Here is a 144,179-nt window from a genome sequence, read left to right as displayed (position 1 = left end):
TGATGACTTTGGGTTTCAGTTTCTTCATCTGTAAAATTAATAAATTAGATTAAATGATCCCTAATGATCACTTTCATCTCTAAATTGATAAATCAGATAATCTTCCAGCTCAGATCTTCTATGTTAGAAGGTTCCTCCTCTCTTACAGTGTATATTTTGTGATTATCTTCCTACTGAGAGATAACTGTCATTTTTCTTGAGAGAGGGATTGTTTTATTTTTTGCATTATTATCCCCAGGACTGACCATAGCATATGTCACACAGTAGGTGTCTAATAAAAGCTTGCTGATTAACTCCTTTTCCTTTGGTTCCAATGACTTACCAGACCTCCAAAGAAAAAAGCTCCAAGTTTGCTTCTATTGGTTCTTCCTTCTGCTTTATTTTTTTCATTGCCCTCTAGAGAAAAATTTGGCAGTGCTCTGGTTCCCTTTTGCAGAATTTTGCTGCTATTATGTACCCACACAGCATTGGCACTCAATTGATCCCAGCCAACCTGTTACTAGCTGGCCAGGGACAAAGTCCCATAATCCTGACCTCAGCTTGGAGTGCTGAGACAGGGTGGAGGACACAGCTGGGTTCTTATCAAAAGCTGGTCCAGGAAAACCTAGGGGAGCTGAGTCTACTAACTGGGAAAGCCCAGGAATACAATTTAACCAGAGAGTTGGGGCTGGGATCAGAGATGAGCCGGAACGGAATCTGGGGTTGGGGAGTTTTCAGTTGCCAGAATGAGGTAATTGTTCACTCATCACTGCAGTAGATGTTGTTGGCGCCGCACTAAGTGAGCCTGTCTATAGACTTCTGAAAGTGGCATGTGGCTGCAGAGGCCCATGAGTCTGCTTACAGCCAACATTTACATGCATGGTGCTATGGGAGACAGAGAAAAATATAATGAGAGCAATTTGAATGTATGTAATATACTAAGGGTTACAAGGCACTCTACCCATAAGTTTGTGAGGCACAAGTATTGGATGGATGGATAAATAGATGGAGAGAGAAAGAAAGAGAGACAAAGACAGAAACAGTGAACAATAGAAAAATAAATAGGTGCAGATAAACAGAAAGATAGGTGTAGATAGACAAATGTAGCTGAATTGAACTATGTAGAGAGATAGATTGACAGTCAAATAGTGATAGATGAGAGAAAGATAGAGAAGAAAGAGATAGGGAAAAGAGAAGAAATATGGGGGAGAGGAGGAAGAGACAGTGACAGAGAGAAAGAGAGAGAGAGAGAGAAATAAATGTAGTTAAATTGAACTATGTAGATAGCAACAGGAAGTCAAATAGAGATAGATGAGAGATAGGAAGGAGGTAGGGGAAAGAGAAAGACAAGGGAAGGGAAAGAAGAGGTAGAAAGGGAGAGAGGGTCAAAGACAGAGACAAAGAGGTAGATGAGAAAGACAGAGACAGAGAGACAGAGCGAGAGAGAGACAAACAGAGACAGAGACAGGCACAGAGAGAAGCACTAAGTATTTACTATGTGCCAAACATTAGGGATACAAATACACGTGAACATGACTGTCACCACCTCAAGAAGCTTACATTCAAATGGAGAAAGACAACAGATAAAGAAAAGGGAGCTGGAAATACCAAAGGGTATTTGAGCAGGATTAAGGCTTCTGGTAAGAAAAGAGAGAAGTTCTGTGACAAAGTTGAGCTAGGAGTGAAATGAGAATGGCTAAGGGTCCTAAAGACATGGTGGTCTGGCCTAGAGAGTTACCAATCAAGAAAGTGGACCTCAAGGTAAGAGTTTTCTCCAGGGTGGAAAGACAGGAAAAATAAATTTGAAAGTGAGGCTCACAGATATCAAAATAACTTTCTCTAAGTCACCCACTTTTATTAAGGAAAAGAGTCCAAGTTAATTTTTTGAATTCCAAATGCCTTGCTCTATGTACTTTATTCACTACCTTAAGCTCCCACCACAAGACATAAACTAATGTGCCAGCCCTCAAGGAAATCCAATCGGGGAGAAATTGTTGTTATTCAGTTGCTTTCACTCCTTTCTGACTCTTTGATGTCCCATTTGGTTTGGGGTTTGTTTTTAAAGATACTAGTTTGCCATTTCCTTCCCCAGTTCATTTTATAGATAAAGAAACAGTAGATTAAGTGATTTGCCCAATGTCATATAGCTAGTAAGGAACAGAAAGGTGTCATGTGGAACAAAACTCTTCCTTTTTTCATGTCCTGGCCTACAGATCCCTTCTCAGATAAATGTAAATGCAGAAGCATTACAAAGAAAATAGTTCTTTTGAGAAACAATTATCAAAAGATTTGTTTTAATAAATTTACTTGTGATCTAGTTTATAGTAATTTGCAAAATCTGTCAGCATATTTCTTATGAGTCTGTGGAACTCAGGTTAAGAAACCATGATATTGAAGGTAACGTTTTAAGCTAAGACTTGAGGGAAACAAGAAATTCTAAGAGGTGGAAATGATATGTGAAATACAGTTAGTTGGAGTGTTCCAAATCGGCAGAGATTAGTCTGGATTGAGGTGGTCAGAGAAAGGCTTGGAAGGATGAGGAAATTATGAAATGAATTTGACTATCATCCTTTTGCTTTGTGCCATCCTGAGCATTCCCATACATCTCTGGATACACACAAGCAACCTATTCCTCTGGGCCCTCCTACCCCTAACTCACTGTGAGTCCAGATCAGCAGTACCCTGCTGGCAAGTCTCTCCTTTTCCCATGACCCACTCAGTACCACCTGGTTCTGATTTGCAACCAGCCTTGCTTCCCTATAGCCACAGCAGGCCCCGTTCCAAACATTCTTGGCTTTTTCTCTCCATGCTCTGAGGGTGGCAGATCAGGTTGGGGAAGCCGGGGGAGGAGTGTCTGTAATCTCTTAGAAAGAAAATGGGGTCTCTGCCTAATAGTCCATAATAGTCAAGGCCCTGCCTGATGGAATAGTGCTGACATAACCTGGCCTGCGTTAGGAGTTCATTTAGTTCTTGTAAGAATCACAGATTCTCTTTCTACAACAATAAGGGTTTCTTTTCATGTCTATCAGCTCTGGTAATGGCTGAGGGATTTGCCATCTGGTCCTGGAGTTCTAAGAATCCTCAGGAGTTATGGGCAATACCCCAACTTGCCTGTTCTGATAACTGAGAAGTGATTGACCATATTTGTCTGAAGCATCTCAAGCCAGCTTTGCTCTGGCATCAGAAAATTTAACAGATAGGGAGGGATGCCAAGGGGGAGAGGGGGGCAGGGAGGGGAAGGGTATCATCCTCCCTTTTCCACTTCTTCTTCCTCTGTCCTTCCTCCATCCTCACACCAACTATCACCATCTTGACAAGAAATAAGTCACAGCTAAATTGTGGGGTAAGGGACATTTGTCATAGTTTTTTTTAATTATTGATATCTTTTGTTTTTAAATCACTTATTTTATATATGTGTGTTTACACACACAATTAGGGAGGGAAGGGGAAAATATATATATATATATATATATATTTATATGTTTTTTATTATATATATATATATATATATATATATATATATATATATATTTTCCTCCTCCTTCCCGAACCAGAGAGCCATTCCCTCCAACAAAAGAGAGATAATAAGTAGTTTATAAAACCAACCAACACATCAGTAGAGTCTGACAGTATATTTAATATTACATAGCCACAATGGCTCACTTCTGCAATGAAGAGGAAATGTTTTCTGATCCTTTCTTTGGGACAATGCTTGATCGTTATGACTAGATAGTGTGCAGCTTCAGGTTTGTTTTCCCCTTTGCATTTACATTGTTATAGTCATTATTTAAGTTGCTTTTCTGGTTCTGAATGCCTTACTCTGTCCTAGTTCATATAAGTCTTATTCTTTTCTAAATGCTTTGTCTTCATTGTTTCTTATAACACAATAATAATCCATTATATTTATGGGGCACATTTCGTTTAACTATCTCTCAATAGATGGGCATATCATAGAATTTTAGAATTGGAAGAACCTTAAAGACAGTGCAAAAGATACAATCAAATGCCTGGAGAGAAGGAATCGCCTTGCCCAGCCTCCTCTTTTGAAATAACAGCAATTTTCATTTCCAAAGTGGTACAACATGACTTGCAAACTACCTCCCTCCCCAGTTTGTTTGTTTTTTACAGCAAACTCATGGGACCGGAATGCAAGGATTACTACTCTCCTTATTTGATACGTCAGGAAATTGAAGTTCAGACAGGTAGGGAGAATTCTTCCCTTATTAAGAGGCAGAGGTCGAATTCTAACCCAGGTCTAGGTTTAGTGCCAGGTCATGGAAAGGAGTCGAGTTGGACACAAACTAGGGTAGCCATAGTCATCCCTCAACTTGAGAAATACCAAAAGGCTTCTCTCCAACCAAAAATATACCTTTCCATGTACATGCACACACACATATACAGCCCCCCATAGGGCCTGAGGCCTCATGAGTGTGCTGGAGCCAGCTCAGACTTGCTCTGGAGAACTCGACTGGGAAATTTTCAAGGTGAGCACTTACACTTTGGAAACCAAACACTACAAATCAGAGCTTGATTGATTGTTTTTTGGTTTTTTTTTTTTGTTTGTTTGTTTGTTTGTTTGTTTGTTTGTTTATTGTTTAGACTTAAGAAAGTGATGGAGAAAATGTTAACAGTGCAGATAAAAGTGAAAAATTTCCATGTGTTTTCACATGGCTTTTCAAAGGCTTGTTATTAAACATTTACCTACCAGCACTCCCCAATTGCTCCATAATGGTTAAATTAGAACAGCATATTATTACTTTTAATTACTTCCTAATTGGCTTGCTTATTTCTCATCTCTACCTTCTCCAATCCATTTCCCCACAAGAGCTGCTATTATATTCCTAAAACACAGGCCTAATCATATTACCCACCTACTCAAGAAGCGTCAGTGACTCCTAAAATCTTTAGAATAAAAACCAAATTATTTTGTTTGGCATTTAAAACCTTTTGTAATCCAGTTCCAGGCGACTAGGTGGTAAAGTAAATGATAGTGCACTGGACTTGAAACCAGAAAGACTCATTTTCCTGGATTCTAATTTGACCTCAGACACTCACTAGTTGTATGGTCTTGAGCAGGTCACTTCACCCTGTTTGCCTCAGTTTCCTCATCTGTAAAATGAGCTGGAAAAGGAAATGGCAAACCACTCCAAAAAATAAACTAAAAACTAACCCAGACAGGACTGGAAAACAACTACAATAACAATAATCTGGCTCTAACCTACCTTTCTGTGCTTATTTCATATTACACACACCCACACCCACACATCACTCTGCATGCCCTACTTCCCACTCCATTTCCACCCCCTAAGAAGTCAATGCCATCTGAATTGCAAATGAGAAGTACCCAAAAGGAATGCCCTACAAAGTCTTGGGTTCTAAGCCACAGAAAGAACTGCAGGGGAAGAGAAATGACTTCTCATTACATTATTTTATTCATTCCACACAGATTTGTTAAATACAAATAATGAAACATTATTCCAGGTGCTACAAATTCAAACAGAAAAATCAAATAGTCCTTGTCCACAAGGAATTTATGTCAGGAATGAAGAGATGTATATACAAAGTACTATGGGGAGGAAGGAGCAGAAAAGACCTAGCTTTAGAGGTCTGACCCTCTGAAATTTGAAGGAAAGGAGGAATTCTAGAGAGAACTGAGGCTGGAGAGCATGCTGGGACTTGGGACAGTTTCTGCAAAGACCCAAAAGTAGAGGATGGCTTCTCACACACAAGGAATCATTCAAAAAAAAAAAGTTATTTTGGTGGGAGCAGAACCTGCATGAAATTGGTAGGGGTCATGGGATGGTGTATGAAGTAATCATGGAAAAACAAGACGGAGCCAGATTGTAAAGGTTTTTAATGCTAAGCAAAATAATTTCTTTTTTTCTAAAGGAATTAAGAATCACTGAAGCTCCATGTGGTTAGACGTGTATTTAGGAATATGGCAGCAGCTTTTGTGGAGGAATAGATAGGAAAAGAGAGCTGAGAAACAAACAATCAATAATAATAGCTGATGTTTATATATTGTTTTAAGATTTGCAAAGCCCTTTGCATCCATTATTTTATTTGATACAATAACTCTATGAAGCAAGTACTATGATTTCTCCCTTTTACAGATGAGAAAACCAAGGCAAGAAGTCTATGATCACATAGCCAGGATGTGTCTCAGGTTAGATTTGAAACTAGGACTTCCTGACTCCAAGGCCAGGTCTCTCTCCACTACGATACACAGGCTATGGTAACAGGACAGACAAGATGTGACAAGGGCCATGTAAAGGCTTCCCTTTACATGGGGATGTGAGGGATGTTGTGGAATCAGAATCTACAAGACTGGACATGCAAATGATGGGATGTGAGAGGTGGAACTGGGATGAGGGAATAAAGACTCTGGGATAACTATGATGTAGTGGACCTGGGTGTCTGGAAAGATGCTGATGCCATGGACAGAAACACCAACATTTTAAAAGGGGTAGATTTGGGGTGGGGGAGAGTAATGCATTCTGTTTAGGATATTTAGTTTCAGGTAGAAAAGTAAGGCACAGATGACCAAAAGAAAGTAGAAAAATCTTTTTTTTGTTGCTGTTTGCTTGCTTGTTTTTCTTTTGTTTTCACTTTTTTCTGGTCTGATTTTTCTTGTGCAGCATGACAAATACAGAGATATATATATATATATAGAAGAATTGTACTTATTTAACATATAGTGGATTACTTGCTGTCTAGGGGAAGGGGTGGGGGACAGAGAGAAAGAAAAATTTGGAATATAAGGTTTTTCAAGCGTGAATGTTAAAAACCAGCTTTGCATGTATTTTGAAAATAAAAAACTTATTTTAAAAAATAACTATAATAAACTCATTACATGTTTAAAAAAAATTTTTTTTTATTCTTTTTTTTTTTTTTTAATAGCCTTTTATTTACAGGATATATACATGGGTAACTTTACAGCATTAACAATTGCCAAACCTCTTGTTCCAATTTTTCACCTCTTACCCCCACCCCTCCCTAGATGGCAGGATGACCAGTAGATGTTAAATATATTAAAATATAAATTAGATACACAATAAGTATACCTGACCAAAACATTATTTTGCTGTAGAAAAAGAATCAGACTCTGAAATATTGTACAATTAGCTTGTGAAGGAAATCAAAAATGCAGGTGTGCATAAATATAGGGATTGGGAATTCAATGTAATGGTAAAAAAAAAATTTTAAAGAAAGAAAAAATCTCTTATAATTAAGGAGTTAAGAAAATACTTGACTATCTTTGACACATTCAAGTCACCAAGCCCAGAACTATAACTCACAGACCACCTCCTCCTGGTAGTGAAAGAAATGGCTAATGGAATCGCTGAATGAGTCACCTTTGAAAAATTGTGCAGAACAGAAGGATGGTCACAAAACTGGACAATGCCGAATGTCCTGGGTGTCAAAAAAGGAAAGAATGGGGAGAAAATAAAAAGCCAGCAAGGGTTTCACCAAGAAGGGCCATGTCAGACTAATCTCATGTCCTTTCCTTTTTTGATAAGGTTGTTCAGTTGTGTAGAATTCTCTGTGGTTCCATTTGGGATATTCTTGGCAAAGATACTGGAGGAGTTTGTTATTTCCTTCTCTAGCTCATTTTACAGATAAGGAAACTGAGGCAAACAGGGTAAAGTGACTTGACCAGGCTCATACCACTAGTACTGAAATCTGAAACATGAATCTTTTTGGTTCCAAATCCAGTGTTCTATCCACTGTATCAATATACCCACCTTTGATAATATAAATTAATTAATTTAAATAATTATTTAATTGGATAAATATTAAATAATATATGCATATATATAATATATAAATAATAACCATTTATAAGGTTTTAGGATAGCTAAGTGGTACAGTGGATAGAGTGCTAGTCCTAAATCAGGAGGACCTGAGTTCAAATCAGACCTCAGATACTTATTACTATGTGACCCTGAGCAAGTCAATTAACCTTGTTTGCTTCAGTTTTCTAATGGATAAAATGAACTGGAGAAGGAAATGCTAAAGCACTCTAGTAAACCTTAAATGGGTTCAAGAAGAATTGGACTCTGACCAATTGAGTAAACAATAAGAGCAAATTCAAAGTTAAGCCATAAATTTAGCTTATCAAGATTCTAGCAAAGCATTTGATAAATTTTCTCATTCTATTCTTGAAGATAAGATGAATCAATGTGGTATAGAATATAGTGTTGCTTGTTAAGCAGATTAGCAAATGGTATGAATCTCTATAGCAAAGTAACTTATGAGGAAATCATTAGTAAAGCTTCCTAGAGATCTATGGGTGGCCCTGTATTAGAAAACATTTTTCTTGTAACTTATATAAGAGATGCGATTATCAGATTTGCAAATTACTCACAGCTAAGCTGGATACCTAATACATCAGATAACAGAACAAAGATTCAAAAAGGTCTTGCCAGACTATTATGTTGGACTGAATCTAATAAGATGAAATTTAATAGGGATAAATGTAAAAGTCATACACTTCTATTTAAAAAGCAGAACACTGCAAAGAAAAGCAATCAGAGGCACAGCAGTTTATGTGGGAAATACCAAGGCTTTTAGAAATCAACAAACTCAATAGGACACAATGTGATATGTCAGTGGGGAGGATGAAGTTTGTTAAAGAATTAAATCAATACTCTCTATGTCTATTGCTCACTCGAGGTATTTTTATTACTTGTGAAAAGAAGGATGGGACAATGGATATCCAAGGATAGATGACCTTCCAATTCTTACAATACAGTTGAGAAGACAAAAGGTAAGATGGGTGATGAAAAGTAGAAAGACGAAAAAAAAAAGTCATAACAATATCCACCAGCACCTATCATTTATTACTTCTCAATACTTTCCTCTTAAATATTGACTTGCTGATGCATCAACTTAGATAATTTTACCAGGATCAAAGAAAGATAATAAGTACAAACCACACTTGCAGTCCCAAGAGATGACACCTCATATATTAAGTTCCCATGCTTATCATTAAAGCAAATCTCTCAATATTCTAGAGCTCAGCTTCGTAAACTGTAGGGTTTTGAAATTGAAGGTGGGGGATCACAAAATTATGATTTATTGTCAGAAAACATTTTATTTGTATAACTATTTTATATACCTACATACTGGGGTTTACTGGGGTTACTTAAAAATTTCTTGGGCAAAAAGGGGTCCCTAGTAGAAAAAGTTTAAGAAGCCCTGCTCTAGACAACTCTACCTAATGACACAGTGACACAAAAGGTACCAAAATGCATTGGCAGTGTGAGTTTCCTTATTTGGAAATTCCCCACATCAATGATATTAGAGGTCAAGTTCCTATCTTTATCCCTTATAGTAGCTAAGACACTCCACCTCTTAACTCCACTGGCCATCCCCATGCCCAGAATGCTTTTGCTCCTCATCTCTACCTTCTGACTTCCCTGGCTTCCCTTCCTACTTTGCTACTTTCTACAAGAAGCCTTTCCCAATCTTCCTGTTAGTTATTTCCAATATATCCAGTGCATGGCTTGTTTGTACACAGTTATTTGCATGTTCCTCCCCAAGTAGGTTGTACACTCCTCAAAAACAGGCTTTTACCCTTCTTTGTTTCTCCCAGAATTTATTAGCACAGTTTTTGGCTTAATAAATTTTTATTAGCTGAGAGTAGCATAACACAGAACAAACAGTGGATTTCAGATTCTTCAAGTTCATCATTATTAAATACAAGGTAAACAATATATTTAATCTTTCGATTTCCCCATTCAGAAAAAAAATGCATATTCTCTTTATGTTCTTAGAGGGTAATGCCTAACCATACAATTAATGAATGAAAAATCATTTATTAAACTCTTACTATGTACAAAGCAGTATACTAAGTGATGGGAACACATTTTTTATTTTAAAGAGATAATCCTTACCTTAACTTTTTTCTGATAGGGAAAATAAGAGATTAAAAAAAAAAGATAATCAGGATATTCTTCCTTATTTTGGAAAATTAAAGATTGAAGATATCAGTTTAAGATCATAATTAATGTCCTTTGCAAACATAAGTGTACCTTCAGATTTTCAAGATCTCTTGTACCATATTAGCAAAACCTAATTGACTCTTGATATACAGAGAGAGAGAGAATCATACAAATATATGAACACTGAAATAAAAAAGGATTCTGCCCTTTAATATTACATATGCATCACACATTAAGTATCATTACCAAGTATTAACAGCATGGTTTTATAATATTTTCCACAGTTATAACGTTTAAATCTCATAAACATAGCAATAACCCAAAATAATCTTGTGAACAATTCAAGCATTAGGAAGAACTCACTGTAATTGATCTGACAACATTAGTCCAGTTGAGCATGTTTTAAAATTATTGATAAGGAAAATATTGCCATGTGTATTTCTCCCAGTTAGGGTATTTCATTATTGTTACACCCAAAATCCCAGCACAGATAATTTCCTAGTTTCAAAGGTATTTATCAATTGCTATTCACATCCTGCATCAACTTTGCCATTGAAATCACTGTCCTCAACAAATGTACTAAAACAAATGAAAAAAATTATTTATATGGCTCAAATTTAAAGTTGTTCCATTATTCCAGCTTCCTTTTCCAAATCCACACCAAGATACTGGTATTTATGAAATGAAACTTAAAAATAATTAGAAATCTCCCTAACTTCCTAAAGAGCAACTGTCTTTTCAGAGATAGTCTGTCATCCTAAATAGCTTCAGACTGTTAGCTTTTCTATGAATCATTTTTTCCATTTAATTTTTCTGAATTTCCAATAGCTTCCAAATGTCCAGCAAGTCAGACTAACTCTGTTGTAACTTACTATATTTCTCTATTCATGCCTATATACATATATATATATATATATATATATATATATATATATCCTCTTTTTCTACTGTTAAGAAATTAATAAATTTGTTGCTTTCAGTGGTACAGAGAACAGAATGCTGAACCTAGTCAGGAAGAATTGAGTTCAAATCCATCCTCAGCTATTTGCTAGTTTTGTGATCCTGGGTAAGTCACTTAATCTCTATTTGTCTCAGGTTCCTCATATGTAAAATGGGGATTATAATAGTCCCTCTCTCCTGCTCTGAGAATAAAATAAGAAAATACTTGTAAAGTATTTTACTAATCTTTAAAGTGCTATATAGATGTTAATTATCATCACATTATTATTATTCCAAATGATGTTGTATGTGCTTCAATTGTGCTGTTAATTTCTTTTTCCTCATTGTTTCTCTCTTCAATTTAGTGTACTTTCTGTATATAGGACTAATTCATTCTTTTCCAAAGTATGCTTTTTTTATCTAGTTACTTAGTAGTAGTTTAGATAAATACAAAATGAATCAATGTAAACTTCCTTCAATTTGCCAAATAATTGAATTCAACTATTTATTCAGAAAAATTTGGGCAATGAAAAGTTTTCTTATTAAAAATGAAGGACAGGTTTTAAAAAACTTCCCCCTTTCAGTAGCAGTAATTACTGGGAGGGAAGATTTACTTTTACTTCTAGAATTAAATGAATGCAGTTCAGCTTTGCATCCTACAATCTTTGTGAAAGAGAGAGAGAATAAAGAAATAAAAATGGACACAAACATTCAAGTTTATTAGTTTTCAATTTAACAATCTATAATAAACCATTTATTTCATTATGAAATTTGGTATAAACTCCACTTGATCTCTTTATAATTATCATGATCTTTCCCTTGTATCCCAATTGGCCAAAAATAGGGGAAAGAAGGTTTCTGCTCATATTGGGAAAATTCCCATTTTATTTTTATGTAGACTCCAATTTTAAATTCATTTTCATTTAAGAGTGAATCACATATACCTAAACCTAGAAAAGAAATGAAAAAGCTTTTGCAGGCATTAAATCATTAATAATGAAGACAGGACAATACCTGTTAGTTCAATTATTTTTTCTGGGATCCATTCCAATTTTACTCTGGCAGACTCTCAACACTAATTGTTTGAGATCAACCTTTTTTTCTTTTCTTACCTTAGAGACCTAACTTTTCTATTTTAAATATTTTTTTTCATTCACCAACAGGTGAAATGTCTCCAAGGTACCGTCTGTTCCTATTGCTAATAAAACAAAACTTCTTATAGCTATCTAGAGGATGCAGTTAATTTAAAAGTCATTCATCTGCTATGACCAGCTTCTAGTTAAAATCATTTTGAAAATGCTTTCTGTTCTAAGAGTAGGTAAGATAAAGAAACACCTTTTTCAATCTGGTATTTAGTTCACACGGAAGTCAAAAGTAGATTTTGCTTCTGTCATAAGGGATAGTTCCTAGAAAAACAAAATAGACTCTGCTGACTTCATTTAAAGGTCTGACATGATCAGTCATGATCAAGGAAGAAACAAGATCACCACCTCTTATGTGAGTGAAGGATAAAATAACTGGGGCAGAGACTTGTGAACAAAGCCATCCAAGTCTCTTCTGCACTCTTATTTAAAGGGGATTAGTCATAGGGGAAGATGACCAGAGGTGATCCAGCAGATATTGCTAAGAACTAGCCATATTGTCTCTCCAAATTCCTCTTTCATCCATTTACATTCAGGTCTCATTATATGGGAAATATAATCTTCAGGTCTCCATGAGCCATCCTTTCATTCCACCTTCTTATAACCAAAGTGAACCAATAATAGATATGTTGAATAAATAGATATCTAAATATATACGACAAGTAAATATGGCAGCTGGCTGACACAGTGCATAGAACACTGGACTTGCAGACAGAAAAAGTCAAGTTCAAATTCTGTCTCAGAAACTAACTGGGTGACTGGACAAATCACTTAACCTCTTTCAACCTTAGTTTCCTCATCTGAAAAAAAAAATGGAGATAATAACAGCACATACCTTGCAGAATTATAGTAATGATCAAATACAAATCTTAAAGGGCTATTTAAATATTAGCTATTTGTATCATTAAACATACTTGTCTAATAGGAAACAAACAAAAAGCAAACAAATTCTTAGCTTTTTAGAAAAGATTAACCAGTTCTACCAGTCATATTCAACAGAAAAGTTCCAGGACTTTTTAACACAGAAGTGAATTGTGCTGTGACTACCTCAGATAATCTGAGATTTTATTGTCAGCCCCAAAAGAATGGATTTGACACCAGCTTAACTTCAGCTAGAATTTTTTGCAGATATTAGGGTACTACACAAAACCAGAACTCTTCCTTCCTGTCAAAATTAGAGGAAAATCAGATACCAAGAATCTCCCTCAAAAACTGGGGGATTACCTAAAAAACCTGAAGAATTTTCCTTCAGATTAGAGTAGCTCCCAAGGTTCTTAAACAGTTCCTTTTGAGCTGCTTGTATAATATTTTTTAAAAAGTCATTACCTGTCAGAATCCCTTTCAGATATAGAAAACCCCTACTTTTACTTTTTCCTTTTTTTCTAATTCCAGAAGCCTATAAAAACAACCCAACATTTACTTAACCTTTATTTCAAGAATTTGAAAGGTCTGCCTGTATACACACCTTGGAGTCCAGGGTATCAATGAGAGAAGACCTTCCAGCCATGCTTATCAGTCAAAAAGCTGTATTGGATCTGAGAAGATATAGTCAAGCAGATAGGAAAACTAGGAGAGAGTAGTATGACAAAAACCTCCGGGAAAGAATATAAAGGAGAAGATGGGGCAGTGTCAAAAACTCCAGAGAGATCAAGCAGGATGAGGACTGAGAAAATTCCATTAGATTTTGTAGTTCTGGGATCGTTGTGAGAAGCTAAAATGATGGAATAACAGGAAGAAGTACAGTCAGCCTTCCCTAGAACAAAGTATGAAGTTGGGGAAAATGTGATCCCAGAATAACACAACATTTAACAACCCCAAAAAAGTCACAGCAGGAATCCAGAAGACAAAAGGTCAGCCCAGACTTTCCTTCCAGATGTTGTCAGAGCCCAGTTCTAACATAAAGTATGATGTCGGGAAGAATGAACAACAAAAAAAAATATCACCCCAAAAAGCTGTTATGGTGACAAGGATGCTCAAGATAACAAATCCAGAAAAAGAGAATGATTTCAAAATATCTACCAGCAAAACATCAAAGAAAAACAGAGCATGGGAACAAGTTCAACTAGAATTCCTAGAAGAGATAGGAAATTTTTAAAAAGGGTTTTAAATGCCTTTATTAAAAAAAAAAAAAAAAGCTAGAGGAGGAGGGCGAATGAGAGCTAACATAAGGACATAAGAGATACAAAACCCTGTCCAAGCAATAATCTCCTTAAAAATTAGAGTGGATCCAATAAAAAATAAGAAATATTGAAACAAAGTAAAAAAAAAAAAATAGAAGAAAATATAAGGTATCTTATGACAAAAAACAATTGACTGGAAAACAAATGAGAGTTCATCTAAGAAACATTGTTATCATTTAGTCATTTTTTCAGTTATGTTGGACTCTTCATCAGCCCATTTGGAGTTTTCTTGGCAAAGATACTAGAGTGGTTTGACATTTCCTTCTACAGCTCATTTTACAGATGAGAAAACTCAAGCAAACAGGATTAAGTGACTTACCCAGTGGGACCATACAACTAGGAAGTATCTGAGGTCAGATTTGAATTCAAGAAAATGAGTACTTCTTCCTCCAGGTCCCAGAGCTCTATCTACTGGGCTGCCTACCTACCCATTAAGATTAAGAATCATTGGACTATCTGAAAATGTTGGACAAAAAAAAAAAAAAAAAAAAAAGAGCCAAGATATCATATTTTATCAAATCATAAAAGAAAAGTGCTCAAATCTCATAGCAACAGAGAGTAAAGTGAGTGTCCATTTAACTCAAGACCTTCAAGCAAAGCCTAGATGACCACTTGTCAGAGATAATCTTGTCAAGGTACACATTAGACTAGTTGGTCACTGAGGCACTTTTACAATTCTGAGATTCTTTATAATATAAAAGACAGAAACATATAACTATATTATTGAGCAGAATGTGATAAGTTTGAAGGTACAAAGTGGTATGAGATTTAAAGCCCCTTACCACCGGACCCCAATCTCCTTTAACAGCTGTACTCAGCACACTTCCTGATACATAGTAGATGCTTAATAAATATTTCTTAATGGACTACTTAATAGCTACTTATTGATTGATGGAAAATTTGCATCTCTTTCCCTCACTAAAGGAGAAAGAAATCAGGTTGAAGACTTCATAAAACAATTGACAATTGTGTTAAACCTTAAGAGATTGAAACAAGGAGCAAAGACCCTTTCAGAAGGGCAGGAAATGAGGATGGTGAGAAATTCAGTTTGGCTGGAATGCCGAGCATGTGCAATGGGAAGCAGGAAGTAGGAAGATCAGACTGAAATAATTGAAGTTAGATTGTGGAGCTTTTTGGAAGTCAGACTTGGGAGTTTTTACTCAGTTTGAGAAGTAATAGGGATGCATAGAAGGTTCTGGGACAGAGGAGAGATGTGAACAAATGGATCCATTTAGATGATGATTTTTGGCAACATGTGCAGGATGGATTGGAGCTTGGCACAGGAGAGAAAGTACTTGATTCAGAAACAAATCTGGATTTAAGTTCTGGCTCTTCTACTTACTACTTCAAAGATTTGGGGCAAGGCATCTACTGCTGGATCTCAGATTCCTCAAATAAAATGAGGGAGTTGCACTAGAAAGTCTTATCTGCTTAAGACTCTAGCTTATTCAGAGCTAGAATGGACTTCAGAAGCCATCTAGTCCAATTGCTTCTTTTCAGGAATGAGGAAATGGAGATTTGAGAAGCACTGAATCACTTGTTCAAAGCCCCCAGGTGTTTAGCAGCAGAGGCAAGATTTGTATCCTCATCATCTGACTCCAAATCCAATATTCTTTCCACTGTGCTATACTGCCTCACAAGGAAGGAACAGGCCACCAAATAAATTCTGACAGCATCAGTGTGAGTATCTCTCTGGTACCAATGAGGGAATATAGCTATTGAAATATCTCAGGTTCCTTCTTGACCTGCAATACTCAAGAACAATGGCATCAGAGTCCAATGAGAAGGGGGCCATTAATCTGTATGTAAGGATCCCTGCAGAAATGTGATATGTATTTATTGTATTGTATGATTTATTGTACTATATTTTATGATTATATATGTTGTGTTGAATGATTGTATTCTATTGTATAATTTATTGTATTTTTATTTATTTTGTTAGATACTTCCCAGGAATATTCCAGTCTAATTTGAGCCATACCCAGGAGTGTTTATGGGCCACATTTTGCCCACCATGTTTGATGCCTCTGGCCTAGAGCATAAAGAAAGAGGAAGGGAAAGGCAGGTCAGAAAAACCAATATACCAAGTGAGTCTGACAGCATTTTGTAGCATGTTAAAATTTACAAAGTGATTTTCTCACAACAAGACTATGAGATAGAAAAAGCAATTGTTAACCTTAATTTACAGATGAGAAAATTCAGACTCAGAGCAATTATTTGCCCAGAGCCAAAGAGATAGCAAATTCTCTGAGTCAGGACAAATGCGTTGATTTTTCCTGCCTCCAAATTTAGTCCTCTTAATATTATCTGATCCTCCTTCTGGAGGGATCTACATGAAACTGATGACATAACTGAGGAGTTTGTCATCAGATTTCCTCTCCCGTTTTCCTATTCTCTTTTCTCAGCTGCTAGCTCTGGTATTATAAGGTAGAGAGCAAATTCAGAGGCTGGTAGGAAGCCAGGTTATTTCAGAAATTAACTCTATTGCTCTGCTCACTCTCCACCATCCCAGATGAACCTCCCATAAAGATCCCAGTACTAGGTTGTCAGGGAGGCCGGAGGAGAGGTGGGTTGCCTATCTCGTCCCCCCCAGGAATAGAGGTGATCAATCTCCCTGTCCACCGGGGACGTCTTGAGCCTGGCTCTTTGTTTTGGGTTTGTCAGCTCACTGTCGTCATGGGGTCCCTCCTCAGGGCCTCACTTTCCAAAATAGAACTGCCCTTTGACCCAACCAGGCTCATTAATCAACTCCCAGCAGCTACTGCCAAACTCAGACCCAGAAATGCGGCTGAGCCAGGGAGATCTGCCAGCCAGCTCCCTCGCCCTGCAAATGAAGGGCACTGCCAGATGCCTTCAAGATCTCTGCGGGCTCTTGTTTCTACATTAGCTGAATAATGATAGACCACATTTATGTAACACTTTACAAAACACTTCTCCTTGAAACAAACAGCCCTAACAGACTCTGAGCTCCTCCCGGCATAAAGTATGTCTTATTTACGCTCACACAGTGGTCTGCACATAGTAGGAACTTAATAAATGCATGAGGTTGGAAGTGTGAGCAGTAGTATTCTTATTTTACAGTTAGGTCCTGACAAACGGAATACCCTTCTTCACAAGGTAGTGAGGTCCCTGTTACTGAGGGTCATTAAATGGAGACTGAATGAGCACTTCAAGGAAGTTATGGGGAGATTCTGGGCAGTTAGGGATTGGGCTGATGTTCGATGAGATTTCTTCTTCCTCCTTCTCCTTAGCCGAAGTGGTTCATAATTAACAAGTGATAGAGCCAGCCAGGCAGCTAAGTAATACAGTTTAATTAATGTGTGGACCCTGAGCCAGGAATTCCTGAGTTCTAATCTGACCCAAACACTTACTAGCTGAATGATCCTGAGCAAGCCATTTAACCCTGTTTGTCTCAGTTTTCTCCTCTGTAAAATGAGCTGGAGAAGATGCTGGCAAATTATTCCATTATCTTTGCCAAAAAAAAAAAAAAAAAAATCCAAATGAAATCACGAAGAGTCAGACATAACTGAAAATTGACTGAACAGCAACAAACGATAAAAAAGCAAGTGTGCAAACTCAGGTCTTCTCATTCTAAGCCAGGGCATTTTTCATTATGCCACGTTGGCCTCTCACATGGAGGAAATAATCTGAAATTGTTCCCAACTTCACTTGGATGTAATTGTACAATTGTGCAACTTCCATGAAAGGGTGATACAAAGTATTAAAGGTTCCAATAAAAATATTGCTTCTCTCCGTCCCTATCATTCACCAGGAGCATAGAAATCTTGTAGCCTTTCCCTGTCCTTAATACTAGTAACTTACTTCTGAGATTACCTTCCATCTCTCTATAATATATCTTTGTATGCACACAGTTGTTTACATGTTGTCTCCCCCCATTAGAATGTAAGCTCCTTGAAGACAGAGACTGTTTTAGCAATTATTTGTATTTCTTGCACTTCATGCAGTGCCTGGCACATAGTAAGAACTTAGATGCTTTTTAACTGTCAAACTGTCAAAACATTCCTGGTCAAACACCAAAGAACTAAGTGCTACAGTGATTAGAGTGATAATCTAAAATCAAGAACACCCGAATTTCAATCTGATTTTAGACACTAGCTGCATAACACCCTGAGTAAGGTACTTAACTTCTATCTGTCTTAATTTCTTTGACTGCAAAATAGAGATAATAATAGCATTTATCTCCCAGGGTTGTTGTGAGGGTCAAATGAAATATTTATAAAAGCTTACCAAAGGTCCTGGTAGATAATAGGCACCCAATAAGTGCTTGCTTCCTTCTTGTAAAGCCTTTGTTTTTGCCCCAGAGATGAATGTGTGTAATGCTAAAGTACTCATTCATAGAATAAAAATTATAGAGTTGGAAACTGCCTTAACAGTTATCTGATTTAAAGTTGAAAAATGGGGGCCCAGGCAAGTCATGATCTCCCCACTTCTTCTGACTTCCAAGTTAGTCTTTGCACTGTACCAAGTTTTCTCCTTTCATGTAGATACATCCCTACCCTTCGCCATCATTGCAGATTATATCCCATCGGTGTCTACACATCCTGTGAGATTATTGCTCTAATTTCATCATCCATAAAATGAGAGGGTGATCTCTGAAGCCCTTTTAGATCTATTATACTATTATTTTTCCCATAAAAGAGTCACCCAATGCATTGAAGACCTTCCTCTCTCTACACCTTCTAATAATAAGTCATGGGTTCAGACACATCACTTGGGACAGTCATTCAGCTCTCATTCTTATTATGCAAAGGGACCACATCCTTTTAGGTCATATGTGTCCTTGATTATAACTCAAGTAATTTACTGCTTTTACTGATCCCTTTTGCTTTAAATCACCTTTATTTTCAGATATTTCCCTCTCCCCCCTGTAGAATCATCCCTGACAATAAAGAATAAAAAAGAGAGGGGAAAAGCAGATCAGCAAAACTAGCTTAGCTGAGCTGTATATGTAGCATTATAAATTCACAGTTCCCTCCCTTTTACAAAGAAATGATGTATGCTCTTATCTCTTTTTCAGGGCTTAATTTGGCCACTGGTCTTCACTTGGTAGGGTGAAGGGAGGATTGTTCTTTCCATTTATATTATTGTTGTCATGATATCTATTGTATTTCTAGTTATGCTTATTTTATTTTGCATCAGTTCATATAGGTCTTCCCATTTTTCTCTGAATTCTTCATACTCATTTTTTCTTACCCTGCAAAAATATTCCAATATATTCTTGAGTCACAATGTGTTAGGACATCCACCTTGTTTTTAGTTCTTAGCTACTATAAGAGGGTGTGATAAATATTTTGGTGCATCATGGAGGTTTCTTCCTATCTTTGATCTCCTTGGGGCATGCAATTGGATCTTGAACTAAAGGGTATGATTATTTATCCACTTTGCAGAATAACACTTGACTCACTAAAGGCATTTTCTAATACCTATATAACTGGGTACTTCCCCACTTCCTTGATGTGCTCAGTGCCCCCTCTTTGGATATTCTCTAATTTTTCCAGGGTGCATGTAGAAACTGGAGCCCAGCTTTTGATCATGTATAACTCATTAATGAGTAATCCTTGATTGACCACTGAGGCAGAAGAGAGGAGAATTTGGGGAACCTTTTTAAAACAGGAGATAATATCCAGCTGAACTTCTTCTTAGCTGAAACCTGTTCCCTCCCCCCACTTAAAAAAAAAAAAGGTATAATATAAGAACATGTGGGGAAGAGATAAGGTCTTTTCTCTGCCCTAATATCGTGGCAATCCAACCCACAGTATGGCTAATGTCAGAAAGACCTCACCAGTCTGCACCTGACTGCTCATCAACTTTTGCATTTTTTTCTCTTTTGTAGATGGGGAGAAGGGAGGGAAAATGCAAACATTTTCAACTTCATCTACCAAAATGGTAGTATTTGTAGCCAAAAAAAGGAGCAGACTGGAACCAAGGCAGGTTTCTGGGAAGCCCTGGTAAAGAAAATTAAGTTTAACTGTTTCATCAGATGATACTTGGTGCAGAGGTGAAATATAAACTAATTAGCAGCTTTGCAGCAAAAATCGATTTATTTTCTGATGGGACTTAAGTATCAGCCTCTCAACTAACTGTAACAATAGGTATAAGCTAAGTTAATGAGTCTTGTTTAAATCATTCTATTAATTCACAGAGTGAATTTCTTCTGGTTAGCCTCTATTTCTGAGTAAAGATAAACCATCTGTTACCATGCCTAATTCATATTGTTCATTAGATCTCTTTTTTTCTTCTCTTCTTCCTGGAGGAGCCATTAATAACTATTACTATAATTAGCAACTTTCTCTGGGGAAATCAAGATGAGAATAAGCTAGTATATGTAAAAATGGGCCTATTAATGCAATGATTCTTGGCCTTTTTGTGTGTCATGGACCCTTTTTAAGAATAACTTTGTAAACACATAAAATTATAAAAGAAATCAAGTATACTGAAATATAGTTATCAAAATATTTTTTTAAAAACCCAACAAAATAATGAACCCTGAACTAAAGTGAGTTTAGATTTCCCTTAGCATTGAACATGATACAGGACCATTTGTCTGGATACAAATTGGGGTAGAGCAGGTTGTCAGAACCTTCTGCCTCAGCCAAGTGGCGCATCTGTGACCTATGCTAGACTTACATTTGTCATGACACACGAGACCCCCAAACTATAAATTGAAAGCATTTCACTGAACTTGGATTCTGACATTTCCAGTCTTGCAACTGGGGACTACAGGAAAGGATGCCTCATTTTCCTTGGATAGAACTGAGAAGGGGACCTTTCCAAAGACAGAAAATAGGTGTAGTCTTCTGGAAGACACAGTAATTGGTTAACTTCCTACATGTGGGGAATTTTTTAAAAAATCCCTTCCCTTCCTAAAAGTTTCTCTCCTTTTAGAGCAACCCTGTGGGGCCTTAGGTAGTTTCCACAATGAACATTTCTTTTCCTTTGGTCATCTTTTGCACTCCCTAGGATCCTCCTTGAGGATGTAAATCCCCCAGGTATGAGGGAAGGAATAAATTACTTTGTCCTCTTAGCACAAAATTTCCTACCTCTTTTTGTATGCCCTGGACCATTTTGGCAGATTGGTGAAGCCCTATGGACCCCTTCTCAGAATCATGTTTTTATGTTATTTTTTATTTTTTTAATTAAAGCTTTTTATTTACAAGACATATGCATGGATAATTTTTCAACACTGACCTTTGCAAAGCCTTCTGTTCCAAATTATCCCCACCTTCCTCCCACCCCCTCCCCTAGATGGCAGGTAGTCCAATACATGTTAAATATGTTAAAATATATGTTAAATCCAAAACATGCATACATATTTATACAGTGATCTTGCTGCACAAGAGAAATCGGATCAAGAAAGAAAAAAAACAGGAAAAGAAAACAAAATGCAAGCAAACAACAGAGTGAGAATGCTACAGAATCATGTTTTTAAATGCACAACAGAAAATACATAGAATTACAAGGGAATATAGTTATCAAAATGTTGAAAAAAACTTAAAGGACTCCAAGTTAAGAACCATTGTCTTTGTAATATCAAATTTGTTTGTAGGTCTTGGAGGGATAAGGGTAGCGAGAGTCAGCCTCAATGAAACAACAGGGAAGAGCTAGAGAGAGAGCCCAAAGACAAACTTTTATTAATTTTACAAAGTTGATGACAATAAAAATATATTTTACATTGCATTACTTTTGAAAACTCACAAGCTCTGCTTAAATTTCCTTTACAAAGGTGTCAGACACATAGCTCTGAGCCCCATGCCTCCTATCACACTCCCAAGTGTGATCTGAACCATATTAAACTATAATTGGGAAATATTTAACAAAATAAAAAAATACAATAAAACATAACATTAATATGTAATTTTCTAAATCAATATGAGTCCTGAAGGGATTCTTATGTATAGTTTGGTGGCCCCATTTCTATTTGAGTTTGACACCATTACATTAGAATGCAATTGCCCTGAGAGTTAAGAATTGTTTCATTCTTCATAGTTGTCTCCTCAGAGCCTAGCACAGTGCTTGGCACAAAGAAATGAGATGATCTAGCCCTCTAGATTTAAATCTGTACAGGAGTCTGAAGGTCATTTAATCTAACTTGCCCATTTTTCAGATGAGCAAAATGACATGCAATGGAGTCGTGTCTTCATGAAGGTCACAGGGCCAAGATGTGTTCTGTCCCACTTTTCTACTGCTGCATGTTGCCTCTAATTCAAGGATACAAGTATGTTGGTGGTAATCAAGATGTCATTTGAGGTCTTCCAGCTCCCCACGTACAGAGCTTTCCATTCCTTTTCACCTCAGATTCACATAATGCATTTAATACAGCAGCTCCAGGGGATAATTTCACATTAGGAGGGTATGGAATGTAGCAGAAGATACTAGCTAAATAAAATCTAAGACCCAAGTGTCCTAACTCCTGTGTTTAATTATGAGTTCCCAGCCCAGTCCTTGGCACATAAAAAACACTTAATAAATGCTAGCTGATTGATTGATCGTTTTTCCAGCTTCGTTGTATAGAAAAGGCAGAATTCAGATCTTTGGCAGCTAAGGTTTATGATGAAATCTTTAGCTACTTGATCCTTTCATTATAAGTGATCCATCCAGAGTCAACCTGGAAGAATTCATATTTTTGGCACATTTATAAACAGGTTTTAAGGTTTATGGTGAAATTTTCTTAGCTACTTGATCTCTTCATCATAAGTGATCCATCCAGGGCCATCCTGGAAGGATGGAAATTGGAGTGGCTAAGGGAAAAAGGTTTTGAAGCTATAAATTACTCTCTGCCTGTGACATCAAGATTATTACTAGTAGGACTCTGGGGAGCACCCCCTCTCAGTTCTCCCTTGCCCTCAGGAGGGGCACTGATGGTTCTGGTCTCTCTCCAAGGTTGCTAATGGTTCTGAAGAATGATTGCCAGAGCTTCCCCTGCTTGCCAATCAGATAATGCCAGAGGTGCCCTGGGTAATTTTCTTAGCAGAAATGTAAACAGGACTTGTAGGAGAGGAATGCGGGTCTGCTTCAAGCTGCCATGATTTTCATCCCTTAATTATCACCCGGTGTTTATTTAAGGAGTTGAAAAGGGGATGAGGAAGGAAAATTGGATTAGGGTGGTAGGGACAGGGGGTGGGGAGAAGAGAATTGCTGATTTAACCCAATTCCTTCAGGTCAAAATGAGGATAATCGGGCAATACCTCCAGAGTCCTAAGAGTGAGCCTTGAGTTTCCTCTGGAAGAGGATAAGTTCCCTCCCTGTCCCAGTCTCTCTTCTAGAAGGACAGTGGGCCACCTTCTGCTACCTTTGATAAATAAGTTTCTCTCTTTAGTAAATAACTTTTGCTTTGGAGGCCTCAAGTATTTTTAAATCTTTGAAATGACACAATCTCTTCTTTGTATCTTAACAGGAGTACTGTAAAGCTCAAAGGGGCCCCTGCCTCTGCACTCAAGAGAGCAAGCTCTCTTCTGGTGAGGAGTCTGATTCATTCATTCATTTAATTTGGTTAATGTTTTTAACTATAAAAGCTTTATGTGATGCCTTTTATTAATATACCACAGTAATTTCCAGATATACCACCCACCTACTCAGCCAATAAGCCTTCCCTTATATCAAGGAAAATATGCAAAACCAACCAACACAGCGATTCACTCTGTTAGAATATCCACTATTCTTCACCTGGAGTCTACCACTCTTTGCCAAAAAAAAGGAAAGTCCATTTCCTCTCTTCTTTTCCAGGACCAAGATTGGTTCTTACAGTCATTTAACATTTGGCTTAGTTTTAGTAGAGTTCTTTTCATTTGCATTATTGTGGCTGCATATATTCTTTTTCTTGGTTCTGTTTACTTCATCATCCATATGAGTTTTTCCACATTTCTCTGAATTGGAGTGGTCTAATTTAAAAGAGGATGATTCATTTTCAGTGTTTGTAATAAAACTACACAAAAATCCTGCTCTAGGGCTTCTTTGTGGCATGAAGATGGCCCTGGGTTTTTGAAGGCAGTCAAAAGAACATAAACTCAGTAGTATCCCAACAATAAATATAGTCACTACTTCTGAAAACCAACATAGCAAAATACAGAGGGGTTTGTTGCACATGACAGTCCGTGAAAGAAGCGTAAATACAGAGAAACTCTCTTCACATGTCTGTCATGAAGGTGGAAGAGTGGCAGAAAAGAGTCCTAAAGAATCACAGTTTATTTATTAATATTAACTTAACTGTTGGTACTCTAAATGTCAGATCCTAAATCAATGACCAAATTAATCAGTCAATAAACATTCAGTACCTGCTATGTATCAGGCACTGGGAATACAAAGAAAGACAAAATACACTCTCTGCCTCAAGAATCCTCCATTCAATGGGGGAGATGACATGCAGGAAACTGTTCAGACAAGATATATATACAAGGACAAATTTGAAATAACAACAGAGCAAAGGCACTAGGATTAAAGGGAGATTGGGAAAGACTTCCTGTAAAAGGTGGAATTTTAGCTGGGATATGAAAGAAACCAGAGAAATCAAGATGTAGATATAAAGAGGGAGAGCATTCCAGACATGGGGGATAGCCCAAGAAAATGTCTGTAGTCAGACATTTTATTTGACAAAAATAGTATTTTGTTTGAGGAACAGCAAGGAGACAATTATCGCTGGAACAAGAATATATGTGGGGCAATAAGGTATAAGAAGCCTGGCAAAGACTACATACCTCTCAGATTGGCTAAGATGACAGGAAAAGATAATAATGTTGGAAGGGATGTGGAAAAATTGGGACATTAATCGGTGGAATTATGAAAGGATCCAGCCATTCTGGAGAGCAATTTGAAACTATGCTCAAAAAGTTATCAAACTGTCTATATACCCTTTGATCTAGCAGTATTTCTACTGGGCTTATATCCTGAGATCGTAAAGGAGGGAAAGGGACCCACATGTACAAAAATGTTTGTGGCAGCTCTTTTGTAGTGGCAAGAACCTGGAAACTGAGTGGATGCCCATTCAGTTGGGGAATGGCTGAATTAGTTGTGTTATATGAATGTTATGGAATATTATTGTTCTATAAAAAAAGATCAGCAGGATGATTTCAGAGAGTCCTGGAGAGACTAACATGAACTGACGCTGAGTGGAATGAACAGAACCAGTAGCTCATCATATATGGCAACAACAATATTATATGATGATCAATTCTGATGGACATGGCTCTTTCCAACAATGAAATGATTCAGGCCAGTTCCAATGATCTTGTGATGAAGAGAAGAATCTACACCCAGAGAGAAGACTGTGAGTACTCAGTGTGGATTACAACATAGCATTTTCACTCTTATTGTTGTTGTTTGCTTGCATTTTATTTTCTTTCTCATTTTTTTCCTTTTTACTCTGACTTTTCTTGTGCAGCAAGATAATTGTATAAATATGTATACATATATTGGACTTAACATATATTTTACCATATTTAACATATATTGGATTACTTGCCATCAGGGGGGGGGTGGGGAGAAGGAAGGGAAAATTTGGAACAGAAGGTTTTGCAAGGGTCAATGTTGAAAAATTATCCATGCATATGTTTTGAAAATAAAAAGCTATAATAAAAAAATAAAATGGCAAAAAAAAAGAAGTCTGGCAAAGTAAGAAGATGGCAAGTTATTAAGTTCTGTCTCTCTGGACCCTAAACAGCTTTATATTTGTTCCTAGAAGTGATAGAAAGCCACTGGAATTTGTGCAGAGCAGTGACAAAATCAGACCTGCCCTCCCCTTTTGACAGCTGAGTGGAGGATAGACTGAGGTAGGGGCAGACTTGTGGCAAGGAAACCAACCAGCCAGCTATTGCTTGTGCCAGGCACGAGGTTAAAAGAGCTTGAACCAGAGTAATGACAGTATTAGAGGAGAGAAGGGGGTATGTTTGAGAGCTGCAACAAAAGTAACTTGAAAGGTGCCTTGGCAACAGTCTTGGATGTGTAGGGAACACTAAGATTGAGGACTAGGATAACTCAGGTTTGGAACTTGGGTGACTGGGAGGATAGTGGTACCATCTACAGTCATAAGGAAGAAGAGGGAAAGCTTTGGGGAAAAAGATAACAAGTTTTAATAATGAGATATTTTAAGATATCCCATTGGAGATGTTCAGTAGATAAGTTGGAGATTAGAATCTGGAAGTTAGGAGAGGGGCAAGGGCTGGATAAGGAAATTTGTTTAGCTGAGAATCCTCATTAAAAGATGATAATAATTGCATGTGTGTAATCTATCTCTAACTGCTTACCATCTCAAGGAAGGAGGAGGAGAAGAAGATGTAAAATTTGGAACTCACAACTCTAAGTGTTTAATTTTTTTAAATAGAGATAATAATTAAATTTGTGCAAACTGATGAGATAATTGAATAAAATAGTAAAGAGGGGGAAAAAAAGTGGACCCAGGAGAGAATCTTGTGGAACACTAAGGGTTAGTGGACATGATCTAGATGAAGTTCTAGCAAAGGAAACTGAAGAGAAGTCAAGTAAGAAGAGAACCAACAAAGAATTTGAAAGACTCAGTTCCACTCTGCCTCCCTGACTCCCTCTAATGCAATAGCATATTAATTAATAAACATAATAATAATAAGTGTAATAGGGTTTGTATGAAGCATATATGAGGTTAGAGATTATGATCTAGAACTCTTCTGATAATTTCTGGGCATAAATAGGGCTTAGTGATGAAAGTTCTACATTTTGATATGATGATGCAATGCCTTTCCTGGCCACTGAGTTAGAAGAACCATTGATTCAACTCTTTCTTCCCATCTGTTGATTATGTCAGAAAGTCCTGTGCCTTTGTTTGGAGGGCAAGGGGTGCAGAAATGTTCATGGACTCGGATAAGCTTGTACCTAGGAGTTGAGACTTTTGACTATCTTTTCTTCTGAGGCATTAGTGATCACACAACAGTCCCCAAATGCATGTTTCCAGCCTTGGAGGCAATCTCATGAATTAAAGATGTCCAAAGATTTGGGCTCCCTCAGTCAAAGCTGACTGGGGGCAGGGAAAGTTTCTGGGTAAGAGATGATGGTCACCAATGTGGGAATGGGAGGGGGGGTAGTTCAATCCATGGCTTATTTGCCAGAAGATACAGTCCTGGAAAGAATTATTTGGAGAATGTGGAATGGGGTGAAATGTAAAATTACCATTCAGTCCTTCAAACAGCATTGTGGTTTGATGCTTCAAGTATTACTCTCCCATTCCTGTAAAACAGTAATTATCTTATTGCTAAGGACTATTTTGTGTTTTTCTAACCTGGAAAAATTTGCATGGACTGATGCAAGGTAAAATAAGCAGAACCAGGAGAACATTGTATATAGCAACAACAATAATACACGATGATCAACTGTGAATGATATGGCTATTCTCATCAATGCAATGTTTTAAGACAGTTCTATAGGACTTATGATGAAAAATGTTATATCTCTAAAGAAAGAACTAATGGAGTCTGAATGCAGATCAAAGCATACTTTTACTCCATTTTCTTTATTTATCTTGGGGTTTTTTGTCTATGTTTTCTTTCACAACATGAATAACATGGAAATATGTTTTGCATGACTGCACATGTATAACCTATATCAAATTGCTTGGGGGGGGGGGAAGGGGAAGGAGAGAAGAAAGAAGTCGAAACTCAACATTTAAAAAAAAAAGAATGTTCAAGTTGTTTTTAACGTGTAATTGGGGGGGAAATTCAAAACAATTATTTTGTTTTTCTGTTAATGCATGCTTGTGAGTCTTGTGTGTATTTAGCATTCTTTTTGTGTAGAGTAAATAAATAATCGTGCCATTAATGATCTATATTGTATACTGAGTATCTTTCTACTTCCCTTAAACTATTCAAAGCAAATGTTTGGAAAGACCTTAACACTGTACCTGGTACATAGTAAGCATTTAATAAATTTGTGTTGATCTTAGACATGACCTGAACCTATTTTTTTTTTTTTTTTTGGCAAATTTTTCCTTGGACTCCCTAGGTAGACATGTAAAGAGTCAAAATATGAGAGAATATAGAGTTTGACTCTTCTTGTAGGTAGACTCACTCAGGGTGACATAAACAAGTGCAGACTTGAGAGAGGTTGCTTATCCCCCTCCCCTAACCAGGGCCCAGTCTTAATGTGGTTATTAAACTGACATTGATCAAGTGCCTTAAAGTTTGCAATACATATAATTTATATACAGATATGTAGTATATCTGTATATATAATATGAATATATGCATAAGTATATTTTACTAATTTGATTCTACCAACAACCTGTGATTTGTTTCAGAGCTGAGTTCTGAAATAAATCTCTCTTGGTCTCAGTTTCCTCATTTACAAAATGAGGAGATTGGATCAGAGAGCCTCTGAGATCATTATAGGAGGAAATAGAATAAGCATTTATATATCTAGCACTTGCCTTATGTGAGATGCTTTACAAATATTTTTTTCACAACAACTTACGAGGTAGGTGCTATTATTATACTAATAATGATGATATGTAATATTATTTTTATAGTTGGAGAAACTGAGGCAGAGAGTAATTAAGTGACTTGCTCAGGGTCACAGGGCTAACTAGTTCATATCTATGGTCAAATTTGAATTAAGTCTTCTTGACTACAGATCTGGTGCTCTATCAATTTTGAGCATAGCATATAGCAGCCCCAAAAAGCTATTGACATCTTGTTCTACAATTTTGAGCAGAAGACCCAAAATAAGGGATATCCCTCTCTTCTCTGCCCATTCATATTCTGTGTAAAGTACTATGTACTGAGCACCATGTTTCAGGAGGCGTATTGATGAACTTATGATGGTGATGAGCCTGGAAACTATGACAAGAAAAAATTCTTTAAAGGAATTGAGTCCAATTAACCTGAAGAAGAGAAAGCAGCATTAGGTATGGGAAGGATACTGGATTTGGGGTCAGAAAACCAGAGTTTTCTTTTTTTTTTTTTTAATGTTTATTACTAAACATGTAACTGAATTAAGTCACATTACTTCTGGGTCTTTTTCCTCCTGTGGAAAATGAATAGGTTGGGCTGGATCCTGTCTAAGCTCTCCCAGCTATAAATACTATATTAGTACAGTGGCTAGAGCTAAGCCTCAACTCAGGCAGCTCTGAGTTCAAATCAGACACTTACTAGGTGTATGATCTTGGGTAAGTCACCTAATTTTATTTGCCTCAGTTTCCTCATCTGTAAAATAGGCTGGATACTCCAGTATCCTTGCCAAAAATGGAGTCACAAAGATTTGGATATTCCTGAAATGACTGAATTGCAACAACCTAGAAGAGGAGAGAGCTGTGTTCCCTGCCATTAATCAGAGGCTGGGTGATCTCTTGTCAAGAATGTGGTAAAGGGATCCTTCTTCAGGGAAGCTGTCAACCTAGACCTCATCTAACTGATTCTATGGGGCAGTGGGGGGTTTTGTTTGTTTGTTTTTTAATCTTTTCCCATAGGGTTACAGTTCCTAAGTCAGAAAGGGCTTCTCTTTTTTCTTCCCTTGTGGCAAAGCAAAGGCTACAGCCAACCCCCAAGCATCCTGCCCAGGTCAAAACACCATCAAAGTTTGGGAAACAAGAGGAAAGAAACAATACTAAACAACAGAATCAGCTCCCTCTCCGTGAAAACAAGCAGAGAGAAATTTCCGCTGCAGCCCAGCTGGCAGGGAGCAAGAGGCAGCCGGCCACCCAGAAGAGAATCCAGGCGTTCCCATTAACCTCCTCAGCACTTCCCCGAGGAGGCAGCTACATGGTGCAGTGGACAGAGCACTGGCCTAGGCTCAAGAAGAGATGGTTCAAATCCAGCTTCAGATAATAGTTCATGGAGATAATCAAATAAAATAATGTTTAAAAATCTCTAAGCACAGTGCCTGACATATAAGAGGTGCTCAATAAATGCTTTTTCTCTCCTCTCTTCCCCTAGAAACTGACCTGGCCCTAGGCAAGTTATTTACCCCCTGTCTACCTCAAGTTCCCCAGTTGTAAAAATAGGAACAATAATATCACCTGTCTCATAGGGTTAGTGTGAGGATCAAATAAAATAATATTTGTAAAGTACTGAGCACAGTGTCTGGCGTACAATAGGCACTTATTATGTTATTCCTTCCTAAGGGACTGACCTGACCAAGAACAATATTGAGGTCAAGGAGTATAAATGGCCTTCCTGGATTTATACAGCAATGGGGCCAGAAAGGTGGGATGTCATCTATTGTTGTAGGGATCTCCTTCCTTGCACAGTATGATGAAACACACACACACACATCAACACACACTATTCTGTGACTTAACTCATTGTCAAATCTTATGCAAATTGTTGAACTGAATTGGGCCCTGATTTTTCCATCTGGATGCTGGACATATTAATATCCTACTTTTAATACATAGGGATATCATGGAACTCAAGTGCATCAAACCATATGAAAAATATAACATATAAGACAATTTTTTAAAAATTCTATAAAGTTTGTCATCACTTACAGACGACTGAAGATACTAATTGAAGATTAGTTTGAAGATAACTAATTGAAAATTTAATTGAATGTCTAGAATAGTCTAGCGTAGACTAGATCAGCCTATAGACTGTATGCTCAATGGACAGAATTCTGTAGTAAGAGGACTTGGGTTCAAATTCTACTATTAACTTTGTCTGACCTTGGACACTTAGTCATTTAACTGGTCCAGGTCTCAAAACTAAATCTGTTCTTCTGTGAAAAGTTTGCCTTTGTTTCTTTTTTTTTTCCTTTCTCAATAGTATTTTCTCAATTATATGAAAAGATCATTTTCAACATTCATCTTTGTAAGACTGAGTTTCGAATTTTTGTCTCCCTCCCTCTCATACCTGCTCCTTCCCCAAGAGAGTAAGCAGTCTGATATAAGTTATACATATAAAATCATTGTAAACATATTTCCATCTTTGTCATGTTGTGAAAGAAAAATCAGAAAAAAAGAGGAAGAAAAAGCAAACAAAAAAAAATCTGCCATTGCTTCGTGCTGTAGACTTCATTGGCCTCTCCTAGCTCTGAGTACTATCATGGATAAAGGTCTGGCCTTGGAGCTAGGAGACCTAGGAGTTAGGATTCAAGCTCTCTGATCTTCTGGTGTGACCTTGGAAATGTGACTTCACATCTCAGATCCCCAAGCAACACTCTAATATTCTGAGGTACAGAGAAGATGCTTCCGAGCAGATGTAGAGTTAAGTTTCCTCGCTTGGGAGTTCCCAAGACTAATAAAAGCATAATAATCCTCCATATGTTCAGTGTCTAGACCTTGCTTAGAACTCATTATTTTTGCTCCAAACCTATCCCACCTCCTAAATTCTCTATTTCTGTTGAAAACACCCCCATTCTTTTCATCACCCTGGTCCACAAGCTGAGTCATCCTTCACTCTCATTCACCCTTGCCACTCCTATATCTAATCAGATGCCAAGTCTTTTCAATTCTCCCTTATCAACATCTCTTCTATCTGTCCCCTTCTCTTGACTTACACTACAGTCACCCTCGTCCAGGCCCTTATCACCTCTCACCTAGACTATTGCAATACCTTTATAATGTTCTCCCTACAAGGGATAGAGGCAGCTAGGTGGTACATGGATAGAAAACTAGTCCTGGAGTCAGAAACCTGAGTTTAATCAGTTTCAGACACTTATTAGCTGTGTGACTTAGGACAAGTCATTTAATCTGCCTCAGTTTCCCCAACTATAAAAAAATGGGGATAATAAAAGCACCCATGTCCCAGGGTTGCTGTGAGAATCAAACGTGATAATGTTGAAAATGGCTTAGCACAGTGTCTGGCATATACTAGGTGTTTAATAATTGCTTGTCTTCTTTCCTTCCTTTGCATCTAGGCTTCTTCTCCCCAACCCTTTAAAAAGGTTCTTATTTGTTGTCATATAGATATTCTGACCATGTCATTCTTGTGTTCAAGAATATTGAGTAGTTCCTTCTCTTCAAGATAAAATGCAGATTCTCCTCTTTATCATTTAAAATCCTTCACAATTTGGCCCCAGTCTGTTTTTCCAGAATGATTACATATTACTTTCTATCACTAAACTCCAGACAAACTGGATGACCAAACTCCCCATCTTTCTCCTTCATGCCTTTGGACTGGAGTTAAACGATTCCCGAATGTCCTGCTTTGAAGAGACCTCAGAGGTCATCTGGTCTGACCTAGTCCCCTTGCTCACCTCTGCCTCCTTTCAAGGATCAACGCCAGCGTCACCTTCTTCCAGAGACCTCATTCTTGCTTCTTCAGCTTTCAGCTCCCTGCACCCCACTAAACTCCCTTCACTGTTTATTTTGTATACATTTTGTATACAAACATGTAGCATTCCTACAATTAGGATATGGGTTCTATGAGGACAAGGATTATCTTACTTTGTATCCTAGTGAAGTACTTGCCACAAGTCAAGTCACTTAACCTCTCTCTGCCTCAGTTTCCTCATCTATAAAATGGGATTAATAATAACAGCCCCTATTGGGGGCAGTTAGATGTTGTAGTGGACAGAGTATTCCCTCTGGAGTCAGGAGGACCTGAGTTCAAATTCAACCTCATATACTTAACACATGCTAGCTGTGTGACTCTGGGAAAGTCATTTAACCCCAACTGCCTTGCCAAAAAAAAAAAAAAGGAAAAATAGCGCCTATTTGCCAGGGGTTTTGTGAGGGTCAGATAAGATGATAATTATAAAGCACTTAGTACAGTGCCAAGAACATAGTAAGTGCTATATAAATGTGGTTGTTGAGTCATTCAGTCATGTCTGATTCCTCGGGACCCCATGGATCATAATGCACCAGTACCATCCACAAGGTTTTCTTAATAGAGTAGAGTAGTTTGCTATTTCCTTATCCAGTGGATTAATGTATGTTACCCAACTTGCCCAGGTTCACACAATTTGTGTCTGAGCCATCTAGCTGCCTTCATATAAATACTAGCTGTCTATATTAATATTAAAAAGATCAAATGAGCTATTTTTAAAGTGATTAGCTCTGTCTGGTACATAATAAGTACTTAATAAATGCTCATTTCCTTCTTTCCTATAAAGTTCCTTGGAGATCATTTAAGTCAATTCTCTCTCCCATTTGACAGATGAGAAAATTGACTCACAGAGAGATGGAAAATGACTTGCTAGAATACCAGCCCAGAAGTCAAGAGGACCTGAATTCAAATCCAGCCTCAGACACTTGACATTTACTAGCTGTGTGACCCTGAGCAAGTCATATAAATAAATAAATTTTTTACTCAAAATCACACAAAAAGTAAACAAAAGAACCAATTACCAAAACCAAGACATTTGATGATAAGCCCAGCCCTCAGTCTATCAAATGTCCCTTCTTCAATATACAACAGTTTACAATTTTTTTTTCCAAGACGCTCTTTTTGTGCCTTGTTCTCTATCCAACACACTTGTGAAGGAGGCAGGACAGGGATCAAATGTGTCCTCATTTGACAGAGAAAGAAACGTGGTGGGGAAACGAACGTACAGAGTAGAGGAACGACTTCAAAGCTGCTCTGTTGTCTCCCCACCTCCTTTCTGTACCTCTCTGACTTTCTCATGTCAGACTTCATTCCCGCAGCTGGGAGCCCGAGCGCTCTTCCCAAAAGCCTGCGTTATGTAGGACCAGCTTGGAGGAGCCAAGGAATCATCTCCTTTAGGGCGCTTTCCATAACCCTAGGTCCAGCTGGTCCTGATCACACGATGATTTCCTGGGCTGTGTCCACGGGAGTGAGGAGGGAGAGGGGGAAGAGCTGGGATCTGACCTGGGTTCAAGCGTCTTCTCTCCAAATTGCTTTCTCCCTACATAGGCATTGTTTAAAAAAAAAAAAAAAAAAAGTCTCCTTCCCTCCTCTCCCCTTCCCCCTCCCCAAATACTTTCTCTTGGGGTCATTCCAGTTCTGGGCCGAAACGTGGCCCGCCAAATTAATGCTAAGAGAGCAGGGAGAAGCTGGTGGTGGGATGAGAAAGACCCAGAGTAGTGGTGGAGGGAGAGAGGGCTTGGGGGGTGGGGGTGGGGGTGGGAAGGAGGAATGAGGCTGAGGGGGAAGGAAGGAAGAAGGGGAGGGAAGTTGTGGAGGGGCGGGTAAGGGAGGCTGAAATTTGAGCTCTGAGCTCCGGGAGCGGAGTTAGGGATAAGAAAAGAGAGAGATTTGGGGTTGGTGTGTATGTAGTTTGGGATGCAGGGCTGGCTGAAAAGGGGCGGGGTAGAGGGGAGGCTACTAGACAGTTAAAAGGACTTATAGGAGCTGAGGAGAGAGGAAGGGAGACTCCAGAGCAAGGGAGTGAGGGAGGAAGGAAGGAAGGGGAATATGGGGAAAGAATAGAGGTGAAGGGAGGGTGGGGGGAAGAGGGGGAGTGGGGAAAGAGGAAGCAGCTTCGGTATTTAGAGCGAATATAAATAGCCTAGCTGTGTGGTTCCCAACCGCAGCCTCCCTGAACATCTCAGTGGGCAGGGTTCCTCAGCTGTCTGTCTGTCTGTCTCCCCATCCTGACCAGGGACAGAGGAGAGCAGCCTGGCAAGGTTTTTAACTGTGCCACTCCCCCCAGCACATACGTACCTCCACATACGTAAATACACAATATATAATACTCACACTTGGACATACACACATATATAAACACACACATTCCACTTAGATACGGAGCGTCTATCCGCACACATCCCACAGCCTGGGAGTCCCGGAGCCAAACATGAGGACCGGCACTTTCATCCTAGTCCTAACCACCGTGGCCACGGTGAGCCCCCAGAGGAGGAGGGCCGAGGGCGGCGCCCACCGCCGTTACCACCGGGTCCAGCACGGTCAGTGCAGCTACACGTTTGTGCTGCCGGAGCCCGAGCCGTGCCCGCCAGGGCCGGAGGCCTTTGGCGGCAGCGCCAACACCCTGCAGCGGGACTCCCCGGCAGAAGCGCTTCAGGGGAATGACTGGTCGGCCCAGAGGGTGCAACAGTTAGAGCGGGTCCTGGAGAACAACACTCAGTGGCTGCTGAAGGTGAGTTAGGGGGAGGGCATGAGGGGGGTCGAGCCTGTTTGGAGGAGGAGGCAACGCGGCCCCTCAAGGCCATGGGGCTGGAGTGGACAAATTTTAGGGTCCTTGGAAATCTGGAGGTCCCTTCTACCATCAATAACGGATAAGAAATCAAGAATAATCCTTAGTCATAGAACCTGAGTGATGGAAAAAAGCAAGCGCTTCCTCACCTGGTTCCTCTGGGTAAGTCCTTTCTCCTGATATACCCTGTTTGCAAAAATCAGAATTTAAAAGAAGGGGGAGGGGAGGAGACATGACAGCTCCTAGTAAATACTTGGAAACCTGTCATGTAGAAGAGATTCAGCTTAATCTGCTAAATTCCCCCTCTCCCCCCAAAAAGAGCAGTGGGTGGAAGGTCCAGAGATGCAAATTTTGGTTCAATATAAGGAAATGCCTCCTAACAATTAGAGCTGTCCAAAAGAGAACAGGCTGCCTGGGGGGAAGTGGACAGTTTTCAGTCATTGGAGGTCTTCCAGCAGGGAATCCAAGGTCATTTGTCCAGGAATATTTGCTAAATATGAGGTGGACTAGACTGTATCTGAGGTTCCTTCTAACTTTGAGATTCTGTGATTCAGAGATTCAGAGTTTCTGTGATTCTTAAGATGCCTGATGATTCACATTGTACCAACTTCCCTGGATGGTTAAGAGAATGCTTTGTAAAGGTGAAAGCTTACAGAAATTCAAGCTATTCTTACTATTACTGCAATTAACATAGAATATTAGCACTGTCAACAACCTTGTAGAACATCTTACCCACAATCTTATTTTTCAGATGAGACTACTCAGGCCCAGAAGTGAAATGACTAGTGTAAGGTCACATAGGGAGTCCATGACAGAGTGGAAGCTAGAAAGCAGGTCTATTTCCCACATCCTGAGGCACTTTCTATTGTATCTTGGTCAGATTAGGATCATTTATAATATGTTTGTTTTCTTCTTTGTTTACAAAGGTTTATTTACAAAGCACTTTCATCATAACATCCCTAGGAGAACCATTGTATCTAGGATTATTAGAAGGAAGAAAGAAAGGGAGAGAGGAAGGAAGGAAGGGAGGGAGGGAGGGAGTGAGGAAGAAAGGGAGGAAGGGAGGGAGGGAGGAAAAAGGAGGTTAACATTTTTAAAGCCTGTTTCACAGAATTGTCATGAGTCTCAAATAAGGTCATTCACATGAAATACTTTGAGAACCCTATAGCTACAACACCAAAATTTATCTATTCAAGGACCAGTTATTAAGTACTGAACATATTTAGGACACTGTGCTTAGCAGCAAAAAAGTTAAAAAACAACCAAAAAAGTGGTCCATATCCTCATGAAGTTTACAATATAATGAGGTAGCACAGGACACAAACACAAATATACAAGACTGTACAGTAACTGTGACATAGAATATGAGAGACCCAAAGAAACTTTTAGAATGGAAAGATCATTTCTGATGGATTAAGGAGGAAATGAGATTTTAAAATTTCAAAAAGCAGAGGTTGTGATGGGAAAATAGGTAGAAAGGCTTTCTAGATGTAAGAAACCATTTGAGCAAAGAAGAAGAGGTGGGTAAGTGAGGACACATAAAATGACTTTGAATAGTCCGTGATAGGGAGTAATAAGAAATAAAGCAGAAAAGGTACCTCCAGATCCCATAGCACCCCAATGTTGGAAGATATTTTAGAAGCTATCTCATTCAACTGATACTTAAAACATTCCCCAAATGGACTTCTCTTGAAGATTTCCAATAAAGAGGAACTTAGTTTGTTCCACTTTCAGATACCTTGAATTTCACATGATAGCCTTTCACATCCTCAACGCTTACCACCACTAAGTGCTCTCTTCCCCAGATTAATCCCAAGATACTTCATCATTCTGGTTGTCCTGTGGACATTTATCAGTCTCATTCTTAAACTTTAGCAGTTGGAACTGAACAGAAATGAGCCTGTCACCTCCCTTATTCTCAACAGTATTAATTTCTTAATGTATCCCAAGATCTCTCTAGCATTTTTGTTTGCTATATTGCACTATTGATCCATAATAAGCTTACAATCCATTAAGAACCACCCCCCAAATCATTTTCATATAAATTTTTATCTCACCATGTCTTTCCCATCTTGTGCTTATGAGATTAATTCTCTCATTCCCCACAGTGCCTGTTCCAAGCTTTCTCTTCTCTCCTCAAAACTCTTCTTCTCAATGGAGCATCCCACAATTTATTTTCTGATCAGCAATACTTCATTATTCCCAGTGAGTTCCTCTTCAGCCTAAAGAAATCCTCTTAGAACTTAAAAGAAATAAGAGAGAGAACTTTATTCATTGACTTTTAACCATTCATTTCAAGTGAGACATAAAACAGAGAGATATGTTAGCCAAAAGTGTTTGCCCTTTGTATAAAGGAGATCCAGAATAAAGCCATAATTAAAGAGAGATTCCCTGTGAATTATGGGGTCCTCCAGATGTTTCTGTTTATGAATGATGACAGAAACATTATTAGAACATTGCAGAGCCTCCTAAATGAGCATAATCAATCAAAACAAATTTGGTCCAAATATCCACACAGGAAAACCAAAGTGGATGAAGATGCCCTTTGTCAAAGTTATAAAAGCAGTTAAGTAAATAATCTATAGAGCTTATTCATGGATGTTATATGTATATATTAAATATGTATACAAATAGATATATTTTATATTAAATATATACAGAATATCCTAGAAGGCTTAATGCAATTTCTTCTATTAAAACCTTTAACCTGAACTAAAGCTTTTGAGACACCCTACATAATAATATGTATACATACAAATATTGTACACATATACATATATTTATATCACAGAGAGGCCCATTATAAATGAATAATTAGTAGAAACTAGAATTAAACATGAGTAGAACTCAGACTGGACTGCTTCTGGGAAATTGCAGAGCTTTTTTAAATATCCCTAACCTGGCCCTTGAAACAAAATTCATCTTTAGGAGCGCATTATTCTTTTTATGTTGTTCTATGGTTACGACTCAAAGAGCACTACATTTGCCAAAGTTGTGGTTGATACAGGAGAAGCGAATGAGAGATGTGTATAATGCTCAACACATTACAAATGAGGAATTATGAAAGAGACAGTCTCATCAGGGAAATGTAAGAATTGGGCTCATCAGAGGGGACTATTTCTAGCTCAGTTTTCCACAATCTACCAGCTCCACTGGCATATTAGTCACATCATGAGAAAGTGAGGAAGGGACCCGACATATGGGATGGACCATGAAGGTGAACTAATGAAAGTGTATATAAGTTTCCCAAGATGAACAGGCATAAATAGGTGTGATCTGTGAGCCCCTTGAAAAATGGAGACATCTTTTGTTTTTCTTTGTATCAAGCAGTGCTTAATATGGTGCCTGGAATTGTTTCAACTGTGTACTATTTTTGTGACCCCATTTGAGGGTCACATTTGGGTTTTTCTTGGCAAAGACACTGGCTTGTTTCACCGTTTCCTTTTACTCATTTTTAGCTCATTTTACAGATGAGGAAACAGGCAAACAGGGTCAAGTGACTTCCCCAGGGTCACACAGCTAGACACTTCCCAGTGGCTAACTGATGATTCTTTATCCATTGTACCACATAGGTGCCCCAAGAATATAGTAGGTACTTAACAGGTGCTTGTTGACAGAATGACGGAGGGAAATACCTACACTGATGAGATCACTAAGTATTTTGAGTATATTAGCTCTATCTCATTTCCAACCAAGAATCTGTTATTTCAGTATTTTACTCAGTGGTATAGAAATCCAGGGAACACTCAGGTGTCAAATTGGATAGAATGCCAAGCCCAGAGTCAGAAACATTCATCTTCCTGAGTTCAAATGTGGCTTTAGGCAGTTACTAGCTGTGTGATCCTGAACAAGTCATTTAACCCTGTCTGCCTCAGTTTCCTGTAAAATGGACTAAAGAAGGAAATGGCAAACCATTCTAGTATCTTTGTCAAGAAAACTCCAAAGGGAGTCGATGAAGAGTTGGACATGACTGAACAACACCACCAAAGAAATCCAATCTGTTTTGGCATCTTCTTAACCAACTTTTGCATTCCAAATCTACCTTTATCGGCTAAAACCTTTACTTTCAATCAGATGAAGTGATGAAACAGCTTCCTATGTACCTTAGGTCTTCAGTTTCTTGCTAAGGACAGCAGTTTCTTGCTAAGGACTGGATAATCCTTAGCAATGCTTTCTTAATTCCTTCTAACAGTATCATTTTTCCTGCTGTGGATAGTGAGGAGTGGGGTGATACCATGAATCATTAATTTTTAATGTCAGGTAGTAAGATACCAGATTGTTAAGGCTCTGAACGGCTGGCTTTTAATTTTAATTTTATTCAGAAGACAAGGAGGAATCACTGATGAATTTTTTTCAAACCAAGAGGGATACAGCCAGATCTCTATGTATGTGACAATGATTCTGGCAGTAGTATGTTCTGTTTGGAAGGTGATGCTGAGTGGAAGTGAGAAGGAACCTCTTAGTGTTAGTCCAATAGTTCTGCTGAACAGTAAGAAAACCTGCATGAGGGTAATATTGATGGTAATAGAGAATAAAGGGCAGGTGAGAAAACTTTAGTAGTAGAATCAGTGGGAATAAGAGACTATTTTGGATATGAGAGATAGCTGGAAAAATCAAAGGTAATCTTGAAGTCACAAATATGGGAGTCCATGTGATTGATGCTGACAGAAACATAGAAGTCAGATGGGGAAATGTCTTATGTGTTATAAATTTAATAAATTTTGTTGAATTAAATGGAATTTGCTGAATGATGTTGTGTTTTAGACCTTTCCCTAAAGGAAATCGTGTGATATAATAGGAAAAGAATCACAGTACCTGAGTTTGAATGAGCTCTTTCTTGAAATCCAGTCCCGTAACATATAAACTGAGAGAAGGATGGAGGGAGGAAAGGAGGAAGTAAGAGAGGAAGAGAGTGGGGAAGGAAGGAGGGAAGGAGAGAAAAAGGAGGAAGGAAGAAAAAGAGGAAGAAACAGAGAGACAGAGACAGAAGAAAAGTACACACACATACAAAGAATTTTGGAATTGAAGGTTATGGGTAGGTAAGTAGGTAAATCATTTAAGTAAATCATTTCAGCAACTATGTGGAAAATAGACCAGATTGTGTTGTAATTTCGGATGTAGCATTAAACAATAGAGAATTTATTTTACATGTCCAATAGGGAGTATCCAAAATGGTCCTCTTCTCTCTCTCTCTCTCTCTCTCTCTCTGTCTCTCTCTCTTTGTCTCTCTCTCTCATATTCCTTCTCATTAAAATCCAATGACTCCCTATTATATCTAGGTCAAACATAAATCCCTATGTTTGATATTCAAAGCTGTTCACCACTTGACTCCTCCTACCTTTCTACTTCTTTTGCATATTATTCCCCTCCACTCCTACAATGCAACCATAGTGGCCCATCTGCTATTTCTCACATATATAGTGTGCCACTTTTCTCTGACTTTGCACTGGCCACCACCCTGTGTCCAGAAGCTTTTCTCTCTTCTCTTAGAATCCTTGGTTTCCTTCAAAATTCACTTCAAGTATCGCCATTTACAATAGTCAAGTTCTCCCCAAAATTGCACCCTTTCCTTTTAGGTTACCCTGAATCTACTCTGTAAGTACCATATAGTATTGTTGTCATTCAATTGATTCTTTGTGACCCCTTGGACCACAGCATGCTGAGTCTTTATGACTTCCACTGTCTCCCAGAGTCTGTCCCAGCTCATGTTCATTAAACTCCTTGCAGTTGCCCTCAGCTCTTCCCCAGTAAACATGTTGAACACCTTCCAACTTGAGGGGTTTACATCCTGATGTCCTCTCTTTTAGCATTTTAACACTCGGGGTCTTCTTGGCAAAGATATTGGAGTGGTTTGCCATCATCTTCTGTAGTGGATCAAAGTTCTGACAAAAGAACTCTCCACTATGACTTGTCCATCTGGGGTAAAGTTTCATTGAGCTACGCAAAGGGAGAAAATGCTCATGATGTGGTTTAGAAGAGCAATTTCTGGTTCCAAATTATGTTTGGGGTTTAGCATCAAATGATGAGATTGTAGGTACCAAATATTGGGGTTCGGTCATGTGAAGAACTCATAATGGCCATTCTCTTTGGCAAAAGGTAGGTTTATATATGAGAAGAGATTACAGACAAAATGAAGGGATTCAGTAGACACCAGGAGTGGTAAATATGAAATAAAGTTGGAAAAGCACATAGCAAGGAAAGGAATTTTAATAATTAAGGATGGAAAAGACAAGTTCCCTAGTGGAACTCACAATTAACTAGGAGAAAGGGAACACTCTATGAGACTGAAGCATACCCTTAGCTGCAGGCTAAATCTATAGAGGAATTTGGCACCCTAAAAGAATTAGTTAACTATAAGAAGAATCACAAGGTAGAGTGTCATGGTGGACTGACCCAAAAGGGGTTCAGCAAAGATTGCATGAGTGATGGACAGGTTTATAGGGAAAATTAACTTCCGGGGTTTGACATAACTTGGATTTCTGACTGGACACAGCAAGGAGGGGCTGCCTAGACCTCCACAGAAGGTGGGACTTTGAGACTAAACTGATCCCTATCAGTGCCCTTCCCTGCCTGCCCCAGGGAGCAGTTCCATCAATACTCCAGTCCCACTCTGCCACCCGCACCCATTTAATCAGTTCTTTATTACTCAGAAATAGAAGTAGGGATTCTTGCTAATCCCCTAGTAGATTATGCAGTTTTTTCCATTATTTTTTACTTCTTGCTCTCTAGAGCTAACAATTATTTAGCATTTTCAGGTTTACAAATAACTCCTTTTATTCTCACAACCACCTTAGGAGATAAGCATGATCATTTATATCTATTTTTGTACATGAGGAAACTGAAATAAAAAGAGATTAAGTGGGTGCCCTGATCCTACCAGCTAAGTGATATCTGAGACCAGATTTGTACCCAGGCCTTTGTGTTTCCAGGTCTAGCCCAGCTGAATGTCTTGACAACTTCTCTTCTTTTTCTGGTCATAAATCTCTCTGATAATGTCCTTTCTGTCCCTTCTCCTGTGCAACTGCATCCTGTTAACATTTTGTAGTGCCTCCTGTCACCCACCACACACACTGCCCTTTGGATGACCCACAGCTGGAATCCTTTGGCCACTGTGGTTCTCTATGACTTGCAGCCCCGCAGCATCCCTGGAAGAATGTTGATGTTAAAAAGATGGTCCTTTGTTTCAGGGAGAAGCTTGAGGTCATTACAAGCACTGCTCAACTTCCCAAAAACAATTGAGTCTGCTCTCCTTTCAAAATCACAGAATTTGAGAGTTGGAAGGGACTTTAGCAGCCATCAAGTCTGACTCACATATAATTCTATTTATTAAATCTCATTTAGTTCCGGGCCCAGTTTGTTATTCATCTGCTTTGTCTGTCCAAAATATGTGGATAGATAAACCAGCTCTCTGGCTTGCCCCTTTAGCTTCATGTTCTAATGGGATACCCAAGACTCTAATAGAATGCTCTTTTCAGCTCTATCAAGGCTCGTGCTACTGTTCAAATAACCATCTATTTAAATCCATAGTCCATGAACCAGTATGAATGAATCTTTTCTCAGATCCAATCAGATCACCATGAATTCAAAGCACATACATTTAATGGAGCAATAACTAGACAAAAACAGGCAACTGAGTGAGCTGTTATGCGTCTCATAGCCATTACTAGTTAATTGCTGTAGCCATAGGTACTGTGCCAGTCTCAGCTTCCAGCACCATGCTGTCTCCCAAACAAAGTGGGAGGAAGATGGATCAGTCAGCCCAGAAAGCTACTTGGGACACTCAGCACAGTCTCTGTGGAAACCAGACAAGCAGTGAAGCCCCACACAGGTCCTGAGAGCTTTTCTTCTCAGTATGGTGGCCGTGAACATTCTTGGGCTTACAGCCACAACAGCTATTGCTTTTTCCTGACTCTCTAACTCTCATTTTTGTCTTGTCTTTCATAAGACTTTATCTTATCATTATATCATCCAACATTACTAAAAAGGGAGGAAATTCTCAGCCACAGAAGTGAGGATTCTCTTCAATCCTCATTTGGACCAAGTAGAGTCCTGAAAGTCAATCAGTTAACAAGCATTTTTATTTTTTTTATTTTTATTTATTTAATAGCCTTTTATTTACAGGTTATATGTATGGGTAACTTTACAGCATTAGCAATTGCCAAACCTTAACAAGCATTTTTAAAGAACTTACTCTGCTCCAGGCACTGTGCTAAACCATGGGGGTACAAAGGGATAAAAAGCCAATCCCTGCCTTCAGAGAGTTTATATTCTAACAGAGGGAGACAACATATAAACAACAACGTATATACAGTATATATATTCAGGGGAGATGGAAGGGATTCTGAAGGGGGAAAGGGGAAAAGGCATCAGCGGCTGGGAGAACTAAGAAAGACTTGTTGGAGTAAATGGGATTAGCACAGTTTTATAAGGCAGTGAAGGAAACTAAAAGGTTTGATTAGAGTTTAAGGGAATAGAGAATTCCAGCCATTGGAAGACTGCCAATGCTAGTCAAAGGGTCCCCCTTTGTTCCACACCGGTAGGGTGCACTTGGAAAAGGATGGCCCCGAGGCTGATCATGTCAGCCCAATTCTGCTGAGTCAGTCCTTAGACCTTTTCAGAGAATAGCTCTCCAGAATGGGATATATAAGTGGGTTAGGAAGGATAGGTCAGGGAAGCCCCAGGAGACTGGCTTTGGAACATTCATTCTGGAACAGTCTGTTTGCCCCGGGCAATGAAACATTTCTGTATCATATTCCTTGGCATTTTCCCCACAGGCACTACAGGCCGGATGACCCAAGTCCGAATCCCTGCTTGCTGAGATATATAAATGAGAGCGACTAAGGAGGGTAGGAGCAGGCAGGTAGTACATGAGATAGAGTACAAGGCCTGGAGACAGGAAGATCTGAGTTCAAAAACAACCTCAGACACTTCCTGACTGTGGTACGCTCCACCAGTCACTTAACCCCTATTTGCCTCAGTTTCCTCATCTGTAAAAATGAGCTGGAGAAAAAAATTGGCAAACTTTTCTAGTATCTTTGCAAAGAAAACCCCAAATAGGGTCACAAAGAGTCAGACATGACTGAAATGACTGTATAACAATAATATGGAGAGAATTCTTTCCCTTGGTAGATTAGATTAGATCTAAGATTATAAAATTCATGGCCCAAATTGCTGCAAAATGTCCTAAAGCAGGCAGAATTGTAAGAGTATTGCAACTCTTGGGCCTTGAGTCTGATATCTTGAGCCTATATACAAAACCTTGAGTTTTGGAGTTCTCTATCTCTCTGTCTATCTCTGTCTGTCTCTGTCTCTCCTTCTCTCTCTTCCTCTCTCTCTCCTTCTCCTTCTCTCTTCTCTCCTTTCTCCCTTCTCTCCCTCTCTCCTCTTTCCCTTTCTCTCTTTCTCTCCCTCTTTCCCTTCTCTATCTCTGCCTCTTCTCTCTCTCTCTCTCTCTCTCTCTCTCCCATCTCTCTGTCTGTCTCTATCTCCTTCCTTCTTTATTTCTATCTCTGTCTGTCTGTCTCTCTGTGTGTGTCTGTCTCTGTCTATCATAAGATTTGTTTTTATTGACAAATTATGTTTTAACATCTCCAGATGTAGCCTCCAGAGTAAGTCTAGTTACATTTCCCACAATGCACAATCCCTCCAAAGTTGTTTTAAATAACTAAAAAGAGCAATTGCGACTGATGGTCTCTGCAAATTGACACATTAGTAGTTTTCCAATTATTAAAAAGAAAGAATGAGTATTAACAATACAGTGATCTAAGACAATTGTGTAGGATATAAGATGAAAAGTGCTGTCCATCTCCCAAGAAAGAATTAATAGAGCCTAAATGCAGATCAGATTTTTTTTCTTTATTTTTCTTGGAGTTTTTTCTGTGTTTTCTTTCATAGAATGACTTACATAGAAATGTGTTTTCATGACTACACACATGCATAACTGATGTTAAATTGCTTGCTTTTTCAATGAGGAGTGGAAGGAAAAGGAAAGAATTTGAAAACAATAAAAAAAGATTGTTAAATTGTTTTTACATATAACTGGCAAAAATGAAACAAGAAATAAGATCTTTTTAAAAATTTAAATGATGAATGCATTTCATAAATTAGTAGCAATGTGGTAGAATCAAAGGATTTAAAGCTATAAAGAATCTTAGAGGTTATTTGGTCCAAATCCTTTTGCAGAACCACAGAGCTCACAACAGAAGAGCTTGGATTAAAGAGTTTGGATTAAAAATCCAAGTGCTCTTCCTCCAAATCCAGGCTCTCCCAATCCACTGGGTGCCTCTTTCATATGCTAACTCCTCGAAGACTTGAAAGTCAAGTCACTTTCCATTCCATTACAAATACTCTCCACTTCATTTTTCCTGGAGCTAAACATCACCAGCTCTTTGCTTTTTCAGCCAACTCTCAACCTCCCAATGAAGAGCCCCAGGGTAGAGCTTTCTTGACCTCAAACCTGGGGTTCTTTCTACTATATGACATTGCCCTCAGCTGCTCCAGAACCTCTTCCAAAGAGTGACCTTTACTCTAGGCTTCTCCTCAAGCTCTTCTCCATATATTCCCAAACCTTGGACCACAACAAGTCTGAGGAAAGTCACCTGTGAATAACAAAGAGTAAAAAAGAGATAAATCAAGTCAAGTATTTCTTAAGCCTCGACTATGTGCCAGGCACTATGCTAAGCAGGGGGTATAAAGTAAGACAAAAAGCAGTCCTTGCATTCAATGAGTGGGAGCCCACACTCAAGCATATGCAGAATAAATGGGAAGTATCAATTGGAGAATGGTTGAGTAAATTGTGGTATATGAATGTTATGGAATATTATTGTTCTGTAAGAAATGACCAGCAGGATGAATACAGAGAGGATTGGCGAGACTTACATGAACCGATGCTGAGAGAAATGAGCAGAACCAGGAAATCATTATATACTTCAACAACGATACTGTATGAGGATGTATTCTGAAGGAAGTGGATTTCTTCAACAAAGACAAGACCTAACTTAGTTTCAATTGATCAAGGATGGACAGAAGCAGCTACACCCAAAGAAAGAACACTAGGAAATGAATGTAAACTGCTTGCCTTTTTGTTGTTCTTCCCAGGTTATTTATACCTTCTAAATCCAATTCTCCCTGAGCAACAAGAGAACTGTTTGGTTCTGCACACATATATTATATCCAAGATCTACTGTAATCTATTTAACATGTATAGGACTGCTTGCCATCTTGGGGAGAGGGTGGGAGGAGGGAGGGGAAAAATCGGAACAGAAGTGAGTGCAAGGGATAATGTTGTAAAAAATTACCCTGGCATGGGTTCTGTCAATAAAAAAGTTATTTAATTTAAAAAAAAAAGAGAGAGAATTGGGACTAGGGGTCCCTCTATCAAAGTCAATACTAAAAAAAAAAATTTTTTTAAATGGGAAGTGATCTCAGAGGGAAACCATTGGTATTAAGGGAGATGTAGAAAAAGTTCTTGCAAAAGATGAGATTTGTAACTCAGATTTCAAAGATTTCACAGGGAAAATAGTTCAACAAAACCAACCAATACATGAAAAAAATCCTGATATTAATGTATTCTGTAACCATAGTCCCCAACTCTACAGAGAAAAGAGAGAGGTGCCTTAAGTGGTATATTTAATAATGCTCACTTTTCATGACATTAGTGCTTTAAAGAATCTTAGAGATTATCCAGCTCCCTGAACCTCATATTCAGATGAGAAAACCGAGGGACAGGGCAAGAAGGAGAGGCTTGCCATGGGTCATACAGGTAGAAAGGGATAGGAGCAGGATCTAAACCCAGTTATTCTAATTTCAGAATTTTTCCCCAATATCATGACAGAAGATTTTCCTAAGACACCTCAACCTCATCACTTTTGTAGACATCCTTGCTCATTCTGCCAAATCCTTTACTAGGGTATTTGGAGGAAAGATGAGGGAGTTGAGGGTAGGGATAGATCATTTGGGGGTGGTTCCCCTTAGGCTTGGGGTCACCCAAGACTGTGAGCAGAAGTTCCCAGCCAGTTCCCAGTTCCATGGCAGCATCCTTCCTATACTGAATTTGGAAAACAGAGAGCTGCAGGGCAAGGCATAGGGGCCACTTTATTTTTAGTATAATTCATAGCAGATTCTGCTGGACATTTTATCCTTTACCCCCTACTCACCTCTCCCCTCCCAACTCCCAACTCTTGAAGGCTTCAGCAAAGACAGCCAAATTTGGGGATGACATTTTAATGGCCCCATTCTCATTCTACTAAAATTTTGGGAGATCCCCTTGGGAAACCAGAGCTTTCTGTACAGAGCTGGAGGCCAAGAACTGGCCCAGTTCCAGTGCTGTGACTAGTCTCCTTCGATATCAGGAGTAAATCACAACCCACTGAAGATCACCCTTCCTCCCTCTGGGACATGAGACCTTCTCCTGGAAAAGCCTTAATTGGAGGCAACTCTCAACTCACATTTTAATTCTTCCCTGTGCCTGGTCCAGAGTGTTCCTACATCAGGAAACAGATTGGAAGGGGACGGGAGAGGCAAGGATTAAAGTCAGAATGCCTCATTCTGTCTGGTCTTGGCTCTGCAATGGACTTGTTGTGTGACTTTTACCGAGAAAGTCACTTTCTCTGGGCTCAGTTTTCTCATCTTCGAAATGAAGGGTTTAGACCAGATAATCTTTAAAGTGTCTCTCCAAGCTCCAATAGTGCCAATGACTGGAAATCTTAGCCCCCAAAAGCATCCCATGAACCTGAGCATGAGCTACAACTAGGACTAGATATTCAGGGCTTTGCCTCATGTTGCTGGATTTAAATGTCACTAAGAACTTTTAGAACTTCAATCATATAGAAACAATGGAATTTGGAGAGAGTTAGCCAGGATAATTAAAGGAAGAAGCCAGGATGAGTTCCTACCCTACTCTGAATCCCATTATCTCCTTAGCAGTTGCCTCTTCAGAATAACATCCCAATTAGTCCATCTTTCCTTCAGTTGAGGGTACATCTTGTTTCACTTACCCAAGGCCAAAAAAAAAGAAAAGAAAAGAAAAGAAAAACTAGTTACTTCTCTGGCCTGGGCAAATAATACTAATATTTATGTAGGTTTTAAGGTTTGTAATGCTTTTAATATGAGTTCATCTCTTGTCCAAAACACTTAATCGTCATGTGATCCTGGGCAATTCACATAATCTTTCAGCTTCAGTTTCCTTATCTGTAAAATGGGAATAATAATAACAACAACAACACCTCCCATGGTTGTTAAGAGGCTCATTAACATATTAGATCTTCCTAACTGTATATCCAACACTGTGCCAAATACTTTAAAGCACAGGCCAAAAGCCATGAAGCCTGGCTTGAATCTTAGCACAATCCTGATCTTCTGGGTTGATTTGTAGAAGTTTTTCTTCCTATTTTCTAATTTCCGATGACAGTGAGAGCTCCCTGAAAGCAGGAACCCAATCTTCATTACTTTTATCTGTCCCCATAGAGCCTAGGATGCAGCTATTTTCGCAGTGAATATCTTATCTCTAGTAAAAACTGACTCCATTTCTTCTTTAAGAAAATCTCTCTGATTTTCTGGAGTGCTTAAGTTTGGGCAGGTATGGAAGATTTCATAGCATTATGGAGAATGATAGAGCTTGGGAGGGATTTAGAACTTTAATGGAATATGAAATGGCAGTTTGGAAATGGAATACTACAGTTGTTATGGTAGTCCATGAGAAGGCTCGTATAAACGTATTAGAGACTTCAACTGCCTCATTTTACTAGTGGGAAAACTGAGGTTTAGAGAGACTTGCCTAAGATGACACAATTTGTTAGAATCAGAAAGCTAATAATGACCTAACAGGCCTCCGGGGTTCTACTAAGAATGTTAGGTAGTCAGGGTTTATATGTCATTGCATGAATCTCTGTAAACCACAAAAGTTTTTCTTAAGTGTTCAGTTACTTCTCCAAAAATCAGGCATTTTGGTGTCTTTTATCTTTGATTCCTCTTCCTTATAGACTCAATTACCTGGAACCATCTAAGGTGATAAAATCCAGTAGAAGAAAGCAGTAGTGGAAAGAAAAATTAAATAACCAGGACTACCAGAAATAAGAGGATGAGGACAAAAAAACAGTAGCTTATATTCTAATTCAAGCTCTGCTAATAATTTGTTTGGTGATCTTGTGCAAGGCAATTTCCATCTCCAGGCACCCGTTTTCCCATTAATAAAATGAGACCCAGCTCTATGTCCTGCACATTCTAATTTCTCAAGTCCCTTCCACTTGAAACAATAACATTCTGAGATCTATGAACCCTTCTCTCGGCCCCCTTCTGGCCCACCATGTAGAGAATGTGACCTGAGATCCTAAACTAATCCTCACAGATGGAGCCCAGATTGGCCATAGTCCTACACAAATATGAAATCTCCAAGCCTTGTGCAGTAGAGTTGGGCTTTTTGTCTTTACTATTTATCCCTCTTCCCCCTAGAAATTTCCCCTTTATTTCTTTTCCTTCCTTTCATAGAAAAGAGAGACAGAGACACAGAGAGAGAGAGGAAAGAAGAAGAGAGGGAGGGAGGAAGGGAAGGAAGGAAGGAAGGAAGGAAGGAAGGAAGGAAGGAAGGAAGGAAGGAAGGAAGGAAGGAAGGAAGGAAGGAAGAAAAGGGAGGGAGGGAGGAAAGGAGAGAAGGAGGAAGAGAATCCTTCATTCAAGATCCAAAATTTGATAAAAGCATACACAGTACCATAGTTAGGAATTACAGCTGTCCAGGACAGATGGAGAATTCATCTTGGAAGAGAACTCTACCGAGATACAAGCACCTGAGTCTAGCCCAGGTCCTGTTCTCCCATTGCTTCCTTTTCAAGTTATATATGTTTTTGTTCTTGGTCCTGATTGCTCTGGCTTTCCTAGTCTGCAACAGGAGGGGTGCCCAGTCTCCATAGAACTAATTCACTTTCCTTTAGTTCTGTCTTCTACTACCAATTCTAGTCAGTTATCTGGGTGGTCCCCTCTCCCCAGTTTGATCTGTTAATGGCTAAGAATTAGAGCCTTTTCTCTTACTTCCAAAGCCTCCAGGCCAGAGACATTCTTCCCATAGAGTCATGGAATATCCAAGATAGAATTAATCTTAGAGATTTTAACCCAACCCCTTTGTTCTACAGATGAAGAAATTGAGTCCTAGAGGGAGGAAAAGCACTTGCTCAAGGCCATGAGGAATGGAACTCAGTTTTAATTTTTAATTTTTCCTTCCACCTTCTCTCATTGAGATGAAAACAATAACCGCCACCCTTGTAACAAATATGCAGAATCAAGCAAAACAAATCCTGCATTGGTCACATCCAAAAATGTGTGTCTCATTCTGCATCTTGAGTCCATCGTTCTGACCAGTACGATGACTATGTGAGGTTCCAGAGAACTGATGATGGTCATTGCCTTGGTCAGAGTTCTTAAGTCTTTCAAATTTGTTTGTCTTTACAATGTTGTTGATAGTGTGTATAATATTCTCCTGATTCTGCTTATTTCACTCTGCATCCGTTTTATGACCAAGAAAAAAAATTAAAGAGGAAAAAAGGTCCATATGTACAAAAATATTTGTAAGAGCTCTGTTTGTGGTAGTAGAAAATAAGAACCCTGTTTTAGCCATCAACAATCAACTCTTCCCTATTTGCTCACAGGGTGATCTTACCTCTCCCTCTGGTCTACCCATTCAATCGGTGAATGTTGAAAAAAGGATTTGTGTTGGAATTGAGACTGGCAGAAGAGATTTGCCGCTTTCTTATAGACAGAGATGAAACCCCTGCCTTCGGGAAGTTCATAGTCTAGTTAAAGCAAGTCAACAAGCAATTATTATTATTTTTTTATTTTTTGCTGAGGCAATTGAGGTTAAGTGATTTGCCCAGGGTCACACAGCTAGGAAATGTTACGTGTCTGAGACCAGATTTGAACTCAGGTTCTCCTGACTTCAAGGCTGGTGCTCTATCCACTATGCCACCTAGCTGCCCCACAGTTATTATTTTTAAATAACATTTTATTTTTTCCAGTTACATATAAGGACCATTTTCAATATTCATTTTGTAAAAATTTTATGTTCCAAATTTTCTCCCTCCCTCCCAAAAATGATAAGTAATTTGATATAGGTTATATATGTACAATCATGTAAAACATATTTCCATATTAGTCATATTGTGAAAGAAGAACTAGAACAACCAAAAAGAAGCTATGAAAAAAATAGAGTGAAAATAGTATGCTTTGATCTATATTCAAACTCTTATCAGTTCTTTCACTAGAGATGGTTAACCTTTTCCATCATGAGTCTTTCGGAATTGTCTTGGATCATTGTATTTCTGAGAAGAGCTAAGTCAATCATAATTGATCATCAAACAATTCAACAAGCAATTATTAAGCACTCACCATGTACTAGGCACTGTGCTAAGCCCTGTATGCAAAGAAAGGCAAAAACAGTCCCCGTTCTCAAGAAGCCTACAGTATAATCAGGAAGACAACATGCTAACAACTATGTATGTATCTCATATAGGAGTAAATTGGAAGTGATCTCAGAAAGAAGTGGGGAATGGGAACAGAGAATGGGAAAGACTTCTTGCAGAAGTTAGGATTCAGCTTTGAAGGAAGTCATGAAAACTAATAGGCTATAGAACAGGGAGAGCATGGGGGACATGCAAGGAAGGCAAGCTGCGAAAAGACAGAGACAAGACATTCATACACAGGAGAAGAGAACAGATGACTCTAAGACTTCAGTGTTTGGGACCCAGTTTGTAACTAGACACAGAGTCATCAGAGCTCAGAAGAGAAAGAGATCCTTATGGATTAAGATATGCAGGGAAATCCCTTTGGAAAGGATTAAGATTTAAATATTGAGAAAAGTCATTTAGGTGCTTTATAAATCAAACCCCAAACAAACCCTTTTTTTTCTGAGAGAGATGGAGAAACAGAGAGAAAGAGTCAGAAACAGAGAGAGACAGAGGCAGAGAGAAATACAACAGAGAGAGACAGAAAGACTAAGTAGCTAACAAAATATCACCTAGTATGTTCAGTAGCTAAACTAAGCTAGTCTCAGTCCACCTGCCTCTCTTCCCTCCTGCTTCATTATCTGCTCACTCTCCTCTCTTTCTTCAACCATTCCCTCCTCTCCTTTCTTTTCTACCTGCTATACTTTCCACCTTCCCTTCCCTCTATTCTTTTCCTTCTTTTCCCTCTATCTTAACTGTCTCCTAGCTTCTTCCTTCTTTTACTCGTCCTCTTTCCCCTCCTCCTTCTCCTCCTCTGCTTTCTCCCCCTTCTCCGTAGCTCAAGGATGTTGCCTCTTGGCTCAGTGATTCATATCTGGCTCCCAAGTCTCAATGTTGTGTATCAGCTTTGGAATATCTTGCCATTGGGAAAGACACCGCGGCAGACCAGGAACTAGTCGGGCCAGCCAGGGCAGCTTGACCTCCAGCATTCTCATTACTGAAATAAATGAGATAATATGATACATAAATGAGCACAGTGAGCAAACCATCATGTTACACTAATAGAGAGCACAGTGATGCATAAATGAGCCCAGATGAAGGAGCACAGTGTCTGGAGTCTCTTTCCCTTTCTAGGAGAGAATGGGTACCTTTCTGCAGGCACCACCATCCCCGGTGTCTTGGTTCTCTAAGATACACAAACCTTCAAATGCTATTCCATCATCTCTGCAAAACTGTGCCCTGGATCTGTCCAAAGCCCAAACACTGAGCCACCCCCTGGACACACAAACTCAACTCATTCTGGCCAGTTCAAAACTTCTCTCTGCAACCCACACATTCAGCTTTGTGACTTTGGAAAAGTCACTTCAATGTACTGAGTTTGGGTTTATTCTTCTATCAAATGGAAATAATATCCCTGGCCCTATCTCCCTTGTGGAAATTGTGTGACAATAGATGAAAAAACACTTTGAAAAGTCTAAATTACAATAGAAATTCAAGGTATTGCTGTTATTATTAAAGACAAAGCCATTCATGTATGTGAATTACTCACACATTTATATGTATACATTATATATATGATCAACTAATTCCTTATTGTATATATTAATCACTTACTAAGCAGTTAATTGGTATAATGAATAAACCCTGGGCCTAGAGTCAGGAAGACCTGCGTTCAAATACAGATCCTTAGACACTTAATAACTGTATAATCCTAGGTGAGTCACTTGACTTCTGCCTTAGTTTCTTCTTCTGTGAAATGGGGATAATAATATATACCCTTTGTGAAGTGCTATGTAAAAACTAATTTTTTTTTTCTCAGCCCTTTGCTAGGGGATACATATCACATGGCTTGGGTAAGCCACTGTCTTCTGGGCTGAGTTTGCACTTCTATAAAGTAATGCATTTGGACAAGATGATCCTTGAGGTTACTTCCTCTGACATTCTGGGATTTGAGAAGAAACTGCAACTGTCCTCAAGAAACTCATAGCCTGTTGTTTTTTTCTTATTTTTAATTTTTTGATCTTATTTTTCTTGTGCAGCATGATAAATGTAGAAATATATAGAAAAGAATTATACACGTTTAACATAGATTGGATTACTTGCTGTCTAGAGAGGAGGGGTAGGAGGAAGAGAAGAAGAAAAATTTGGAACACAAGGTTTTGCAAGCTTGAATGTGGAAAACTATCTTTGCATATATTTTGAAAATAAAAAGCTATTATTTAAAAAAAGAAAGAAAGAAAGTCCAAGACAATGCCAATAGACTTTGGATAGAAAATGTCATCTGCATCCAGAAAAAGAACCATGGAGATTGAATACAAATCAACAACATATGCTATGTTCACTTCTTTTTTCTGTTTTTTTTTCCTCTCCTATGGTTTCCCCTTTTGTTCTGATTTTTCTCTCCCAATATGATTCATAAAGCAATGTGTATTAAAAATACATTTAAAAAATAATAAAAAGAAAGAGAAAAAGAAACTCATAGCCTAGTTTGAGGGATGAGGCTTATTTCCATGGAACATCTAGCAAATAGTTGGAGACAGAATGTGATTAAGTGCTAAGATGAGTAGAGATGATGAGGACAGATCAAAGGATATTGGAGTCACTGGAAAGGCTTTACGGAAAAAGCTGTTTCCTAAGTACTCTGGCTTTCTCTGGTACTCATCTTTCCTTTACATGATGTCTTCCACTAGAACGTAAGCTTCTTGAGGGCAAGGACTCCCTTTCTTTTATTTCTATTCCCACACTTAGTACATTATTTAGTACTTAAATACTTATTGACAATATTTGATGAATGGCTAGAATTTTCCTTAGCTTCAAACTGACTCTTGTTTCCCAAATTCCTTATAAATTTAGTGACAATTGTGACAATTGATATCATATAGAGTTTAAAGTTTTGCAAAACATTGCCACACATCTTATTTGATTCTCACAACAATGCTCTGAGGCAGTTGCTATTGTTCCCATTTTACAGATAAAGAATCTAAAGCTCAGATATTAAATTATTTTCTCCAAGTCACAGTTAGGAAGTATAAAAGGCTGGAGTCAAGGGAAGGTCTTCCTAAATTTTAGATCATTTCTACTCTTTCCTATTAATTTCTCTAACTGATGTTCCCTTTCACGCAATCCTATCAAGAACATCTTCAGTGTTAGACTTGGAAGGAGGAAACCATGTACTTTAACCTCAGAGTCAGTGAGGCGGTTCAGTGATTAGCTCACAAGGTCTGGAATTAGGAAAAGCTGAGTTCAATTTCTTTTTGTCTTTGTAGGCCCCAAGCTTAGCATAGTTCCTGGCACATCCTAGGTGCTTAATAAACGCTTGTTATCGATTGATTGGTTTCGTATCTCCATACCTTTGCTCACACCTCATTTATTTTCCAGTTTCCATCTTCCTCCTCTCCATACCAGGTTAAGGCAACTGTGCTGGGAAGGGGGAAATGCTGGAGAGAAATCAAGAGCAACAGCATCCAAGAAAGGGGAGCTTCCAAAAGGGCACTTAACTGAGCTTAGCCTTAGAATGAGAGAAAACTGACCATCTCCAGCTGATTGAGAAGGTCCCAAAGCCTTCCCTCTATGTGCAAATTTAACTGGGATAAGAACAGCAAACAGAAATCATAGTACTTGGGTCTGAAAGCCCTTGTGAGGTGGATGGGGAAGATCTCAGAGGCCTGACCCAGGTTACTGCCAACCTTCACGGGATACAAAGGGGTCTGTCCTTTACCCCCTAACTTGGTTCTCCCCCTCTGACTAGCTAAACAAAAACCGGGTTTCCTGGGACTAAACATGATCTCTCAGCAGAGATTTCCTTAATTTCATAATCAGTTCTTCTCTTAGGTTGTTTATTTGGGGGTGATGCCCCTGGAAAGACAACTACAACCCCCTCCATTCCTTTTTGTATATATTAATCACTTACTAGGCAGTTAAATGGCATAATGGATTAAGCCCTGGACCTAGAGTCAGGAAGACCTGAGTTCAAATACAGATCCTTAGACACTTAATAGTGTATAATCCTGGGCAACTTGACCACTGCCTTAGTTTCTTCTTCTGTGAAATGGGGATAATAATATCTACCTCTCACAATCCCATCTTGATTTTCAGGAAGGCAGGAAAACACCCCACCCTCACCCCATCCCCCAAATGCCTCCAGATCCCAGAGCATTGCTCTAAGAGGGCAGGGGTGTGGAGAGTCAGCCCCATGGTTTGCTCAGTCAGCTTCACCCAGAATGATGGATTTATTTGATTAAGTGGCTGGAACCAGGAAGTCTCCCAAGGCTAAGGCCGAATATTTCTGCAGTTCAGCTCCTCCCAGCTGGGAGCCAGATACAGGCCCAGCTGAGGCCTGGATTTAAAGAGATTGTTCAGGAACGTGCCCCAGGGTCAGCCTCAGATTTCCCTCTCTGAGGAGGCACCAAGGGGTGACTGGGAGGAGAGGCAGTGGACTGTCCCCTCAATGCTGACTTTAAAGGAAAGATACTAGCTCATATTGTATGTGTGTGTGTGTGTGTGTGTGTGTGTGTGTGTGTGTGTATTTGATTATATTTCATTGAATCAAAGCTGGAAGAAGTCTTAGGAACCCATGAGCACAAATCGTCATTTTGCAGAAATTAAAATCTAGCAAGGGGAATTGGCTGACCCAAAGTCACACGTGAGTTAGTGACAAAGCCAGACCTAAAATTCAGAGCTCTGGACTCTCCAGTCTAGTGTTCTTTTTACTGTACTAAAATTCGATAAAATCTCCATTGCTAAGCCAGCAGCAGGTACCTTGGGCTCTTTGTGGCCTAAGGATAGAGTCCAGACTCCTTGACATTCAAGGTCCTCTACAATCCCCCTAAACTACCTTTCTTGACTCCATTTCCTATGATTTCCCAAGACTGCTCTTCCCTAACAAGCATATTATCCCCTTTTCCTTAGAATCACTTCTTTTTTTAAAACTCAATTCAAACACTTCTCCTACATGAAATTTTTCCTGATTCCCAATCAGCTACCACAATCATCCTCCCACAACTACCTTGTATTCATTTTATAAGCTTTAGTAGCTTAAAACTACACTAAGATTTTTGGTACCCACTTTATTTTGTATCTATTTATACCTGTATGTTCTCTTTCCCCTATTATAATATAAGTTTCTTGAGATCAGAGACTATTTCACTTTTGTCTTTGTATGTCTAGTGCTTGATACAGGACCTGGTACAGAGGAGGTACTTAAGAAAAGCTTATTAACCCATTAATGTTTCACCTCCACTTTTTTGCAAATACTATTCCCTTGTCCTAGAATATCATTCCCACTTCTGCCAAATGTCTTCATCTATTATAGATCGACTATAGAATATAGATTAAAATCATTCTCATTATTCAAGGCCTCGTTCAAATGTCAACTCTTTCAGGAAGTTCTCCCCGATCCTTTCCCACTCTCTCTAGGCCAAAATGATCTACGGACTTGATTTATATATGTACAGTCTGAGTCACACTATCTGGTCCTTAACCCAGTAAAGTTTTAAAATTATTGTTTCACATAAAGTCTTAAGAATGTCAACTCTAGAAGAGACATGCTTAGAATGAATGATTAGAACATAAACCTAAATGTTAGAAATGAAAAGACAGTAGGACGTAGGATGTGAGAATTAAACCAGACTAGAAAGCACGGTGTGGTCCAAAGGGAAGAGCATTTGGAGTTAAGGAAGCCTGGTTGGAATATCAGCCCTGTCACTTACAGCATGATATATATTACTCTGGACAAGTAACTTAACCTCCCTGGACCTCACCTCATCTATCAAGTGAAAAGTCTGGGCTAGACAACATCTAGTTCCAAACCTGGGATCCTTTTACAGGCTTGGAATTGATCTCCAGAGAGGTCAGCGACAGTTAGTGCAGACTTCAGACTAGAGGGCAAAGACCCTATCCCCCCACACTCCTGCCAGATGTTGAACATGTGGCAAGTGAACAATCATCTTTTGGCTTGCTTACCAAGAGACACGACCTCATCCCCAAACTTACTCATAATATACCTAGAATCCCAGACTCCAGAGCTCCTTAGCCTTGGGACAATTCTTAAAATCAATGCCCCAGGACAAGGTTGCCAGGAAGCAAGTGCCCTGAGTCTAAGTAGCCTTCAAAACTCTGAATTTAATCAGAGTATTTTAGAAGTGAAAGAGACCTCAAAGATGATATAATCCAACCCTCCCATTTTACAGATGGGAAGACTGAATTCCAAAGAAATAAAATGAATTACCCAAGTTTAAAGGTAGCAAAATTTGGATTAGAATCCAGGTCCCCTGACTCTAGACTCAGCACCTCTTCCAATCCACTTAACTACCTCTGCCCTACAATTCACCTTCCAGGCTCTCCATCTCTCCCATCTGCCTGTATTTGTCTGTATTTTGAAGTTCTACTTGAAGGGCAGGCACCTCTTTCAGGAAGTCCTCCCTGCTTCTCACACAAAGAGCTCTTACTTCTCACACAAAGACTGGAGCTGAGTTTTGAAGGACAAGCAATTTTGATAGGAAGAGGAAAGAGAAGATGGGAAAGAGGAGGGTGTCCAAGATTGGGGACTGGGGGATAAGGAAGAGCCTGAATTGTCCCCAAAGCCTCCTTCCCTCCTTACCTTATAGACCTATCTAGTAGATGAGTTTTGCTTCTAGAGTCTTGACTTTGGCCTAGGACAGTAAGCTAGGTCTCTCTGCAGTCAACTAGCCCTCATCTTCCTGAGGCTGGGCCCCAGATGCAAGCTTTCCAACACCCTTTGGGGAGGACTGGAGCCAGACAAGAGGTCCCTGGGAAGAAGAGAAGCTGGGGAGAAAATATCCTCCTTCCCTTCCAGTAACTTCTGCAAGATTGCTCTCAGCCGGAACCTGGGCTGGGTTCAACCTTCCTCCATGTAATTTCATCCCATTCAGGAACCAGGGTGGGAGCCAAGGAGTAGTTACCTCCCACCCCCAACTCTCCCTCAATTCTGCCAGATTTCATTAACTTAGTAAGAGCAGGCCATTCTCCTGGAATGCCTCGCTCCCACCCCCACTCTCATCATCTCTGACCCTGAGAATAGCCTTACTGCCCCCAGAGTCTTGGGGTTCTTCCTTAGATTGGCCATTTTTACTTCCCATCCCTGTGTTTAGAATAATCCATGAACCAGGTGATTGCCGCTCCCACTCATGCCAGTCCCACAGAGATACATTTGATCTCCACAGAAGGCTGGACCACAATAGAGACTCTGCTTTGGTCAAGAACTAGGGATACAGTGAACAACCATAACAGATAGCTGCCTTATCCACTGAAGCAATAAGGAAAGTGCTTCACATTCCCATAGTGCTTTATGGTCTGTAAACCTTCCTCGTGGCATTCCTGAAAATTAGGTAGCGTGGTCAATATTGTCCCCATTTGCTAATAAAAACAACCTGAGGTGCAGAAAGATAGTGGCCAGCCATGATTACACAGCTTGGGTCAGTGCTGGGGTGTGGATTCAGATGTTTGAGATCCTAACCTAGGGTACTTCCCACAGATTCATTGATTTAGAGCTAGAAGGGACTTTGGAATTCCTCAAGTCCAGCTTTCTTATTTCACAAATGAGACAGTCGAGGCACAGAGTGACTAATCCAGGGTCATATAGCTAATAGGTATTTGAGGAAAAATTCAACATCCATCACATTAGACTATCTCAGCGATAAATCCTGCTTAGAGAATCCTCGATTCTAGATTCATCTATCTTAGGTCCTATGGCTATGTTGATACAAGTCCTTCTCTGGGTGTCTGCCCAAAAAACGGTCATTCTCCATCCAGATTTATTTCTAAACTGGTCTAGGTTAAATTTCAGTCACCTGATTCCATTTATCCCAGCCAAAATGGATTCCTTGCTGTCCCTCCTATAGGCCCCCAACCTTCAAGCCTTCATAGCTTTTATTAGACTATTTCTTCTCCCTATAATGCTCTCTCTCCTACCCTTCTGCTCTATTCAAATTCAGCTTCTTCCATGAAGCCTTCCCTGATCCCTCCCACTGGTAACAAACTCCCTCCCTTCAGACCTTGTCTAATTCTTACAATAGTACAGTTATGTACTTATCATGTAGTACTGTGCATTGTAGCTGGCTATGTATTTCTCCTCTGCTTCCAGGTTGTATAAAAGAGCAAACCTGGGACTTGGTAGAGCATGGTGTAATGGAGTAATTGGATTTGCAGATTGAATTTCAGCTCCAAAGCTTGCATTTGCATCCTATCCACCCTTCACCTCTCCAAACTTGGTTTTCTATAAAATGAGAATGATCCTTGCCCTGCTGCATTCCAGTCTGGTTGTGAGACTACTTACTTGACCCGAAGAGACAACTTTCAGATATCGTCCTAGTTAGTTCATTCTTTTGTTGTTCAGTTATTTCTTTATGACCCCATTTGAAGATTTCTTGGCAGAGATACTGGAGTGGTTAGCCATTTCCTTCTCCAGGAAACCGAGGTAAACAGGGCAAAGTGACCTGCCCAAGGCCACACAGCAAGTAGATGTTGAGGCTGGCTTTGAACTCAGCTCTTCCTGACTCCAGGGTCAGAGCTCTGTCCACTGCCCCACTTAGCTGCCCAAATTCCCTCCAACCTGGCCTCATTCCATCCACTGTGCTGGGTCACCAAGCTCGAAAGGTTTTGTCCTTCAGAAAGATACATGAAATGAGCAAATGGTTCATATTCCCCAGATTGGCAATTTTCCTTGCTATTCCCAATCCCTAATACACACAGACCCTCCCCATGGTTAGGACAGGTCCTTCCCTGAAACTGTTTGGAGGAATTATTGGGGCTTTGCTTTTTAATGATATGGGAGAGGATAATTGAGACTGAGTTTATTTGGAAGAAAGAGGATGTATTAGCCTATTTAGTAGTGATTTTAAAATCTTGGATGAGGGAAAGGGAATCTTTATCCAAACCTCCTAGAACAAGAAGGAAAGCCTTTTGGAGAGGTCTTTAAAAGGGTCAAAATTTGGTATTATTTATTCCCTCAAGACGGAGGAAGTTTTCAGCAATGGGCTTGACTGATGATACTTAATAGAGTTGTTATTGTTGTTCTTATCATTATTATTATTAGTTCCAAATTCTTTTCTTTCTTCCCCTCCTTCTCCCACCCACTGAGAAGGCAAGAAATTACTGTTATTATTATAATTCAGGTAGTGTAGCAATAGCAGAAAGAGAATCTAGGTTCAAATCCCAGCTCCAACCCTTGGTAACTGTGGGACCTACTTAACCTCTGAGTCTTACTTTCCATATTTTTAAAATAGAGATAACACACCTGCATTTTTGACTTTTCAGATTGCTATAAGAAAAGTACTTTGCAAAAATAGTGTGCTGTAGTGAAAGGAGTAGTAGGTTTGATGCGGGAAGATCTAGCTTCAATCTGGGTTCAAATTCTGGCTCTCTAAGTCACAGCACCAGGCACATCATCAGTATTTAATCAATATTTTCTGACTGATTGAATGGCTTTTTGCTATCTTGAGCAATTGTCTTCTACTCTCTATAATTCAGTTTACTCATCTATAAAATGAGGCTGTTGTACTAGCTGATCTTTAAAGGTCCTTTCCCCTCTGGCTATAAATAAATGAAGAATCCTATAAATATGAGTTATGGAAATATGAATTTTAAAGATCCTCCTGAGAGCCTCTCAGTGTTATGCATACAGTTATAAATGATACTGAACTAAATTGAATTCTCAAGCAGTATATCCTTCCTAGTTCTCAGCTCCTGTTCCCATCTAGATCCCTCTTTATATATGAAATATTTTTTAATTTTAAAGTACTATTTGGAAAGTACTGGTATTATATTCCAAGGCCCAAAGATAAACCCTGTCATCCAGGCTGTAATACATTAGTGAATGCCACATCCAAGTCAAACTCCATAACCGATTAAAGGGACAAATGATTCAAGCCTCTTTTAGTGTTGACTCCTAAACCTGTTGCCCCTATTGCTTGGCAGTGAAACTTGGAATTCCTCCTGCCACTTTGCTATTCCATCAACAAAACCCTCTGTTTCCAAATTAATACAAATATAAGTAAAAATAATAAAGAATGGTAGAACTATAATTATGGAACATAGAATACCTGAGCTAGAAGGGACCTTAGAACATAAAGCAAAGCATATTATAACTAGAAGAGGTCTTGCCAGCCATCTATATTTATGGTCTCCATGCTTTTTTGATCATGCACTTACCTCATCAGTAAAAGAAAGTTGAGGATGTGAAAAAATTGGACACTGATGCATTGTTGGTAGAGTTGTGAACTGATCTAACCATTCTGGAGAGCAATTTGGAACTATGTCCAAAGGGCTGAAAAATAGTTCATACCCTTTGGTTCCCAAAGAGATCAAAGAAAAAGGAAAAATCCTTATGTACAAAAATATTTATAGCAGCTCTTTTTGTGGTGGCAAAGAATTGAAAATTGAGGGGATGCCCATCAATTGGGGAATGGCTGAACAAGTTGAAATGTATGGTTGTGATGGACTACTATTGTACTATAATAAATGGCAAGCTGGCAGATTTCAGAAAACTTGGAAAGATTTGTATGAACTGATGCAGAGTGAAAGCAAAAGAACTAAGAGAAGATTTATGGAGTAAGAACTATATCATACAACAATCATGGTGAATGACATGGCTATTCTCAGCAATACAGTGATCCAAGACAATTCTGATAACTGAAGGCATCTGAGGCATAATTTTTTCACTTTATTTTTCTTGCTTCTTTTGTAGCATGGCTAACATGGAAAAATGCTTTACATGATTTCACATATATAATTGATATCATATTTCTTGCCTTTTCAATGAGAGAGAGAGAGAATTTGTAATGCTATTTTAAAAAAATGAACATTAAAAATAAATATTTCTTAAAATGTTGATTACATACTCCCAATACATGCATATTTACTTATTTATTATTAATAGACATGTACTACTACACTAATAATTATGTACATTATAAAATTACTCCAAAATTGACATTCACAAATGTTAATGAGACAAAAATAAAGTAATACTTTATTTTAGAAGTACTAGAGAGTCATTAGATTTTGTTGAGCAGGGACTAGTATGCTCAGATCTGTTTTAGGAAAATCATTTCTGAGGCTGTGTGAAAAATACATTAGAGAAGGAGAAATGAGACAGGGAGAACAATTAAGAGTCTGTTGTAATAGTCTATATGAAAAGTAATGAGAGTCTGAACTGGCAACCATGTGAGCAGGGAAAAGAAGACATTTGGGAGAGTAAATTATGTGAGTAAAAATGACAAGATTTGGCAGCTGATTGTATGCACAGTGGAGAATCAAAGACAGTGTCAAGATTGGAAATCTGAACATCTAATAGATAGTGGTTTCCTTGAGAGAAGCTGAGATATTTAGAAAGAGTGGATAGAATTGAGGAAGGAGAAAGGAACATTGTGATGAACGCTGCAATGAAGACCACTACCCACCAATGCTGATTCATTCTGTGTGACTCAGTGTCTCCCACCCAAACTTAAAACAGAAAATCGGGTTTCCTACTCACCACTTACTGCCCCTGAGCATAAAGCAGGACCTTCCTAAGGGCACCTGACACGGCCAGGAAGCAGGACATAATTTTGTTTGGGGGTGGGGAGGAAAGGAAGGGAAGGAAAGAATTTTCCCATAGTGACAATACAACTGCTGCTATATATGTTTAGGGAATCAAATAAATTATTTAACTGCTTTGAGAAACCAAAGCCAACCTTAAAATGGAAAAGGTTGGGATCTTGCACACTGAGGGCATGTTGGATGATATGGGTAGGTATGATATGGTGGAGACATAACTGGCTATTTTGAGGAAAGGAAGCTATCTTCTCACCAAGTTATTGGTTGATCACAAGCCCATTCAGATCAGGAGGCCACATTCCCCACTTTGAAAAGCACTGATCTAGAGCATACCAATTTTGGAATTCTTCACACAATGACCATGGAATAAATAAATAAAACATTTGTCAAATGAAGAAATTTTGATATAATCTTTTCTTCCTCTCCCTTCATTTGACAGGTAAAATCTGTACCTTAACCAACTGATTAAGTCATTGATTAGTTAAGATGCAGAAATCATTTCCTTTTAGCAGGGGAATCCACTTGCTTAAGGGTTCTCTTTACCCTGTGGTTCCCTTAATTCTGTTCCAGCTGCAAGCTCCACTCAGGGTTTTGAGTCCAACTACAGTGAATTTCTCCCATGGATGAAAATAGCCAGATGGAAAGCCTGGTGCTCCTGGCCCCTTATGCTCCTTCAATTTAGATAAAATAAGAAAAACAAGTCCAGCACATTTTCAGTTGGGGCAGGGGGCAGGACGGAGGTCTTAGTCCTTGGCCTGGAGGGTCTGGGAATTCCTCCCAGGCCCAGACTCCCCTTTAAATAAATATCATAAGATCTAAATCTGGAAAGAGTCCTTGACATTGTCCAGTTCAACTTCATCATTTAACAGCAGAAGAAACTGAGGCTCAAAAAGATACATTTAGACCAGTCTTATGAAGCTGAAAGATCACTGGATTTGAATGGTGGCTCTGCCACTTGTGTGACTTTAGACAATTAGCTCCTCTGGGTCTCTGTTTTCACCTCTTTAAAATGAAAAGGAGTGGAAGATCTCTTCCACCTCTGAATCCCAAGCCTCAGTGACCTACCCAAGATCACGAGAGTAGAGTGACCTTGCACTTTAAATCCAAGGCCCTAAATCCAAATGTGGTCCTCGCCACTCTCCATACCCTGTTTCTCCTCAGAAGACCAAGGAGCCTGAAGTAGGAGGCAGGAGAGGAGAGGAACAAACAAGGGAGCAAAGGAATAGGGTGGACGCTGTGGGGGGGGGGGAGAGTAACTATGGGGAGACAAAGCTCTGTGATCTGCAGCCCCTTCTGGGACTTGGACAAGTTAACCATAGGAGCTGGCTTTGACCACATTTCTTTGGCAGTCCTCCTGGAAAACTCATCTTCCTGAGTTCAAATCTAGCTTCAGACACTTTCTGGCTGGGTAGGTCAGTTAGTCCTATTTGCCTCAGTTGCTTCATCTGTTAAAAAATGGGCTGAAGGAGGAAATGGCAAACCACTGCAGTATCTTTGCCAATAAAACCCCAAATGGGGCCACAGAGAGTCAGATAGGGCTGAACAACAGAAACACAAAATAAATCATTCCTGAGTGAACTCAAAAGAGAGGGAAAGTAAGTTCCCAGAGGCACCATAGGCCAGAGGTCTAAATAACCCCAAGTTCAGGGATCTTCCCAGAATGAAAATTTCAATAATCCCCAGATAACTTCCAATGACCCCCACCAATGGTAGAAGCACAGACACAAAGAGCTAAGACGATGTATGGACAGCTAGGAAAGGATGTGCTTCTAGAGTCACTGGGAATTATGAAGGTGGTTTTGAAGTTTTCTTGGCAGAGATAGTGGAGTGCTTTGCCATTTCCTTCTCCAACTCATTTTACAGATGAGAAAACTGAGGCAAACAGAATTAGGTGACTTGTTCAGGGTCATATAGTTGGTAAGCTCCTGAGACTGGTTTTGAATTCATCTTTGCCTTTCTGTTAATTGTCTTAATTGTCCAATCTTGACTTGAGGAGGGAGGGACATGATCTAATATCTATTTCTTATCATTTGCATCTAGTCCTTTCTGGTGTCATGAGGGAAGCCTGGGAGTCCTAAAATTCCTAAACTCAGGAGTATTGTGAATATTTAATGAGATAATGGGTGCAAAGCACTTTGCAAACCTTAAAATGCTATATAAATTCCGATCATTATTAAAGTTGTATCCTCTGATCTCCAAGCCTCCAATCTGGTGATGACTTCATTCTCTAAGACTTCTATTGCTGGGCTCAAGCAATGTTTATAAACCAATAAAGGGGATGTGCTGGGAAATGTTTAACCCGGGGGTAGGCATGTATGCATGCATTTTTTAAATTTAATCTGTATTAACACTTTTTTAAAAAATTATTAAAGCTTTTTATTTACAAAACTTATGCATGGGTAATTTTTCAATATCGACCCTTGCAAAACCTTCTGTTCCAAATTTTCCCCTCCTTCCCCTCACCCTCTTCCGTAGGTGGTAGGTAGTCCAATACATGTTAAATATGTTAAAATATGTTTTAAATCCAATATATGTATATATATATTTATAGTTATCTTGATGCATATTATTAACACTTTCTTAAGGCTTGATGATCAACAAAACAATAAATCAGTCCTAGATTTGTAGAGGATTACAGATACCTGTAAATGCTCACACTGAAAATTTAACAATGAGTCCTCTAAAAGATGTTTAGAGCTGGCTCTATCACATCCCTGCCTGAACTACTATGGATAGTGGGAAGCTTGGAGGAAGATGGTCTCTCCCTTCACATCCAGTTGTTAAGGAACTGAGCCAAACCATTTGTACTGCAATAAATGGGACCAAGGTGTGAAAGAACACTTCTCTCATGGTCAAACAGAATTGATATCTAGTTCTCCATAGCAGCAAATGCTGCTCCTGGTTCCAAATATAAGGGCACAGGATTGTAATAGGTGCAGGAGAGGCTTCAAAGGCCTTTACTCCTAAATCTCCCTCATTTTACAGGAGAAGAAACTGATTTGCTCAAGCTCACACAAGTAATAAGAGTCAGAAGTGGGAAAAGCAGAATATGAATCCAGGTCATCTGATGTCAAAGCCAGTGTGCCCTTTCCACTGTACCACAGCTACCTATCTAATCTTAGACTCCCTCTGAGCAGCTAGGAATGACTGAAAGCTGAAAAGATAGCATTGGCTTCTACTTCTCCCCACTTTTCATTTATTTAAGTCTCACTGGGATTAGGAACCAAATAAATCTTAAGCCAATTCTTACAAATCTAAGAAGAGCCCCTTATTGCAGGGGCAGCAAGCAGGTTGATTTCCATTTGGCTCCCCTGTCCTTTCTATTTTCCCTCAGCTTGTGGAAGAGAGGCAAGGAATTCAAAAAGTGTTTCTTTAAAATTAATATTTTGCAACAGCCAGTGCTACAGAGGATAGAGCACCTGCCTGGAGCCCGGAAGACCAGAGTTAAAATCTAGCCTTAGACAGTTGACACTTAAGAGCTGTGTGACCCTTGGCAAGTCACTTAATTCTGATTGCCTGGCATAGAAAAAGAGAGGGAGGGCAGGGAGGGAAGGAGGGAATGAATCTCACCATGTGAGATATTTTGTGGAATTTCCCATTTGATGAGAGCTGGAATTGTCTTTATGGCAATATCTTACTCCCAGTGGGAGAACACATTCACTCTGTGTGTGATCTGGTATATTATCATCTGTATAACTTGTATAGTTTCCATTTCCTATTGCCCTGGATAAATAAGTTTATTTGCCAGTCACTGGATCTTTGTGTGATTGGGATTTGGTAGCAAGGAAATCAAGCCTTTGGATATATGTTAGAGTATTCCCTCCCTATTGATGAATAATGATTAGGAGCAGCTTGAATTTAAAATTTATTTCCCTTAGACTGACATATTAGCAGGGAGGCAAATATACATAATTTTAGCTACATATGCTTTACTTGAGGAGAGTAAAGGGATCAGCCTTGTGGTCCCAGTCTCTTGTTCCCTTCCTAGTAGGAAGTATGGATGGAAGAGACTCCAGATAACTATTCATGCCTCCCTGTGACCCATAGCTGAACGGATCTATGGATCTATATGGACATACCATAATCTTCTTGAGTATCACAGAGAGAGGAAATAAGAAAGAAAGAAAAAGAGAGGGAGAAACAGAGAGAGGAAGAAAGAAAGAGAGAAAGAAAGAAAAAAGAAAGGAAGTAAAGAAGGAAGGAATTATTAAGAGGTCCTTCCTTATGAACACACACACACACACACACACACACACACCCCACTGGATTTAAAATGAGGATTTTGAATGGAAGGCGATAAGAAAGGCTTCCTAAAAGGACTCCTCTGATCTAACCATTCTTCTTTAAGCTCTTAGCTAATTTCTTCCCAGAAGAAAGGGCTCTTATCCTACTGTCTGACTAGCTATTCTAAGATGTAGCAACTCCAGTCTCTGCATAAGAGGGAAATTAGCATCATTGAACTATTCTTTCTATGTGTTCTATTCACCTGAATTTATTTTGGGTTTTGTTTTCTTGTTTTTTCTCCTATGCCAAGTCATAAGACCTGCATTTCTTTGCCCCCTGTGTCTTCATCTGTACAATGAGAGTAGTAATAGCATCTGGTTCACAGGATTGTTGTGGGATCAAGTTAGATAATGGATGCAATGTGGGAAAGAACCCAGAATTTGGAATGTGAGAACCTGAGTTTAAACCCCAGCTCTGCTCTTACTATCTACTTTGAACAATTCACTTAAATCACTCTTGTGGTTAAATTCCTCCATTAGAAAATGAAGAGGTGGGATCAGGGGATCTCTGAGATCGTTTCTTACCCACCACCTCAGGTTTTATCTATGATCTTTTAACATTTCAATTTTTCCTAATGTTTATTCCTGTCCAGTTAAAGTTCGATCCATCAAAGGTTGAAATGGTTGAATGATCTTGATTCTAGCCCCAATTCTTATCCCTGCCCCCTTTTTTCTCCTTTGTCTATTCTCTCTCTAATTCTCTATTTCTCATTCTCTATCCTTTGTTTTGGGGTCCCCAGTGATCATGTAGAGTATTACAAAACAAAGCACTTCCCTTTTCTCACAATTCTCCCAGGCTGGGATCAGAGCTATAGTTCAAATCTTGACTCCCTAGTTTTCAGTTTCCTCATAAGTAAAATGAGGGTTGAACTAGAGAGTCTCTGAGGTTCTTTCCATCTCAAAATTGGTGATCCTAGGCCAGTGGGGCATTTGCTGTGTGACTTTAGGCAAGCCATTTCCCCTTTGTGATGTGTAAAAAGTTTGAGACATAATTTCTGAGTAATTAATCATTTTATTAATTATACATAAAAGAATGGTCATTTGGCTATCTCATAAACCAAAGAGGATCATGGTGGCTTATTGATACCAATATGTCTTTGGAAAACTGGATGTTTCCCACAGTAAATAATCCGTTAACAATGAAAAGAATGAATAGTATAATGAGAGGTGGGCCTACTCTAATGAGAGGCTGTGCTACCACATTAAGTAAGTCCCTCTTGTTCTCAGACTGCCCTCAACAATGTAAACAAAGGGTCTATCTTACCAACCACCAACACAATGAACTTCCCCAATTGGGTAGAGTTTGAACAAGACTGAGAATGTTAAATCCAATGTCATTATCAGCCATATTTTTCAGGGGCAGATTTGATCTAGAGAATGAAGAAAAAGGTAGGGAAAAAATCCTGGATCTCCCCAGTAGTAATTGGTTATTGATATAAGAAAGAAATAACTATTTCTCTCACTTATTTGGCCTCAGTTTTCTAGCTACCAAATGAAGTGGATGCTTGCTAAATTCCCTTTCAGATCTAACAGCCAATGTTTTAGATTAAAAGGGCCCTTCCAATTCTAATTTTCCATATTCTAAGATCCTGTCTAGCTCTGAAAATATGTTCTAAGGACTCTGTTACCTCTAATATTCTGTTCTAAGGTCTCTCCAACTCTGAAGATTTCCATTTCATGTTCTCCCTTCCCTCATATCTTGGCCCACACATGATTGGGAAATCTCCCTCCCAGTACCCTGGATCATCTCATGCATTAACAGGCTCTCACTGACTGGGTCTGTCCTTCTCCAGTATTCTCATTAATGATCCTATCTTGGTTTATCTTTTTTTTTTTTTTTCATTCTCCAAATGAAGACCTAAAGTCTGTTCTTTTATTGATAATGGTAGCTTCACTGGTTTCTGGGTCTGAGTCTCTCTCAACAAAAGCCTTTTATTGTTTTGAAAGGAATTCACAAACCAGCTTGGGGGTGAGTCTTGTGGCAAGGAAGGACAAAAGACCTGACCTTCCTGCTGCCCAGCTTGCCTCTTCATTCCTCAAATTAAAACAGGGTCTCAGAGAGGCCAAGCCCCAAATCTGGAGGAGATCCAGTGAGAAATATTCAGAGGACTAAGGTCCCTTCCAGCTTCTAAATCCTATGATTTACTTCCAGTCCAGGCTCAGAGCCTAGTGGCGCCCCGAGGAAACCTCAGTGTGTTTTGCATGGCTGCTGTGGTGTCCCCTGAAGGAATCCACTGGGGAAAAGAACCCAAGACCAGTTGTTTCTTAAACTATGCTGCAAAGAGCCCTGACATACCCCAAGTTTGTTTTCATTGAATCTTCTGTTGTTTGCTAAGCATTAAAAATAATTATTTTAGATGATTTTACTACAAGAGTCTGCAGGATTCCACCAAAGTTTTGTTTAAACTGAAGGGTTCTACCACAGTGGACAAATTTGAGAACCATTTCTCTGGATCAAGAACAGTTCATATTCCTAAAATAAATAAGGGTGGAAGGGAACTTGGTTCAGAAAATGAAACACAAAACACAAAATGTCAGGCTGAGTAGAGACCTTCAAGTACAGATTGTCCCCCAAGCACAGAAACCAGCTAGACAAACCCCTTTGCTTTACAAAGAAAATAAAGCTTTGCAAGGGAAAAATGACAACTCAAATCACACAGTGGGTCAATGACAGTCTGAATTAGAATGCATTTCTCCAGGCTGCCAAACCTAGGCTCTTTCCACTGGATTACACTCTCTGTCCCTTTGCTTGCAGTAGAAATTCAGAGAGAGTCTGAGGAGGGAAGGTCTTGGACAGGAATAGGGTAAGATTGTTGACTTGGGCAGCAGCAGCTCCAGCTCACATCTGAAAGTCAGTTTTTGCTTCTCCAGGGCATTCAGTGATGGGGCTTCCTCAAAATTGCCTTTTCTGGGTAAGGAAGGATAATTAAAAATATTTTTTGTGTCCATTCCTTTACGTTTAAGATCTTCCTAAGTCTACTTTTATACCCGAGAAAACAAGGCTAAGGAGCATTCAGAGGGTCTTGTAGAGATTCGGTGTCATTCTAAACATATCAGGAAATGTCTAAGTCAAAATTTGTTTGCTATGCCTCCCCCACTGGGGAGGTAGAAAAGGGGACCCCTAGAACAGAGGAAAAGTTGGAATAAACTGAGGTCTTTCCAACTCAGATAACCAACTCTTATTCCAGGATTCTCTAAATCTAATGAGACATTCTACCATAAAACTTAGGTCTGAGTCACAGATCTGCTTCTAATTTGATCTTACCTTTAAGGAAGCTGCTTATCCTGTCTGAGTCTGTTTCTCATCTGTAAAATAAAAGGATTCAGTTAGGTACACTTTAAGAACCTGCAGACATTGCAATATAAGGAAAAGAGCAATGACTGGATAATGAGGAGGTCTAAAGTTTCTTGTCTATACCCTAATTCAATGGGTGACATTGGAAAGATATCTTCCCCTCTCTGAGCCTTAAATTTCTTCATCTGAGGAATCAACATCCTGTAATCCCTTATAGCTCTAAATCCTAAAGTCCTATATTTGTATATGTGCATTATGGTGACAGCCTTCTGGAAACAGTGTTTTTGATTTGTTTTGTTTTGTTGTTTTTGTTTTTTTGCTGGTAATAAAACTGAGACCCAGACTTACCTAAGGTCCTCAAGGTGGTTAGTAGTAGAAACTAGTTTTGAACATTGATCCTTTGATCATCAATTCAATGCTCTATCACACTGCCTTTCCCAGATCCTTCTCTTCAGTTTGCTGTCTTTCTCATTCCCCATCACCAGGCCATCCCTACTGCATCAAGCATGATTCATTCATACATTCTAGCAGGAATAAGTTCTGAAAAGTATCCTAGACAATTCACTAATATTCCCACTTTCCACCTGGACTGCAGCCAGATCCTAGCCAGACTGTAACATCCTGAAGCAGGACTGCCAGAGGGATTAAGGGCCCTAACTATCTATAAGACCCTGAGGAATCTCCAGTAAATCATCCCCAGGAATGTAAAAATGTTAGGGTGTTCCTAAGGGATGTGAAGAATAATAAGATCATCTCAAGAAGGGTATGAGGGAACCTGGGCTGTCCCTATAGAGTACAAGGGGCTAACACAAGGCTCAAAGTGGCTCAAAACAGACCAAAAATTAATTAGAAACTAAATAATCTAATCCTAAAGAATGAGTGGTTGAAACAACAAACCATTGAAACAATCAATTTCATCCAAGAGAATGACAATAATGAGACAACATACCAAAATGTATGGGATTCAGCCAAAGTTCTTAGGGGAAATTTTATATCTCAAATTGTACTTCCTGAATATCCTTACATGAAAATCCAATTTATACTCTATATCTTTGCAGATGTGGTTTCCTACATCTGGGATTTAATCCTTCTTCACCTCCAACTTGAAGAATCCCTAAGTCATAAATCAGTCAGTTAATAAAAGTTATTAAGTGCCTACTATTTATTTAGTGCAGGACCCCAATGTTAAGCACTGGGGAAATAAAAAGAAGCAAAATGCAATCTCTGCCCTGGAGGAAGAGAAAAGTAAACAAATAAAAACAAACTATATAGGAAATAATGAATAGAAAGAAGGCACTAGAATTGAGAGGGATTAGGGAACCCTTCCTATAGAAGGTGGAATTTTACTTGGTAGTCTGGAGTGCCAGGAGGCTGAGATGAAGGATTGTAAGAGAATAATGCCCAAAGTCAAGGGATAGAGTGTCTTGTTCATGGAACAGCCAGGAGGACAGGGACAGTGGACTGAAAATTATGTGTCAGAGAGGAAGGTTGAGAAAACTGGAAAGGTAGGAGGAAGCTAAATTCTGAAAGATTTTGAATGCCAAACAGCATTTTGTATTCGATCCTACAGGCAATAGGGAGGCATGGAGTTTATGGAGTGGGTGGGTAACATAATTTGTTCAGAGCTTTAGTAAAAAATTACTTGGTGATTGAATGGATGATGAATTTGAAGTAAGGAGAGACTTGAGGCAAGAAGGCGGACCAGCAAACAACTGCAGTCAATAAAATAGGCAGGAGGAGATAAGGACTTGTACCAGGGTGCCGATATAATTGGGAGATGATACAATGGATGTTGAGAGATAAAGAGTTGAGAACTGAAGTTTTGAAGGATTGGGAGAGGAGTTCTATCCTTTACAGGAAAAGGGAAGCTGGGGAGAAGGAAGGATTTAGGGGGAAAGATAATCAGTTCATTTTGGACATGTTAAGTTTAAAATGTCTACTGGACATCCAGTTGGAGATGCCTGAAAGACAATTGGACTTGCATGATTGATAGTGATCAAAGATGTTAAGTAGACTTGGGGAATCATCAGGGATAGTAATTAAATCCAAGGAAGCTGATGAGATCACCAAGTGAAATCATATGAGACAGAATCCTAGAGACACTTAATAGCTATAGAATAACATTTGGATGAAGATCCAGCAAAGGACACTGAGAAGGAGCAGTCAGGGAGGAGATGAACTAAGACAGTGGTACCCCAAAAACCTAGAGAGGAGAGAGAAACAAGGAAAAGAGGGATGATCAACAGTGTCAGAGGGTGCAGGGAGATCAAGGAGAATGAGGATTGAGAGAAGCCCTTTGGATTTGGCAACTAAGTATTCATTGGAAACTTTGGAGAGAAGAGTTTTGGTGGAATGATTAGCTCAGAAGCCACACTGTAACCTAGACAAGAGCTTTCCTGCTCCTCACCCTGGATTGTTTATAACTTCTCCCTCAGTGAAATAACATTTTAAAGAAATTTATCCATGCTTTATATTTATATATATATATATATATATATATATATATATATATATATATATATATATATATATACTCCTCTCTCTATACTCAAGAGAAAGTAAATTCTTTGGATCAAAAACTGCTCCATATTCCTCCTTATGGCTCTAGCACCAAGTACAGTGTCTTTTATCTAAAGTGCTTAATAAATGTTTGTGGAGTTAATGTGAGTTAAGAAGTCCAAGGGCAGCCCCCAAAGGGCATTCCAGAATAGTATAGTCTTAAACCCTTACAATTTATACATTGTCTTTCCCATGAGACTGTGAGCTCCTGACAAGCAAGGACAGTCTCTTTACCTTTTTTTGTATTCCCAGACTGAGAACAGTATCTGATACATAGTAGGCAATTAATAAATGCTTAGTGCCTAACTGACAAATTAGAGATATGAGTTCTGAAATGCAGAGGAAATAATTTTTTTCAGAGGAGGAAACTGAGGCTCAGAAAGTGATTAGACCTATTAGATAGTGATTACATTGTCATGGAAGCTATAGAGAGGATTTCTATGTAGATTAGAAGGTTGAATTAAATGATGTCTCAGCTCTAAAATTGGGTAACTTAGCTAGTCATTCAATGTGTTAACTCAAAACCAGACCCAAAGCAATAATGAGGTAAGGCTCATCAAGATGACATCCAATTTACTTTATAAAGACATTGTTCTTCCCTGAGCCTGTTTCCCTATGAATAAAACGAGGAACTTGAACCAGTTAATTGTTGAAAACACTTCCAGCTCTGACAGTCTATGTCTAAGATCACAGGATCATTGAATTTAGAGTTGTAATGAACCTCATGGACTATCTAGTAAAATCTTAAAGGAATGAGACAAGAACATGGCCAAGAAGTGGTCCTTCAGCCCCTGCTTGAAAAACCCCAAAGATGGGGGAATCCCGACCTCACCCAGCTTGTTCCACTTTTGGACAGCCCTGTTAGGATGTTTTTCCTTATATCCAAATTTGTCTCTTTCCAACTTCCTCCTGTTACTACTGGTTCTATCCCCAGGGACTGCAGAAAAGTCCAGTCATTCCTCCATGTGATATCTTCAAAGATGTGGGCCCAGCTATCAAATCCCTAGTCTTCTCAAGGATAAATCTGCCTGGTTCCTGTAAATAATCCTCATCTGACTTAGATTTGAGAGCCTCAAGACCATCCTGATTACCTTCCTCTTGATATTCCCTCCTTTACCAATGTCATTCTTAAACTGTGGTGGCCAAAACTCAACCCAAGAACTTCCAAAGAAGTCTGAGGGAGCTGATCCCCAGTCAGTTTAACATTCTGTACTCTAAAGGATCTTCCAGCTCTGATATTCTATAGAAGGCAGAGAAATTTGGGCTTTAGGTACTGCCTTGTCTTTTATATTCTCCCCACACTCCCAACTTGATGGGAAAGAAGAAGCCACAGAATCCTCCAGCTGTTATTTAAAGGGCAGGGGAAAAGCCTGGATCCCAGATTGATTTATGGATGAGGTAGATCTTCTCTTCTCCAACTGGTGACCCCAGCTCCCTCCAAAGTCCTTCTGATAGGACTCTGTCTAAGTTCCATTCACCCAAAAGGCTGAGGTTGGATGAGGGAAAAGGTGAAAAAATCCAGAAAGAAATCCAGGTCTCTGGTCCTGCCCCTTTGGTGCCTGTGGTGTGGTGACTGCTGTGGAGTGTGGAATGATGATTCCCAGCTGTGTGCATGTGTTGGGAGGAAGGGGGGAGAAGAAGGAGAGGAGGCAGTCTTCTGTCCTTTCATCCTGTTCCCAAGAACAGCTGGTGACCTGCACTTGCAGCTAGGAGTCAAGATCAACTTATCCCCAGTCCTCTGTCTTAAGGGGTCCCTGTCATGGGTGGCTGGGTCCCTGCTGTATTCCTTTATGTTCTCAAGAAGAAGTAAAGGTTTCAAGTGACTCTACAATAGACAAGTCTTTTTCTAAATACACGTAAAAATAGTTTTCACCATTCATTTTTGTAATATTTTGTGTTCTAAATTTCCCCCCCTTCTTACCTTCTTACCTCCTCCCTCCCCAAGACAGCAATCTGATATAAGTTAAATATATACAATCATTTTAAGCATATTTCCATTATTTTCCATGTTATACCACTTTCCCCTCTTTACTCCCTTACTGATTGCCTGAGGTCATATAGAATTCTGGAATTACTCTGTGCTGATTCAGTAAACAGAAAGACTGGCAAGTTTATAGATTCTGAAGGACATCACCCCTGAAAACTGATATTATAAGTTCATATCATGGAAAGAGGGCTAGCATTGGAGTTAGGAAGCTTAGGTCTGAACCAGACTTCAAAGCTAATGAATTGTGTAAACTTGGATGGATTATACCATTCATCTCTGTCCAAACTGGTTTCCTCACCTGTACAGTGAGAGTACTAATACTTACACAATTTATCCCAAAGACTAGTTCTAGGAAACATACTTTAGATATCTGGAAGTTAGTTCATTATTAGTTGTTTTGTTGTTGTTGCTTTGGGGATAGGTTTTTCTTTTTATTTTGACTAAGACTGAGATTTTTTTGATGTAGAAACTCCCAAGGAAAGGATTTCTTCCACCAAAGCAGACCAGCACCAGCTCTACAACTTAAAGGTTTTCTGGGGCACAGACTCTCTCAGCCAGTATGTATCAGAGGCAGGCTTTGATCCCAAATATTCCTAGCACAGTACCTGATACGTAGTAGATGTTTAGCAAATGCTTGTTGACTAGTTGATTGATTCCTGATGCTGAGGCTTGTTCTTTATCCATGACAGCTCTCCTGAGTTGTGGTTCTTGTCATTATCATAATTACCACAGACCCTTGACCTGCAGATGGTACTACAGAAACATGATTCCATGTGCCAAAAACCTTCAACCTCCACAGACATCTAGACTTGCTGAGCCCAAAAACAAGCCCTGTTCTCCCGAGACAGAGAGAAAATGATAAGCTATGTTCTCAACTAGTGACTGTAATCCCTGGATGCTCTTTAGAGGCTATGGTCCTGCCAGTCCTCCTGTCTACTGGACCAGCACAGAGTAATGCCAAGATTCTACATGACTTTAGTGACCTCTGGCAACCAGATTGGGAATAAAGAAGGAAGATGGTACAACATGGCAAATATGGAAATATGTTTAACCTATATCAGTTTGCTTGCTATCTTGGGGAGAGAGGAGGTAAGAAAGGAAGGGGGAAATTTTAGAACGCAAAATTTTACCAAAATGAATGTTGAAAACTATTTTTATGTATATTTGGAAAAATAAAATACTATTGAAGGGGAAAAAAGAAGGTAGATGGTAATTTGAGTGCAGAATCTTTACAATCCTTCAAGGTTCAATTTGGGGCTATCTCCAAACAGAAATATGTCCTAAGGAGGACATATCCTCCTAAGGAGGATTCTCCTTAGGTCTTTTCCTTTTCCTCAAGTTATCATGTGTATACTTTCTTTTTTATCTGTGTGCACATGTGTGTATGTGTTCATATATACATATATTCATTCACATGTAAGCTCCTAGAGGAAGTTACTATACATATACATATACATGTATACATAAACCCTAGAGGAGTTTAAGATACGTATATATATATATATATACATGTACATATATATGTGTGTATAGTGAGCTCCTCTAGGATTTGTGTTTATCTTTGTGTGCTCAGTACCTTAGGCACAGTAGGATCATGGAGTTAGCTCTAGAAGGGACCAGTCCCCTCAGTTATAAATAGCTCTGCCTTAGTATTGCCAAGGGGATCAAAATGCTGGAGATGGATTCCTGGTGGTTTTCAGATATGAGATTCCTCGCTTCTCCCTTTCTTGATTCCAAAGGGAATCCTCCTTAACCTGGGATAGAGGGAGTGAAGATGATATAATTTAAAAGCTTACTCTCCCAGGTTTGTGTGAAGAGGTGAAACTATGTGAGATCTGAGGAATAAAATACTGGCACTGGAGCAGTCCACAGAACCAGGAAAGAGGAGGGGAGTCACCAAAACAAGAAGTGCATTTACTTACCAAGAGAGTAGAAGTTGTAGAGAAAGCAGTGCCAGGAATGAAAGATAGATCTACATTTATATTATTTTGTCAGTGGGGTTCTGTAGTTGGGGACTTGGAACTGAAAGAAGGAAAATTGTTAATTTTTTAAAAATTCTCAGAACAAAGAATAAGAGAGAAAACATGCTTTTTTCTTCTCTCTTAATACTGAAAAGTTACTAGTCAGGCTGGGAGCTTTCTAGATAGCTGGATTGGTATTAGAATCAGGGTCTATGCCATCTTGCTTTTGTCCTCCCCACCCCTACCTTGGTTTGTTTGTTTTTTCTTTTACATTTTAATTCATTATTTATTTATTTATTTTGTAGCACTCCTTTTTAGATTTTGAATTTCAAATTTTCTCCCTCCCTCTCATCCCCTCCCCAACCCACAAAGAAGACAAGCAATATATCAACTATACATGTGAAATCATTCAAAACATTGCCATATTTTTAAAAAAATTTAAAAGGAAGAAAAAGAAAATATGAAAAGTATTCTTCAATTTGGACTCAGAGTTCATCAGTTCTCTCTCTTGAAGTGGATAACATTCTTCATAATGAGTCCTTTGGAATTGTGTTAGATCATCTTATTGATCAGAGAAGCCAAGTCTTTCTCAATTAATCATTATTATAACATTGCTATTATGTGCACAATAATCTCTGGCTCTTCTCACTTTGCATCAGTTCATATAGGTCTTGTCATGTTTTTCTGAAATCACTCCTCTTCCCTTGTTTTTATTTCTTATAGCACAATACTACTCCATCATAAAACATATGCAACAACTTTCCATCATGGTTCTAAAGGAAAACTTTAGGGAAGGAGCTGAAGGAGAAACTGAAGGAAGAGTTACATGAGGGGAAGAACTAAGGAAGTGACCAGAAGTATTAGTCTCAAAGACAAAAGGATGAGGGTAGGAGAGAATGATTAATCCTGTTCATTTCCCCAGTGAAGGCTAAGAGGGTTGAATTGATTTGCCAAAGACCTTCTTGGCAAATTCAAAGTGAATACATCCTGAAAATCAGGGGCTTACCCCCAACAGTGTATCTAGGAATAAGTGGAGTATAGATCTACATGGTTCCTTCCGATGGTTGTAAACAACACAACTAAAACTTAGTTAGCAATGAAGTAAGGCAAAACTTACCACCCTATTCTTTCTCCCCCATTCTGTGGTTCCCTCATTGAGGCTCTCTTCAGTGGTATTCTGGAACTGGCTCAAAGAGCTTGTTGTTAAAATTTCAGAGTACCAACACTTTGAATTTTTTAAAAATGCTACAAATAAGGGTTTGATTTATTATTGATTTCTAGACTTCAGAAAGTGATGGAGAAAATGTCAATAATGCAGATTAAATTTAAAAGTGCTGTGAATGCCATTTTGGCAGAATAGATAGTTGTCAAACATTTACCAACACGCCTTGGTTTCACCCCAGATAGGTCCATCAGCTTATATTCTATCCTCAGAAATATTAAGACTGGTTTACCTGCTAAGGGTCAGGGTCTCAAGCTTTGAGTAATGTTACTCAAATAAAAAAATGATAACAATAATAGTTCATATTTCTATAGAAATAATACATTTTTCTATAGTACTTTGCAGTCTACAGAGTACTTTTTTTGCATCAGCTCTGTAAAGTAAGTAATACAGAAATTATTTTCTCCATTTTATAAATGAGGAAAGTAAGGGTCAGAAAGGCTGTTTTTGTCCACAATTGTTCAAGTTATTGCAATCATTTCATGACACTATTTGAGATTTTCTTTGGGAAGGATATAGGAATGGTTTTCCCTTTCCTTCTCCAGCTCATTTTTACAGATGAGGAACTGAGGCAAATAAGGTTAAGTGACTTGCCAGGCTCACCCAGCTATTAAAATGTTTGAGGCTGGATTTGAACTCAGATCTTCCTGACGCCAGGTCTGTAGCTCTATCCACTGAGTCACCTCACTGATTGTCCCCAGTTACATCACTAAAGAAGTGGTACTGCTGGGGTCTGAACCAAGTCTTGGTCCAGGTTCTTACTCTTCTGCCTATCCTTAAAATACTTTTAGAATTAACCTTTGTGCCTGTTTTGCCAGTGAAGTCTCAAGTTCTCTCAACATGTGGGACTCCCTTCCCTGATGTAGACTCTCCCAGACTGTGACCTGAGAGTCCAAAGACCCGCTTATTTCTCCTCTGTATCGACTCTCCAGGGCCAGGTCCCTCACTGCCTCCCTGGATGCATGCTAATGGCGCGGCTGATGCTGTGATCAGTCATTATGGTTTTATCCTTTTAGCTGGAGAGCTACATCCAGATGAATATGAAGTCAGAGATGGTTCAGATCCAACAGAATGCAGTCCAGAACCAGACGGCTACCATGCTTGAACTTGGCACCAACCTACTCAACCAGACAGCCCAACAAACAAGAAAACTCACCGATGTGGAAGCCCAGGTATGGGACTCTAGAAAGCAGGACTGAGGGCAGGGCTAAGAGATGGAGTTGGGGATGAGGAAGGGAGGAAGGGTGGATGAGGTGATACCTGGAGAGAAAAGGGATATTCTAGTGATGCAGTGGGAGCCCCACACTTGCCTTCTCCCTGAACTGCACCAAGCTCCTCTCCAGGATTCCAAGCCCCATCTAAATCCCCACCTAAAACATACAATGAAAGGACCTGAATTTTAATCCCTGCTATGTTTTTGTGCCTTGGGATCACCAGATACTAAAGTTAGGGCCTTCTTATCTAACTTCTCTCATTTTGCAGGTGAAGAAACTGAGATTGCCCAAGGATTGCCCAAGATCATAGAGATAATGAGCATCAGAGGCTGACTATGGACCAGGGGCCCTTGGATCTCAGTTTCTCCAACTTTGTAAAAGAAGAAGTTAAAGTCTATTGATCTCTAATGTCCCTTCCAGCTCCAAATCCCACAATAACTACAGGGGCTATAACAGGGTATGTTTAAGACTTTGATGGAAAACAGGCAGGAAAAGTGTGGCTATGAGGAAAAGGGAAATGTAGCCATTTTCACCAATCCTCTTCTCTTGTCTTTGTCCTGGCAGTCCTTCAAGGGAGAAAGACAGCTTCGAGCTTAGAGGTCACTGGCTTAAAAGACTGGGAACCCATGTGGAGAAAAGAATAGGCAGCCCAAAACTTTCAGGAAATGAGGCAGGTCAGAGAGGCTCTTTGAAGCCACAGAATTTTTTTAAACTTTTGCTTGTTTACTTTAAACTTAAATAGGAAATAGGAAAAGAAAAAAATTTATCATGTGCACAGCAGAACATGAGAAAGGATTCAAAATATAAAGCAATAAATTTCCGTTTCAAGAGAGCCTGTATGATAAATACTATACATTGTGTTCAGAACTATCCATTTTTTTCTTTGCTTCCTTACAGGTTTTCTTTTGTTCTCTGCTATGTACTTTTTACTTTATTCTTTTTCCCTCCTTCCTCCCTGCCCTCCCCCAGGAAGGCTACAATTAAGCATTCACATGTACTTTATGTGCAGGTGTATTCAGTGCTACACTAGGAGGGGCTGATGTGGAGGTACAGCAGGGTTCAGCAGAGCTTTTAGTGTCAGGGCCCCATCCCACAAATCACTCAGCATGCTTGGGCCCTCCTTAATTTGATGAGCCCTTGGCTTTGGGAAGTGTTGGAGTCCAAACTGGACCCACCCATAGGGCAGTGGAGGGGGTGGGGGGGAATGAAGTATCAAGGCAGGCCCAATGAGCCCAGAGCTGAGAACCAGCCTCAGTGGCAGTGGATGGACAGAGCCTAAAGCAGAAGTCAGAAGGCCTCAGTCATCGTCTCCTCTTGCTGAGAGAGAACAGTAGGGATGATGAAAAAAGTGCTGGGCAGGGAGTTAGGAGACCTGGGTCTAAGGCCCAGTTGAGCCACTGAGGCATTCAGCCATTTTTCTTAATCTCAAAAGTGTAATATACATATTAAAGATTATTACTATTAACCTTTCTGCCTCCTCATCTTCACCATAGATTAAGAGTTTTCAGAGCTAGAAAGAGTCTTAGAGATCATTTAATCCAAAGCTCTCAGGTGAGAAAAGTAAGGCCTAGGTTAGGGCCAAAGTAGTGACTGGTCTCAGGCCATACCCCCCCTACTCCCGAGGATGTTGTAAGATTCAAATAAATTAACACACGCAAAGTGCATCGGACCCATGAATCCCCCTGCAAATGAAAGAAATGATTACTATTACTATTTACTATAACTTTACTGTAATTATTATTAATTATAACTATTAACTTCTCAGTTTCCCCATTTGTCAAAAGGGTAGAATAATCTTCCTGACCCGACAGCCAGACCTGCTGTCAGAACCAAGGCAAAAGCCCCTAGGTCTGCTGATAGTGTGCTCACCAAGGAGGCTACAAGCGGGCTTCCTCTCTGTCCCCACACAGGTACTGAATCAGACATCCAGAATTGAGCTCCAGCTGCTTGAGAACTCACTGTCCACCAACAAACTAGAGAAGCAGCTGCTCCTGCAAACAAATGAAATCCACAAACTGCAGAATCGGAACAGGTACAAAGCCCGAGAGAAAGGGAGGGGAACCTGAGCAAGGGGACTGGCATCCAGTGGGCCGGCCTGCCCAGCCTGGGTGACCAAGGAATCCATGGGAGGCAATAGAGCCAGGGATGGAGTCAGAGATAGAGACGGATAGGGAGAGAGATGGGGGATGGAGAGAGAGAAAGAAATAAAATGTCTATTCCCCCCATCTCTCTCTGTCTTTCTTTCTATATATGTAGATATCTATCTATATCTATGTATACATATATATATATATATTATATAAAAGAGAGAATAGAGAGAAATAGAGGAATAGAGATGGGAAACAAGATTATACAAATAATATAGAGATAGGAATAGAAATGGGGATAGAGATTACATATAATATAAATATATACATATATGTATAAAATATACAGAGAGAGAGAGAGAGACAGAGACAGAGAGATAGGGATAGAGATAAAGAGAAAGAAATGGATAGAAATAGGGCTGAAAACAGAGACAGAGTCAGGAACAGAGACAGAAATAGGAACAGACAAAGACAGAGATGGCAGTCACTGATCTGAGGGTGGGAGCCTCAGGTACTACTCATAGGCAATCAGGTGGTTCAGTGGATGGAGTGTGGGTTTTGGAATCCGGAGGAAGACCTGGGCCAGTTCCTGCCTAGTTGTATGATCCTCAGCAAGTCACTTAACGTCTCTTGCCCCAGTTTCCCCTTGGGCAGAGCCACACCACGTTGCTAGAGGATCACCTCTGTAACCTTCGGAAAGCCCTCTCCAAATGCCGGCCCTCCTCTCTGACGCCCGGGGGGCTTGGGCATGGGCTGAGCTCCCCGCTTCTTGTCCCGGTGGGGGTGGCTTGGGGCTGGGACCCCCAAGGGAAGCACGTTGGATCAGCCCCGTGACCTCGCCCAGCCCTGCCCAGGCCCACCTCCAGCCTCATTTGCAGTCCCAGCAGGCCAGGGCTGGGCAGCGCCGGGGATGCTGCAGCCCGCGGTGCCCAGGGAGGGTTGCCCCCAGAGTCCTGAGGCTGGCCCAGAAGGAAGCTCCCTGGGCACAGGGGAGTGGGCCAGTGGGAGGGGCGCCTGCCACTGAGGGCCCTCCGCCCACCGTGCGCTCCTCTTGGGCAGCGTGCTGGAGACTCGGGTGCGGGCCATGGAGAGCAAGCACCAGAGCGAGCTGGAAGGCATCCGGGGCGAAAGGGAGAAGCTGCGGCGCCTGGTGAACCGGCAGAGCAGCACCCTGGAGGGCCTGGAGAGGAGCCTGCATGCAGCCAACAGCAACACCAGCCTCCTGCAGAGGCAACAGCGGCAGCTTCTGGACTCTGTGCAGCGCCTGGTGCACATCGTCTCCAGCGGCAAGGGTGAGGCGGCCGAGTCTGGACCAAGCCTGCTCGGTGATGTTCCCTACTTAAGTCCAATTCCGCTTGAGGGTGTTCAGCCTCAGTTTTGTCATCTGTCAAGTGGGCAGAATAGCCATTAGAAGCAAAGAAACCTAGAAAAGTTAGACATTTACTCCGGCCCCCTCATTTTTCAGAATAAGAAACTGTGGCCCAAAGGGCAGAGATTGGGAAAGGGGCTTTCCTGAGCTTGCACAGAAAGATAGTGGCAGAAAAGCTGCCCTTGGCAGAAAAAGTCAGAGGGTCCTAACAGGACCTCCTGCTCAAGGGTTCCTTTCTGTGTGTGAACTTGAGCAAGCTGGCTTAAGAACCTCAGTTTCTTCTCTAAAATGGAACTAATAGCTCCTGCCCTACCTTCCTCCCAGACACAGGGAGGACTAAATGGGATGACTAATGGGAAAGTGCTTACTATAAAAGAAATGTGAGCTATGATTCTTCCTATCTCCCCTTTCCAATCCCCCTAAATACCAGCTCCCCACATAATTGTCCTAATACACAGCTCCAACCATGTTCTCCCCTTTTGCTCAGACACTGCATTCTTCCACTCCCAGACCTTATCTCTAATTTTAGGAATCCTCTAGGCTCGGCTTAGTTGCCACCTCCTCCATGAAGCCTTCCCTGCTCTCCTAGCTGAAAGGGATCCCTTCTCCTCCACTTTTCCTGGAGCATTTTGTCTAGATTTCACCTTTGGTTATGTTTTTCTTTGCATATGTTGTATGAGCTTCCACCCCTCTCCCTCCAAGAAGGCAGGTCATTTTTATCTTTGGGATCCAGGCCCAATAGGTAATGGGTGCTTTGTAAATGTTCACTGAACTGAATGGGAAGCAATGGGGCACAGTGGAAGGGTCTCAAGGTTTGGAGTCAGAGGTCCTGGGTTCAAATCACTGATCTACCACCTGTTGTGCTCACTTCCTTCCTTGGACTTCCTCAGTTACCTTATCTGTAGAATCATGAAACTACATCCAGAATGTCTTCTAAGGGGCAACACAGTGACAGAGCTCTGGGCCTGGGATTAGGAAGATCCATCTTCCTGAGTGCAACTTCAGCCTCAGATACATGCTAGCTGTGTGATCCTGGACAACTCACTTCACAAATTTACCTCAATTTCCTCATAAAATGAGCTGAAGAAGGAAATAGCAAATCTTTCCAGTATTTCTGCCAAAAAAAGCCCCAAATGAGGTCATGAGTGGACAAGGCTGAAAATGACGGAACAGCAAGAGTCTTGTCTGGCTCTAAATCTATTACTTATGGGAGGAGATACATGAAAGAGAGATAATAGAGGCAGTTTAAAAAGTCTAAATGCAGTTTTAGACTATTAAAACTTAAAATTACACCAAGACTTTGGGGATATCCTAAACAATAATTTTTTTTAAAAAATAATGAGAAGTATTGATTAACTGGGCAAGCTATGTGCCTAGCTCTTTTTGACTTAGATGACCTTTATGGAACATATCAGTTATGACAGTCTATGATGGGCTACATTCTGCCAGATCAACTTGGAGATGACCTAGCCTTGCCCCATTTTATAGAAGAAGAAAATGAGGTCCTGAGTAGTCCCATGGCCTGCCCAAGATCCCACAGGTGTCAAGTAGCAGAGTTCTTAGGATACCCCAGATAAGATCTGTGATCTTGTCACTCCTCATCTGTGGATCCTCAGCTGCTTTGTCTGAAAAAGGAAGATAATGATGTTTTATCTGCTCTGTTACTCCTTACGCCTTTTGATCAGTCAAAAGCAGGAAGCCCCCCCCTCCTCAGCATTGGTCAGACTATCTGTCAGTTGTAGTTCATCACCCCTATCTGTCTGGACATCCTGCCAAACCTCAGTCTCACAGCCAAAGCCACCTCTGAGATTACAGTAAACAAATAGTTTAGGAGTTAGAAGTTGTTAACATTCCTTGCTTGTTTGTTTTTAAGTAATATGTCATTTACCAGTGGGGTCTCTGGGAGCCACATTCACTATGGTGTTTCTCAATCACTGCATGGAAAATAGTTCAGTAGGATCTGGAGTCCTCTGGGACAGAGAGAAGCATCCTGGGTCCCCTTTTGCTTTTCTGGTCCATCCCTCCCTGTCCTGAGAAAAGTACAAGCTGTAGCCCCTGGAGCAAGGGCCCCCAAGGAAGGAAGGAAGGAAGGAAGGAAGGAAGACAATGATGATAATCATAGCTAGCATTTACATAACAATTTATGTTTTTCCAAAGGCTTTATGTATATTCTTGAGATCTCCAGATAGCTCCCACCTCCTACCTGGCATATTGCCCCTTGTAAGTGAAACTGGGACCATGGCAACTATGGCCTCAGAAGACAAGAGGGAAAGAAGGGGCTAAGGATTGGGATCTTCTGGTATTTTTCTCCTTTTAGTCAACCGTTCTTACTAAGTGAGTAGAAAATTCAGTTGCTTCTCCCTATTGAAGTACTTTCTGAATTTTAGCACCCTAGGAAAAAACCTCCGTTGTCCTCACTCTAGTTAAATCTCAGCTTAAAACGGAAAAGTGGTTGATCTTTAAGGAACCTCAGACCATAGAACATTAGAATGGGAAAGAACTTTAGAACATAGAATATTAGAGCTGGAATGAATTTTAGACACCATGTAGTCCAAGCCTTCAGTTTACAGAGGTATGAAGGACAGAGAATGGCCCAAGTTTACACAGCATGTTAATGGCAGAGCCACAATTCCTGCCTCCCATGTATGGGTTCAGTGCCCCAGTATGATGTAATGCAGGGAAAAAAGAAACGGGTACAAGATTTGGAATCAGAGGGCCTGGGTTCAAATAATGCCTCGACTTTTTATTGCCTGTGTAATCTTAGAAAAGTTACTTCTCTGTGTCCCTCAATTTTTTTCTCTGAAAAAAAAAATGTGTGTGTTGAGGGATGGGGTTGGACTAAAGTGCTTCCAGCTCTAAACTTACAGATGGAGCCCTCTACCCAGGACCCGTCCCTCAGAGGTGCCATTTGAATCTTAAGAGCTAAAGCAAGGAAACATCATGTGAGAGGGCCTGCGTGTGACCGCTCCTGTCCTCCCGGCCAACCGGTGGGAGCCTGTGGGTGTAGAACAGAATGGGGGGTTGGGAGTAATTGGAGCTTGTGGAGACTGCCTGAAGTCTTGAGGACCCCCCAGGCCAGGGTAAGGACAAAACCTCAAACTAGCCCCCTGGTTCTAGCCCTGACTCACCACAACTTGCTGTGTGACCGGGACAATTCATTTTTCCTTTTCCAAAGCCTCGGTTCTCCTATCCATAAAATGGAGATGCAGTCGTCACCCTGTCTCCCTCACCGCTGTGAGAACCAAAGGAGATGGGAGGGTGAACTGCACGGGAGACGGTCCTCCCTGCCCAGGGTGACCGCCCCGGCTGAGCCAACCTTTCTCCTTTCCCCAGTTTTCACCGCCTTCCCTTTTTGCCTCTGTACACTGCAGCTCTGCTACAGAAGGATGAGCGTTCCTTCCAGGACTGCTGGGAAATCCGCCTCTCCGGGGTCAACGTCAGTGGCGTCTACACCATCCATGTGGCCAACTGGACGGAGCCCAAGAAGGTCGAGCTGGGTGGGGGGTGGCCCTCCTTGGCTTTCTCCCCTCCCACGTCAAGAGCCCAAGTCCCCACCAGCATTTTGTAGACTCAGAACCCGAGACCCGGTCTCACAGGCAGGCAGTGGTGGGACTGATGCTGCAGATCCAATTTCCTGACTCTGGAACAAAACCCGCCTTTCTAATCCCACCCTGCCCGGCAGGACCCCACATCCTCAATGCCGGCAGACCTGTGAGCCCACCGTTCCCAGAAAAGACCCAGGAGACCCCTTCTCGGCCAGCCGGCAGGGAGCTCCTCAGAGCAGGAGGATGGGTGGGGAAACTGAGGCAGCTGGGGGGAGGGAGCAACAAGAGGAATCCTCTTTAGGATTTCTTGTCTTGAACCTTGACCTCAGCAGTTCCAAAGCCAGAGAAGCTTGTAGGAGGGAATGCAAAAGGGGTATGCAAAAGGGACTGAATTTCCTGTGAGAGAAGGCACACATTCACTTATCTTTTCTTTCATTCACCTGTTCATTCAAATGTGACCCCAGAAAGTTTCTTTCCCACCAGGTATACTGTGACATGGAGACTAGTGGTGGGGGGTGGACTCTCATTCAGAGACGAGTGAATGGCAGTGTAAATTTCCAAAGGAACTGGAAAGATTACAAACAGGTAATGTCCACCTAGACACCCAAGCCTATTGGGTTCAAGAGCCCTCCAGGCTGGGACACAATCTGTCAGATAGGTGTCTGCCTATCTGTCTGCCTCTCTGCTTGTCTGTCTGTCTGCCTATCAGTCTGTCTGGTTATCTGTCTGTCTGCCTGCCTGTCAGTCTGCCTGCCTGCCTGTCTGCCTGCCCTTCTGTCAGTCTGTCTGCCTGTCAGTCTGCCTGCCTGTCATTCTGCCTGCCTACCTGTCTGCCTGTCCTTCTGTTTGTCAGTCTGTCCACCTGTCTGCCTGCTCTTCTGTTTGTCAGTCTGTCTGCCTATGTGCTTGTCTGCCTGCCTGCCTCTATGACTATCAGTCTGTCAGTTTGTCTGCCTGTCTGCTTGTCAATCTATCAGTCTGTTTGTCAATCTATCTTTCCTCCCTTTCCAGACCCTGGATTCTTTTTCTGTTTTAGCATTATTCTTCAACAACTTCGGGGACCTCATAGGGTCTCCTTCCAAGGGGACCAGAGAGCAACTTTGATATGCTTCCTGGGCTTCTAGAACCCACTGTCCATCAAGTCCCTAATGAATAAGGACAAAAAAGCCCGTTTTGTTTATGGTTTAGTGAAAAGAGAGAGAGGAAGCTGTGGCATCGAACTCAACTTGGAAAGGAACCAGTAATCGCTGTTTGAGGATTCTTCCTATTACATATTGACTTAACATTATCAATAGTCTATTGTAGTTTTCATTTATTCTGCTAAATTTTTTCTCAATTACATTTTCATCTAGATCAGGGTACAGGATGGCAATGGGCATTGGTGAAGGGAGTTCTCTCCCAGGAAGTTTTCTATACACCAGTGAAATTCCAGGGCGATGACCAAATATAAAAAGGTGTTGGAGAAAGAGTAATGAACTTGGAATCAGGAGACCTGGGCTCTGAATCTGTTTCTTCCTTTGCATAAATGGACAAGCATTTATCAAGAACTTCTATGCTAGGCACTGAGATACAAAACAAAAAATGAAATAATCCCTGACTTTAAAGAGACTTGGGAGAGACTTGACTCTAAAGTCAAGAAGAACTCATCTTCCTGAGTTCAGATCTGCCTCAGACACTTACCAGCTGTGTGACCCTAAGAAAGTCACTTACCCCAGTTTGCCTCATTATTTTCATTTGTAAAATGAGCTAGAGAAGGAAATAGCAAACCACTCCAGTATCTTTGGCAAGAAAACCCTCAATGGGGTCATGGAGAGTCAGACACAATTAAAATGACTGAACAACAATTTAGTTGGAGGAGGCACTCCAAATCAAGCTGAAGGGATGAGGGAAAGCTTTGTGGAGAAGGGAGCATCTGAGCAAGCTTTGAAAGAAATGCACAAAGTCACAGAGATGAGAGATGAAATCCTTTGTGTGAAGAACATGTTATACAGCCTGGCTAGAACAAAGACCACATGAAGGAGAGAAATATAAAATACTCAGACTGGAGAGCGAGATTGGAGCCAAGTTGGGAAGGGCTTTAAATGCCAAGCATGCGAGTTTGAATTTGATCCTAGGACTAATAGGGAGCTATTGTGATTTATTGAGCAGGAGGAGACATGGTCAGATGTGGACTTCAAGGACATCACGCTGGCAGCATGGAGAGAACAGACCAGAGAGGGGAGAAATTTGAGTCACGTAGACGAATTCAGAAGTTATTACAATTGTCCTCATGAGAGATGACAGGGCCTGAACAAGAGTGGGGCCATGTGAGCACAGAGACACTGGACAGGAGAAATGCCCACAAAACATTCCACTATTAGTGCTCCCAGGAGAGATTTGGTGCTGCAAATATAATCTGGAAATCATCTGCATGGAGATGATAATTAAACCCATAAGAACTGAAGAAGTTAACAGAGTATAGAGAGAGGGGAAGAGGGAAGGGAGGCAAGAAATGAGCATTTAGTAAGTGCCAACTTCCAAATCTCTCGTTTGATCTTCACCACAACCCTAGGAAATGGATACCATTAATTTTCCCATTTTTCAAATGAGAAAACTGAGGCAGACAGGTTAAATGACTTGTCTAGGATCACACATCTAACAAATGTTAAGGGTGTATCTGAGCTTCGTTCTTCCTGATTCTAAGCTCAGAGTTCTATCTACTATGTCACCTAATTGATTCTGCTCAGTGGTGTCAAATGCTGAAGAGATCAAGAAAGATAAGCACTGAAAAAAAAAAAACTATTGCATCTGGATATTCAAAGAGCACTGATAGATTTGGAAAGAACAGTTTCAGATGAGTCACAAGGTCAGAAGAGAGAGTACAAATAATTGAGAAGTGAGTGCAAAAGGAGAAAATACAGATGGCGTTGACAGCTTTTTTTCCAGGCATTTGGCTGTGAAAGGGAACAGAAATGTAGCTTGAGAGAGTATGTAAGATCATTAAGGGGTTTTTAAAGAGAGAAAGAGCCAGTAGCAGACACAGAAAGAGACAGAGAAAGAGGGGGGGAGGAAATAGGGAGGGAGGAAGGGAGAGAGCGAGAGGGAGAGAAGAGAAAGAGAGAATGTGAGAGGATGAGAGAATGAGAGAGAGAATGAAAGTCTGAGAAATATAAGGAGTGAGATAGCATTTATTAAGTGTCAGAGACTGTGCTGGTGGATGCAACTATAAGCAAATAATTAATACTTGACCTTAGGGAGCTTATATTCTAATAGGAGGATACATTTAAAAAATGTGGACAAGGTAAAGGGGATGTGGCAAGAAGACAGTGGTGTGGGGGCCCGGGTCCTCTATCAGAGTTTATGGGGAGAGAGTGAGTAGAAGGAGGGAAAGTCAGGAATGAAGTCCTACTATCCAGGAAGGTGAAAAATAGAAAATGAGGCTAAAATGAGGCTGGGAAACCACAAGAAATAGTCTGGATGAGAGAGGACTGGAGATTCTCCAAAAATGGGCCTCAGACCTCACAAGGCTGCTGCAAAGAATGCATTTTGTCAACCTTAAAGAACTGAAGCAGGAGTTCCTAATGTGGGGTCTATAAGTTTGCGTTTAAATTTGTTCTGACTACATTTCATTGTGATTGACTTCCTTCTTTAACTTGTATTTTATTTTCAGAGTTTAAAAACACAATTCTGAGAAGGGATCCACAGGCTTTTCTAATTTTCCAGAGAGGTCTATGACACCCAAAAAGTTAAGAACCTCTGAGTTAGAAGAATATGAGTTAATATTCTAAAAAATATTATTATTAGTGAAAGAGGAGGCTGACGGGAAGGGAGCAGAGAATGATGCTGATTGGTGGGTCACGACCTGATGTCAGAGCCTTTCACGAGAGCAGGCCCAGTGAGGGGGGAAGCAAGAAGAAGCTTAGGGGGAGGAAGTGGCTCCTGAAAGTTAAGAGAAGCCGGAGGAGAGAGTAAGGACGGGAGAGGCAGCGGAGGAGGATGCTGCTGAAAGCTGATTGGACAGATCTCCCGCGCCGGCTCCGCCTCCAGCGCCATCCCTGGCGCTGTACCACGGCCCGGACCGGGGCTCACCTCACCCACCTGTCCCTCCTTTCCCTTCTTCCCCTGGCAGGGCTTTGGCGATGCTGCTGGGGAGCACTGGCTGGGCAATGAGGCGCTGCACCAGCTCACCAGGCAGGCGTCCTATGCCCTGAGGGTGGAGCTGCTGGACTGGGAAGGGAACCAGGCTCACGCCCAGTATGAGCGGATCCAGCTAGGGAGTGAGCAGCAGTTCTACAGGTGGGAAGCAAGGGGGGATTAAGGCTCGAGAAGGGAGCGCCCATCCCTCTGGTTCCCTCCGGGCTCGGATGGATGATTGGGCTGGCTGGTCAGAGATGACCGACAGGGGGTCCCTGGGGGGGAGGATCAACCACCGCCATGTGTACCCCGTTCACACTCACGTCACCAAGCGCCCAAGAGAGCGGGGCCCCTCCTCTAGAGGCAGGGTTTCAAGGCTCTGCGCCCAGTGGGGTCATGCAGAGGAGAAGGCCTATTAGCACCCGGCTCCCTCCACCCACAGAAGGGAAAGAAAAATAATAAGGGAGCTTAGAGACACTGGAACTCATTAAGTCCAGCCTCCTCGGCCGACAGAGAAAACTGAGGTCCAGAGAAGGGATGGAACCAAGGGGCCCAACACAGAGAGTTTAGCAAGGAGTCAGCATTAGCACTCTATGGGGGGATATGCTAATATTGCAGATTAAATTTAAGTGCCTCCTTTTACATTCAGAATTAGTTTCTATCAATATACCCTAGTTGGGCTAGATAGATGGGCATAGAGATAGATAATAATTCTTATTATAATGATACAGTGGGTACCCCCTGCACACAAATATTACACAAGATAGAATGCAATAGGGACAGGGGGAAATCCAAAGAAATGCAGAAAAATCTGAGAATTGTTTTCAGTAAGGGTATGGAGAAGTCAGACGAAGAGAGTAAAGGTATTGTGTTCATTAGGTAGTGAGGCTTCCTATAATGGTCCAGGAATCAGGAAAGATGGTTTGGGGGCATATGGTGGAAGTGCTTGAACATAAAAGTTCAGACGTCCTATAGGCAATGGGGGCTATCGGTGGCTTGTAGCTGGTATTTAATTTCTCCCCTTTACTCCCTTGTCACTCCTCCCACTTTCCTGCTCCCTGTCCCTCAGCCAGGAGTGAAGGCTCTTAGGGAGGGGCCAGGGACTCAGTGGACCAGGGGAAGTTAGTTTGTCTGCTTCCCAGCAAGGTAGAAGACTGTGAGAAGCCCAGACTCCCCAGGGGACCCCAAGATTACTCCTTCCCTGGGCCAGGGCTTCTTGAGAAAGCTGAGAAAGATCAGCTAGTTCTGGGCTAGGGCAAATGCACACACATGTGAGCTGAGTCAACCTGCCTGGTGGTGCAAGAAGCACACAGCTGTTGTCCCTCACAGCCACACAGATATGCAAACAATGAAGTCAGAGACACACAGATACACAAATATACAAAGTTCCATCGAGACCTTCAAACAGTCACACAAACACAGGCAGCCGCACAAACAAAACACTCTAGCCCCACCACATAAGTGCTCACAGACACACATTTGTAAACACAGACATGCCCAATATTAAAAATTCACACACATAAACACATAAACACACAAACACACAAACCCAAGCACAAAAACACAGAGAGGCAGTGATACCCCAAAAACAGGGGACTTACTGTGAGTCTGGCATGTGTCTGTGTTGTGGATGTATACAGACACACACATAATAATACATGGATACACAAATGTACATTCACAGAAAGGATTACTGCAGCAGCCCTCCTGGAAAACGTGTTTATCTAAAAACAAACAAGTAAAAGGGCTACCCCCCCCCCACCGACCTGCTGAAAGGCATTGTGAGATGGGGAAAGGAACTTTAGACTTCAAACCAGGAGAGAGCTGCTTGAGACCTACTAGCTTTGTGACCGAGTCACCTAATTCTTCTGAGCCTCAATATTCCCATCTGTAAAAGGGGGATTAAAATGCCTGTAGTGACTTATAGGACCTCAGAAGGTGGCAGTGAGGTTCAAATAAGATGATGTTCATACAGGATGTCCCAACAGTTCTAGTTCTGTTTTAAGCTATTAAGTTTTAAACGGCACTGAGATCTTTGGGACACTTTTTATATAAGGGAGTAGGTAAATGGGATGTAGGGGAGTAGGGGTGGAGAGAAAGAGAATAAGGTGCTAAGACTCGGATGCTTTCCTGAGAGAGCTCACCATACCCAGCTGAAGCATCCCTAGCAATGCTGGGCAGATCCTTTTCTGCTCAGGTTCCACTGAGTATTATAGACAGAGAGTGCTGGAGGATGCAAGGGAAGGGGAGCTTACCAGGAGCTGGCGAGTTCAAGGAAGACTTCCTACAAGAGACCATTTGAACCTTGACGAGTTACAGAATTTGGCTGAAGGGGACAGGGCTCTCCCTCTGGGAAGCAGAGAAACAGGACAGAGCACACGTAGTGGGTCACAAAGTCATGAGAAGGGCTGCTACTACACACCTCCCACACAGGTTTCATAGTAAGCCTCCAATTCCCTGGAAACGCCCACCTCCTGCATGGGACCATCCAGCCCAACTCTTTAGAGATGCCCCTTAATAAACTCGACCCCCTCTGAGTGGCGGGGAGCTCTCTGGAGGGCCTTCCCCCTCTTGGAAACAGTATTTCCAAGGCTGAGCCCGCTCTCACCTGGCTCTCATTCCTCCCTCTCTTTCCTCTCCCTTTTCCCTTCTGGGACACTGGCATCTCCAGGTTGACACTGAAGGACTACAGTGGTACAGCCGGACACCAGAGTGGCTTGGTCCTCCAGGGCACCAACTTTAGCACCCGAGATTCTGACAATGACAACTGTCTTTGCAAGTGTGCTCAGATGCTGTCTGGAGGTAAGGAGGAAGAGGGAGGGGAAGGGGAAGAAGCAAAGGTGGGAACTAGCCCTGATACCCATCTTCTGCTAAACCTCTATCCAACATCAGCAATCATTCCATGCTCCTAGCTTCTCCTTAGAGTCCCGTGTTCACAAAGGACATACTTAGCTAACCTTAGCTCACATTTTTAAGCATTTTACACTTACACATCTTGTGCTCAAGCCAAGTATTTAAGAACTTGTAGTAGAGTAAGTAGAAGGTTAAGGCACGAACATAAATAACTATCTAACATAATGTAACTAGGTCACATAACTTCTCCCAACGGCTGAGACCTTCATCAGATGACCAGATCTAGGTACCAGTCCTCCCCATGGCAGAGCTGTTGCCATCCCAGGGCTTTGGAAGATGCTGCCCCTTGGCAACAGGCAGGCTCTAAAGAGAAGCTTCCCTCAGTCTCAAGTTCCTTACAAAGTGGCAAAGGCAGCATTGCCTTTCAGCGCAGATCACACTCCTTCAGTTTCCACAGGTCTACAAGGAAAGAGTTAGACTGGTTTATATGCAAGGTCCCTTCTAGCTTTGACAGTCTGTGCTGTGTGTGTATGTATTGCCCCCATGCATTGATCCCTCCTGAGTCCTATTTTTAAGGCTCTTTTCCTGCTCTAAGATTCCATGTTCTATCATTCTGTGTCCTGGGATCCCTTCCAAGCTTGAACACTTTATGATTTTATGACATGGATATATCTGCACTGACTGCCTCGTTTCAGGAACACAATTTCATACCTACATCATATTCAGGTTCGCTTCTTGTGCTGAATTCAGTGTAAAGGAAGGGGGCCAGGAAGGACAGGTTTCTGGTCTCTCCTACCACTCTCTGCCTGAGCTATCAAAAACCAAAGATCACATTTCTATAGCACTTCACATTAAAAGCTCTTTTCTTCACAATAGGCTAGAAGTCACCAGTGCAAATGTTATTTCCCCATTTTATCAAAAAAAACTGAAATTCAACAAAGGAAAATTATTGGCTGGGGGTCATGCCATCTTAAATAGTAGAATCTGAATGTGATCCTGGGGATGCTGACCCTCAATCTAGGGTTCTTGCTAATACATTGGCTAAATATTGATAACAATTAGAATGGACTCCGGCTCTTTGATAGCTCAGCTGGCTGTTAATATTGGTATGAGAGAGGAACTGATGACCTGCTTTCTCTACATTTGTAGGGATCTCATATTTGTCAGACCCAGGAGTGGGGGGGTGGGCAATGGGGAAAATATCAGTAAAACTGCTCATTGTGTCCTGAGAAGCCTCTGAGCCAGATGAGAAGAGCTTTCTCTCTTTCCAGGATGGTGGTTTGATGCCTGTGGACTCTCCAACCTCAATGGTATTTATTATCCAGCCAAGCACAATGTCAGAAAACTCAACGGTATCCGGTGGCACTACTTCCAGGGCCCCAGCTATTCCCTCCGGGCTACCCGCATGATGGTGAGGCCCACGGACTTCTAGAACTAGAGTGCAGCTCGGGAAGGCACCAGTGGCAATCAGGGGATGGAGACCACCCCCCTACAGTGGAGAAATACCCGCATCTCAGCAAACCGAAGGGCAATTGAGATGCCGGAGGTTTGCCTGGAGGAGGAGCGGGACCCTAACAGACCATCAGATCCCACAAATTAGTCTGGACTCCTCAAAACAGGACTGTCTTGGACAGCATCAAGATGCTGCAGTCGGCCAGCCTGTCTGTCTCTGAAGGCATTGGTGCTAGAGCTCAGATTCTTGGGGGTCCCTCCCCTGGGAAAGGTCCCACAATGGAGCAGAGTTCCCTGGGACACAGGCCCCACTTTGGGGGGGAGGCTTCCTCTTACCTTCTATTGATCCCATCTAATTCAGTTTCTGCCCTGCCCTCTCTGTCCCACCATCTCCCATCCTGCCCATTGTCCTTTCCCTCCTCAGTCTGGGCGGCCCCGGCTTCCCTTCAGTGCTGCCCTCCAGGATCCTCATTTCATGGCCAGAGGAGCTGGCTCCACTTCTCTCCCCAACCACCCACACACACTTTAATTAGATCCAGAGAATCCTCTTCATTCAAAAAGCCCAGCCTTTGGAGTCCTTGGTTTCTGCTGGTCTCCTGGGCTTGGCGTCCCAGCAGCGTGACTGGCCTGCTGAGCAGGAGGGGAAAGGAGGGAAGAAGGGGGAGCCCCCGAGGGTTTTACCTTGGAGATACTGGGAGACCTCTCCTTAGCACAGGTTTCCGGACCCCCTCTCAGAAACGCCCAACAACCCCTGTGTGTCCCCAGAAGCAGATGGGAGAGCCTGTTGTGGGCAGCAGGGTCTGGGCAAAGGGAACTGGTGGGCTCAGAGAGAAAGGAAAGTGAAAGGAAACAATACAACCTAGAGAACAGGGAGTGAGAGGGGTGGGAAGCTGAACCCTGAGGAGTCTAGCCATGCTCTGCCTGGGGACGGGGGGAGTAGAAGCCGGAGGGCCACCGAGGTACCCAGCCCATGGTTTTCCCCAAAGGATTAAACCATAACTTTATAACCAGTCATTTTCAGGCCAGGCCAGCTTTATTTGGATCAGGCAACTACCCAGGCAACAAAAATATGCAAGAGATACAATTGGTCCAGACCACCGCCCTCCCCCATGCAGTTCTCCTCTATCTATGATAATTCCCCTCCTCATTTTCCCACTGCCTTGTGCTCTCCTCACATCCTCCCAAATCTACTTTCTGGAAAAGAGGTGAGATGTCATCACTAATCTTTCTCTAAAATGATCCAGCCCTGTGTTCCCTCTCTCAGGGGGACTTACGGCCTTAATATGGCCACTGTTGAGGGGGAGGGAAAGCAAAAGGAAGAGAGAGAGAGACACAAAGGGCTTTGTCCCCTTTAGAGGGATAGCAAACAGACAGGGAAGGTCCAAAGGTACAGGAGGCCTCCTTTTCTGTCTGTAGGTCAGGCTAGCTCTGTGTTCCTGAGGAGCACAGAGGAACAAACCCCATACTACCTTTCAAGTACTCACAATCTAGTTGGAGACAGCAGCTCCATTAAGCAGACAGAAAAAAGGGAGACAGATATATATATATATTCTTGGTGCTGTGGAAAGATCAATGGTTCAAAGGATTATCTGTAAAAATGAAAGGATCTGGGGTCCCTTTGATTTCCAGATACATGAGTATGAGATTTGGGTAATAGTCTGTGAGACTTTTTTTAGCGCTAGTAAGGTACAGATCAGATCACAGGTATTCCAAGAAGGAAAAATCAGCTGAGTTTGGAATAATCAGAGGTTTCCAAAGGAGAGGGCACAGGATAGATTGAGAAAGACTAGAATTGTGTGCAGAAGGAAGAGTAAGATTTGGGCCAAGAGGGCAAGAGAAAACAGAAGTTGGTAAAACTTTTTTCCCCTTGATTCAGAGATGGCTTGACATGTATGTCAGAGTTAGGACCCCAAAGACCATTGAGCCAAATTTTATTTGCTTGGAGGTGAGACAGCATGATATTTATAGGATTGAGGTTTAAGTGGGAATCTCATCTCCGCTACTTACCAGCTACTAGACCTTGGACAAAGAGTAATCTCCTTGGATCTGAGTTTCTTCATTTGTCAACTTCATTTGTAAAATGGGGTGAACTAGATGAACTCTCTCAAGGCCCTTCCAGCTTGAAATATATTATCTTAAATTTTAATGGGGATAAGTGTAAAATCCTACTTTTGTGGTTCAAAAAATAAACTTTACAAGTACAAGATGGAGAAGATATGGTAAAATAACTACCATTCTGGGAACAGATCTGAGAAGGCCGGTGCATTACAAGGATGTGCTAGTAAACGTTTAACAACTGACTTTCCAAAAAATGTATGGCACTCACACATTTAAGTTTCATGTGCATTGTTAACATTTTTCCAACACTTTTTAAAGTTTAGACAACAAAACAATAAATCAAGCCCTGATTTCCAAGGTGTAAATGCTCACACTAGAAATTTAACAGTTGGGCTCTGAGAGCCATGAATTGGCTCCTGAAAAATAAAATAGTGGTCAATAGTCTGATATAGTAACTAAAGGTCTAACATTATCTTAACCCCCCTTAAAAGGAAAAAAACATGTCTGAGCCAGAGAGGAGCTAGATAATCCCACTGTACACTGCCCTGATCTGATTTCATCTGAAACATCACACTAATTCTGGGTGTTAATGCTAGGAAGGATATCAATTAGTTGGAGAGCCTGCAAGGAAGGGCCTCAAGGTTAAGGGTATTGCCATTATGCCATATAAGGAATAATTGAATATACTAAAGATGTTTAACCCTGGAGAAGAGAATAGTTGGCAGAGATGAGGGACAGATTAAATTTGCTCTACCAGGCCCTAGAGGCTAGAATTAAGATCAATGGATAGAAGTTGTAGAAGCAGGTTTAGGTTTGATGTAAGGAAAAATTCTCTAACAATTCCAGTTTTCCAAAGGACTGCTTTGGTAAGTCCTGGGAGGTCTTCAGACAAAGGTTGCAAAACTACTTGTTGGATATTTTATAGTAGAGATCCAAGTTCAGGGATGGTTTAAATCCCTTCCAGGCTTGGGATTCTGCAACAAAAGTTCTTCCTGAGATCCTTTAACTCTGTGTTCTAGGCTCCTTCCCAGCCCTAACATTCTAGGAGTCCGATTACTGTCCCAAGCCAGGGGAAGTGATGAGTGGGCAGGACTGGGGGAGCAGGAACCCAAACATCAAACAAAAACCAGGTTTGGTCTATGGCGACTAGTGTTTGTGAACTGGGTCAACTAGCTCTCAATCAGGGAAAGTGTTCTCAGCCTGCTGGGGATAGGGGACTAGAGTGGAGTGGAGTGAAGCAAAGAAACATTGATAGTGTTAAAAGGCAGAACCCTCTCTCTGGGACAGGGTTTATGGTGTCCATGGTGATAAATATTTATGGGTTGGTAATTATACTTTTAGTTCCCCAGGAAAAAGAGTTCAGTTGTTGGGGCTGAGGAAGACAATAGAAGTAGAACACGCCCCTGCCCTCCCCCCCAAAGGGTCTGCTTGTGCCAGGGAGCCACCGAGTAGGTTCCAGGCTGCCTCTGCCACTGAGGGGTGGTAAGACCTAGAACAATCCCTTCCGCCTGCACGCCCCTGTTGCCTCCTCTGGTGAATGAGAAGGTTGGATTTCAGACTCAGCTGCACATTGGACAGAGGGCCGGCTCAAAGCCAGGAAGACCTGAATCAGATCTCTGCCCTGCTGGTGGCAGTTAGTTAACCTCCCAGTGCTCTAGGCCCAGTCCCAGAGAAAGGGCAGCTACATCAGCAAAGAGGGCTTCCTCGCCTGTTGTTCCCTCTGACAATCTCAGATCTTCTCCATTTTTTACATCTTCACTTCCCAAAGACCACCTATCCCCCATAACAAAAAAGGCATAATTAACTAAAACAGGCGCCACCACTTTGGTCATATGTGACACAAAATGCCTCCTATTTCTGGAGTTAGTTCGCCGCCTCTCTGCTGAGAGGAGAGAACTTGCCGGCTCACCACTGGTCCTAAAGTCTCCCCTGCAAAGGAGGGTGGGGAGTTCTGGTAACCCTGGGATCGTAGTGGAGCTGAGGGGCCATGGCTCTGAGCGCCATGCCCAGGGGCGCCTCATTTCTTCCTCTGAAGTAGTGGTAGAGAAAAACATCCATAGCCAGGCGGGGGTGGGACTGGAAGGAGGGATCCCCTTTCAGAGATCCGTTCCAGGCACCAGCCCCCACTTGCTCACTGGAGCAGATGCCCTGCTAGTCGGGCCAGTTGGGGTTTGTGCTGGCTGGGCAGAGGGTCCCCCAGGGCACAGCTCTGTCTGTCTCCCCAGACCAGGTCCTTTGTCTCAAACTCGTGAATGATAGAATTTAAGGGGCCTGTTGGTGGGAATTTGGGGGATAGGTGGACTTGCCCAGAGTCCCTTGTAGTCCATGGTAGAAGCAAACAGCATAGACTATTGGAGTCTGGCCAGGCTATAGAACATGAAAGAGACTATCTGTGCTACTGAGGGATGGGAGAGAGCAAGAACACCAGAGGGACCTTACTAGTATAGAACAGAAAACATCCCAACTAGAAGAGACCTCAGAACATAGAAAACAGACTTTCCGAGCTAGAGGGGATCTTAAAATGTAAAATGTTAAAGCTGGAAGAGACGACTCATACAACCACCTTATTTCATAGATGAGGAAAACTACATGCGAGAAGCTCAGACCTTGAAGTTTGGCCCCAGTTTCTGTCCTTGCCATGCAGGGGACCTGTTATCTGCTTTTGAGTCAGAGCCAGATCTCCCCTACTGGAGCCTTCTCTCCCTAGGCTCCAGCCTCCCTCCAATCCCCCAAGCCTGCACTTCCAGAGCAGCAAGAGAAGTGAGCCTACTCTCTCATAACTTTCCTCTCCTCCCTCCCTTCTTCCCCCTTTCCTCCAAGGCAGGCCAAAGAACAGTGCTTGTTTTATTTTTATATCAACAAATATTTATTTTTGTACTTCAGATTTTATAAGCAGGGCATGAGTAAAACTGGGGGGGACAAGGCTAAGGGGAGGGTGACCATGGGGGTTTTAGGGGCTGGGGCCCAGCCTGGGAGGAGAAGTTTGGCCTAATGCAACAGAAAACTCCCTAGGGGAGAAGGGAAAGCTAAGACCCTGGGCTGCCTCCCTGCCCAGTTTGTGTTTAGAAAAAAGAAGCAGAAGCCAAAGGGCCAATATTTCCTTGGAAAATCAAGAGGCCTCCTCCTGGTTTGACTCTCAAAATCTGGAGGAGACCTTCAAGATCCTCTAACTCAGGGGTCCTGAACCTTTTTTATGTGCTGGACCCTTTTGGCAATGTGGGGAAGCCTTTGGATTCCATCTTAGAGTAATGTTTTTAAATGAATAAAATAAAGTACATAGGATTACAACGAAAATCAAAGATTAGTGAAAATGAAGATGTAAACTTTTTTCTCTTATCCAAGTTCAGAGAGCCCCAGAAATCTATCCACAAACTTCTGGTTAAGACTTCTGATCTACTTCAACACCTCTGTTTTACAAATAAGGAAACTGAGGCCAGAAAAATTATTTGTATGAGGTCACACAGGGAGGGAGCCTCTGCATCGGGATTTTAACTTTGTTCTTCTTTCTCTGGATCCAGTTCTCTTTCCTTTGAAATAGGCTGTTTAACTTTGTCTCCATCCCTCTTTTCTCTGCCTTTATTTCCCCTTCTTCCACCCCAGCAGTGGGCTGCTTTCCACTCACCTTTCTCCACCTTCTTTTGGGTTCCCCCTTCTTTCTCACCACTTATCTTCTCCAACTTCTTAAAGGCCATGCCTTAAACCCAAACTGCTCTGACTCTCATTGATTGACAAATAAGAGGACCCAGATCAAGCCCCAGTTGGTCACTGTAAAAGGCAGAGACCCAATCTACCAGTAGGTCCTCTGGCAGCCTCCACAAATCAGTGGATCTATGGCCTCCGGCCAGCTCATTTCCAAGACATTTGAGGCACAATGCAGCCAAGAGTCCTGGATTGGAGACCTAAATTCAATCAATCATTTAACAAGCATTTATTAAACACCTAAAGTGTGCCAGGGTGCTAGGGATACTGAGGAAAAAGCAAATAATTCCTTACACTCAGGGAATTAGGATTCTGTTGGGGGAGAAAAAATGTGCATATGTAAGTATGTATAAAATATATACTTTTAGATTTCACTGCTTTAGGAAACTAGTGATGAGGAAATTTCCCTTTCCAGTGCAGAGCAGCTCGTGAAAAAGTGGTAGATGGGACAAAATGATTAAGTAATCTGCTTAGGGACTTTCATACAGTAGTTAGATGAGGAACTTGAATATAGGTCTTCCAGACCCAAAAACCCCTCTTTAACGCTAGTCCAAGTTGCCTCTCACCCAAAATATATAGAAAGTCAATATAAAGTGTTAGGGAAGGAGTGGGAAGTTCCCAGGAGGTTCAGGAAACTCCCACATAGGGGATGTCTGGCTGAGCTCTGGCAGAGATGCCAGAGGGGCAGTGCATGCCAGGAATGGGGGATGGCCAGGGCAAAGGCCAGAGAGCAGGAATGTGATGTATTAGGAGAATCAAAGGTCAGTTTGGCTGAACCATAGGGCACCTGAAGGGGAGGGATGTGTAAAAATCTGGCAAAGGTGGGAGTTAAACCCAGGCTAGATCTCTGACTTTGGGTGATTACCACATCTGGCTTGATTAATCCCAAGGTCTCTTCTAGTTCTCATATTCTATGTTCTAGGGTCCAACTCCCCCTTCTTGCCCATTACTTTCCATTCTAAGCTCCTTTCTGACATTTTGTTTTATTCTCCCTCCCAGTTCTAACCTTCTATGTTTGGACAATCCTTATTCTGAGCGCTAGGCTCTGAGGAATGTCTCAGGACAGCACAGAGAGCATCACACTTTGGCTGAGGCCTGTGGGACTGTCACTACAGGCCCGGAGGGGAGGGATTCTCCTGAGGTCCTACTAGCAGGCAGGGCCTCCTCTGAGAACTGGAATCTGGAACCTCTAAGGGGTGTCCTCACCTGCCCCATTTCTCCCAACCTCAGTTCTTGGCAAGACAACAATTCTACAAAGAGAAGGCTGGCCACACTGAGCCATGGCGGGGCATGAGGCTGGAGGGGGAGCTTCATTCACTATGGTCACCCCTGGCAGAACATCCAACTGTTCCACATTAGGGCTGGAATTCCCACCTCTCAGGGACATCCTACTGGGACAAGACAGGCTGCTGGCTGAGAAGGGAGAGCCAAGGACACATCATCCTGTCTCTTTGACCTATGTTGCCACTGTATGGCCCGTGGAGGTCAGTGCCTAAAGTCTGTGGGCTGTCAGATTGTGCCCTTTCAGTGGGAAGCAGTAGTTGGCTACCATTCATCCTCATCTGTATGATCCCTGCAAGACATTTCCCTGAGCACTTCCCCAAAATAATCCCTGGTGTGTGCCATATACAACGAGCCTTGCTTCTTTCTGGTGCTTGATGTCCAGGGTGGTTAAAGCAGGCCCCTGGCCTTCTGCGGTTGGCAAACCACCTGCACCAGTGAACAGAAGCTAAGTGCCTGCCCTTGCCAGGGCACAGATGGAGAAGCCAGTCCACCCTCTCTCCTTCCTGCATCTGCCTATCAGGAAATGAGGGATTTGCGGGCACAACTAGCAGAAAGCTCAAGATCAATCCCTGAGCTGCTGGGCAATCACAATAATAGTAATAATAGCTAAAAATTTCTGGGGTGCTGTATTTCATCAATCCCTCTAATGTTCTATGAAGCTGAAATCATCCCATTCTGCAGATGGCAAAACCAGGAATCAGGAGATGAGTTCAAATCCTATCTCTGGCACTAATTTACAGTATGAAGTTGAGTATTACATCTTCCCCAAGATCTTCATTTATAAAATATGGGGGTTAGACTCAATTACTCTGAGGTCTCTTCCAGCTCTGACATTGTTACTGGAAAGTGGCCTACAAGAATGAGAGAAAAGAGAAATCTCTGTAATTTGAAAAAGCCAAGGAATTCTTGGGGAAGATGGGATTCCAGATATGCTTAAAAGAAGGAGAAGAATCAGAGATGGGCTGGGGAAGAGTGAAAGCTTTCCTGAGGGAAAAGAGAAGCAATAGAAAGCTGGGAAATAGTGAGCTTCCTCAGACAGTTCACCCCATCCCCTAAACCAACAACCTTTGCCTGAAGGAGATTCTGTTTTTCCCCTTCCTTCCAAAGGAAGGGCAGCAAGTACAGATAACCATCCATTTTCTTCACCCTTGGCTCTCCTTCAAAGTAGCCTGGGACCAGAAAATGGGGCTGAGCAAGCATCCATGAGAGGTGGATAAAATCCAGATCTCAGCTCTCCAAGCTCACTTGAGGAGGAGGGTTCTCTTCCTTTTATTTGGCTCCCCATAGGTGCCCAGCACCTCAAGGAGGAGCTAGTCCATAAGCACTCTCCTTAGTGCCTTAGTACCTCATAAAGTCATTCTATAGAGAAACTGGGAGATACACTGAGTATCTTTTCCTCCCCCATTCCCTAGAAAGAGTTTTACCATGGGGAGAAAAACTCAGATTATTTAGTTGTTTTCAGTCATGGCTGACTCTTCATAACCCTTTGACAAAGATACTGGAAGGTTTTGTTATTTCCTTCTCCAGATCATTTTACAGTTGAAGAAACTGAGGCAAACAGAGTTAAGCAACTGGTCCAAAGTCACACAGCTAATAAGTGTCTGAGGCTAGATTTGAACTCAGGAAGATGAATGTTCCTGACTCCAAAGTTGACACCCTATGCACTTCATCACCCAGCTACACAGAAGCAGCATAGCAAAGAAGGGAAAGTTTCAGTTCTGGTACTATATGACCAGCAAAATTATTGGGCAAATTCCTTCCTCTCTCAGGGCTATTGGTAGAAGAAGAAAATTAGTCTACGTGGCCTCTGAGCTCCCTTCCAGTTCTGAAGTTGTGCTTTCAATGTGTACAATGGCCCTTTCCTCTCTAACATTCCATGTCCAAAGGCCTTCCCAGCCCTAAGATTCCACATTTTAAGGATCCTCCATATTTAGCATAACTCTGTTGGTTTTCAATAGCCCATCCTGTCCACTAATCCCAAATAAAAGAGTGCCCAACACTAATGGCTATATTCTTTTTTTTTTTTTTTTTTTTAATTTAATAGCCTTTAATTTACAGGATATATACATGGGTAACTTTACAGCATTAACAATTGCCAAACCTCTTGTTCCAATTTTCACCTCTTACCCCCCACCCCTCCCTAAATGGCAGGATGACCAGTAGATGTTAAATATATTAAAATATAACTTAGATACACAATAAGTATACATGACAAAACATTATTTTGCTGTACAAAAAGAATCAGACTCTGAATTATTGTACAATTAGCTTGTGAAGGAAATCAAAGATGCAGGTGTGCATAAATATAGGGACTGGGAATTCAATGTAATGGTTTTAGTCATCTCCCAGAGTTCTTTTTCTGGGTATAGCTAGTTCAGTTCATTACTGCTCCATTAGAAATGATTTGGTTGATCTGTTGCTGAGGATGGCCTGATCCATCAGGACTGGTCATCATCTAGTATTGTTGTTGAAGTATATAATGATCTCCTGGTCCTGCTCATTTCACTCAGCATCAGTTCGTGTAAGTCTCTCCAGGCCTTTCTGAAATCATCCTGTTGGTCATTTCTTACAGAACAGTAATATTCCATAATTTTCATATACCACAATTTATTCAGCCATTCTCCAACTGATGGACATCCATTCAGTTTCCAGTTTCTAGCCACTACAAAAGGGCTGCCACAAACATTCGTGCACATACAGGTCCCTTTCCTTCTTTATAATCTCTTTGGGATATAATCCCAGTAGTAACACTGCTGGATCAAAGGGTATGCACAGTTTGATAACTTTTGAGCATAGTTCCAAACTACTCTCCAAAATGGTTGGATTGTTCACAACTCCACCAACAATGAATCAATGTCCCAGTTTTCCCACATCCCTCCAACAATCATCATTATTTTTTCCTGTCATCTTAGCCAATCTGACAGGTGTGTAGTGGTATCTTAGAGTTGTCTTAATTTGCATTTCTCTGATTAATAATGACTTGGAGCATCTTTTCATATGACTAGAAATAGTTTCAATTTCTTCATCTGAGAATTGTCTGTTCATATCCTTTGACCATTTTTCAATTGGAGAATGGCTTGATTTTTTATAAATTAGAGTTAATTCTCTATATATTTTGGAAATGAGGCCTTTATCAGAACCTTTGACTGTAAAAATATTTTCCCAGTTTATTGCTTCCTTCTAATCTTGTCTGCATTAGTTTTGTTTGTACAAAAACTTTTCAGTTTGGTATAATCGAAATTTTCTATTTTGTGATCAGTAATGATCTCTAGTTCTGCTTTGTCATAAAGACCTTCCCTTCCACAGGTCTGAGAGGTAAACTATCCTATGTTCCTCTAATTTATTAATAATTTCATTCTTTATGCCTAGGTCATGAACCCATTTTGACCTTATCTTGGTGTTAGCGTTAAGTATGGATCAATGCCTAGTTTCTGCCATATTAGTTTCCAATTTTCCCAGCAATTTTATCAAACAGTAAGTTCTTATCCCAAAAGCTGGGATCTTTGGGTTTGTCAAAGACTAGGTTGCTATATTTGTTGACTGTTTTATCCCTTGAACCTAATCTATTCCACTGATCAACTAATCTATTCCTTAGCCAATACCAAATAGTTTTGGTAACTGCTGCTCTATAGTATAGTTTTAGATCTGGTACAGCTAAACCACCATCATTTGATTTTTTTTTTATTAATTCCCTTGAAATTCTTGACCTTTTGTTTTTCCATATGAACTTTGTTGTTATTTTTTCTAGGTCATTAAAATAGTTTTTTGGGAGTCTGATTGGTATAGCGCTAAATAAATAGATTAGTTTAGGTAATATTGTCATCTTTATTATATTTGCTCGCCTATATTCTTAATAATGGGCAAACCTAGGCATTCCGGTAGCTCTAAGGCCCTCTTGTCTACTGCTACTGCTGTCCTCCCCCATTCTCCCACAGACATCCAGTGTGAGGGAAACAATACAATTTACCAGCAGGACTTCAATTGAGGAGCCTTGAGGCACAAGTTCGGGGCCTCCTCCAAGCAGCAGGATCTCCTTCCCCTTTCTCCAGCCGCCAAATCCCTCCCCTCCTCTCCCCTTCAAAACCATCCAGGGTCCTCAGAACAAAGGAAAAAATCAAAGTTACTCCAAACCCGAGAATGTGTGGAGGGGACATTGTTTACTAGCCAAAAAGGGTAAATTTCGATAATTAACTGATTCTTTATTGTGGGAAGGAGACAAAGCCCCTTACATATATGACTTCATTTGAGCCTCATGCAAGGGTATGCTGGTATCTCTAACAACCAGATCTTTGTGGGGGAAAATATGCAAGACATACATTTCAGTCCAATTTGCATTAAAGTTTTCTCCATCACTTTCATAAGTCTACACCATCCACAAAACAATAAAGCCTGGATTTGTGGCATTTTCAATTTCCAAGGTACAAATGTTAAAAGTGAAAATTTAATCACATACCAACTGGAACTAGCTCTAACACACCCCTTTGCTTTGTATCCCTTTGACGGGATGCAGGACAGAGTTGATCACATTCATATTTTAGATAAACTGAGACTCAAATTTGGAACTATGCCTAAAGAGCTATCAAACTGTGCATGCCCTTTGATCTGGCAGTGTCTCTATTGGTTCTATATCCCAAAGAGATCATAAAAGAGAAAAGGACCCACATGTATAAAATATTTGTAGCAGTTCTTTTTGTAGTGTCAAGGAATTAGAAATTGAGTGGATGCCCATCATTTGGAGAATGGCTGAATAAGTTATGGCATGTGAATGTAATGGATTAGTATTGTTTTATAAGAAATAATGAGCAGGCTAATTTCAGAAAAGCCTGGAAAGACTTGCATGAACTGATGCTAAGTGAAGTGAGCAGAACCAGAATATTATACACAGCAACAAGAAGATTATGTGATAATCAACTCTGATTGATTTGGCTGTTTTCAACAATGAGGTTATTCAGGTCAATTCCAATAGATTTGTGAGGGAGAGAACCATCTGCATCCAGAGACAGAATTATGGGGACTGAATGTGAATCAGAGCATAGTATTTTTACCTTCTTGTTGTTGTTTGTTAGCTTGTTTTTTTTTCTCTCATGTTTTTTCCCTTTAGATCTGATTTTTCTTGCACTACATGATAAATATGGAAATATGTTTAAAAGAATTACACATTTAATCTTTTTGGATTGCTTGCTATCTATAGGAGGGAAGAGGGGACAGGAGGACATTGGGAGAAAAATTTGGAACACAAGATTTTGCAGAGGTGAATATCAAAAACTATATTTGCATGTATTTGGAAAAATAAAACATTTTTAAAATTAACAAAAACAACAAAAAAAGAAATTGAGGCTCAGGGAGAAGAAATCGCACTATTTATAAACATTTATATCAGAGCCTAGGTCTCTGGTTGTTAATTCATTTTCTTCTCACATATACCAAGCTTGGGATCTTGACTTCAGAGGATACAAAGTCAGTCAATAAGTCAAGAAACATTTATTAAATGATTATCATATGTCAGTCACTGTACTAAAGAGTAAGGATAAAAAATGGCTGAATTAAGTTATGGTATATGAATGTAATGAAATACTACTGTTTTATAAGAAATGATCAGGAGGATGATTTCAGAGAGGTCTGGAGAGACTTACATGAACTGATGCTGAGTGAGATGAGCAGATTCAGGAGATCATTGTTCATGGCAACAGCAAGATTATACAATGATGAACTTTGATTGATGTGGCTCTTTTCAACAATGAGGTGATTCAGGCCAGTTCTAATGGATTTGTAATGGAGAGAGCTATCTGCACCCAGACAGAGGACTATAGGAACTAAGTGTGGACCACAACATAGTATTTTCACCTTTTTTTGTTGTTGTTTGCTTATTTGCTTTTTGTTTTCTTTCTCATTTTTTCTTTTTGATATGATTTTTCTTGTAAAATAATACAATAAATAAAACTATATATATATAAATAATACAATAAAAAAATGTGGAAATATGTTTAGAAGAATTGCACTAGTTTAACTTAACTATTTTGGGAAGCAGGGAAGTAGAAAGGGAGAGAGAAAAATTTGGAACACAAAGTTTTGCAAGAATGAATGCTGAAAATGATCTTTGCATGTATTTTGAAAAATAAAAAGCTGTAGTTATTTTAGAAACAAAAGAGTAGGGATAAAGAAGTAAAAAACACAGTATATTCCCTTATAATAGGGAACACAACATGTAAACAACAAGGTAAATACAGAGTATACATCTACAACTAGTTGGTCTGGTAGATAGAATCCTGGGCCTGGAGTCAGGAAGACTCATTTTTCTGAGTCCAAATCCAGCCTCAGGCACTTACAAGCTTAACTATATGACCATGTACAAGTCACTTAACCCTGTTTGCCTCAAGTTCCCACCTGCAAAATGAGCTAGAGAAGGAAATGACAAACCACTCCAGTATCTCTGCCAAGAAAACTCCAAATGGGGTCACAAAGAGTTGGCCATGACTAAACCACCATATATACAGTAGATAGGAGGGATGCTAAGAACAGGAAAGCTTTAGTTGGGGGAAGGAGAGGATGCAGGAAAGACCTCCTGCAGATGATTGACTTTGGATAGAGTCTTGAAGGAAGCCAAAGATGTTTAAAGTATTGTACCTGACCTCAGGGAAATTTCAGTCTGGTAGAGGAGTGAAAACTAAAACATGAAGAGATCACTAACATTACCAGGCAAGTCCAGAAGAATTCAAAGGGAAAAGAATAGTTCCCCAAGAACTTTGAGGAGAAGGACTTCCTGGAGGATTTGATTTAGACTTTGAAGTAGAATTTGGGCAAATGGTAGAACAGGAGATATCAAGAATTGTATTTTAAAAAGGAGAAAAGAAAAGGAAAAAAAGAAAAAGGGCACACTAGGTAATCTCAGAAATTGTAGTTTGCAAGGTGAGTTTGAGGGAGAGCAGGTTATTCTGTCTAGTTGGATCAAAGGCTATATAAAGGGATGTAGCATGAGATAAGCTGGAAAGGCAGGTTTAGGACCAGATTTGGGACTATCCCAAATGCTCTGCTTAAAAATGGGAGGGCAAGGGGAGCCTTCAAAGAGCGTGAAATACCACAGCTTACTGTGTGAACCTTCTATTCTTTATAAATATTAGCATGCAATCTCAAAGAGGCTACTTGTTCCCCCAGAACAGCTTGTCAGGGCTGTTAGGCAAAGGCAGGGAAATCTATAATGGCTTCTGCACATTGAGAACCAGAGACAGCCTTTCTGGGAAGACCAAGGCACCCTTCCACAAAGTCAGCAGATGCTCTCTTGCATCTTCTTTTTTAGCAAATGAAGCCACTGAGGCAATGAATGACAAATCAATTTGGCCATTTATATAACCACAGCCTGGTCTTGAGTTAACTTATGCAATTGTATGTGAGTCCTGTCTCCCTAAATAGGACACACCACTATTCTGACCTGTCTTTGTATCCCCTACACAGTAGCTCAACCTATCTGTGATTTTAAAGAGAAAAGAGCCCTTGCCCCTGTCCCAATCAGTCCATCTCATGAATGGAGCTCTCAGGAGGGGGACTCTCCTGTTCAGAGACCAGATTTCTCAAGGACCCAGAGGATGTGGACCAAGATTCCCATCTCCTCTCCGGGGCTATGGCAGGCCCCTGGGGCCAAGCCCTGCCTACAAAATGTGTTTTGTTTCTTGGATAGATCTGAATGTGCCCTCTGTCCCAGGGCCCCTGGGCACCGGACAAGGTTTCCATTCCCTGCTGGAGATAAGATCCAACTGCTCAAATTCCATAGCTCCCAACGTCAGAGCCCTTGAGGCTTCTGCCCTGTACCCTATGAGGTCAACCAACTGAACTCCATCTCTGCCAGGAAGGAGGGCTCATCTTAATCAATTGGTCACAGAGCTTAAATGTACCTTAGAACACAAGACAAAATGTTACAGCCAGAAAGGATTTGAGACCATCTAATATAATCCCGTTTTACAAATGGGGAAACTAAGGCCTACAGAAGGGAAAGGAATTACCCAGAGTTGTAGCTATGGTTTCTCCTCTCTACCTGGGGCAGAAACAGTCTAGTTTAAGAAATAATAAATGGGTCGCCAACCCAATTGAAATCCATCATGGAAGTCTGAGCATCTGCTCCCTCTCCCTTGGGAGTTGGGGATAACTGTGTTGCAACAACAGAAAGCTGTTTCTATTGGTATCACACAACAATGTAGGGTAGTGGAAGACCTCCAGGCCAAGTACGAGAATAGTGGTGGATACAGGAAGGAAGGATATACATAAACACACACTCACACAACTCTGGAAATGGAAGGCCTGGAGTAAAGCTCTATTCATTCCTATTATGCTCCTGGACTTATCCAATTTCACACAGCAAGTTCAGAGCTAGAACCCAGATCATTTGGCTTCCAATTTAGTACAATAGCTTCTCTTCTAACTCAGATATTCTGCATTCTACGTTTTAAGACACCCCCCCCCCCCAGCTTAGCAATTTTATGTCCTAATTTTACATTCTGAGAAATCAACCTTTAGAGAGACCCACAAGGGAGGAATCTTATGGAGTGTAGGTATGTTCCTGTTGTTCAGTCATGTCCAATTCTTCATGATCCCATTTAGGGTTTTCTTGGCAGAGATACCAGAGCAAGATCCAGTTAAGTGACTTACCCAAAGTCACACAGTTCATAAGTGTTTGAAGTCAGAATTGAAATCAGGATGACCAGACTCCAGGCCCAGCATTCTATCCACTGGCCTACCTAGCTGTTCTTCATTCCTAATTGTTCCTAGCTAGCTGAAAACCCACCCTTCTCCAGGGTTTCACACAGAATGAGGGACTCACAAACATGAAAGGCAGTGTGGGACAGTGGAGAGAGCGCTGAACCAGTGCTCAGAGGAAAACTTGAGACTCCATCCTGACTTTGCCATTTGTTGCTATGTGACTACAGTCATCACTTTCCCTCTCTGAGCCTCAGTTTCTTCCTCTATTATGAGGGAACTAAACTAAATGATTTCTAAAGTTCTAACTTCCCAGCTTTATCAGTGTTCATAGACATGGTAGATTTAGATCAAATATGTCATAGTCACATACCAGGAAACCAGGGACTAATCACTGCAGGCATTTTGTTCCACTGCCATATAGATACCTTTTTTCAAGCCCTCTTTCAATCTTGCTTCTTGATCAGTGGAATGAGGTAGGGAATACTATCAATACTTTCTCTCTCTCTGTCTCTCTGTCTCTCTCTCTCTCTGTTTCTGTCTCTCTGTCTCTGTCTCTCTTTCTCTCTCTCTGTTTCTGTCTGTCTTTCTCTTTCTCTCTCTCTGTTTCTGCCTCTGTCTCTCTCTCTGTCTCTGTTTCTGTCTCTCTGTCTCTGTCTTTCTCTGTCTCTCTCTCTCTCTCTTTTTCTGTCTCTGTCTCTCTCTGTTTCTGTCTCTGTCTCTCTCTCCATCTCTGTCTCTCGGTCTCTATCTCTGTCTCTCTCTCTGTTTCTGTCTCTGTCTCTCCTCTGTCTCTCTCTTTGTGTGTGTGAGTCTGTCTCTGTCTTTGTCTCTTTTACACACACACACACACACACACACACACTTTTTCATTCTAATTGGGCTGTTTCTACCCCTTTGGCTTTCCCCTTCTTAACTGGATCTAGAGTTACAGAATAAACTGAACCAAGAGGCCCTCTGCTGGCTCAAGAAGGCTGGTTCTCTTTCCCAAGAAAGCCCATGTATGTGCTGCTGTGACTATGTAGATATGTGTACATGTCTGATATTTGCATATGTTTATAAGTTTGCACTTTGGTACACTTGAATCTCTGTTATCATGTGTTTGTGGTGGGGTGGGAGAGAAGCATCTCTATCCCTCCTACTTCCTTCCCCCAAAAACCCCCAATATTGTGATGGCTTACAACGTGAGACGATGGGATGTAAAAAAGAGAGTAGTCCCATAACTGGGACTCTGGATACTTTAGCTCCCAGGTGAGACACTAACTCACAGATGACAACATAGAGTAGAAAAAGTACTAAGTGCTGGGGTGGGAGAACCTAGGCTCAGTTCCTGGCTCACTTCTTGGGTAAGTGTCTGATTCTCCCCAGGCCTTAGTTTTCTCATTTGTAAAATAAGAGAGTTGATCTAGATGGCTTCTGAGGTTCGGTGCTAGCTACAAATTAATAAAATGGTTCCTAAGAGTCTTCTAAGCTCTGACATTCTATATTCTATCTTCTAAAGTTTCATTCAACTCAAGGATCCTAAGACTGGGACTTCCCTGTGCTTTGTGCTGATGGGGAAACTATAAAAAATTGCTAATTGGATTTTCAAAAAAAAGCCTGAAAGACAATAGTTACAGCACATCTGCAAGCCCCATGTGCCGATTGTTCAGAAACAGGGCTGCCCACTTACCAGCTCAGCAGAGTGGTGACTGAGCTCCTGGATGGAGGAAGGTCCTGGCAACATTTTTGCAGGGAAGTTGGGAAGAGCCGCTAAGGACTATCCTCCATGCAAAGATGTGGCCTGCAACTCATAGGCCCATTTCCTCCTACCTCCACACACATAAAACTAGGGTGATAAAAAAGGTGGTTAAACAAGGTAAAAAAAAAAAAAAAAACCAGGTGTCCCAGGGTGTGATGGCGCAGACCTAAAATCCCTCTTACGGGGGAAGCTGAGACTGGAACTGCCAAAGGGCTAATGTAAGGGTTTCTGCATGAAGTTTGCTATCAGTGTGGTAAGAACCAGGAGTGAGGAGGTTCATAAGGAATGGTGAGCCAGCCCAGGTCGGCATGGAGCAGATCAAGCAGCAGTGGAATCACTCTTTGGAGGAGCTGCTGCACAAGAGGTAAATACCTGTCCTGGAGATGGCAGGTTGGAGGTGGAAGACCCAGGACGCCTGGGTTTAAATTCAACCTCTGTTGTTTTATAATTCATTGATTATTTCATTTCATGATTTACTTCCTTCTCCAGGACTCAGTTTTCCCTTTCTGGGCGATCTCTAAGATCCCTTCTAGCTCTGACCTTTACAATTCTAGGCTAGCTCTCCCACATCCTAACTGGGTGACCCTGAGCAAGTGACTTCCCTAATCCTCATTTTCCTCAGTAGCAACATCTGCCCGGCCTCTCCGACATAGAATTCCAGAATGTTATCATAGACTACAGAATGTGTGATGGGAAATGGACCCGAGAACATAAAATACCAGCGATGGGATGGACCTTAGAGACCAGCAGCCAGTCCTACCCCACATTTAATAGAGGAAAATGTGAGATCCAGCGAAGCGATTGGCCATCCAAGGTCACATAGTCTATTTTATGATTTCATGGCCTATGGCCTACTTTGCTGAAGGCCAGTCTTGATGTGGCAACATGGGTTTAGGAATTTCTTAACTAGTTTTCTGAAAATAATGGACAAAGATAGCATCTCTCAGCTGCCTTAATGCGTGTATGCAGTCAATGCACCATTGATTTTAGGAGGAAAAAAGTCATGATTTGTTTCACCTGATGGAATGCTTTCTAAGAATAGAACCCTATCACAGAGAGAAAATGCGATCTGGTTGAAATAGTGATGTAGTTGGTATGAGAAGGCCCAATTTTGCTACTTAACAAAGTAGCAAAGCAACAGTACGATTATAAAGAAACAACTCCCCTTCTCTAGACCTCAGTTCTTTATCAGCTTCCTACCCACTTGGCATTTGTAAGGAAAGCATTTTAAACATGGCAAGTCTCGGGGAAACGTAAGCAACAAAAAGAAGCTTACTGTATACCCAGAGTTGTTCAATAAAACAAGATTCATTGGCAGCCTGCCTGCTATCCTAGCAACCTAACTTAAGTTTGTACATATACCCAAGGCTATTTTAGGCACTATAAGGGAGACAAAGAAGTAAAGAGTCTTTCCAAGTCTCAAATATTCCCTAAAAGTTAATTTGTAAGCCAAATATTTGAAGCATATTTTCTCATAGAAGCAATATTATACATAGAGGTTAGGTTTCCAGGCTAGCCCACATTTAACTATAGGCTTGGTTCCCATATTACTACTTACCCCTGCTACACACATACACACATTCACAAAGTGACTTACTTCCTAGCACACCAAAGTTCATTTAACTCAGAGTAGTTTAACTTTCCAGGTTAGCCCACCAAATTATCTTTGATGCATGGACACTGGACTTGGTGTGAGGATGCCCTGACATTTACTGTGTATGTGATCCTGGCAAGTCACTTAACCTCTCAACCTCAGTTTCCGCATCTGTAAAATAGGGCACAAAATAATAGCACCTGTCCCCAGGGATTGTAGTGATGGTCCAATGAAGTTATAAATTTAAAGTGCTATATAAATGTTGAAATACTAAATAAGGATTAACTCATATTAATCCATAGATCCGTGATCTCATCAATGTAGTATTCCTTTTCAGGGTCATCCTGACTTTCTTCTCTTATGGTCTTTTGTCCCAGTCCTACCATGAGTCCTTGTCCCAAAGGACACCCAGTATGCTCACCACTTTCTCCTAAGTCTCTTGACTTATGTACTTATGTGTGTGAGACATAGATATGGGATCATGTATTTAGAGCTGAAATGGACCTGAATCATCTATTTAAAGTCCCTCATGTGAGAGATGAAAAAAATGAATGCCAGAGGAGTTGCTCCTTACCCAAGTTACCCAAGTACAAAATGACAGAATCTGCACTCACATCCAGGTTCTCTGACTTTTAATCCCGCATTTTCCGGCTGCATTACTCCAGTAATCCATCTCTTTATCTGTGGCTCTTGATTCATGATTGTCCTAACTTTTTTTTTGATCATATATCTTCTAAGATCACTTAGATCTTATATGATCAAAAAAGAAGTTAGGACAAGTGAACTTAAGGCATCAATGGTAATACAAAATGACCTACTTATGCTCAGTGAGCAATTTTTCATTGCCTTTTTTGGACTCTGGAAATTGTGATTTCTGGAAGATTATGATGTTTCATGATTCACAGTTGTGTAGCAACCTTGGAAGAATATTGGTGTTTAAAAGATTGGCCTTTGTGTCAGGGAGCCAAATTGGGACTATTGAAAGTACATTTTCCCAAACACAATCTGGTCTTCTCTTTCCCTCCTATTCAGTTCTGGGCCAAGATAATTATCCAGATGCAGCATCTGCTTAAAATAGATGTTCTGCTATGCCCAAAGGGCTGTGCATACTCTTTGATCCAACGATACCATTACAAGGTCTGTCTCCCAAAGAGATCATAAAAAGAGGGAAAGGATCTCCATGTACGAAAATATTTATAGCCCCTCCATTTGTGAGAGAATTGAAAATTGAGGAGATGCTCATCAATTGGAGAATGGCTAAACAAGTATGGCATATTAATGTAATGGAATACTGCTGTGCTACAAGAAATGAGGAGGAGGCAGATTTCAGAAAAACCTGGAAAGAATTACACAAACTGATGCAAAGTAAAGTGAACAAAACTAGAACTTTGTACGTAGTATCAGCAACACTGTGCATTTATCAGCTTTGGTTGACTTAGTTATTCTCAGCAATGCAATGATCTAAGACAAGACTCATGATAGAAAATGCTGTCCATACCCAGAGAAAGAACTGATTTAATCTGAATACAGATCAAAATATATTATTTTTACTTTATTTTTTTTCAATTATTTTTTCCATTTCTGTTCTATTTCTTCTTTCACAATATGACTAATATGGATTATGTGTTTTACATGATTGCACATATATAACCTATATCAAATTGCTTATCATCTCAGGAAAAGAAGAACTAAGGGAGGAAGAAAATGTGGAATTCAAATCTTTATCTAAAAATGAATGTTAAAAATTGTCTTCATATATATTAGAAAAAGACAATACCATCTAGTGGGGAAAGAATAGATGTTCTGATGAACTTGCCCTCTCTATCCAACTATAATCCATAGTTTGGATAATAGGTATTTAATTCAATTAGATAAACAGCTATTAAGTGCCTACTATGTACCAAGCACTGTGCCAAGTGCTAGAATATAAAAAGAGGCAAAAGACAGTCCCTGTCCTCAAGGAACTTCTCCATTGGGAGATTCAATATGCAAATAAATACATACAAAACAAACTATGAGATGAATAGAAAATAATTAAAAGGAGGAAAGCAGTGGATTAAGAAGGGTTAGGGAAAGTTTCTTGTAGAAGATGAAATCTTAGTTGGGACTTAAAGGGAGCTAGTCAGAACAGAATAAAGAGAGCATTTCAGGCATGGATACAGCCAGAGAAAATACCTGTTGCTGGATCTGAAAGTGTAAAGGAGTAAGGTGTAAGAAGACTGAAAAGGTAGAGAGGACGAGGTTAGGAAAGGCTCTGAATGCCAGACAGAGCATTTTCTATTCAATTCATGTGTTCAGTGACTTGCCCAGAATCAACTAGTAATAGATAAGGCTGGATTTGAACTTGTCTTCTTGTTCCAGTGATGTATTATGTCATCTCTATCTAGCTACTTAGGAGAAAATTTAAAGCTTCATTTACTGTACTAAATCAAGCGCTTAAAAAAATTAATCAACAAACAATATGCAGAGTAGAATCATATTCTCTGCATATTTAAATTTTATAGCTGTGAAGATAAGATCAGCAATGAGATAATACAGTAGAAAGAGTTCAATCATTTCAGTCATGTTTGACTCTTTGTCCTTTTGGGTTCATTTTTTTTTTTTTTTTTTTTTTGGCAGTTTCCTTCTCCAGCTCATTTTACAGATAAGGAAACTGTGAAGTGACCTGTTCAGGGTCACATAGCTTATAAGTGTCAGAGGCCAGGTTTGAATACCTGAAGATGAGTTTTCTTGACTCCAGGCCATCTAGCTGCCTAGTAGAAAGAGTACTGGTTTGGAAATTAGGTGATTTCGATTCATATCCAGACGCTGCCATTTACTAGTTGTGTGTCCTTGAGCTAGTCATTTTAATCTGACTGGACCTCAGTTTCTTTACATATAAAATCAGTTAGCTGGACTAGAGGATTTTCCAGCATTAAACCTACAATCCCATGAATATCTTCTGGAAGAGTCTACCTTTTCAGGACCTTCATACACTGTTGATACAGCTATGAACTAGTCCAGCCACTCTGGAAAGTAATTAAGAACTATGCCCCCAAAGCTATTAAACCCTGCATATCCTTTGACCTCGAAATATTAAGACTAGAGATTAAAGAAATAAGAAAAGAATCAAATGTGCAAAACTATCAATAGCTGTTGTTTTTCTGGTGGCAAAGAAATGGAAACTAATGAGTCACCAATTAGGAAATGAATGACCAAGTTATGCTATAGGTAAGTGGTAAGAAAAGTTGAAGGCTACAATTTCAGAAAAACTTGAGAAAACTTGTATGAAACTAAGCAGAAGGACAGCTAGATGGCACAATGGATAGAGCACTGGCCTGGAAGTCAGGAGGACCTGAGTTCAAATCTGCTCTCAGACACTTAACACTTCTCATCTTTGTGACCCTGGGCAAGTCACTTAACCTCAATTTCCTCAGCAGGAAAAAAAAAAAAAAAAAAGAAAGAAAAAGAAAAAAGAAACTAAACAGGTGAGTAGAACTAGGAAAACTAGTTATACAACAATTACATTATTGTAAAAACAAACAACTTTGAAATACCTACTGATTGTAATTAATACAATGAGACCAACCATAATTCTACAATCCTCAGCATGAAACATGTTACCTCCTGATAAAGAAATGGAGCCTTTTTTTTTTAATGTGGACAATGGAGGAAATATTTTGCTTGACGATATATATTTGTAATAAGAGTTTTGATTTTTGTTTTTTTAATGTGGTGGGAGATAGGGAAAGAAAATTCACAACTGAGAATAAAATTTAATTAGAGAGGGGAAAAAAAGCCAACCTGTTTCCTTTTCATGGGTTTCATAAGGATATCCAGGATATACAAAGATTTCATGGACTGATACAGAGTAAAGTAAGCAGAACTAGAAGAATAACAAACATGATGAATAAAATGTAAATTAAAAAGATTACAAAAAGGAGACCTAATGCTAAGTAATTGAAAAACCAATAACATTTTGAAGAATGGATAATGAAAAATACTGCCCTTCTCTCAGCACAGAAGTGGGGGACCCTGAAGAAAGATTATTATATAAATTATCAGACAAGGTTGTTATTATATTAGTTGTTTTGTTCAATTCCAAGGCTGAAGAATAGAAATTACATTTCCAAAAAAATGACTGTAATGTAATACCACAAGGCATCAATATAATTTTTTTTAACTTCAAAAAAATGAAAAAGCATATGACTCGCCTGTAATTGATGTTCTATCAAAATGCTTCTACTCATGTTTAATAAATTTTTTACATGCATTTTAATCTGTCCTCAATATCTACCTCCTACTGAACAATAACAAAAACAACCATAAACCCATAAAACAAAAAACAAAAAACAAAAAAAAAAAAAAAAGGAAAAACTAAACCCTCATTATAAGCATGCAGAATCCAGCAAAATAAATGCCCATAGTAGCCATGCCTGAAAATGTACATCTCTCTCTGCAAGTTAAATCTATCAACTTTCTGACAGGAGGTAGGTGTTATATTTCATCTTCAGTTCTCCAGAAATCCGAGTTTTAATGTATTTTTTTTTAAGAAAAAAAATTCATTTTTTTTTCCCAGCTAGTAAAAACCTGCATCTCCATCCCTAATCTTCCCCAAAATTGTCTAAAGCCCCAGTCCTTCACTTCTCCATCAGGGAGTGCACAGCATACTTTATCATGGGTCCTCGAATATCATGAGTGGTCATTGCATTGAGCAATGTTCTCAAGTCTTTCAATGTTTATTGTCTTTACAATAATGTCATTGTATAATTTGTTCTGGTTCTGCTTACTTCACTCTGCATCAGTTCATACAAGTCTTGGTTTCTTTGAAGTCATCCCCTTCATAATTTCTTATAGCACAATAATATATCATCAGATTTGATTTTAACTTGTTCAATTCCCCAACTTTGGGGGCACCTCCTCAATTTCTGATTCTTAGCAATTATAATAAGAACTGCCATAAATCTTTTTGAATATCCTTAGTTAAGACTTTATTTTATTTAGGCGTATTCCCTCCCTTAATCTACTCTTCCTCTTATTCCTCTCTCCCCCATTTTTCTCTTGTTTTAGTTTTGGGTAAAATGTATTTCTATATCCAACTTTCTATGTATGTATTCTTCCCTCCTTCAACCAGTTCAGATCAAAGTGAGGTTCAAGAGCTGCTCACTTCTCAACCCTTTCCACTTTTTAGTTTTTAAGAGTTCTACTTGTCTACCCTAATTGTGTTAAATAATTTTCCTTTCCTTTCTCCCCCCACCGTTTCCACCTAACATATTTCTCTTTTCCCTTTCCATTCTTTTTTAAGATCATTGAGACAATACAGAACACTCACATGCCCTCTAGTTAGAGTGCTGTTGATATACATTTGAGAGGATAGATGTATCATCTCCCCTGGTTAGAAAAACTTTATCTTTATTTAATCTCTTATAATTATCTTTTATATTTACCTTTTTATGTTTTTCTTGACTGTGTTTGTACTACAAATTTCTATTCAAATGGAATCTTTTCATTAGGAATATTTCTTTTTGGTTGAAAGCCTATATATGCTTTGCCTTCTAGAATATCATATTCCAAACTCTCCAGTCTTTTAGAATGATGGTCACTAAAGCATGTATCACCCTGATTGTGGTTTCTTCATACATGAATTCTTTATTTCTGGCTATTTGCAATATATTTTTTCACTTGGAAAACCCAACTTGGCCCAACTTGGGCCATAATGTTTCTGGAAGTTTTTCATTTGAGAGTTTCTTTTAGAATATAACTGGTGGATTCTATTTCAACTCTGCCCTCAGATTCTAAGAGATCTGAGTAGTTTTATGATTTCTTAAAACATGATAGTCAAATTCCAATAGACTTGTGATAGAAAATGCCATGTATATCATTTGAGAGCTCAATGTAGATATGGAGATAGAATGAGAAGAGAGGGTGAGAGAAAACCCAAAACCCCATGTCCAAAATGTAACTGAGGCTTTCACTGGGCCTCTGAATGTAGATTGGCTCAGGGAAATGAGAGATGAGGCCCAGCTTCAGGGCCCCAGGTGGGGCAAAATGGTAGCCTGGTTAGCTCAGGCCTATCTCTCTGCTTGGTTCCAAGAGATCTTGCAGCTTTGTCCTTTATCGCCTTCAGCTCAACTCCGACTCAAGGCTTCTCAATCTCCAACTGAGGCGAGTAGGCCTCTGTATCTCCCAGAGTGCTCTGTCTCCGACCCCAGTCGATGTTCCCCAGAAAACTCTCTCGAGTGGCTTACTGGAGCTGTATTTATGCTACTTCTCCGAGAGTGGGATTGTGGGATATCTCCCAGCATGCTCTCTGGCCCTAGGAGAGGTGTGAATTCAGATATCTCTTTTTAAACCCTAAATTCTCCCAAACGTGTGAACTCCATTGAGTACTTAGATACTTATGAGCTCTCTAAAGGTGTGAACACAAGCATTGTTTCCATCAGTTGTACTTAGTACCTTGTTTCAAGTTCTGGCCCAAAATATCACCTTCTAAGATCAAATCAATCATATTGAACCATGCCAAATTAGATAATTATTGTCTCTATCAACTCTAATTGTTTAACACTTTGTAAAGATTCCAACACATATCCAGAGAAAGAACTACAGATTCTGAATGCAGATTAAAAACATACTATTTTCACTTTTTTTGCTGTTTTTTCCTTTCTTGTGATTTTTTTCTTTAGTTCTGATTTTTCTACAACACAACTACATATGAAAATATGTTTAAAATTATTGTACTTGTATAACCCATATCAGACTACTTGCCATTTGGGGGCGGGGAGAAAATAGGGAGAAAGAGAAAAACTTTGGAACTCAAAATCTTAATAAAATGAATTCTATAAATGATATTTACATGTAATTAGAAAAAAATGCAGTTTTAAGTCATGGAGTTCAGGTAATATATTGATTCTTAATTTTTTTTTCACTCTGTTTTCTAGATCAGTTGTTTTTACTATGAGATATTTAACTTTCTATTTTTTAAGCAGTCTTTTGACTTTATCCATTACTTTGTGTTATCTCACTGAATAATTATCTTCTACTTGATCTATTATTTTTAGGGAGCTTATTGCTTACAAAAGATTTTGCTCCTCTTGTAGCAATTCTTTTCTAATTCTTTCTTTCATAATTCTCATTTCTTATCCATTCCTCTCTCTCCCACAAGCTCTCTTACTTATAAAACTATTCTAATGCTTTTAGAAAAACACATAAATCTTCCATAATTCTATTTGATTTTGAGTCCATGCTGTGTTTTTCTTTGCTCATAGACACTTTAGAGTTATTCTCATCTCTTGGATTTATGATTTTAATGTCCCTTTCATCATAAGATTTTTTTTATGATGGAATTTTTTGCTTGTTTGCTCATTCTTCCGGCCTGCTACCTCATTTCAGGCTTGATGTAAGTTCAGGCTCTGACAATTTCTGAAGGGAATGTCTGGATTCATTCTGCTGTTATTTTATTGCAATATTAAGTATCATACTGTTCCAGAACCTCAAGGACAGTACAGGATGGGGACCTGCAAGCTTTCAGTGCTCTGATCCAAGGGAAAGTCTGACTGTTGCTCTAAGCTGCCTATGCTCTTCAATTTCATGACCTGGAAGTTTTGAGTGGGTTTAAATCTGAGCAACCTGCCAGAGGATGTGCCCTAGTTGGGGCTTCAGTACTGACAATATTTTGTCAATGCATTTTGACAAGAAACCTGCTCCAGCACTTGCGCTTGCTGGGCACCTGGGGCACGTGGCTGTTGTCCTGGCTGAGCCAGAGGGATGAGAGGTGGGCCACCGCCCTGCCCAGCCCTGCTTCAGCCTTGCCCTCTGCCATGGGCAGCCCTCCCCCAGCGGAGATGGTGCCCAGCTGTCAGGTCCAAGTCCACAATGTTGCTAGTCAGGTGGTGGGGCAGGTCCTGCAGGACGTGTGGCTGCTGCATGCAGCCTTCTGGCTCCCCAAACAGAAGGACTGCAAGGGGCCTGGAGAGGCCAGCGTGATGGAGCAGCAGGAGCCAGGGCAGTGGTGGAGGAGCCAGGACTCCGGCAGCAGCCAGGGTCCCGGACTGCAGAAGCTGCAGGACTGTCGCTTCCTCCCCAACCCCACTCCCAAGGAAGCTTGGATGGCCTGGGACGAGGAGGAAAATAGAAAGTTCAAGGTTCCTCTCAGAATGTGAGCTGGGTTAGCCTGAGCAGACTGTTTCTCTGCAGCTGGAAGTCCCATTTGCCCCTTTGGAGAATTACGGAGGGAGGGATGTGAGGCTGCAGACTAGAGATGTACTCCTCATGGAAAAATTCATTCAGTACTCCTCATTTTTGCAGCTTATTGTGCCTTCTGGCATAAATTAATGACAAGTACCAAGACATCATTGTATATTGAAAATCAAAGTCCTCAAAATCTTGCTTCTAGCACAGACCTCCTTGATATATAATTGGTCTTGTCCAAATGCTTTTCCTATCTTTAATGCCAATTCTACTTCCTCACATAAACTATCATTGATTTAAAAACTCATTTCTTTTTATAGAAATGCTGATAGATCCATTTTTCATCTATTTGTTGTCCTCATTCCAATACCATCTTTATATATTCTTAGATTAATTGGGTCTCAGGCCTAGCTTTTGGCAAGCTTATTTTTCCCTCCATTATTAGATGATCCTGTTCTTAAGCTTTCATCATCTTCTTCAGTAAGACTTAACATATGAGTTTACATTCTAAACAAGTGCTGCCTTTGGCTACCATGTCTCTGTGACTGGCAAGGAGGTCAAATGTCTGTGGACTGAGGTTTTTCAGCTCTTATTTTTCTTGCTATTATGACTGTTCTACATGGATTAAAATTTGACGGGAAATAGTGATAATCAATGTCAACATCTTTTCATTGTTACATTTGGGAGAGACAGTTTGCCTTGTTTAAATAGGTCACATTGAATATAACTGCAATTTGTATAGTCTCATCTTCATCTTTTCTTCTAATTATTTGTTCTTAATGGTGATTTTTTAATTTGCTCTCACACAGAGGTTCTTAACCTGAGGTCCATGGACTTTTTTTTTCCTGAGGCAGTTGGGGTTAAGTGACTTGTCCAGGGTTACATAGCCAGGAGGTATTTAAGTGTCTGAGATCACATTTGAACTCAGGTCCTCCTGACTTCAGGGCTTGTGCCCTATCCACTACAACTACTAGTTGTCTGGTTCATGGACTTTAAAAATATAGTATTTAGAAGGGACAGCTAAGTGGCACAGAGAATAGAACACCAACCCAGGAGTTGGTGGGGAGTGGAAGATGATGATCTGGATTTCAAATCATAGCCACATCTGGCTGTGTTACTACGGATGAGCCAGTTAACCTCAATTGCCTCCAAAAAATATATGGCTAACTATACTTTAATATAATTGGTGTCCTTTGTAACTCTATGAATTTTACTTTATGTATTTAAAAACATTATTCCAAGGAGGCCATCCATGATACAAAAAAAAAATGGTAAAGCCTTTGCTACCAAATCAGTAGTCTGACTACAAGTAGGTAATTCATAAATTATTCTCACATTAAGGAGAGATTGCCTTTCTACTAAGATAAAATCTGGTTTGTTTGTGTTCAGAGCTCACCATAACCAAAATCTTCCACCTGTCTCCTTAAACAAAAAAAAAAAAAAAGTGCCCAGAGGTACAAGACTTCTATGTAGTCTCCCAAGCCCTTGGCGTCAATAGTGTCTTAGTCCTGAATTACATTCTCTTCATGTTTTTTCTCTCCTCTCCTATATTCTGCTCTGCATGGTAGGCACAGCATATTCATGTCTGGGTGAACTTAGTTTGTAAGAATCTTGTCAAGTTCTCAGAGGACCTTCCTGATATTCTCTGCAGCTGATGTTGGTCACTTTTCCTCCTGGGAGCTTCCTTGCTTTTTGCCCATTCTGACCATTGCAAAGTGAGATGACCCAAGAAATGATGTCTCTTCCTACATTTGGGCCTAGGACAAAACCAGTTCTGTCATACACCTCTCCAAGAAGAAGCTCTCCTTCAGTTACCTTCTGGTTTCAGCACATCAGTGTTCAATGCTTCTCTTACTACTGACGGGCAGCATGGAGTAAGCTCCGAGTAGGCAGGAGATCTTGGGTTCGCGTCCTGCCTTTGACACATACTGGCTGGGCAAGTCACCCAACCTTTCAATCAGTGCCCCAAGGCAACTGTCTAAGATTACACATTGCAGGGAAGATCTGACCTGAATTGGCACAGGAAGGCTCTTCACCCAGGGCTTCCTCATACCAACAAAATTAATGAGGAAATCATTAGTCCTATCAGTCCCTACCTTTGTAGGTCAAGCTCCTCGTTGTTGGCCTACACCTGTCATTGTTTATAAATATGAAAATGCAGTGTGATCTTTGGCATTCTCTGTGCCTTTTTCAGCTGCCCCATCATCCAGCATCAGGAATTAGAAAGCAAGCCTGCAAAGGGCTGAGGCTTATTTTAAAATTTTCCGTTGTTGCCACTGCTAGTGGTTGGTATGTTGGTAAGGACCTTGGGCAATAAAGGTAATTTATTCCCAGAACTGAATTAAAGGCTTTTCTGGGGCTATCGAACTGACAGAGACTGCTTAGAAAGCACACCATCACCTCCTTACCACAATGAGACACCAGAATAAGACTTTTTTTCAGAATAGAACTTTTGTGGAAGATATAATTCATGTGGTGAAAGAGTACACAGTTCAACTATTTTCTAGCATTTTATTTTATAGGGCAAATGAATGGTATTTCCATTGTAACATGGAGGAAATGGGCTTTGTGTTGGCTAAGGACTAATCCATGTCTCCAGGCTCTGACTTTCCCAGGGAGTCTCAAATATTACCTCTAACCTCCATTTTGCCTCTCCCATATCTGTGGAATACCACAGCTGGTTTTGGGTTGTCCCAGCCTAGGCCCTTGGAGGAGATATAAACTCTTAGCATCTGCCCCAGTGGCAGGTTATAGGTTAGGCTGGGGGAAGCCTGACATATCTCTAGGCCTGAGTTTGTAGGCCTCATTGCTTTGAACCCTTCTGCCTTATTGGAAATAGTATCCAGTCAACCCTGTCTCTAAACTATCTGAGAAAAACAATAGTACTCAGCTCTCCATAATCATTCAGCAGCCAGAAATCATGTCTCTCACCACAAGGATTATGTTACAACCTGAAGCAGAGTGAAAGGCCCATGTGTGGAGTGTCTCTGTCACTGTTTACCATCTTAAAAAGAAGCTGATTTAGTCAAGTATCAAATCCCTTTCCCCCATGATGGTCCTTATCACCTGAATCCAGAAATCTGGGTAGGATATTCATGCTGCCTCAATTGTCAGGGTTTGAAGAGACAACACAATAGGTTGTAGAATTTCTTCTCATTTTTTCTACCTTGTGCTTAAGGAAATCTGGTTTGTTCTAGAAGAACTATATCCCTAGTTTATTCTTTTAAAAAAGTATATCTTCTTACAGTACAGTACAGGCTACTCTTTTTTTTTTTTTTTTTTTTGAGTTCCAAATTTTTCTCCCTCCCTGAAACATTAAGCAGTTTGACTTACATATGTGCAGTCATGTAAGACATATTTCCATATTAGCCATGTTGTGAAAGAAGAAACAGACCAAAAGGAAAAAATCACCCAAAAAAAGCAAAAAATAATATGCTTCAGTCTGTATTCAGAATCCACTAGTTTTCGTCATAAATTAAATTGTCCTGGATCATTGTATTGCTGAGAAGAGCTAAGTCTATCATAGTTACTCACTGCACAATATTGCTGTTACTGTGTACAATGTTCTGCTGTTTCTGCTCATTTCACTTGGCATCAGTTCATATAAGTATTTCCAGGTTTTTCTGAAATTTCCTGCTCATCATTTCTTATCTTAATTCCATTATATTCATATGTCACAACCTGTTCAATCATTCCCTGAATGAAGCACAACATTTCCAATTCTTTGCCACCATAAAAAGCTATTATAAACATTTTTGCATGTGTTCCCTTTTTTAAGATCTCTTTAGGATACAACTCTAGTTGCAATGTTTCTGGTTTAAAGGGTATGCACAGTTTGATTATATTAGTTCCACATTTATCTCTAGAATGGCGGGATCAGAACACAACTTCACCAACAATGTATTAGTATCCCAATTTTGTCACATCCTCTTACATTTATCATTTTCCTTTTCTGTCATATTAACCAACCTGATAGGTGTGAGGTGGTAACCTAGTGATTTGGGGCATTTTTTTCATATGACTATGGATAGCTTTGATTTCTTCATCTGAAAACTGCTTGTTTATATCCTTTGACTATTTATCAATTGAGAAATGACTCATAATCTTATAAACTTGACTCAGTTTTCTATATTTGAGAAATGAGTACTTTATCAGACATACTTGCTATGAAGCTTGTTTCCCAGATTTCTGTTTTCCTTCCCATCTTGGTTACATTGGTTTTGTTTGTGCAAAACCCTTTATATTTAATATAACCAAAATTATCTACTTTATATCTTGTAATGTTCTCTATCTTGTTTGGTCAAAAATTCTTTTTTTCTCTATAGATTTGACAGATAAATTATTCTTTGCTTTCCTAATTTGTCTATTGAGATCACCCTTTATGTCTAAATCATGTATCAATTTTGATTTCATGTTAGTATATGGGATAAGATGTTGGTCTATATCTAAGTTTCTGCCATATTGTTTTCTAGTTTTCCCAGCGATTTTTGTCAAAGTGAGCTTTTCTCCCATAAGCTAAGGTCTTTAGATTTATTGATCACTAGATTACTATGGTCATTTATTACTGTGTCTTGTATATCTCATCTATTCCATTATTTCTTAGCCAGTACCAGATAATTTTGATGATTGTTGCTTTATAATATAATTTGAGTTCTGATATGGCTAGCCTAACCTTTCTTTGCATTTTTCCCCATTAATTTCCTTGGTATTCTTGACCTTTTGTGCTTCCAGATGAATTTTATTATTTTTTCTAGCTCTATAAATTAAGAATAGTAATGTCAAAAAAAAACAAAAAAACAGAAAAATGGATCTTTTTTCAGAGAGAAATGCAGGGTCATTAAAAACATGGCCCCATTTCCCAAAAGCAATCAAGCCTTCTCTCTGCCTCCCATTCAATCCTGGACACTGTTCACTGCCTGCCTATATCATGTGTCCAGAACATAAGCCTGATGGAAAGGATGATCCATCCAACTGCCTACCACAGCCTGGCTCCTAGCCACAAAATGTGGTCTACAGTAAGATCCTCCATATTAAACCAGCATTTTCTATTATGTTTGGTGACTCAAGTGCAAAAATGAACACAAGTAAATACAAACGAAGGCAAAAAAGGTAATAAAAACAGTGGTAGAGCCGCAAAGAGAGCAGGAGAGGCCTAAGATTTATAGAATATAGGGAAGCCTTACAACTACATGGCAGGAATTCTTTCTTTGAGAATCCGAAGGTGCTGGACAGACATGACAAGCACACACACAGACACACAAACGTATGTGTCATAGGCACCCAAGCAGGTCATCACAAAGAGCCATGCAGTACCAGAGCAGATCAAGTTCCAAGCCTGGCCTGGGTTCTGGGGAGACCGTGGCAGCCTGCGGGTTTGGAACACTGTATATGAGTCTCTAGGCCCCTGCATTCTTGGGAGTTGTGAATTAGCAACATGACCTTGTGGGGAGGAGGTGTTCCTCATGTGTCTGAAAGCCCAATCCCATAATTTCACAATGAGGCCCAGAGAAGGATTCAAGGTCACACAACTAGGAAACAGTAGAGCCAGGACGCTCCTGTCATTCCTTTACATTATTCCATTGTCCTGTGTGGTTTTTTATCTTTTTGTATACCCAGTACTAAAGAGCTGCTTGTGATAATTGCTTAATAAATGCTTGTGGAATTGAATTAGACTAATTAAATTAAACTTTTCCCATGGAGATCATGGTGGGGGTCCTAATCTTTTTCTAACTAATTTCCTTCCTACTTTTCTTTCTTTCCTGTCCCTTTTCTCCCCCTCCCAGGATTTTTGGCAGGAAAGTGATTTGTGCAGGGAAAATATGTACACAAATATACACATTTTGTGAGCTACTCGATTGTCTCTCAATTCAGGGAAGGAGGGAAGGTGGAGAAGAGGGTCTGGTCCCCCTGACAGCTGAGCCGCAAACTGGGAGGTGGGATGCAGGAGAGGAACTCTTGTACTCTAGGCAGCTCAGGCCTCTTGACTCTCCATTCTCTAACCCAGGAAAAGGGCTTCAGGGGCACATGCACATGTATGTATGCACAAGCGCACACACACACAGGCACCAGGGCACATTTCCCCTTCCCCCCCTCCTGAGTCTGAGGCCAGGATGAGGGGAAATGTGCTAGCCAGATAGATGTATGTATATAGATGGATGCTTCCTCCTAGGGTTGTCATAGCAACTGCTGCCCTTTCACCTCTACCCTCCTCCCCAACCTCAAGCTCACCCAGCAAGGAGTAAACGGGCTCAGCTGAGCTTCTTGCTGAGGACGGGGTCACTCACCCTCAGCCGTAGCCTAACAGCTGCCACTGATTAGGCAGCCATCCCCAGGGGGCCCTTGCTGAACTGCTCCTACTTCTTTACAGGCCAGGATTGATGCTCCTCTCTGGCCGTCCCCCTACCCTCCCTCACCAAACCTCAGGGAGTCCAGACCTCGCAGAGACAAGATCTGCGGGGGGGATGGGAGGGGACTGCTGAATCCCAGGCCCTAATACCTGACGTGTAACAGAAGCTGCGCCGTATGTGCACGTGCATCCCATAGCAGTCAGCCGCCAGCCCGGTGTTCTCAGGCTGTGCTACAGCAGGAAGGAGTAGAATTAGACTTAGGCAAGAGACTTCTCACTGACTGCAGAGGCTGGGAAAGGGCACAGGACTGGACCACAGTCCCTAAAGATGGGTCTAGAGGAGCAAGGCAACGTATCATTAGGCAGGGGGCTGAAGCAGGTGGCCAGGAAGGTCCCCACCGAGACAAATTTGGGGAATACTAAGCCCAAGGAGTCTGGGCTTAATTCCTGAGGCCAGTTTCCACCTGGGGAGTGCTACATTAGCCCCTCGGGGCCCCAAACAAGTCACTGGTGAGGCCCCGCAAAGGGGCTGCCAGAAAAGAACCCTGGCCTTGGGTCAGGAGACCGGGGTCGGGGTAGTTCCAGCCAGCAACATCAGTGCAACTTCAAACGAGTGACCTTCCGTTTTCAGGCCTTTTCCCTGGGCTGCTGGGAGCTTTAGAGACCGAAGCAGGGGCATGTGTTGTCACAGTGTCTGGCTGACTCTCCCATTCCCAAGTCAGGGTCCAGCACCCATCGCCTTGGGGACTGCTCAGCCTCCAATCTCAGGACCTACCCCGGGATTAAGGGAGCTCTCTGACCCAGACCTTGGAGCCCAGATTTGGGGCCTTCAGGCACGAGCTCCCACCAGAGGGTGCTGCTCTGCTTTGGGCGCTCCCCCACTCTATAGGGTTCTTTATCCCGCATCCTGCTCCCTGCCTCTGCCCACTCTTCCTGGGGAAGAGCTGGGTGGTCCAGCTGCTGGAGGTCAGAAGCATGGGTGAGGTTGGCAGACAGGAAGGAGCTGCTATTTCTAGAGAGATAAGGAAGTCCTGGAGCTAGCAGTGGTATCCAGCAGGGGAACAAAGGCCTAGGAAACCTTTGCAAAGGATACATCCGGCCCCCTGCAACCTCCCTTCAAGGCCCTGCTCTGCTGATAACTAGCAATATGCCTGAAGGCAAGTCACTCCATTGAAGGGATCATATGTAGCCTAAGAATTGGGGCTCTGAGAAGCTGTCCATGGCAGCCTCCCCCTTTTACAGATAAGAAAAGGAAAAAGGAAAAATTACTTTCTCATACTGACAGAATCCAGTTTCAAATCCAGTCCCCTGTCTTCGCTTTTCACTACACTTAGCTGCATTCAATTCCATTCATTCAAACAACTATTTATTGACTGACCTCTTGCCCTCTCTAGACCTCAGGAGAACAAGATCACAATACAGCTAAGGAAAACAATACTAAAAGGCAGCCAGAATAAATTATCTGCAGTGAACAAGCTTAGTGCCAGAGAACAGATGAAACTCCTTACCCCTTCGGAGGAGGGGCTGGGTTGGAGGGGAACAGTAACTCCAAGATGCATACACTGTTAGATACGGTATCTCTACTTTATCAGTTCAGCTTAACCATCTTTGTTAGGAGAGAATTCAATGGAGATGGCAGGATAGAGCTGAAATGAGTGCAGTATGAAAAACAAAAGGCACCACTCAAGTACTAGGTAATAAAAATAAAATGAGTTCTCTAGGATTTCTTCCAACGATATCTATGTTGCCTTCGTGAAGGTGGCTTCCTTCTTTAACATTCTGTGGTCTCAGATTCTGAGGGCCTTCTCTGCCCTGACATTCCATGGGGCTAGCCCCGTGAGGGCAGAATTGCTATTTTTTGGTGACACAGTGGGAACCGATCATATGTGTATTGAATAAATGAATGAACAAGTGTTCATTTGCTAAGCTGGGTTGTTTATCCAAGAAGCTGTCCTGAAGCTTATTCCTCACCCTTCCTCTAATGCACACACTCATACCAATACACCTCAGAGGCTGTTCAGTAAACAGGCCGCCACCCTGGGCCACTTTGTGGAAGCCTCTGTGGGAAAGGCCCTCATTCCTTCCAGAGTTATGTCACTGCTGGGGTACTTGCACAATCTCCAGGGCTGCATCATCTCCGTGATGAAGTCCACAGACCTGGGCCACGGGGACTGTCCCAACAGCCGAGGAAAGCCGGCACCGGTAGGGAACAGTTCTTCAAATCTTAGGCCCACCGAACCCAGAAGGTCGGAGCTTGGAGGTCCTAAACAGCAGAACCGGAGGGAGGATAAACCATCAAATCCAACTCTTCATTTTAATGAAGCCCGGGCAAAGGGACTGGCCCACAGTGAGTTAACCCTTGAAGAATCCATGTGTTTCATCAAGGGAGGCCCCGATGCCAAGGGAGCCTGGAAGAGGAGCCTGCCTCAGGCCTGGAGGCTGGAAGCCCTCCTCCACGCCCCCAAGCTCTGAAAGGAAAAGGGCTTGGCTGCTCTGTCCTCATCCACCCACCCCAGGGCCAACCAGCCTAAGGCCACAAGCCTGAGGCAGGGCTCAGAGAAGATGAGGAGGGGCAGGCTCCTCGGCCCAGGAGGAGGGGAGGCAGGGGAAGGGGACCAGAATTCCTTCAAGCTGCACCCGAGAAATGGGCCACTTGGGGAGGAGCTCCCACTCCCCTCCAAAGACTCTTCAGGCCCAGGGATTGCTTATGGCCCACAGAAGCCAATCCTCGTGGGCCGGGCTGGTTAGTCCTTAACTGCCAGTCCTTCCTGGCTGACCAGGGCCTTCCACTAGCCCTCAAAAGGGAGCTCTCATGCCCCTTCGTTCCATCTTCTCTGTCGCACGAGGGATGTGCGATAGGACAAGTATTGGACCTGGATTCGAGAGGACCCGAGTTCAAAAGCCAGCTTTGCACTCACTTACTAGTGACCACGGCCGCCCCGGCCTACAAATCACCACAATGCCTGGCTCCTCCACTCCCTCACTCGTTTCACAACGAGAGGCAAGTCCCTCCCCTCCCTGAGCCTCAGTCCCTTTTCTGTAAATTAATGAGAACTGCACAGTACCCTACAGACTCATTGGCAGACTCCCTGAATCTAAGTATTACGATGTCATTCTCTGGTTTCACAAAAGACCAGTTAAGTGACTAGCCCAGGACCACAAAGCTAGAGTCCCTGCAGTCGTCGGCCCTACTGCTCCCTCCCACAAAAAGGCAGGGTCTCCTGGGCACACAACCATTGGGAGGGCCCACACCCCGACAACCCATCACTGACACAAGACCGACTGCCTTACATGAGCATTCCTCACAGTCTTCCCCTCCATCCCCAGCCCCAGAAAACTAGAGAGAACTTCTCTGTCTCATCACACAGTCACAAAGGACCCCAGGGGCTCCTAGAACGCCATGTGTTAGATGCTCTGAAGTTCCATACAGCCCACAAGCCACACACTTACCCCACAAGTCTCACTCACCCACCCAACCATAGCAAACATACACACATCACAGGTCTCTACTTGCTTAAACCTCCCCCAATTCCCACAAGCTCTCCCCCCACTCAGCCAAGCCAAACCACTGCTTTCACACTATTTCCCCACGCTCTGGGCCAGAGTCTATGAAGCAGGAGCATGGGGCGGGCCCTACCATGGGACTCTGCCGGAACCCAGAGTGACTGCTGCCCACAGGAATCCAGTCCTACTTCTTCCGGCTCCCAGATGAAAACCACAGTCCTCAGGGCCCTGAGCCAAGGAAAGGTTATTGGAGTGGATGTCCGGGGCGGGTGAGCTCCCGCAACAGCTCCTACTTCCCCAGAGGTGGGAAGTATCCCCAAGGCAATGGAGGGCTAGATGGCAGTTATAGGCAAACGCTGTACTCCCCCTTTTCTAGGTAGAAAGAGACGTGTAAGAGTCTGCTAAAAGAGGACATAGCAGTCTGAGACCACATTCTGAATAGTCCTTTAGGGCTTAGGAAAAGTTTTTGCTCTAAAGGAAAGAGGTATCTAGCAGTCTGGGGACAAGGCATAGTAGAAAGAGCATTTTACCTGGATTTACAAGCTCCTGGCTTAAATACTGGTGCTTATAGCTTGGGCTCTTTATATGCGACCTCCTCTTTGGACTTCAGTTTTCCCCTGTTTAAGCTAATCAAGTCTGGCCCCAAAGAAGAGTTGAGAAAATATACTTCACCTGGAGAAGTTGGAGAGGAAGAGGGGACTAAGGATGTAGATCGATGATGCATGTTTTCAGAAGAAATCAATGTTCTAAATCACTATCTATTCTAGAAACACAAATTAAAACCATTCTGAGATACACCAATCAGATTGACTAATAGAAAAGGAAAATGACAAATGCTGGAGGCTATGTGGAAAAATTGGGACATTGATGCACTGCTGGCAATATTGTGAACTAGTATTTTTGCCCAAAGGGCTATTGTACAAATCCTTTCATCCAGCAATATCACTAGATATGTATCCTAAAAAGATTAAAGAAAAGGGGAAAAGAACTATTTGCACAAAAATATTTAAAGCACATCTTTGTGATGGCAAAGAATTGGAAATTGAGGGGATACCCATCAATTGAGGAATGGCTGAACAAGCTGTAGTATATGAATGTGATGGAATGCTATTGTACAATAAGAAATGATGAAGGAGATAGTTTCAGAAAAACCTGGGAAAACGGATATCAGGGTGGGGAATTTTTTTTTTCTGTGAAGGGCCATTCGGCTATAACATCATTCACGGGACATACAAAATTATCAATTTATAGAAGCAGTGAGAGGGGTTGTTGTTTCTAGCTTTTAGCTCATCATCATCTACAGTTACATTGGTAAATGATTTAATGGGCTTCATATAGGCAGATGTTGCCCACTTCTGACCTATATGAACTAAAGCAAAGAGAAGTGAACAGAATCATTAAACACAGTGACAATATTGTAATAATATTCAAATGTGAAAGACTTGGCTATTTTGATCAACAAGATGATCCAAGACAATTCCGCAAGACTTATGATGAGAAATGCTATTCATCTCCAAGGAGAATATTGATCGAGTCTGAATACAGATCAAAGTATAATTTTTCATTTTATTTTTTTTCTTACTTTTTTTTGCAACATGACTAATATGGAAATGACTTTTATGATGTCCTATGTATAACTGACCTTACATTTCTTGCCTTCTCAATGGGAAGGGGAGAGATGGAAAATCAAGAATTCCAAATCCAATTTTTAAATGAATGTTTAAAATAAATAATTTTTTTTTAAAAGAAATGATCCGACTGGGAAGGTTTTAGAAAAACCTAGGAATGATTATACAAATTAATACAAAGTGAAGTTAGCATAACCAGAGAACATGGTATATATAGTAACAGCAATGTTGTATGATGATCAACTATAAGACTTAGTCCCTCTTAGAGGGGTTCTCAAACTACTACCCACAGGCCAGATGCCGCAGCTGAGGACGATTATCCCCCTCACCCAGCACTATGAAGTTTATTTAAAGGCCCACAAAATAGTTTTTGTTTTTTACTATAGTCCGGCCATCCAACAGTCTGAGGGACAGTGAACTGGCCCCCTATTTAAAAAGTTTGAGGACTCCTGCAACATTGAAACTCTTGACAATTCCAAAGGACCCATGATGAAAATTAGTATCTACCACCAGAGAATTGATGAACTCTAAGAGCAGATCAAAGCATACTTTTTTATACTTTAACTGGGAAATATTTAATGAAATAGATTTTTAAAATTATATCTTTTTATTTACAAAACATATGCATGGTCTATTTTTTTCAACATTGATCCTTGCAAAATATTCTGTTCCAAATTTTCCCCTCCTTTCCCCCCTCCCCCCTCCCCTAAAAGGCAGGTAGTCCAATACATATTAAATATGTTAAATTAGAAATATAGATTTTTTTTTTAAATGTTGATGCACATGCTATCTGAGGAGGTTGGGTAGTTCTGGTAAAGGTTTTTTTTTTCCTTTTCTTTTTTAAACTTCATCAAGAATCATAGTAGGACACCAAGATAAGATCAAAATGGGTCCATGATTTAGGCATAAAGAACGAGATTATAAATAAATTAGAGGAACATAGGATAGTTTACCTCAGACTTGTGGAGGAGGAAGGAATTTGTGACCAAAGAAGAACTAGAGATCATTATTAATCACAGAATAGAAAATTTTGATTATATCAAATTAAAAAGCTTTTGTACAAACAAAATTAATGCAAACGAGATTAGAAGGGAAGCAACAAACTGGGACATTTTTACAATTAAAGGTTCTGATAATGGCCTCATTTCCAAAATATATAGAGAATTAACTCTATTTTATAAGAATTCAAGCCATTCTCCAATTGATAAATGGTCAAAGGATATGAACAGACAATTTTCAGATGATGAAACTGAAACTATTTCTACTCATATGAAAGTGTTCCAAATCATTATTGATCAGAGAAATGCAAATTAAGACAACTCTGAGATACCACTACACACCTGTCAGACTGGCTCCGATGACAGGAAAAGATAGTGACGAATGTTGGAGGGGATATGGGAAAACTGGGACACTGATGCATTGTTGGTGGAGTTGTGAACAGATCCATCCATTCTGGAGAGCAGTTTGGAACTATGCCCAAAAAGTTATTAAACTTTGCATACCCTTTAATCCAACAGTGTTTCTACTGGGCTTATACCCCAAAGAGATACTAAAGAAGGGAAAGGAACTTGTATGTGCAAGAATGTTTGTGGCAGCCCTGTTTATAGTGGCAAGAAACTGGAAACTGAGTGGATGCCCATTAGTTGGAGAATAGCTGAATAAGTTGTGGTATATGAATGTTATGGAATATTATTGTTCTGTAAGAAATGACCAGCAAGATGAATACAGAGAGGCTTGGACTTACATGAACTGATGCTGAGTGAAATGAGCAGAACCAGGAGATCATTCTACACTTCAATGATACTGTATGAGGATGTATTCTGATGGAAGTGGATTTCTAGAGAAGATCTAATTCAGTTCCAATTGATCAATGATAAACAGAAGCAGCTACACTCAGAGAAGGAACACTGGGAAATGAGTGTGAACTGTTAGCATTCTTTTCTTCCCGGGTTATTTTTACCTTCTGAATCCAATTCTCCCTGTGCAACAAGAGAACTGTTCGATTCTGCACACATATATTGTATCTAGGATATACCGAGACATATTTAACATGTATAGGACTGCTTGCCATCTAGGGGAGAGAGGGTGGAGGGAGGGAGGAGAAAAATCGGAACAGAAGTGAGTGCAAGGGATAATGTTGTAAAAAATTACCCATGAATATGTTCTGTCAATAAAAAGTGATAATAAAAAAAAAAAAAAAAGAATCAGTGGGATAATAGAAAGAGAGCAAGTGGCTAAGGCAGGAAGCCCTGGGTTCCTACCTAGCCTTTTATAACCTATATAACCCTAGGCAACCCAGTGCTTTGGGCAAGTCTCTAAGACTGTTTAAGTTATAGTACAAACTAATCTATGTTAATAGAGGGAGCTTCCTTACCAGGAGTACCCCATATCAATGAAGTCACAGACTTGGTTCCCACTGGCTACAAGGATGGGGTCAAGAGGGGCAAGGTGAAGAATAAAGATAGACTCAGAAATGAATGTAATGTGATAACAAAATGCATCGACCAAAAAGACGACTCTGCTTCCTCTCTCAAATCCCCCATTCCCACCCCACACTGACATTCTATAACTCCACTGTTTCTGTAGGTTGGTCAGGAGGGATAAAAAATATGGATTTGGCTGGGGAGAAGGTGCTGGCTCAGCAGGCTGGTGAGCCTGAATAGGAATCCCAGCTGCCTGGCGCCTCTCTCATCCTTGCTGTCTCCCCAGACCCTGGCCCTTTGCCCTCACACCTGTCTTTTCCAGAGGGCCCAAGAAGACACACCAAGAAAGCTGGCCCTGCTTTGGAGCTGTGCACCTGTTCCCAGACCCTCTGGGTTGAAGGACAATGGGCAGTGTGACTTTGAACAAGTCTCCTGGACTTCTATTTCCCCATATATTTAAAAAAAAAAAAAAAAAAAGGGGTGGAATTTGATTTTATTTTCAGTCCCTTCCGGCACTGCCATTCTGTGCTCCAGATTGACATTCTACTAGTGTGATTCAGGGTGAAGAGAAAGACACTCACAGGAGAGGAAGGGAAAGCTGGTTTCCTCCAGGATGTAGGGGTATCCACTTGGACCCCCTCTACCCCCAAACATGTACACAGTACTAAGCTAAGATCAGGTGCCCAGGGGTGGTCTAGGATTGGTTACCCTCACTCTAGATCCCCATTGTGGAGAATACCCAACTACAAGCCTCTACACACTCCTAACAGCTTTGGCAGACGGCACTGTTGCCATGGCAATAGTTACAGCTGCTTTTCTTCTGGTTCTGTCCTCCCCAGAGAGCCTCTGCAGTGGAGATGCTAAGTGTGTCACTGGGTCAAAGAACTAAAGGATGTTCAAGCTAGGAAGAATGGATGTTAGAAACATATATAGTTTCTTCTGGTCAAAGGGATTTTCAATAATTCAATTCAACAAGGCTATATTAAGTACCTGCAGAGCATTGTGCCAAAGGAAAAACAAAGGTTAGATGGGGGGGAGGGATGGGAATAGTGATGGCGAAGTGGCCCCAAGAGCGACTGTCATCAGTATCGAGAATTCCCAGTGTGGAAATTCTCCTTACCAGCAAAGTCAGCATCTCCCTAATTTACAATCTGAAGAGTGTTACCCTGGAGCCCCCTTAGAATAAGTTCATATTCATGTATCTGGTATATGTTCTAGACAGGATTTTGAGTGAATCTATTGCCAGTCTTCTTTCCATTATACCACACTCTTTATAAAGCTTAGATAAGATCATTAAACATCTTACAATGTACCAGAGGGGATTCTAGAGATCATATAATCTAACCCCTCTTACTTTAGAGCAAAAACTAAAGGCCCAGAAATGGGAAATGACTTGGGCAAAGTCTTACAAATAAGTCAAGAGAGCTAGGGCTAGAAATTAGGTCTCCAGATTCTTAAGACCAGGGCTGCCACTGAGGGAGCTGCCTGGCTGTCTGACAGACAGAAAGCCTATTTGCTACTGGCTGGGGCAACTTGGATATTTTTCAACAACCACTTCAGCATCAATCGGAAATCTCCTTTCAATGCTCTCACAAAAAACTACCATAAAACCCTCCAACCGACAAACTGATTAGTGTTTTCCTTTCCTGATCCTCTGGCCAGCAAGATCCCCAGGGAAAAGAGGAAACCATTTCTCCTTCCCCAGCCTCAGTCTGGTAGGACTAGAAGCTTCCCAGCTGCCCTCTTCCCCAGGCATTGATACCAACGGCCACAACTGTAATCTCCGATCCTTCATTCCTTGGACTGCCTTCCTCCAATCCCCGATCATTACCTTAGAGGCACCTTAAAGCTCTAAAACTGGATGAGGTTTTAAAAACCCTACAATCCAACCCCCTAAATTTGCTAAAGAGGAAACAAAGCTGGAGATTAGAAAGAACTTGCCCTAATTTCCACAGTAACTTCCTAGGATCCTAGATTCAGAGTTGGAAGGGATTTTGGGAGCCATCTAACCCAATCTTTTGCATTTTACAGGGGAAACTGAAGCACCCAGAGAAAAGTGATTTTCAACAAGGTGGGCCAGCAGTATCAGAGCCACGATGGGGACCCAGGTGCTCTGACTACATCTTTCGCAGGATCAGGAAGATTTCCTGACTTCCTATTCAGTGTAGTCTGCAAATCTCTTCCTCTTCGCCCCCCACCTGCCTCTTTTCCTATCTTTCTTGACTCTCTCCCTCAGACCCTTCCTCCTTTTGTGATTTGGAATAGGAGGTAAGGAAGAAAGTGGACTGTGATGAGAACAAGGTGCTCTAAGAAATAGCCTTAGAGAGATTATCTTACTTAGTGTTCACAAAAGCCCAAGAGGTTCATGGATAAATTTCAGGGCATGTCAATGTGGATGGGGAAAAAAAAATCTTTATATTCACTAACCTTTGATTTCCTTTGCAATTCTTTGTATTTTTTAATGTATTTAAAAACCTGTTTCCAAGAAGTAGTCCCGAATTCTCTCCAGTCTATATTCTAAGGCTCCACCTTGTTCTGACAGTCTCCATTCTGCCAAAAGGGGCCATGATACAAAAAAGGTCGAGTCCTTAATCTAATCCCACTCTTTTTTGACAGAAGAAGAAATAGGAGGATCAGAGAAGGGCAATGACTTGCTCAAAGTCGCACAAGCAATAAAGAAGCAAGGCCAAGATTCAGATTCATATCCTCTGTAATTTCAAACCCAGTATTCTTTCTACCTTTTTTCCTACTTTTTCCCTTTCAGTGGGCCGGGCTGGACTAGGCCTGAGGAAGACTCTGCCCTCCAAAATCTCATCTTATCTAGGCAAGAGTTAATAATTACTGAGGCCTTCAAAGCTTCAGTTTGTCCTCTTTCCCCTTCCCCCACTCCCCGGAACTGGGCCCAAACCTTAAAAACAGGAAACCAACATCAGCATTTTCAGAATGAGACCTTTTTGTCCAAAGCAAAATCACATAGGTTTATTAACAAAGAAACTCCAAAGAAGGACAACAGGGGTCCAGCTAGTGGCATGGTGAAACCGAGTTCTCACAGCTTAAGAGAAGGGAAACCAAAAGTCCAGTTTCTTGAGGAATCTGCCCAATAGAAACAAGGTAGTATCTGACTATGAATTAGCACTTCCCTTGCTCCCATTACACACATATACACAAAACAGCACTGTACACACACACACACACACATATTCTCTCTTCAAGGGAAGATGCTGGGGGCACCAGAACAGGAACCCTAGCACATACTAGGGTTCTTAAGCCCTAACAAGGTATTGAGGGGATGGGACATGAGGCAAGCAGGGGAATACTGATCACATCCAGCCTTTAGAGGCCAGACTGGTAGCCATGCTGCTGCTCCGAGCTCCAATACACTCCCTTGCTGCGAAGGCTGGCTGCCCTACTTCCCACCCTCTCAAGGGCAGTTACCAAGCCGAGTTTATGTGGGAAGAATCTGGGAGGAACTGGGACAAGCTGGGGGTGGGGGAGAAGGCTAAGAGGGTCTTGCCTTCCATGAGGACCTCACACCACATATTCGCACCACATTTCACACCTCTGACTTCTTCCCTCCTCTCATTCAAACCTTCTATCAATCAATGGAAAGAATGAGCTCCACAGGACTTCACATGGGCCCGGGATGACACAGGTTGGTTCTCTCTTTGCCACCCAAATCACTACTGGCTTCCTGCTCCACCTCCTTCACCCCCCACCAACACTTTCTGCATTTGACAAAGCGTCTGCTTCCCATAAAGTTTACTGAGAGTCTAAGGAAGCCACATCTCTGTTGCAGATACTGGTCTCATGGAACCCAACATGCAAACATTTCTCCCAAGGTTCCTGGCCTGCCAATCTCAGGCTGGATCTCCATCAAAATGTCCAATGACAGCACTGGAGCCGGGGGGACAGAGTGCGCTTCTCCCTGCTGCAGGCACCCCCTCCCTGGAGGGCCCGGAGCACAAAGCTTCAGGAGCACAAAGCCAGGGACCCTTAAACATTGGAACTTCTCTGCGCTGCCTCGCGAGCTTGCCGCAGCCCGTACAACCACTTAATGACACGGGCATTTCGCTCAATGACAGAGACACCGTAAGGGGCTCGCTCTCTGGCCCTGTCCTCAGCTGTGGCCTCACTGCGCTGGGACTGCGTGCCCTCCGAGCTGCTGGTGCTGACGCTGTGGAATTTCACTGAGACTATGTCCGAGCTGGCCCTGGCAAAGTGCTCCACACCCAAGCCACGCGCTTCCTCGGGGTCCAGGCCACAGTAGTTAAAGAAGCGTTCGAGGTCAGCCGTGGCCCTGGAGAATCGGTCACTCAGGTCTGACTTGGAGCGGTGCAGGTGGGTAAGCCGTCGCGGGCCCTCTTGGGGACTGGGGCCTGGTGAGGTGCCCAGGTTAGAGCAAGGGCTGGCAGGGGAACTGGGAATGGCCCGGATTTGGGGCTCCCCAGAAGGCCGGACATCCACCCTGCGCACTGCTGCTATGCTGGGGGGTCGAAGAGGAGTAGAGAGGGAACCCTCAGAGGCAGGACTCATTCGCTTCCCGTCTCCTAGGGACATCCGACCCAGGCCAGGCGAGGGCCCTGCCTTCCACTTGCGTTCTGGAGGAGGGCCATCGGGCAGGGGCGCAGGGCTATCACACAGATTAATGAGATTGCTGAGGACCTCCATGTTGAGGGAGGCCCGAGTCCCACAAGCCTCTGCCCGGCGGCTGCCTGCAGCCGGGGTCGCGAGTGTCAAATTGTTAAACTCCGCAAAGAGGGGCGTTTGGAGTAGGGTTTAAGGCCCCTTGGTGTCCCCGCAAGTTTCACATTTTATTGTCCGCCTCCAGCCTCCAAGACCGGTTTTGGACGTGCCCTTCGCCCGGGCCGAAGAACCGCCCCTTGGTAAGGATGCGGAAGGGCATGCTGGAGGTGCAGGGGGGTCCGGGGGCCACCTCCTTCAAACTCCCTGCTGTGGGCAAGGTCTCCACGGGCATGACTGTCGGCTTTGGCCACTAAGGCACCCCAAGAAATCTGTGGGGGCTGAAGATGAATTCAGGCAGCAAGCAGGGAGCAATCACATACCCTGGGCTGAGCACTGGAGGGAGATGCAGCAACAGCTGGGCGCCCGTGGGCTCCTGAGTCTGCCGAGAACGTCCAGTCCACTACGAGAAAAGAATGGGGCAGGTTGTAAAGCAGAGCTTCTGTCAGTGACTGAAACCAGCCCAGACAAAGGCACAAAGGTACAGCATCAGAGCCAGCATCCAGCACTTCTGGTCACCCGGCTCCCCCTCTCCATCCACTGACACCCCCAGCCTGCTGAAGAGCTGAACTGAACCAATCCCGCCAGCTCCCTTCCCTATTTCAAGGCTCCAGGCCCCACCCCTAGCTGGATTCACCTCTTACCCAGCAACCAATCAGTACGCAGAAAGGAGTTTCAAATCCAGCCCCAAGACCTGCCCCCTCTCCACACACATTCTTCACTCTCCCAGTGGACCAAGCAAAGATGGGAAAAGGAGAAAGAAAAGAAAGAGAAGGGGGAGGTAGAAAGATGGAGGAGGGGGAGGGAACAAGGAAAGACGAGGGACAGATGGAAGAGGTGGAAGAGATGGGGGAGGGTAGACAGGAGAACAAAAAATCGAAGAGAAGACTGGAGAAGATAGAGGGAAAGAGAGGTGGGGAGAGATGAACAAAGTGGACAATGAAACTGAGGAGATGGGAAAGAAGCAAAGAGGGGAAAGAGATAGGAGGAGAAAGATGAGGGAAGAAAAAAGGAGAGGGAAAGAGAGAGGGGATGATGAAGAGACAAAGAGAAAAGATGGAGAGAGAAGAAACTAGAGAAAAGACTGAATGAGAGAAGAGACAAATGAGGAAGACATAAGGTAAAAGAAAGAGACAAAGAGAAGAAAGGGAAAGGATGGGAGTGTGAGGGAAGGCAGAGTAAGGAAAAAAGAATTACAAGAAACAGACAAGATAGGGAGAAAGGAAGGAAAAATAAAACTTCAGAGAATGAAGTGAAAGTCAACAAATTCCCTTGCCTTCTTCCATCCTCCACATCCCCCTGCCAGGAGGCAGTCAGACAATGTGCTGCTACAGAAATGACAACCCCCCCCCCCCCAGAAGGGCGACCAGGGACTAGCCCTGCTTATAACACTAACTCCCAGTTTGACTTTGGGTAAATCCCTCCACCTTTCTGGGCCTCAGTTTCCTCCTGTTACAATGTATAATCCTTAGGACTATACAATCTGGGGGCTTTGCCAGAAATAGTCCTGGCAATTCTTGGTCTTGCCAAATGAAAGGGATGCAGTGTATGGATATTGGGGGTTCAAAGTTTCCTTCCTATTAGATCACACAATTCAAAGCCAGGGAGGATTTTAGATACCATTTAATCCAATCAACCTCCTTATTTTACAAATGAAAAAACTAAATCCCAGAGGGATTAATTTGGCAGGTCCAACAGGATGAATACAGACAGGATTGGAGAGACTAACATGAACTGATGCTAAGTGAAATGAGCAGGACCAGGATGTATTCTGATGAAAGTGACCTAATTCAGTTTCAATTGATACAATGATGGACAGAAGTAGCTACACCCAAAGAAAGAACACTGGGAAATGAATGTAAACTGCTTGCATTTTTGATTTTCTTCCCAGGCTATTTCTACCTTCTGAATCCAATTCTCCCTGTGTAAAAAGAGAACTGTTTGGTTCTGCACACATATATTGTATCTAGGATATACTGTGACATATTTAACATATATAGGACTGCTTGCCATCTAGGAGTGGAGGGAGGGAGGGGAAAAGTCGGAACAGAAGTGAGTGCAAGGGATAATGTTGTAAAAAATTACTCTGGCATGGGTTCTGTCAATAAAAAGTTATTATAATAAATAAATAAAGGAAAGGGGGAAAAAAAAAAGAAAGAAAGAACAAGCAAAAGGTAACAAAAAAAAAAAAAAAATTGGCAGGTGCAAGGTACCAAAGCTAGAAGATGGATCTGATTCAACTTGAGAGATAGTACAGAGTTATGGATAGAGAACCTGCCTGGAGACCCGAGTCCAGCTTTTGCCACATGCTATCTGACCCTGGACAAGTCACTATTAATCTTTCAGTGTACCAGATAATTCCATGTATTATTCTAAGTTGCAGAGAACCACCAGAATGGGTAAAGAAATTCTAGGAGCTCCTTTTACATAGCCAGTCCCAATCCCCTCAAAGCAAGTTCCTAGGGCCCCTGATCCAAGTTCTCTGCTTTGAAAGCCAGAGAGATAAGGGAAAGCTCAGTGTCTGTCACCCTTTCCTCAGCCTGTCCTCTCACCACCACTTAGATTCAACTGAGGCAAGACAACCCCCTCCCCCCCCTGCATCTAGTCAACATGAACACACACAATCCCACTCCAACACCAATGGAGGAGGCAGGACAGGAACAGGCAAAGGATCCAGCTCCCCTCCCACCCAACAGCAGCACCAGTCAGTGGTCTCCCAAGTCCCCAGTGCAAAGCTTTTCTATTTCTCCCCACCCCCAATCCCAGAACGAGTGCTCAGAGATAGCTGCCTAGGGTGCGTTTGTATGTGTGTATTGGGGAGTGGGAGGAAAGAGGCCTTGGCCTCCACAGACCTAGGCCTAAAGGGTTAACAGTAGAAGCATCTTTCAGCTGTCTATCATAGTAATGTCTTATCTTTTCCACTCTCCAACACCAAGCACATAGTAGGCACTTAATAAATGCTCGAGATGAATGAAGCAAGGGAAGGAGACCCTGAAGGTGAGAGAGAGGGCCATCAGCTCAAGAACAAGGGGGAGAATGGGATGAGTAAGTTAGAGAGGCCCAAAAAGAATGGTTCTATCAATTTTCTCTCTAAAAGGGCAGAAGACCATACACTACTCAGGGTGAGAAATAGGAGGGGCCTGAACTCCAAGACACACTGCTTGGGCACTACCTGAG

The 144,179-nt window shown here is 41.2% G+C and overlaps 2 protein-coding genes and 1 long non-coding RNA gene across 3 annotated transcripts in view; 1 reads left to right on the top strand and 2 right to left on the bottom strand.

Moving 5' to 3' along the window:
• Positions 1-34,509: 34,509 nt before the first annotated feature.
• On the top strand, positions 34,510-97,344 carry ANGPT4 (angiopoietin 4). The gene is made up of 9 exons (XM_031954155.1): positions 34,510-35,157; positions 79,518-79,673; positions 81,626-81,747; positions 82,862-83,094; positions 86,543-86,658; positions 87,200-87,301; positions 90,825-90,991; positions 93,501-93,631; positions 94,954-97,344. The coding sequence occupies exons 1-9, from the start codon at positions 34,858-34,860 to the stop codon at positions 95,112-95,114; spliced, it is 1,488 nt and encodes a 495-aa protein (XP_031810015.1). The 5' UTR covers positions 34,510-34,857; the 3' UTR covers positions 95,115-97,344.
• On the bottom strand, positions 69,303-70,937 carry LOC116421723. Its single transcript, XR_004232216.1, has 2 exons — positions 70,743-70,937; positions 69,303-70,385 (listed from the first exon to the last, which is right to left on the bottom strand). It is a non-coding gene; the product is annotated as an uncharacterized LOC116421723 (long non-coding RNA).
• Positions 97,345-136,745: 39,401 nt separating the features above from the next.
• FAM110A (family with sequence similarity 110 member A) overlaps positions 136,746-144,179 on the bottom strand; it is a 20,026-nt gene continuing 12,592 nt past the window's right edge. The window contains 2 exon segments of the mRNA XM_003757054.4: positions 136,746-141,078; positions 141,080-141,405. Of these exon segments, the coding sequence (XP_003757102.2) occupies positions 140,256-141,078; positions 141,080-141,237 (981 nt within the window). The 5' untranslated portion in view covers positions 141,238-141,405 and the 3' untranslated portion in view covers positions 136,746-140,255.

This window comes from Sarcophilus harrisii, chromosome 2 (assembly GCF_902635505.1).
Source record: "Sarcophilus harrisii chromosome 2, mSarHar1.11, whole genome shotgun sequence".
Lineage (NCBI taxonomy): Eukaryota > Metazoa > Chordata > Mammalia > Dasyuromorphia > Dasyuridae > Sarcophilus > Sarcophilus harrisii.
Note: the sequence above shows the minus strand (reverse complement) of the source record. Positions and strands in the feature narration are given on the sequence as shown.

Coding starts and splice junctions, on each gene's coding strand:
- ANGPT4 (XM_031954155.1), top strand. CDS start 34,858: ATGAGGACCGGCACTTTCATCCTAGTCCTAACCACCGTGGCCACGGTG. Junction 87,302..90,824: donor ACTGGAAAGATTACAAACAG/GTAATGTCCACC, acceptor TTCCCCTGGCAG/GGCTTTGGCGATGCTGCTGG. Junction 93,632..94,953: donor TGCTCAGATGCTGTCTGGAG/GTAAGGAGGAAG, acceptor CTCTCTTTCCAG/GATGGTGGTTTGATGCCTGT.